At 38.8% G+C, this 144179-nt stretch overlaps 3 protein-coding genes, 1 long non-coding RNA gene, 1 other non-coding gene and 1 pseudogene across 6 annotated transcripts; 3 read left to right on the forward strand and 3 right to left on the reverse strand.

Moving 5' to 3' along the window:
• Window positions 1-35078: 35078 nt before the first annotated feature.
• Window positions 35079-37985, reverse strand: LOC122022728 (50S ribosomal protein L27, chloroplastic-like). The gene is made up of 3 exons (XM_042580808.1): window positions 37628-37985; window positions 35433-35534; window positions 35079-35346 (listed from the first exon to the last, which is right to left on the reverse strand). The coding sequence occupies exons 1-3, from the start codon at window positions 37901-37903 to the stop codon at window positions 35167-35169; spliced, it is 558 nt and encodes a 185-aa protein (XP_042436742.1). The 5' UTR covers window positions 37904-37985; the 3' UTR covers window positions 35079-35166.
• A 43-nt stretch (window positions 37986-38028) lies between these two features.
• Window positions 38029-39458, reverse strand: LOC121997287. Its single transcript, XM_042551634.1, has 2 exons — window positions 39058-39458; window positions 38029-38227 (listed from the first exon to the last, which is right to left on the reverse strand). The coding sequence occupies exons 1-2, from the start codon at window positions 39456-39458 to the stop codon at window positions 38029-38031; spliced, it is 600 nt and encodes a 199-aa protein (XP_042407568.1).
• A 1538-nt stretch (window positions 39459-40996) lies between these two features.
• LOC122001954 lies at window positions 40997-43031 on the forward strand. The gene is made up of 2 exons (XR_006117535.1): window positions 40997-41181; window positions 42800-43031. It is a non-coding gene; the product is annotated as an uncharacterized LOC122001954 (long non-coding RNA).
• A 2482-nt stretch (window positions 43032-45513) lies between these two features.
• On the forward strand, window positions 45514-51135 carry LOC122022733 (PHD finger protein ALFIN-LIKE 8-like). 2 transcript variants are annotated; one of them, XM_042580822.1, is made up of 5 exons: window positions 45514-45786; window positions 45907-45939; window positions 48913-49141; window positions 50274-50400; window positions 50469-51135. In XM_042580822.1, exons 1-5 carry the CDS (start codon window positions 45684-45686, stop codon window positions 50739-50741), a joined length of 765 nt encoding a protein of 254 aa, XP_042436756.1. In that variant the 5' UTR covers window positions 45514-45683; the 3' UTR covers window positions 50742-51135. The 2 variants fall into 2 exon arrangements, with proteins under 2 accessions (XP_042436756.1, XP_042436763.1); XM_042580829.1 differs by having other exon boundaries at window positions 45523-45786; window positions 50472-51135.
• A 3575-nt stretch (window positions 51136-54710) lies between these two features.
• On the reverse strand, window positions 54711-96290 carry LOC122022746 (annotated as a pseudogene).
• An 8444-nt stretch (window positions 96291-104734) lies between these two features.
• Window positions 104735-104844, forward strand: LOC122039346. The gene has a single exon (XR_006128181.1). It is a non-coding gene; the product is annotated as a small nucleolar RNA R71 (small nucleolar RNA).
• The last annotated feature ends 39335 nt before the right edge of the window (window positions 104845-144179 follow it).

Genomic DNA, 144179 nt, shown 5'->3' on the forward strand with positions numbered 1-144179 from the left:
TCTCGAGGCTTCCCAAGCTGCCTTCAAAGAATACCAGGAGGCTGAGCCCGACCGAGTCGCAGCCCTGAGGCAGAAGCACATCCGCTCGACCGAATTTTCCAAAAAAGTGTGCGAGCGGATGTATACTGCTTTTGAGCTTGCCATCACCGCCACGACAGGCTATCTGAAGTCCAAGGGTCAGCTCCCTGACTCCGCCAGCATCCCAGCCCAAGATTATGCGGTGCTCCTTAGTACCATCCCTAAGGATCTTTATGATTTTCTGGAATAGAAGTCTGTATGTAATTCGGCCGTTCGACCAAAAAAACTTCTCTTTTTGTAATTCGGTCGCTCGACCTTGATTCCTCTAACTTCAAATGAAAATTTTATCTTTATGCAACTTCGTTTTTACTTTGCATGCTTGTGGGTGATTGGTCGGGGCCTATGACACATAACTCGGCCAACTAGGTCTCCCGAGCGGGCGTGGGTGGCATACGACTTGCCACTACTTTCCATTGCCACTTATCTTAAAGCGTCTTTCGTTCCGGCCGGAGGGTTTATAGTCGCCGGTCCGACTCTCGATATTTAACGTCGGAGCTCGACGGTCTTCCGGCCGGAGGGTTTATAGTCGTCGGTACGACTCTCGATATTTAACGTCGGAGCTCGACGGTCTTCCGGCCGGAGGGTTTATAGTCGCCGGTTCGACTCTCGATATTTAACGTCGGAGCTCGACGGTCTTCCGACCGGAGGGTTTATAGTCGCCGGTTCGACTCTCGATATTTAACGTCGGAGCTCGACGGTCTTCCGGCCAGAGGGTTTATAGTCGCCAGTACGACTCTCGATATTTAACGTCGGAGCTCGACGGTCTTCCGGCCGGAGAGTTTATAGTCGCCGGTTCGACTCTCGATATTTAACGTCGGAGCTCGACGGTCTTCCGGCCGGAGGGTTTATAGCCGTCGGTTCGACTCTCGATATTTAACGTCGGAGCTCGACGGTCTTCCGGCCGGAGGGTTTATAGTCGCCGGTTCGGAACTCGATCTTTAACGCCGTCGAACTCGGCGGTTTCCGATCGAGAGGTTTATAGTCGCCGGTTTGACTCTCGATATTTAACGTCGGAGCTCGACGATCTTCCGACCGGAGGGTTTATAGTCGCCGGTTCAACTCTTGATATTTAACGTCGGAGCTCGACAGTCTTCCGACCGGAGGGTTTATAGTTGCCGGTTCGACTCTCGATATTTAACGTCGGAGCTCGACGGTCTTCCGGCCGGAGGGTTTATAGTCGCTGGTTCGACTCTCGATATTTAACGTCGGAGCTCGACGGTCTTCTGGCCGGAGGGTTTATAGTCGCCGGTTCGACTCTCGATATTTAACGTCGGAACTCGACGGTCTTCCGACCGGAGGGTTTATAGTCGCCGATTCGACTCTCAATATTTAACGTCGGAGCTCGACGTTCTTCCGACCGGAGGGTTTATAGTCGCCGGTTCGACTCTCGATATTTAACGTCGGAGCTCGACGGTCTTCCGGCCGGAGGGTTTATAGTCGCCGGTTCGACTCTCGATATTTAACGTCGGAGCTCGACAGTCTTCCGACCGGAGGGTTTATAGTCACCGGTTCGACTCTCGATATTTAACATCGGAGCTCAACGGTCTTCAGACCGGAGAGTTTATAGTCGCCGGTTCAACTTTCGATATTTAACGTCTGAGCTCGACGACCTTCAAAGCTAATTTCAAGGCGGACAATATACGCCCTGCCGAGCGGCGTTCGACGAATAATGCCAAATGTGCTTTATCACTTACTTCCTGCATTAAAAGGACACAGGCTACCAAGACATACATAAAATGAATTACATCGGCGCACCTCTCACCCAGCTCGGTACGGCTGGAGATGATTTGCGCTCCACGCGCGGTCGATCTAGCTGCCGTCCGTCTTCATCCTCCAAATAATAGGCACCCGAGCGGAGCTTTTCGATGACTTTAAAGGGGCCCGCCCAAGGAGCCTCCAGCTTACCAACGTCCTCGACCGGCTTTACTTTCTTCCATACTAGGTCGCCGACATGGAATGCTCTAGGGATCACGCGTCGATTGTAGTTCTGTTTCATTCTCTGCCGGTACGCCATCAACCGAACGGATGCCTTAGCTCGCTCTTCGTCGATCAAGTCCAACTCCATATTCCTCCGCTCGGCATTGTCCTCATCATAGCTCTGGATCCGGATGGACTCCACGCCAACTTCAATTGGGATAACTGCTTCGCCGCCGTACACTAAATGGAATGGCGTGCCGCCCATTCCCTCCTTTGGGGTCGTGCGGATAGCCCATAGGACGCCCGGCAGCTCGTCCACCCAGCTTCCTCCCATATGGTCGAGCCGAGCCCGGAGAATGCGAAGAATCTCCCGGTTGGCTACTTCGGCTTGACCATTGCTTTGGGGATAGGCCACGGAAGTAAATTGTTGTTTGATGCCATAACTTTTGCACCATTCTTCGAGCTGCTTCCCGATGAACTTGTTGGTGCGGTTAGCACTAACGATTTAACCCAGGTTTTGATGAATGACAAATCAGGTTAAGTTAGTTTGTTGTTGTCTGACACTTTGATCAAGTGTGTAGGAGAAGTCCAGACAGGTCGACGGGCTGACCGGATGTCTGGCATGAAGCCCAGCTAGGTCGACGGGCTGACTGGATAGCTGGCGAGAAGTCCAAGCGGGTCGACGGGCTGACCGGACGCTTGGCGAGAAGTCCAGCTAGGTCGACGGGCCGACCGGATAGCTGGCAAGAAGTCCAGATGGGTCGAAGGGCTGACCGAACGTCTGGCAGGTAAGTGAGGTAAGTCACTAGAGGGGAGTGACTGCGAGGACGCGTTCCCAGGAAGGGAACATTAGGCGTCGATCCGACTTAGATCCATCTTGGATATCTAAGTCGAGATCGTGACTAGATTCCGGTCTCGGAAAGACGGAATCTAAGTCATACTCTTTTTATTTATCTGTTGAACTTTAACTGTGCTGACAATCTGTTTTACAGGATGTATATTTGCCTCGGACTAACTCTATTTTGCAGGAGAAGGAATTCCTGGAGAAGGGATCCGGGCGCCCGGAGGCAAGTTCTATCCCAACTCGCGCGTCGCCACGTGGAGCTTGATGGTTGGACCTGCCACGTTCCACCAGGGCGCCCGGAAGGGATCCGGGGCGCCCCGAGCTTCATATAAAAGAAGGGTCAGAGGGGAGCTTCAAATAACAACAGAAAGAAAGTCTTCTACTGCTTGACTGCTACTCTGCGCTCTAGCGACGCTAACAAAGCTCCGACAAAGTGCTCCTTCTTCTTTGGTTAATTTTCTTTTCGGTATCACTTTATTTCCATTAGCATTTCTGTACCTTAATTTGTAATAGTATTTCGAATTGCTAGTGAATTGCCCAACGAAAGTACTCAAGGAGTACGGACCTTCGAGTAGGAGTCGTCACAGGCTCCGAACGAAGTAAAAAACACCTTGTTCAGTTTGCCTAAGTTTTTTATTATTCCGCTGCGCTTAACTCTTATTAACGCGATTTTTTCGAATCGATATTCACCCCCCCCCTCTATCGACGTTTCACGATCTAACAGAACTGTCGCCCATTATCAGATATGAGCCGGCGAGGAATGCCGAACCGACAGATTATATGCTGCCAGATAAACTTTTTGACCATCCGCTCAGTGATATTTGCCAGTGGCTCGGCTTCCACCCATTTGGAAAAGTAGTCGACCGCCACTAGAAGAAACTTCCGCTGACCGGTCGCCATAGGGAACGGACCTACGATATCCATTCCCCACTGATCGAACGGACAGGACACTGTAGATGCTTTCATCTCCTCCGCCGGTCGGTGGGATACGTTGTGGTACTTCTGGCAGGAGAGGCACGTCGCGACGGTCCGAGCGGTGTCTGCTTGCAGTGTTGGCCAAAAGTACCCTACCAGCAGGATCTTCCTGGCCAACGATCGTCCGCCCGGATGTCCTCCGCACGATCCTTGGTGCACTTCCTGAAGGATGTACTCCGCGTCCTCCGAGCTCACACACTTCAATAGTGGGCGGGAGAAAGCCTTCTTGTAGAGTTGGTCTCCCACGAGTGTGAACCGACCGGCTCTCCTCCTCAATAGATGGGCTTCTTCCTGATTGGGCGGTGTCGCACCCTTGCGCAGAAACTCTATGATGGTTATCCTCCAATCGCTCGGGAATGCGAGGTCCTCCATCCGATCGATATGCGCCACCAAAGATACTTGCTCAATTGGCTGCTGGATGATGACCGGTGATATTGAACTTGCGAGCTTAGCTAACTCATTTGCCGTCTGGTTCTCTGCTCGGGGTATCTTCTGAATAATGACTTCTCTAAAGTGGGCCTTGAGCTTTTCGAAGACCTCAGCGTAGAGCTTGAGCCGAGCGTTGTTAATCTCAAAAGTGCCCGAGAGCTGCTGGGCGGCCAGCTGAGAGTCTGAATGGATTGTTACCTGACCGGCTCCTACATGTAGGGCTGCCTGCAAGCCGGCTATGAGGGCCTCATACTCTGCTTCATTATTAGTGGCTTTGTAGTCCAGCCGAACGGATAGGTGCATCCGTTCTTCTTGGGGAGAAAGTAATAGCACACCAATCCCGCTCCCGAGCCGAGTAGAAGATCCATCCACAAATATTTTCCACATAACTTCGGGCTCGGGATTTTGCACTTCGGTAACAAAATCTGCTAAGGACTGCGCCTTTATCGCCGATCGGGGTTGATACTGAATGTCAAATTTACTTAACTCCGTTGTCCATTTGATGAGCCGTCCGGACGCTTCTGGGTTCAGCAGCACTCTTTCCAATGGGCTATTTGTCCGGACGATGATTGTATGTGCTAGGAAATAAGGACGAAGTCTCCGAGCGGCGAGAACCAAAGCAAAAGCCAACTTCTCGAGCCCGGTGTAGCGAGATTCAGCATCTTTTAGAATATGGCTCAAGAAGTACACGGGTTGTTCTTCACCGCTCGTCCTCACTAATGTCGAGCCTACTGCCTGCTTGGTTGAAGATAAATAAATACAGAGCGGCTCACCTACAGCTGGCTTGGCTAGCACAGGCAAGGAGTTCAGGTACGTCTTCAGCTCCTCAAACGCCCGATCGCATTCCTCGTCCCAATGAAACTTAGTAGCTTTGCGTAGGATCTTGAAAAAAGGGAGACTCCGGTCGGTAGTCTTAGAGATGAATCTTGACAATGCAGTTATCTGACCGGTCAGGCGTTGTACTTCCCTCAGATTTCTTGGGGGCGGCATATTTTGCAACGCTTTTACCTTGCTGGGATTTGCCTCTATGCCCCGCTCGGTCACTATATAGCCCAAAAAACGCCCGCCTTTTGCTCCGAACAAACATTTCTGAGGGTTTAGCTTGACTCCAAACTTTCTCAGCGTTCGGAAGGTCTCCTCCATGTCCGTAAAAAGATCAGACGCTCGGACGGACTTGATGAGAATATCATCCACGTACACTTCTAAATTGCGTCCGATCTGCTCCTTGAATACTTTGTTCATCAAGCGCTGGTAGGTTGCTCCCGCGTTCTTCAGTCCGAATGGCATTACATTGTAACAGTAAGTGTCATCGGCTGTGACGAAGCTGACATTCTCTTGATCTTCTCGGGTGAGCGGCACCTGATAGTAGTCCTGATAGGCGTCTAGCATGCATATCAGCTCGCACCCGGCTGTGGAGTCCACCAGTTGATCAATCCGGGGTAGAGGATAGAAATCCTTTGGGCATGCTTTGTTGAGATTCCGGAAATCGATGCAAACCCTCCACTTGTTGCCCGGCTTGGAGACTAGCACTACATTTGCGAGCCAGTTCGGGAACTGGACCTCCCTTATATGGTCGGCCTCCAAGAGCTTCTCGACCTCCGCTCGGATGATGGCGTTTTGTTCAGCGCTGAAGTCCCTCTTCCTTTGCTTCACCGGCCGAGCGTCCGGTCGGACGTGAAGCTCATGTTGTGCTATACTTGGCGAAATTCCCGGCAGCTCATGCGTCGACCAAACGAAGACGTCGCAATTTCTCTGGAGACATTTGATCACCTCCTTTTTCTGGCTTGCCTCCAGATCGGCCGCAATGAATGTGGTAGCCTCCAATCGGGTCGAGTGGATCTGCACCTCTTCTTTTTCTTCATAAACCAAAGAGGGTGGTTTTTCGGTTATGGCGTTCACCTCGATCCGTGGCGTCTTCCGCGCGGAATTAGCTTCCGCTCGGACCATTTCGACGTAGCATTGCCGAGCAGCCAGTTGGTCTCCTCGCACTTCTCCAACTTTATCTTCAACCAGGAACTTAATTTTCTGATAGAAGGTGGAGACGACCGCTTGGAACTCACTGAGTGCTGGTCGCCCCAGGATAACATTGTATGTTGAGGGAGAGTCGACCACGACGAAGTTGGCAGTCCGCGTCCTTCTGAGCGGATCTTCTCCCAATGAAATAGTCAGTCGGACCTGTCCGACCGGTAGAACTTCATTGCCCGTAAACCCGTAGAGAGGGGTTGTCATGGGTAGCAACTCAGCTCGATCAATTTGCAGTTGGTCGAAAGCCTTTTTGAATATGATGTTGACCGAGCTGCCTGTATCAATGAAAATGCGGTGAATAGTATAATTAGCTATTACCGCTTTGATAATGAGGGTGTCGTCATGTGGCATTTCGACTCCCTCCAGGTCCCTGGGCCCGAAGTTGATTTCGGGCCAGCTCGCTCGTTCTTGGCTGCAGCCGACCGCATGGATCTGGAGCTGCCTGACACTTGCCTTCCTTGCTCTGTTGGAGTCACCTCCGGTCGGTCCACCAGCGATGATGTTGATTTCGCCGCGGGACGTGTTGCTTCTATTTTCTTCCTCCCGTGCAGACGGCCTAGGCTGCTCCTTAGATACCCGGGGATTGTCCTCGTGCCCCTGAGGATGATACCGCTCGGGAGACTTTCTGGATATCCGCCGACCGGCTTCATGGTGTCGCTGTTGCCTGTTGGATGACGGCGATTGACGGCGGCCACTCCGGGGAACGGGGTGGGCAATCAGGGGAAGGCTTCGGCAATCTCCTGTATTATGCGTGTTGGTCCGGTGGAACGAGCAAAATATGGGGGGTCCATACCTTCTTTTTTTGGTCTGGGCCGCTCGGCGGATACCTCTTGGATGGCATGAGACCTTGCATGTTGATGAGGGCGAGTTGCTTCAGCTCGCAGTCCTCTGGGCGGCTGGTGGCCAGTGAGGGCTTCCGCTCGACAGGGGCTAGCCGCTCAGCTGGAGCTTCTTTTCTTCGGGCTGCCTGTGCTTCCTCCACATTAATGTACTCAGTGCCCCGGTGTAACATATGATCATAGTCTCGGGGCAGCTTTCGAATAAGTGAACGGAAGAAGTCACCGTCCATGAGGCCTTGCGTGAACGCATTCATCATTGTTTCTGAGGTGGTCGTTGGAATATCCATGGTCATCTGATTGAATCGTTGGATGTAAGCTTGGAGCGACTCCCTGGGCTCTTGCTTGATGGCAAATAAACTGACACTTGTCTTCTAGTAACGCCGACTGCTTACAAAATGATGGAGAAAAGCCGTGCGAAACTCCTTGAAGCTAGTAATGGATCCGTCCGACAGCCTCCGAAACCACCGTTACGCCGATCCCGAGAGGGTGGTAAGGAACACCCGACACTTTACTCCATCTGTATATTGATGTAGGGTAGCTGTGTTGTCGAACTTACCCAGATGGTCGTCCGGGTCGGTGGTTCCGTTGTATTCCCCGATCGCCGGTGGCACATAATGCTTTGGCAGAGGGTCCCGCAAGATGGCCTCTGAAAATTGCCGGTTGATCCGCTCGGGGGAGACGTCCGTTTGGAGAGCCTTGCTTTTTCTGTAGTCTCGCCTGGGCGCCTCGTCGGATGAAGATCCTCGATCAAGGTTAGCGGATGAGACTTCAGGAGGCGTACGGAATAGGGTCCGATGAAATGGAACCGTGGCAGGCGGTGCTTCCGCTCGGCCTCCTGACGCTGACGTCGCTTGTTGCTCCAGCCGCTCGGCTTGCGCCTTCTGTTTCTGTTGCTCTACGAGCTTAGCTGCTCTTGCCTCGATTAGAGCATCGAGCTCCTCCTGGGAGAGTATCACGGTGTGCGGTCGTCCAGCTTCTTCCATCTCTTCCGCTCGGATGCAGGTGTGTTCCCACAGACGGCGCTAATTTGATCCTGTCCGAACGCTGAGTCGACAGACGCTGGGGACGTGGCGCTCTCCTCTGTCTACGACCAGCTGCACCAATCTACGACGAACCTGCAAGGAAGTCGGGCCGGGAAGGGGTTCCCGGCGACGACCCTCCGATGCTCAAGTCAGGCAAGAGAAAAACGATGAAATGGCTCCGAAAATGAGAGATCGCGTACCTCCGATGAAGTTTGTGAGCTCTTATATAGAGCTCTAGGGAGGCTTGTGCACACATGTCGAGGCGTACACGTGTCCTTTACCATACCTCAGTATGAGCTTACCAGAGGAGCATGCCTGACACCATACTGCTGCAGTCCGAGCACCTCTCTGATGGGACGGCAAAACCTTCTGTCGTAAGATTCTGCGTATGACTTGGTCGTTGAACATGCTTGTTGTCAGAAGATGTTCCCCAATGTCCCCTTGTCCTTTTGTCTCTTCTCTCCTCGAGCCGAGCGTCCAGCCGCTCGGAAGGCACCTCTCCGTCCGACCGGGAAGATTCCCGGTCGCGTGCTCGGCTGAAACGGTTCCTCCATACCATTGCTGCTTTACGCCTCGGCCGAGCGGGTTGCCCGCACGGCCCGACGACCCTGTTCACCATGAGCGTCGGAAACCCGACTCCCCGTCGGGCTGTCTTTGATTCCGCTCGGACCCGTTCGGCCGGTCGACCCACCGGGACAACTCCGATCCGCCGAGCCTCATGCTGATCCTTTTGACTTTTGACCTCCACGTGGCATTGACTCCCCTCCAGAGGGGGTCCCCCTACCTTACTGCCGGATCAAAAACAAATCAACGAGTTTTTATTAAATGCACTATCGGCGGATTATTTTTTCATTATTTCACACAATGACATCCTTCTATCCGTTCTCGGTTCTCCATGGAGATTAAAGCATCCAAAACAACAACAAAAAACTGGGTTTTATGTTTTATCAATTGATTGATCCGATTTTTTTTCCTCCATAAATTTTAGATTTTGTTTCCCTTATAAACATAATATTATAGTTTCCATTTAACCTATTTTAAAATATTAAAATTAATTTATTTTTGCATCTCACTCCTTCTAGTCTCCTAGGTTTAAAATCGGCTTTTATTTTTATGGATCGATGGTCCAATTTCACCCATAAATACCGATTTTTTTTTCTTTTAAAAGAATATTATAGTTAGCTTTCTTTAAGGTCTTTACCTATTTTAAAATAATAATTTTCTATTAATTTTTTAAAAAAATCAACGAGTTTTTATTAAATGCAATATCGACGGATTATTTTTCTATTATTTCACACAATGATATTCTTCTACCCATTCTCAGTTCTCCACATATATTGAAGTATCCGAAATGACAAGAAATTGAGTTTTATGTTTTATAGATCGGTTGATCCAATTTTTTTTCCTCCACAAATATCAGATTTTGTTTCCCTTGTATACATAATATTATAGTTTCCATTTTACCTATTTTAAAATATTAAAATTAATTTAATTTTGCATCGGACTCCTTCTCGATTCTTTAAGCGTCTAAAACCGACTTTTATTTTTATGGATTGGTGGTCCGATTTTTTCATATAAATACCAATTTTTTTCCCTTTAAAAATAATATTATAGTTAACTTTTTTTTAAGGACTTTACCTATTTTAAATAATAAATTTCCATTAAATTAAAAAAAAATCAATGAGTTAACTAATAAATGCACTATCGGCGGACTATTTTTCCATTATTTCACAATGACATCCTTCTACTCGTTCTCGGTTCTCACGGAGATTGAAACATCCAAAACGATAAAAAATTAGATTTTATGTTTTATAAGTCGGTTGATGCATTTTTTTTTCATCCATAAATATCAGATTTTGTTTCCCTTATAAATATAATATTATAGTTTCCATTTTACCTATTTTAAAATATTAAATTTAATTTAATTTTGTATCCGAATCCTCAGTTCTCCGAGCGTCTAAAATCGGTTTTATTTTTATGGATCTGGTGGTCTTATTTTCCCCCATAAATACCTATTTTTTTCCTTTAAAAAAAGTATTATAGTTAGCTTATTTTTAAATCTTTACCTATTTTAAAATAATAAATTTCTATTAAATATTAAAAAAATCAACGAGTTTTTATTAAATGCACAATCGATGGATTATTTTTCCATTATTTCATACTATGACATCCTTCTACTAGTTCTCGGTTCTCCACGGAAATTGAAGCATCCAAAACGACAAGAAATTAGGTTTTATGTTTTATTGATTGGTTGATCCGATTTTTTTTCCTCCATAAATATCAAATTTTGTTTCCCTTGTAAACATAATATTATAGTTTTCATTTAACTTATTTTAAAATATTAAAATTAATTTATTTATGCATCTCACTCCTTCTCAGTTCTCCTAGGTCTAAAACCAGCATTTATTTTTATGAATCGATGGTCCAATTTTCACTCATAAATATCAATTTTTTTTTCTTTTAATAGAATATTATAGTTAGCTTTTTTTAAGGTCTTTACCTATTTTAAAATAATAATTTTATATTAATTTTTTTTAAAAAAAATCAACGAGTTTTTATTAAATGCACTATTGACGGATTATTTTTCTATTATTTCACACAATGACATCCTTCTATCCGTTCTCGTTTTCCACCGATTTTTTTTCCTCCATGAATATTAGATTTTGTTTCCCTTATATATATAATATTATAGTTTCCATTTTACCTATTTTAAAATATTAAAATTAATTTAATTTTGCATCTGACTCCTTGGTTCTTCGAGCGTCTAAAATCAACTTTTATTTTTATGGATTGATGGTCCTATTTTTCCATATAAATATCAATTTTTTCCCCTTTAAAAAAATATTATAGTTAGCTTTTTTAGGACTTTACCTATTTTAAATAATAAATTTCCATTAAATTAAAAAAAAATCAATGAGTTACTAATAAATCACTATCGAACTATTTTTCCATTATTTCACATAATGACATCCTTCTACTCGTTCTCGGTTCTCCACGGAGATTGAAGTATCCGAAATGACAGGAAATTGAATTTTATGTTTTATAGGTCGGTTGATCCATTTTTTTTTCATCCATAAATATCAGATTTTGTTTCCCTTATAAATATAATATTATAGTTTCCATTTTACCTATTTTAAAATATTAAATTTAATTTAATTACTCTTCAATTCTCCGAGCGTCTGAAACCGACCTTTATTTTTATGGATCGGTGGTCTTATTTTCCCCCATAAATACCCATTTTTTTCCTTTAAAGAAAGTATTATAGTTAGCTTTCTTAAGATCTTTACCTATTTTAAAATAATAAATTTCTATTAAATATTAAAAATATCAACGAGTTTTTATTAAATGCACTATCGGTGGATTATTTTTCTATTATTTCACACAATTATTAGGACCAAAAGTAGCTAGAGGGGGGGAATGAATAGCTCGTCGCGTTCGCTCGGTGCTCGGCGTTGCTTATTCCTTCAAAGATGTGCAGCGGAAATACAAAGAAACAAATCACACAACGCTAACAAGGTTGGTTTACTTGGTATCCACCTCACAAGAGGTGACTAGTCCAAGGATCCACACCTACGCACGCACCCTCCACTAATAAAACTCTCCTTTATGGTAACTACCAAGGGCGGAGAAGCCCTACAAGACTCAGTACAAGAAGAGAGGGAAAGGATACAAGAAATACAAGCTTACAAGCTTACAATGAGTACAAACCCTAACCCTAGCTTCTCTTCTTGACTTTGATCCGCCTCTTGACTTGGAAACCTTCCAAGATCCTTCAAGAACTGGCGATCTGAGCTTTGCAAGTGCTGTGGAGAAGCTGGCGAAGATCTGAGATGAAACGGTGAAGTAATGCCGCAGCCAACGCACGCCTGCAGCTCAAATACGACGCAACGGTCGGATCCCGATCGATTCGAATATTCCCAATCGATCGGGGAGGCTTTGGATCGATCCACGGATCGATCCAGAGCGCCTCTGTGCTCTGGAAAAACGCTTGGATCGATCCACGGATCGATCCAGCGCTTATCGCGCAAAGCAGCCGGGTCCCAATCGATCCACTGATCGATTTGGACATCTGGATCGATCCACGAATCGATCCAGAGGCTCTTTACAGTAGAAGGCTGGATCGATCCATCGATCGATCCAAAGACGGTTTTGCCCAAACCAAGTCTCAAGCCTCTCGAACCAACATCCGGTCAACCTTGACTGTTGATACATCATGCCTAGCATCCGTCACTCCTTTGACTGCTAAGACTTCCCACCAAGTGTCGGTCAATCCCTTTGACCCACTTGGACTTTACTCGTCGTGCCAAGTATCCGGTCACTCTCTTGTCCTACTTGGACTTCCACGAGATGTCCGATCATCCTTGATCCATCCGGATTTTCCTGGCTTCACTCACGGGACTTTCACCTGCCTAGCTTGATTTCCTGCCTAGCTTCACTCACTAGGACTTTCACGACTCACCAGGATTTCAATCCGCCTAGCTTCACTCACTAGGACTTTCACTGGCTCCACTCACGATTTCTAATCCGCCTAGCTTCACTCACTAGGGCTTTCCTTCTGCCCGGCTTCACTCACGGAACTTTCACCTGGCTTCACTCATACCTAGGACTCCTAGTCGGTGTCAGGTCCTCTTGACCTACTTGACTCTCCTTCAATCACACCGATCAATCCTCGATCGAATCTCCCCATGAACAACTGCACCTGCATTGTCCATGTGTCTACATGTATTGTCAAACATCGAAACTATGACCAAGACCCAAGCTTGGTCAACTCAGTCAACCTTGACCTAAAGGATATTGCACCAACAATCTCCCTCTTTTTAATGTTTGACAATACCTTTAAGTTAGGACCATTCTGAGTTAAGCTAATCCCATAGCCTTAACTCCATTCATGCCAAAAGTATGAATGTTGGTTCCCTTCATTCTCCCCTATGAGATCCCCCATAGGTAATGAAAGCCTAGCTTAAACCACACATTCTCCCCCTATTGGCACACATCAACCCATCTTTGAGCACACATCAACCCATCTTTGAGCACACATCAACCCATGCCTCAATTTTAGGCACACTTCAACAAATGCCCCATTGTTGAAAACTCTCCCCCTGAAGAGTTGCTCATTGTTGTTCACAACTTCACTCGTTGTGGTCAACATGATAATGAAGGTCTCATACCCTTCATTATCCTTAACCTTACATTCTCCCCAATGTAGGCAAATGCCCATCCTTGAGCATTATCCACTTAGAACCCACTTGAACAATGAGGATATCCAATCCCCATTAAAGTTCAAATGCTTAACCTTGAGCATGTTCTTAACAGAAGGTTAACCACCTTCCAAGGTTCATGAAAAATAATTTTTCATGTCTTTAAAGAGTCCCTCCCCCTAAAGACATGGTGGTAACTTCTATCATTGCACCAACAATGACTTGGAATTCCTAAACCTTTAGGAAACCCAAATTTTAGAAGTTTTGAGGTTTAAATGTTCAATATTTGAAACAACCTCAACCTAAACTTCTACTTAGTCTTCGTTAACCAATCCATCCTTGTTTTCAACATGAAAACACCCTTTTTATGTATACAAATGTATTTTGAGGGGTTAGGAATGGTTACATTGACTAAAATAGGTTTAGAGTGCTGAAATCAGACCTTCCCAGTCAAAATCAACGTCCTGAATCGATTAGAGTTGGGTTCCAATCGATTCAACCTATTTGAATCGATCCACTGATCGATTCAGGATGTGTTGATCGATCGGCTGATCGATCCAGTGAGCTTCTGCTCGCGAGAATTGCCTTCTGAATCGATCCACGGATCGATTCAGGCACTCCAATCGATCCATGGATCGATCGGAGCTCTGATAATTGCTGAAATTCCATTTCAGTCAACTTCAGAAACCCCTAGAAAATTCTACAAAAATCCAAAAATCATGAGATTTCGTGTAGACATTATTTAGGGCATATACTATCAAAGAAAAATAGTTTTCTATGAAAATACTTCATATTTTCAAAGATTGACACAAACTTGAAAACTTGTAAAAACCTTAGAGTTTTCTTCAAGTTTGTGTCTAACTATTCAATGGTGATTACTATCAAAAGATAGCCTTCACCAAGGTTTTTCAAAAACATTTTAAAAACCTTTTAAAAACCAATATCCCATCATGTTCCTTGGGCTTAATGCACATGACTTGTACATTAGCTTTCCCAATGATGGGAAAACACATAACTATGTGTTTTGATGAACCTAAAAACTCAAAAGAATGCACTAAATCAACATCTTGAGCTTTGTTCATCATGCTAACATCTCACTTGTATCTAATGTGCACTAATCACATACAAGTCACCTTATAGTCTTTGTGAGATGTAGATTTTGGTTTTTGCCCTAATCTAGGGATCATGCATATCTATCTAGGCATTTTAGAAATATTAGACATCCACCTAGGATGTCACTTGTCAATAAGTGTTGTTAAATGCCATTTGTCCTTAATTACAAGGAATTAAATTTAACGCATGATTATGTTATGGCATACATCAAAATAAAATAATTTTCAAAAGAAAAATATTCTATAACTTCATGATGTATGGATGTCATGACATGGTATTTTTGGATTTTTCATAATAAAACATGAATGCAAAACTAGACATGATGTCATGCCATATGATGGGCAAACAATCATGGCAAGATTTAGCATAAATAAAATATACCTAGATTAACTATCTAAGTATCCTTAAAGTCTTAGCTAAACTTACAACTTAAACCTAGACTGTCCTAAAGTGCTTCAAGAGAATGCCAAAGCCTAAATTTGCATTTCTAATTTCCTTGATTTAATGTATGCCAATTGAAAATAAACATGTCCTCAAATGTTGGCTTATTCCATTTTTCCTCAAGAGTGATTACATAAATCAAGGCCCGGATTGCCTTAAATTTCCAAGAGAATACCAAAATCCCAACTTGGTATTTCTCAAGGTTTTCCCAATTTGTGCCATTTTAAGATAAAATCAATTTTTCACCATTAGACACATTTTACTCTTTCAAGGAGTAATCAATAGGTCCATTTCATTTTCAAAGGTTAACTAAAACCTTGAAAATGCTCCTTGAGTGTCAATTTCCTCAAAGTTGGGTTAACTACCCTTCTAATCGGAGTTGACACTCTCTAACCCAACTATGGGGCAGAGAAGATGCTCCTAGGAACCCAACACCTATTGGTGCTCCTTGGATGCTCTAGGTACTCACTAGGGATAACTTCCCTAGATACCTTCCTAGTGACCTTGTTGGGCTTCTTAGAAGCCTTGGTCACATTTTCTAGGTCAACTCTAGGGATAGCCTCCCTTGTGACCTTGTTAGTGACTTTCTTAGACTTCTTAGAAGTCTTAGTCACTTTGGTTGCAAAGATACTTCTAGGGATATCTTCCCTTGTATCTTTGACTTGACCTCTAGACTTAGGGTTTGTTCCATAGCTATATGGAACCCTATGATAACTAGGCACATCCTTTTTAGCTTTGGGTTTGTATCCCAAACCTCTATAGCCATTGGATGACCTTTGTGCTCCTAGCCCTAGGTATTGCTCATTTTGCCCTTTAAGGATATTCTCCATCCTTTTTAGGGTCTTTTCTAGTTTGTCAAGTCTTGACCTCAAGACTTGATTTTCTATCATTAAATCCTTAGGTTTTGGTCCATGAGCATTTTTGATCTTGGGCATGTGTCTATTTTCCTTAGTGTTCCCGCCCAAGTGTCTATCTACCTTCCTAACCTTAGGTTGGGTAGTTTTGGCATGTAGGGCCACATGTTTTTCCTTAAAGCCCTCATGCTTTCTATTCTTATGGTAAATTGCATTGAAATGATAAAAGTTAGAACTATCATGCTTTTCACCATAATGTAAGGGGGTAGGCTCAATAAAAGATACCTTCTTCTTTACCTTGGAGGCTCCCCCTTGACTAGTGCCTCCTTGAGCCTTGACCACCTTCTTCCCCTTGGGGCATTGACTTCGGTAATGCCCCTTTTGATTGCAAGAGAAGCATATAATATGCTCCTTGCTCTTCTTTGTGTTGAGGATGATCTCCTTGGGCTTCGCCTTGCCCTTTTGTGCCACTTGGCCCTTCTTCTTGGCCAATTTAGGGCACTTGCTCTTGTAGTGCCCATGTTCCCTACACTCAAAGCATATAATATGATTTTTATTTTTAATTGAAATATTTATACCTTTGCTTGTAGGGGTGGCATCTTTTCCTTTGGATCCGGAGGTGGAAGCTTCCTCTTGATCGAACCTTGATTCCCCTCCATTTGATTTTTCTTGACTTGTGGAGGTAGAAGCTTCTTCATCCTCTTCTTCTCTTGACCCGGATGTAGAGGATTCTCCTTCATCTTGATCCGGCGTCACCAAGGATTGCTCCCCCTCAATCCTAGAGGTGGAGGCTTCATCATCTTGAATATGAAACAAGGAGTATGCTCCCTCCTTGTTCCCTTCGTTGCATTCCCTTGAGGATGAAGCTTCTTGGATTTCCTCTTCTTCGGAGGTTGAGCATCTCTCAACCTCGGAGCCCTCCTCTTGGTCTTGCTCCAAAGAGTCACCCTCTCTGGATACTTCTTGCTCTTGTACAGTGGAGGGGATCTCTTCATGAAGCTTGGCCAATTTGCTCCATAATTCCTTTGCATCTTCAAATTCTCCAATTTTGCAAAGGATGGTGCTTGGCAATAAATTTACCAAGAGCTTGGTCACTTTATCATTGGCCTCGCACCTTTGGACTTGCTCTTGGCTCCACTTGCTCCTCTTGAGAACTTTGCCCTTTGAATTTCTTGGAGCCTCGAAGCCTTCCATTAGAGCAAACCATTGCTCTATCTCCATCATAAGAAAATTTTCAATTCTTGATTTCCAAGAATCAAAACTCGTGGAAGTGTATGGTGGAGCCACCCTTGTGTCAAATCCAAGTCCATCTTGGAATTGCATCTTGAAGTTGAGCTTTTTGATATCTTTGACTTTGACAATTTTTGCTTCAACTTCTTCACCCTCTAGCTTTTCTTGATATGCTTGACCCTTCCGGCGATGATTCCGGTGAAGAGCGGCCTTGCTCTGATACCACTTGTTAGGACCAAAAGTAGCTAGAGGGGGGGAATGAATAGCTCGTCGCGTTCGCTCGGTGCTCGGCGTTGCTTGTTCCTTCAAAGATGTGCAGCGGAAATACAAAGAAACAAATCACACAACGCTAACAAGGTTGGTTTACTTGGTATCCACCTCACAAGAGGTGACTAGTCCAAGGATCCACACCTACGCACGCACCCTCCACTAATAAAACTCTCCTTTATGGTAACTACCAAGGGCGGAGAAGCCCTACAAGACTCAGTACAAGAAGAGAGGGAAAGGATACAAGAAATACAAGCTTACAAGCTTACAATGAGTACAAACCCTAACCCTAGCTTCTCTTCTTGACTTTGATCCGCCTCTTGACTTGGAAACCTTCCAAGATCCTTCAAGAACTGGCGATCTGAGCTTTGCAAGTGCTGTGGAGAAGCTGGCGAAGATCTGAGATGAAACGGTGAAGTAATGCCGCAGCCAACGCACGCCTGCAGCTCAAATACGACGCAACGGTCGGATCCCGATCGATTCGAATATTCCCAATCGATCGGGGAGGCTTTGGATCGATCCACGGATCGATCCAGAGCGCCTCTGTGCTCTGGAAAAACGCCTGGATCGATCCACGGATCGATCCAGCGCTTATCGCGCAAAGCAGTCGCGTCCCAATCGATCCACTGATCGATTTGGACATCTGGATCGATCCACGAATCGATCCAGAGGCTCTCTGTTCGCTAGGAAAGGCCTGGATCGATCCACTGATCGATCCAGCACTTGGTTTTTGCCCAAAACCAAGTCCCAAGCCTCTCAAACCAACATCCGGTCAACCTTGACCTGTTGATACATCATGCCTAGCATCTGGTCACTCCTTTGACCTGCTAGGACTTCCCACCAAGTGTCTGGTCAATCCCTTTGACCCACTTGGACTTTACTCGTCGTGCCAAGTATCCGGTCACTCTCTTGTCCTACTTGGACTTCCACCAGATGTCTGATCATCCTTGATCCATCTGGATTTTCCCTTGCCTGGCTTCACTCACCAGGACTTTCACCTGGCTTCACTCACCAGGATTTCCTTCTGCCTAGCTTCACTCACTAGGACTTTCACCTGGCTTCACTCACCAGGATTTCCAATCTGCCTAGCTTCACTCACTAGGACTTTCACCTGGCTTCACTCACCAGGATTTCCAATCTGCCTAGCTTCACTCACTAGGGCTTTCCTTCTGCCTGGCTTCACTCACCAGGACTTTCACTTCTGCTGCCTAACATACCAGTTAGGACTTCCTAGTCAGGTATTCGGTCACTCTTGACCTACTTGACTCTCCTTCAATCACACTGATCAATCCCTGATCAGAATCTCCAATCTCCCCACATGAACAACTGCACCTGCATTGTCCATGTGTCTACATGTATTGTCAAACATCGAAACTATGACCAAGACCCAAGCTTGGTCAACTCAGTCAACCTTGACCTAAAGGATATTGCACCAACAACAATGACATCCTTTTACCCGTTCTCGGTTCTCCACCTAGATTGAAGCATCCAAAACGACAAGAAACTGGGTTTTATATTTTATTGATGGGTTGATCCGATTTTTTTTCATCGACTCCTTCTCAGTTCTATGAGCGTTTGAAACTGACTTTTATTTTTATGGATAGGTGGTCCGATTTTCCCCCATAAATACTAATTTTTTCCCCCTTAAAAAGAATATTATAGTTAGCTTTTTTTAGGACTTTACCTATTTTAAATAATAAATTTCTATTAGTTTTTTTAAAAAAAATCAATGAGTTTTTATTAAATGCACTATCGGCGGATTATTTTCCCATTATTTCATACAATGACATCCGTCTATTCGTTCTCAGTTCTCCACGGAAATTGAAACATCCGAAATGACAGGAAATTGAGTTTTATGTTTTATAGATCGGTTGATCTAATTTTTTTTTCCTTCATAAATATCAGATTTTGTTTCCCTTGTAAACATAATATTATAATTCCCATTTTATCTATTTTAAAGTATTAAAATTAATTTAATTTTGCGTTTGACTCATTCTCGATTCTCCGAGCGTCTGAAATCGACTTTTATTGTTATGGATCGGCGGTCCTATTTTTCCCCATAAATACCAACTTTTTTTTCATTTTTAAAAGAATATTATAGTTAGCTCTTTTTTAGGTCTTTACCTATTTTAAATAATAAATTCCCATTAAATTAAAAAAATCAACGAGTTAATTAATAAATGCATTGTCGGCGGACTATTTTCCCATTATTTCACACAATTACATCCTTCTACTCGTTCTCGGTTCTCCACGGAGATTGAAGCATACAAAATGACAAGAAATTGGATTTTATGTTTTTTAGATTGGTTGATCCGATTTTTGTCTTCCATAAATATTAGATTTTGTTTCCTTTATAAACGTAATATTATAGTTTCCATTTTACCTATTTTAAAATATTAAAATTGATTTAATTTTGCTTCTCACTCCTTCTCGGTTCTCAGTGTTGAAACCGACTTTTATTTTTATAGATCAGTGGTCCGATTTTCCCCCATAAATACCAATTTTTTCCTTTAAAAAAATATTATAGTTAGCTTTTTTTTTAAGGTGTTTACCTATTTTAAAATAATAAATTTCTATTAATTTTTTTTAAAAAAATCAACGAGTTTTTATTAAATGCACTATTGGCGGATTATTTTTCCATTATTTCACACAATGACATCGTCTTTACCTATTTAAATAATAAATTTCCATTAAATTAAAAAAAAAATCAACGAGTTTCTATTAAATGCACTATCGGCGGATTATTTTTCCATTATTTCACACAATGACATCCGTCTATTCATTCTCGGTTCAACACGGAGATTGAAGCATTCGAAATGATAAGAAATTGAGTTCTATGTTTTATAGATCGGTTGATCCGATTTTTTTCCTTCATAAATATCATATTGTGTTTCCCTTATAAACATAATATTATAATTTCTATTTTACCTATTTTAAAATATTAAAATTAATTTAATTTTGCGTTCGACTCATTCTCGGTTCTCCGAGCGTTTGAAATCGACTTTTATTTTTATGGATCGGCGGTCCGATTTTCCCCCATTAACTTTTTTTTTCATTTTTAAAAGAATATTATAGTTAGCTTTTTTTTTTTAGGTCTTTACCTATTTTAAATAATAAATTTCCATTAAATTAAAAAAATCAACGAGTTAACTAATAAATGCATTGTCGGCGGACTATTTTCCCATTATTTCAGACAATGACATCTTTCTATTTGTTCTCAGTTCTCCACGGAGATTGAAGCATCCGAAACAACTTAAACTGGATTTTATGTTTTATAGAACTATTGATCCGATTTATTTCCTTCATAAATATCAGATTTTGTTTCCTTTATAAACATAATATTATTATTTTCATTTTACCTAGTTTAAAATATTAAAATTAATTTAATTTTGCATCTCACTCCTCAATTTTGAGCATATGAAATCGACTTTTATTTTTATAGTCCGATTTTCCCCCATAAATATCAATTTTTTTCCTTTAAAAAGGATATTATAGTTAGCTTTTTTTAGGTGTTTACCTATTTTAAAATAATAAATTTCTATTAATTTTTTTAAAAAATCAACGAGTTTTATTAAAATGCACTATTGGCGAATTATTTTTCCATTATTTCACACAATGACATCCTTTTACCCGTTCTCAATTTTCCACGGAGATTGAAACATCCAAAACGACAAGAACCTGAGTTTTATGTTTTATAGATAGGTTGATCCGATTTTTTTTTTCTCCATAAATATCAGATTTTGTTTCCCTTGTTTCATAGTATTATAGTTTCCGTTTTACCTATTTTAAAATATTAAAATTAATTTAATTTTACATCTTACTCCTTCTCGGTTCTTCGAGCGTCTAAAATCGACTTTTATTTTTATGGATCGGTGGTCCGATTTTCCCCCATAAATACCATTTTTTTTCCTTTAAAAAGAATATTATAGTTAGTTTTTTAGGTCTTTACCTATTTTAAATAATAAAATTCCATTAGCTTAAAGAAAATCAACGAGTTAACTAATAAATGCACTGTCGTCGGACTCTTTTATCATTATTTCATTTCCCTATGAAATCGAACCGTCCGAACCGACCGAACAATAAGATATCGGTTAATTCGGTTTTCGACCGAATTAATCGAATTAACCGAATTTTAAAACCCTATTCGATTTTACCTTTAAAAAAAAGATTTGATGTAATTAATTATATTTTAAAATAAAAATTAATTAAAATAATATTCTTATTCGGTTTAACCGAATTACAAAATTCAAAATCGAAACCGAACCGAATTAATCGAAAACTGAACTGAATTTTCAAAAAAAAAACGAAAACTGAATTAACTGAATCGAATTTCTAAATTCGGTTGGTTCGATTCGATTAATTGCTTACCCTAGTTTTATGTTTTATAGATGATTGGTCCGATTTTTTTTCCTACATAAATATCATATTTGTTTCTCTTATAAACATAATATTATAGTTTCCATTTTACCTATTTTATAATATTAAAATTAATTTAATTTTGCATCGATCGGTGGTCCTATTTTCTCCCATAAATACCATTTTTTTCTTTTAAAAAGAATATTATAGTTAGCTTTTTTTTTTTAGGTCTTTACCTATTTTAACATAATAAATTTCCATTAAATTAAAAAAAATCAACGAATTTTTATGAAATGCACTATCGGCGGATTATTTTTTCACTATTTCACACAATGACATCCTTCTACCTTTCATGGTTCTCCATGGAGATTGAAGCATCCGAAACGATAAAAAACTAGGTTTTATGTTTTATAGATAAGTTGATCCGATTTTTTTACCTCCATAAATATTAAATTTTGTTTCCCTTATAAACATAATATTATAATTTCTATTTTACCTATTTTAAAATATTAAAATTAATTTAATTTTGCATCTCACTCTTTGGTTCTCCGCAACCGAAAGCTTTTATTTTTATGCTGCAAAAGGTTGGAACCGCCAACCTAGCGGCCCCCTCAACCCGGCCCCACAAGTATGAGAGGGAGTAAATCACGGTGAATACGGGTCCAGCTATGACATGGCGGTCTTAGGTGTTTAGCACGGACAGATATTGATGTTATCGCAATTGCTGCCGCAGACCCTCGACCTCTCGACTCATGCTGCAAGAATCCATGTCATAACCAGTTGATCCCGCCCGTGGGGGCTGAAAGCTTTTATTTTTATGGATCGGTGGTAGGTGGTATGATTTTCTCTATAAATATCAATTGTTTTCCTTTAAAAAGAATATTATAGTTAACTTTTTTTTTAAGTCTTTACCTTTTTAAAATAATAAATTTTCATTAAATTAAAAAAAATCAACGAGTTAACTAATTAATGCAGTGTCGGAATATTTTTCCATTATTTCACATGATGATAAAGTAATTTAATATTATATTTTATGTGAGATAATTTTTCATTGAAGACAAGTAATAAAGTTTTATAACGGATACGGACATCACATTAGATGTATTAATGGATTATTATAATAGTTCATAGCGTTAAAATTAATATGAAAGGGTGTTATAACATTTCTTCTTAGCACGGGTGGCTTGGGCTAACACACCTAATGTGCGTGTATTAAAAAATGAATATATTAATATAATAAATATCTGACATGTAAACTTAACGTTTTTTTTTTATCAGATGATGAATGTTATAACTTAGAGCTAATATGGATATTTAAGGAAATAAATTTGAACATAAGATAAACATTAAAAAATCAATGATTTTTTTTTAAAAAAATTATTAAATATTAAGCGAGAGATTATTATCCCATAAATTTAGCACAAAACTTTTTGATGTTTTCTCAAATCTATTAGATCCTTTTATTTATTTATTTATTTTTTCTTTTCCATCTATATCCGATTGTAAACGTAGGGGAGGGCAGTTATTCTTTTTAAGTCTTTGACCAGAAGGTCTTCCTACATCGGATGTGAGACAATTCTGGTTCGGGGCAGCAGCAACAAAGTTAAACCACGGATAATAGTGTTGGGCTGTTGTACGAATTCTAACCGTCAACAAAAGCTTTCTTCATCTAGCTTGATCACTGATGCAGATGCAGAGGTCTTTTTTCAGTACCTATGTGTGATACGGAGGTCTCTTTATAACATCTGTGTGCCCATTGGGTTAATATCTATCGGTCAAAGTTGTCAGATTTAGTTCAAACAAGGTCTCAGTTGCTCTATGTAGATTAAGTCCGACCAAGGAATAGGTGTCAGATAATATCTCGTCTCAAATGCTAGCCAAGGCTCATCTTAATCTCATATGTCATTTCGGTCTCAAATGCTATCTCGGTGTCAGATGCTACGATAATTCTTGTTGGATCACTTCAGGAGCTAGAAGTGGGGGAAGAGATGAATAGTTCATCTTGCTCGTTAGCTCGCTTTGTCGATATTGAATTTGCAATAGAAAAACTCAAAGCAAACTCTCATATTAATAAGTAAGATTTACTTGGTATTCACCTCAAAATGAGGTAATTAATCCAATGATCCATGCTGAGCACACTCTCCATTATGAAAACAACTTCTTCTCGGAACAACCGGAGGTGGAGAAACCTCTACAACTCAAATTCAAGAAAATACAACTCGAAACAAGTAAACAAATGTAAATACAAATCGAAAACGACTTCACACTTTGAACCTTGAATCCTTGAGCTTCTCTTGCTTTGAATGCCTCTTGAAGATAGGAAATGCAGCAGCACTTTTCTTCCCAAGAGCTCCAAGAACTGGCGTGAAGAGATGTGGAGAAGAGATGTAGCGTTTAAACTCACCGTCGCCTTTATATCTGCGCTTTTAGGGCTCTCAATCGATTGGAACTGCTCCCAATCGATAGTCACGTCAGATCCCAGCGATCCCAACTGTCCAAAGCCTGCATCCCGAGCAATGGTCATATCACAATCGATTAATTGATTGATTGGGGAGGCTTGAATCGATCGACCGATCGATTCAGAGTGTCTCTGTACTCTTGCTAGAAAAAGTTTGAATTGATTGACCGATCGATTCAGCTTTCTCGCTTCCGCGCGATAATTCCAGCTCCAATCAATTGGCTGATCAATTGGGCCAGCCTCGACTCACAGCACGCATCCAATCGATCAACTGATTGATTGGACTCCGGTTCAATCAATCGGTTGATCGATTGACCTCCCTTTAACTTGCCTAACTCAAGTCCAAGGTTCCTAAACCCAACATCCGGTCAACCATGATCTATTGGGACTCCTCATACCTAGCATCCGGTCAACCTTGACTTGCTGGGACTTCTTCACCAAGTGCCCGGTCAAACCTTTGACCCACTTGGATTTTTCACCTTGTGCCAAGTATCCAATCAATCCTTTTACCTTCTTGGACTTCCCAACACCAGGTGTCCGATCAACCTTGATCCACCTAGATTTCCACGTGACTGGCTTCACTCACGAGGTCTTTCCATCTTCCTAGCTTTACTCACTAGGACTGTCACCTAGCTTCACTCATCAGGATTTTCCTCTGCTCGGCTTCACTCATCGGGGTTTTCACCTAGCTTCACTCACCAGGATTTTCCCAGCTACCTGACTTCACTCACCAAGACTTTCACCTAGCTCCACTCACTAGGATTTTCAACTGCTCAACTACACTCATTGGGACTTTCACCTAGCTTCACTCATTAGGGGTTTCAACTACCCGGCTTCACTCACTATGACTTCTAATTGCCTGACTTTACTCACCAGGACTTTCACACCAAGTGTCCGTTCAACACTGACCCACTTGGATCTTTCATTTTTGTCAACCATCTTGTTGGACTTACCCTTGTCTAACCTTTAGTTAGGACTTTCCTGATTAAGTATCCAGTCAACGTTGACCTACTTGACTCTTCTCTCTGAATGGATGATTGCTCCTGCGATCTCTAATCATGTCAAATCATCTCCATGTATTGCCAAACATCGAAACCCAAACATCACGACTCAGGCTTGAGTCAACTCAAGTTTGGTCAACCTTGACCAGAGGAATATTGTACCAACAATGTCCCCTTTTGATGTTTGACAATACATTTAAGTTAAGCTAATCCTATAGCCTAAACTTCTTCTTCATACCAAAGCATGAATGATAGTTTCCTTTATTCTCTCCCTTTCCTAGAGGGCAAACTCCCCCTTTGGGTAATGAAGGCATAACTTAAACCCTATATTCTCCCCCTTTGACACACATCAAAAACTTTTCCCTTGAAGAGTTACTCGTTCGTTGTTCATAACATCACGTGTTGTTCACAACACTATAATGAATGTCTCATACCTTTCATTGTATCCAATGCTCATCCTTGAGCATTAAACCACTTCACAATACTCATCCAAGAGCATTTACACAAACGAAGGTTTTACCATCTTCCATGGTTTTGAACATGGTTTCATGTCTTTAAGGAGTAGTTCCCCCTCAAAACATAATTCAAACTTTTGTCATTGCACCAACAATGACTTGGAATTCCTAAGACTTTCGAAAACCTAAAATTTAAAGTTTTGAGGTTCAAGAATCAATATTGAATGCAAGTCTCATCCTAAACTCCAATTTAGTCTTCCTATAACCAATCCTTTCTTGTTTCAACAAGGCAATCACCCTTATATGTATATAAATATATTCCAAAATGTTAGGAATGGTTAGTGAGACTAAAAATGACTTGAAGTGCTGAAATTAGACTTATGCAGCTAAAATCAGCCTTTTTAATCGATTGAAGTTGGAACTCAATCAATTGACACCATTCAATCGATCCACTGCGAGCTTCTATTCGCGAAGAATGCTCTTGAATCGATCGACTGATCGATCCAGGCAGGGTTGAATCGATCAACTGATCGATTCAGTGAGCTTTTGCTCGTAAAAAATACAGTTCAATCGATCGGTTGATCGATCGAGCGTTTCCAATCAATCGGCTGATCGATTGTATTTCTGATTTCCTGAAATCCAATTTCAACCGAAATTTAGAAACTCCTAAATAATTATACAAAATTCTAAAAATCATAAAAATTCTTGTAGACATTATTTAAGACATATACTATCATGGAAAAATAATTTTCTAAGAAAATACTTCCTATTTTCAAAGATTGACACAAACTTGAAATCTCTTGAAAACTTCAATGTTTTCTTCTAGTTTGTGTCTAACTTTACAATGATGATTACTATCAAAAGATAGTCTTCACTAAGGTTTTCCAAAGTATATTTAAAATGATTTTTAAAACTAATTTCTAATCATGTTCTTTGGGCTCAATGCATATGATTTGTACATTAGCTTTCCCAATGATTGGATAACACATAACTATGTATTTTGATGAATTCAAAAACTCAAGAAGATGCACTAAATCAACACCTTGAGTTTTGTTCACCATCCTAACATCTCACTTGTATCTAATGTGCATTAAAACACATACAAGTCAACTTATAGTCTTGTGAAATGTAGAATTTGGTTTTACCCTAAATTAGGGATCATGCTTATCTATCTAGACATTTCTATTTTGAACATCCACCAAGGATGTCATTTGTTGATAAAATTTTTTATCATCCTTGTTGATAAATGCTATTGTCCTTAATTTGCAAGAAATTTAAATTAATGTATGATGTTTTATGGCATACATCAAAATAAGTAATTTTCAAAAGAAAACTTATTATAACTACATAATGCATGTATAACATGACATGATATTTTTGTTTTTTTTTCATAATAAACATGAATGTAAATTATGATGTCATGGCATATGATGCGCAATCAATCATGACAATTTAGTAAAAAAAATATACTTAGATTATCTATCTAAGTGCCCCTAAATAAATGCTAAACTTAAAATTGATCCTAGATTGCCCTCATCTTTCTAAGAGAATGTCCAACCCCAACTTGATATTTCCTTTGCTCTTTCCTAATTATGTCAATCAAAATTAATTCCAAAACCTTAAAGTGTGGCACATTTACATTTTCAAAGAATAACCAATTTATCTTTTCCATTTTTAAAGGTTGACAAAAACCTTGAAAATACCTCCAAGTGTCAACTTCACCAAAGTTGGGTTAACCACCCTACCTATTTAGAGTTGACACTCTCTAAACTCATCTAGGGTGTAGAGAATATGCTCCTAGGAACCTAAAATCTATTGGCACTCTTTGGATGTTCTAGGTATTCACTAGGGATGACTTCCCTAGATATCTTCCTAACGACCTTTCTAAGCTTCTTAAAAGCCTTGGTCACTTCCTCTAGATCGACTCTAGGGATAGCTTCCCTTGTAATCTTCTTAGTGACTTTGCTATATTAGGGTCGAAATATGCTAAGGGGGGGTGAATAGCTCGTCGCATTTGTTGATGTGCTTCTTCGTTGATGTGCAGCGGAATAAACAACAAGAAACACACTCACAACGCTAACACTAAGGATTTACTTGGTATCCATCTGAAGAAGAGATGACTAATGCAATGATCCGACCCTCACACACTCATCCACTATGAAAACACTGATTTTCGATAACTACCGAAGGTGGAGAAACTTTGTACAAACTCACCCACAAAGATACACAAGAAGAATAAAATACAAGCTAATACAATATTAAATCTTATAAGATTTACACAGCAGAAACCTTAGCTTGCCTTTCTTATTGCTTGAATACACCTCTTGACTTGCTTAGAAGTGCAACAACACTCCTCTCTAAGCATTCAAGATCTGGTGTGTGTTGGTGAGCTCTGTGGAGAAAGTGGCGTGGAGGAATTGAGAGCGCAAGAGAAGAACTACTGAGAAAATCGCTCGCCAAAAACTTTAACCTACGCCAACGGTCATATCCCAATAGATTGCCCTATCGATTGGGGAGGCTGAATCAATTGACTGATCGATTCTGCCTTCTTCTATGCTCTCGCGTCTATGTGAGAATACTGACCTCAATCGATTGACCAATCGATTGAGGAGCCTAATTGATCGGCTGATCGATTGGAAAACATTCTGTGCTCGCGACATTTCTTCCCAATCGATCGCTCGATCGATTAGGCCAACCTTCTTCGCAGCACACATCCAATCGATCGATTGACCCACCTTTGACTTGCCTAAACTCAAGTCTAAGGTCCCCAATTCCAACATCCAGTCAACCGTGACTTGTTGGAACCTCATGCCTAGCATCCGGTCAACCTTGACTTACTAGCACTTCTTCACCAAGTGTCCGGTCAATTCCTTTGACCCACTTGGACTTTTCTCCTCGTGCCAAGTGTCCGGTTAACTTTGACCCATTTGGACTCACTGTCTCGTGCCAAGTGTCTGATCTTCCATAATCCACTTGGACTTCCACCAGATGTCCGTTCACCCTTGACCCATCTGGATTTCCACGTGCTTGGCTTCACTCACCAGGACTTTCCATCTGCTTAGCTTCACTCACCAGGACTTTCCCATGGCTCGACTTCACTCACCGGGACTTTCGCTTGTCTGGCTTCACTTACCGGGACTTTCACCTTCTTGGCTTCACTCACCAAGATTTTCGCCTAGCTTCACTCACTAGGATTTTCTAACTTCCTAGCTTCACTTACTAGGTTTTTTACCTGACTTCACTCACCAAGACTTTCAACTGCCTAAACTCCAATTAGGACTTTCTCAATCAAGTATCTGGTCAACCCTTTGACCTACTTGACTCTTCTTCACATCTAGGTCTTTCACCTGACTTCACTCACTAGGACTTTCAATTGTCTAAACTCCAGTTAGGGCTTTCTCAGTCAAGTATCCGGTCAATCCTTTGACCTACTTGACTCTTCTTCACATCTAACTGGTTAACCTTGACCAGAGGAGAATTGTACCAATAATCTTTCCAAACGGACAATTGCACCTTCAATCTCCATGTATTGTCAAACATCGAAACTCAAACATTAAGACTCAAGCTTGAGCCAACTCAAGCTCGGTCAACCAAGTCAACCTTGACCTAGGGATGTTGCACCAACAATCTCCCCCTTTTTGATGTTTGACAATACCTTTAAGTTAGGCTAATCCCATAGCCCCAACTTCTTCTTCATGCCAATGAGGGCCTAACTTAAATTTACATTTTCTCCCCCTATTAACACACATCAAAATCTCTCCTCCTGAAGAGTTACTCACAGTTGTTCACAACTTCATTCATTGTTCACAACATCACAATGAAGGTCCCATAACCTTCATTATCTTCAATGCTCATCCTTGAGCATTAACCTCATCAAAAACACAATGAAGTTCTCATACCCTTCATTGTATCCAATTCTCACCCTTGAGCATATTACTTTCCAACAACGAAGATATCCAATCTTCCATTGTTTTTAAATGCTCAACCTTGAGCATTTGCACTAAGAAGGTTAACCACCTTCCAAGGTGTATGAAAAATTTATTTTCATGTCCTTAAAGAGTAACTTCCCCTAAAGACATGCTAGTAACTTCTGTCATTGCACCAACAATGACTTCGAATCCCTAATCCCTTTAGGAACCCCCAAATTTGAAGTTTTGAGGTTCAAAATTTAATATTGAAACCAAACCTCAACTTAAACTTCAACTTAGTCTTTCTTAACCAATTCATCCTTGTTTTCATCATAAAAACTCCCCCAAAATATGTATAAATGCATTTCAAGGGGTTAGGGATGGTTACCTAAACTAAAAAAGATTTAAAATACTGAAATCAGGCTTTCCCAGCCAAAATCAATATTCCCAATCGATTAAAGCTGGGTCTCAATCGATTGAAACCATTTCAATCGATCTACTGATCAATTCCACGAGCTTCTGTTCATGAAAATTACCCTTGAATCGATCAGCTGATCGATCCAGCCTGGGTTAATCGATCGATTGATCGATTCTGCGATGTTTTGGTCACGAAAAATGCATTCTCAATCGATCGGCTGATTGATTAAGACCTTCCAATCGATCGATTGATCAATTGGATTTCTGATTTCCTGAAATCCAATTTCAGCAAAATTCAGAAATGCCCTAGAAATTCTACAAAATTCTAAAAAATATGAAAATTCATGTAGACTTTACTTAGGGTATATACTATCATGGAAAAATAATTTTCTATGAAAATACTTCCTATTTTCAAATATTGACACATTTTCATAATTTTCTATGAAAATACTTCCTATTTTCAAATATTGACACAAACTTGAAAATTTGTAAAAACTTCAATGTTTTCTTCTAGTTTGTATCTAACTTTTCAATGATGATTACTATAAAAAGATAGTCTTCACCAAGGTTTTCCAAAATATTTTTAAAATCATTTTTAAATCAATATCCAACCATGTTCTTTGGGCTCAATGCACATGACTTGTACATTAGCTTTCCCAATTCTCGGATAGATTGTTACTGCTTAGTTGTCATTATGGCTTAGTATTTGTATATATCATGTCTGCCCATGGGACCATCCGTGGTAGAGTGTTCTCCCGTAGACAGTGATTGTTTACATACTCTGTCTACCCATAGGATCATCCATGGTAGAGTGTTCTCTAATAGGCAGTGGCCACTTATAATCCTGTTTGCCCACAGGACCATCCGTGGTAGAGTGTTCTCCCACAGACAGTGGCTGTTTACATAACCTGACTGCCCACGGGATTTTCCGTGGTAGAGTGTTCTCCCGCAGTCAATGGATGAGGTGCCAGATAGCTACCTCATCATATCTGCCTACTAGACCATCCGTGGTAGAGCGTTCTCCCGCGGACAATGACTTGTTATATAGCCTGACTATCTTCGAGATCCATTCATGGTAGTATATTATTGCGCTAGCCAGGACTTGTTATTTGCTGGTTATGCATTTGTTTAAGTAGGTTAGTGGAGGTTAAATTATGAGGTATGTTTTGCTTAGCAGATGATTATATGAGTACTCCTACTTTTATGGTAAGTATTTCTTCTGAGATTGTATTCTTTTGATCTCCTCATATTATTATAGAATGCACTATCTTCTGGTACCCACTGAGTATTTGTACTCACTACCCTTACTTTCCCTTTTGTTCCAGATTAACAGGTAGAGGATGTGTCGTGTCACTCGGAGGTCCTGACTGTTAGTCCCACATCACACTCGAGATCGTGTTTTCCATGTCATTTCTATTGCTATTTTCGTTCAGGTTTTCAGACTTGGTTGTGCAGTAATTTACTTAATTATGGTTTCCGCTTTGTGATGTGTTTTTATTTGATTATGTACCTATTGTGTCAAGTCGGGCCGAGTCGTAGTCAGTTGTGTTGATTTTATATTTGTCTATATAACTGTATGGTTATGTTCTTTTATTCCAACTGTGTGGGCTGCGTATATAACTGCATGGTTGTGTCTATATCCAACCGTATGAGCTGTTGATTTTTACTTGTGCGACCTAGTAGCCTTGTATACATGATTCAATTGTTATTACTACAGGGGAGGTGCTGTCCGATTTTCATTAAACAACCTTACCCTCGGGGCGTGACATGGGTACTTTGTATCCTTGTCGGATGGATAGCCATTACTCAATGTCAGTTTTTAGATAGATCTCCATCCTCTGCTTCCAGTAGGGGAAGTTGTCTCCTTTGAATAGCGGTAGATGCACAATGTTATATCCCTCATGTTGTGTCATTTACTTGTTGAGATAGAAGTTTTAAGACCGTTCTAAGACTTGATCTTGGGGTAAGTAGTGTAGGAGAAAGAGAGAGAAATAGGGTTCGAGTGGTGTTACACCAATCTCAGGCAATTAGAAAAAACTAAGTCGAGGAATCTTATCTGAAAAGGTAATTGTACTAGTTCAAATAGAATAAGAGAAAAAAAGGCTTAAACTCGAAAAAATGAAGCGAAATAAAAATGACCTCATCTCGATTGGTGGTTGTACTAATTTAGAGTGAATTCACTCTGATACCACTTGTAAGACTGTAAGACGCTAGAGTGGGGGTGTGAATAACATTCTTAAAAAGTTCTAAAATCACAACTAAAGTTAACGCAATGGAAAAGAAGAGAGAAGGAAAACACATGCTAACACAAGTATTTTTTACTTGGTTCGGAGTTTTTCGCCAACTCCTACTCCAAGGCCCGCACGTGAGAGTGCTTTCGTTGAGAAATCACTATCAGATCTGATAACTTTACACAATTTTAAGTATAAGAACAATTAAATTAAAATATACCTACTCGTAGTAGATAGAAATCAAAGCTCAGAGTCGGTGTCGGTTTGCCGGCAACGATTGGATGTCACGGAGTAGTAGCGTGGCAGTAATAGGATGTGTTCACAGTAGCAGAAAAGTCATTGCATCTTGTAGAGAGATGTGTGCCTAGTGTGCTGCTCGAGCAGGACATATATAGGTTGTGGAAGGTGCCTTCAGCCTCCTTTGAGGTGCATCCACAAGCAATATTTATCCCCTTATCTTCAGTGATGATAAACTCCGTTGTTGGTGCAATCGACCTCTAGGGTTTTGATGTTTGACAATATGACCAAGGGTTGACTCAAACAAGACTTGATGTTTGGGAGAGAGAAGTCTAGCTAGGACTAGATGACTAGCAAAGGTAAGTCCTAACCAAAGGTTAGGCAAAGTGGAAGTCCTGGTGAGTAAAGTCAGATCCTAGTGAGTGAAGCTAGGTATTGGAAGTTCTGGTGAGTGAAGTCAGGCCCTAGTGAGTGAAGCTAGGTGGTGGAAGTCCCAGTGAGTGAAGCCGGACCCTAGTGAGTGAAGCTAGGTGGTGGAAGTCCCGGTGAGTGAAGCCGGGCCCTAGTGAGTGAAGCTAAGTGGTGGAAGTCCCAGTGAGTGAAGTCGGGCCTAGTAAGTGAAGCTAGGTGGAGGAAGCCCTGGCGAGTAAAGTTAGACAATAAAAGTCCTAGTGAGTGAAGATAGGTGGAGGAAGCCCTGGTGAGTGAAGTCAGGCAATGGAAGTCCTAGTGAGTGAAGCTAGGCAGTCGACCAGACCAGCGAATCTTAAAATCTGTTAACACTGTTTTACCTTACCATTTTATCTATTGTGCTAATTTAGTATTGCAAGGAAGTTCAGTTAAGTCGACGGGCTAACCGGATAGCTAGCCTGAAGTTCAGACAAGTCGACGGGCTGACCGGATGTCTGGTAGATAAGTTAAGGTAATTCACTGGAGGGGAGTGGCTTGGTGAGAACGCGTTCCCAGTTAGGGAACTTAGGCGTCGATCCAACTTAGAACCATTTCGGGAATCTAAGTTGAGATCGTGACTAGATTCCAGTCTCGGTAAGACGGAATCTAATTACTACTCTTTTACTTTAATTGTGCTAATACTTTATTTTGCAGGGTAGTATAATTTGCATTTACTTTATACTAACATTTTCTTGCAGGAAATTGAGTTGCTGAAAAATGAGGGTCCGGGCGCCCGGAGTTCAAAACTCTATCCCAACGCAAACGTGGAGCGCGCTAGTTGGCCGAACCTATATCACAGTCCAGGCGTCCGGAAGGGATCTGAGCTCCCAGAGCGTCCTATATAAGGAGGCCTCCACCTGGAGCAAAGTACAACAACTTCTTCCTACAACTGCTCTATTGCGCACTGCTCCTGCGACGCTGCGAAGCCTCTCCGATAACCTGTAGTTCAAGTTCTCTTTATTGTTGTCGGTATTTTCTTTATAATAGTTCTTGTACTTACTATTTTAATCAATTTTCGAACTGTTAGTGATTGTCTAACGAAAGCCCCCGACGAGTGCGGACCTTGGAGTAGGAGTCGACAAAGGCTCCTAACCAAGTAAAACTGGTTCGTGTTAGCATTGTGTTTTGTTTTCGTTTTCCGCTGCGTACTCGATTTCGCTACGATATTTTTATTCGATTGCTATTCACCCCCCTCTAGCGATTTTTACGATCCAACATCCGCAACCTTCGATTTTTATCCTCTGGAAGACACCTTCAAAGTTCTCCAAGGCGCCTCCGGTGCCTCCAAAAGCATGCGAGGTGCCTCCGCGCCCTCCCACGCTGAGTCTCCGACCAAGCATACGAGGAGCCTCCACTCGCATGAAAACCTCGATGCATAAAACATTCTTTACACTTAAACATGGTATTTGTTAGTATAGTGGGCCGATAAAAGGGGTGAATTGCTTATAAAATAAAATTAACCTTTTCTCGAACTTTGGACTTGATTAATAGCACAATTGAAATAGCAATAATAAAATTGAACTAAACAACTTAAAAGAAAGATCAAGGGACCAGGGTTTTACATTAATTAAGTTTGATAATTTAATTTAGGATAGTTAAGTTGGATTTATTGATGCTTAAGTTTAAGTTGTTAATTAAATTAAGAAATTAAATAACTTTTGAATTAATTAGGATTTAAATTAAATATTTTAATTTATTTTAATTATGCATTGGGTTTTACGTGAACTGATTTTGGATGCTACATAGAGATAGAGATGTACCTGCCGAGGATGTTAATTAGTTTTGCAAACTGTTCCACAAGATGAAAAACCTAGGAACCAAATTTCCTCTGGTAAATTTAAGAACATGTCATGAAGCTTGCTTCTATCACATCTATTGAGTTAGGCAAATTGAGGAAGTTGTGGAGAAAACTGATTGTCTTGTGATCGTTGATTTGAGAACTCATGATCTGATTTATTGCTCACGGGAATGTGAAACTTGACTTATTTTTCCTTATGGGCTACTAAAGAATGACACAGGGCCAATATGAGCCACGCTTTTTTATTAGTTGATGTACAAGAATTTTAGTTTGTTTACTCTGGTCATTCAGCAAAATTTTAATCTTTATCACAGGCTTTTACGATGTAACGTATTATTGTTCTGAAAAGGCATTCATACGACCCATGCAGATGTAAACGTTGGATCATAACAAGGACATTCTAGTACTAATGTTAAGGAGAGAAGGTCAATATATTGAACGAAGCACAAGGCTCAAACAAGCATTACACAAATTGTGAGAAGTCCCTTGTTCAGATTCTAATATCATGCATATCGCATATCGCATATCGCATATCTTAAAGCACAAGGAAACAGAAATTATTATTAGAACAAGAAAAGGAGACCCATAGTACCATTTGATATAAAGTCACAAGAAAGAATTCTTCAACAAATATGAATGATTTCGGAAGACTCGTCTGTTGAAGAGGCCAATACTAGCTCAGGAGATGGAACACCTTCTTTTCTCGCTTTCTTTCGCTCCCGCTGGAGTCGGAAATATTCCCTTTTCCTGGCTCTGTAGCTATTTGGGTTCTCTGGCTGCTCAATACGTGGGTAGACACTAACCTGTTGGGAATCAGATGACCAATTACTAATGGAGTGTCAAAATGGAAGAACATAAATGAACAATACGTTTCATGTTCGAAACCAACCTTTTTCTTATCTGGTCCATATTTCTCAAATTTAACAAGGCCATCAATCAGAGAAAAGATAGTGTGATCCTTGCCTAGTCCAACATTATTCCCAGGATGGAACTGAAATATTGAACTAATCTCAAAGGTATAACAGAAATCATTGAAAGACAAAAATCATAATGCATTTCCACACAACTATTTAATGATCCCACCCACCATTGAAAGAACTTGTTTCTAATGTAAAAAATTGAGGATGTCTTATATAACCACAGCCAAATAAGACAAATGCCAGATAAATTTTTAGAAAATAGTAAAAAAAAAATAACCATAATAAACAAATGGTAAGCTTCACCATATATATATATATAGTCAAACTAGTTCTTCAGCCTCTAGAACGTTCCTACTAAAGCAATCAATTAAGCTTATTACACTTGCAGAGTATCAAATTAATTCTTGAATATTGTAAGAAGAATAAGAAGAGGGCATGAAAGAATGTGAGAGCAATAATAAATCTTATTGTTCATTAATAGTTGTCCTAATGGCAGTACAATATATAATGCTTAAGAAGTACTACGTCAATTGACCAATTAATAAATAACAGAATTATTCTAAGAATTATTCTGAGAATTATTCTAATAATTATAACAGAATTATTTTAATAATCCTAATACTAATTTTATTTGATTTGATGATTTGATCCGATCAATCCTGATGATTCTCTTTTAAATATAAGCCTCATATCTTTTTTTTTATTAAAACAAATAAATAAATTGAGTAACAGACAAGAGAAGGATTGCAATTATTTCTGTTTAAATCACAGCTTTACCTAAACTCTAGGGTTTTAACTTTGCTTTGATTTTAACTCCATACCTCCTTAGCAAAGATTAAGCTAGTATGGAGGAACAAATCAACTTTTTTAATTGTACGAGCATGGGTCAAATATGCAAACAGCAATCAGAATTCACCTAAGAGGTTTTCTAATTGCAAAAGAAGATGGTACAAATTTGTATGAGCTGACCCATGCTGAAACTGGTTCATATGGCTGTTCCAACCCTTCAAATTCATTTCTTTTGTTACTTCAAGGCCTAATTGTACAAAGCTGGACAAAGAATACAGTGGTTAAGTTAAAGAATTAAGGTAATTGAATTAAATCGTCTTGTGCATGAAATAGAGCATAACTGCGCAGTGGACCAGAAGGACTGAAACCAGGATTGGCAAAAACGTTTTAGCAAAGCAGATGAAGTTGAATCCAACACATACCAAGTACGCTTGAGCTATACATAATCTAAGATGATAACACAGCCCTACTTAAGTCAAGTTGAAGCCTTACACGGAATAAACCAACAATCACTGTAGCTAGTAACAGCAAACAAAGGAGGGCAGAATACATTGGGAAGCAAAAAGCAGTCAGATAAGATCAACTCTAGATAAGTCTAGATAGTTGGTGTATCTTGCATATAGTGATTGCTTAAATTGGTTTGGTTTGGTTTGCCATAAGTAAGTCCAAACAACTATGTGAATGAACTTGGTCATTGTGATTCTCAACAAAGTGTAAGTTATTTCCATCCAACTTTAACCCATTCCGACCATTCATCATGTCCAACAAATTGCAAATTCCAAATATTTTCAATTTTGTTTGATTGAGAAACTATTTTCATTCCCTAAGAAAACAAGAATCTCAATGCTATTAATTAAATTGGTCTTGCTCCTGCATTTTCCCCATGGATTATCATGTCCATAAATCAGTTACCTACTGAAAATATTTATCTAGCTTTACCTCCTTTACGTGTAAATCCTAGTCCGCAGAAAACTGCCCATTCAGGAAAGGCAAACAATTCATGATGCTCAAAGTTAATCAATGCATCATAATCTTCTATCCTCCTACCTAGAATCTGTCATGATATCTCTAAAAACATTTAGTAGAATTACAGGATTACCTCATGATTTCGGTAGCATATTTTGAAAAATATAGACCTTAGTGAGTTTAAGAGTGAAGAAAGAGAAGAATTTACCTTGATCACCATCCTAAATTAACAAAGCCCTTTGCTTTGGGTTCAATTTTACATGTCACATTCTAAAAGATATACAGTGACAACATAATCATATAAGCTTCACTTAGAATGTAGGACTAAGAGGGTAGAGTTTTATCTTCCCCTTCAGTACTCGAGAATCCTTGTTCAGCGTACGAGGGCAAGAAGCAAGCTTTGTCATACCTTGGTGCCCCGCTGCCGCACAATGATGGCGCCTGGCTGGGCTACCTGATCTCCGTAGATCTTTACCCCGAGCCGTTTCCCCCTGGAATCCCGTCCGTTCTTTGTGCTCCCGGCTCCCTTCTTATGCGCGGACTCGATCGTTAGCGGAAAGCTGACGGAGGCGGTGCGGCGGGGATAGGGCAACCTGACTTCGCCCCTAAGGTAAGAGGACCCGGAGCTAGAGCTCAGAGAGAGGCCCTTGAAGGCCGAGGCAATGTTGAAGCCCACGGTCGCCATGGAATCGGAAGATGAGCTCGCGGATGAGGTCCGTATACTTATCTCGTTTAAATCGTCGGAGACGTCAGTTTCTTTCTGTGGCCTGACCGCATACACGATAACGAGGAACCCTTGACTTACAGTCCTTAACGGATCTTAATGGGATTATTGCGGATCCTTTGAGGCCATGGCGTGCTCCGAATAGCAAGCAAGGTCCGTTGATCAGGCCGGTACCGATCCAAACCCGGTGCAACAGAAGCCAGGTGGCATTGACTGTGTCCAGTAGGCAGGGATCTTAGAACATCCACAGTGGTTAAACCACTGTGAGCTCCTTCGTTGCCATGTCTGTACCACATCAAAAGTTAAAAACCTCACACCTCTTTTAACTATCAAAAAATCTCTCAACAATTCCTTCATGGTCCCATATTTTTCATTATATATAATTCTCATTTATCCTTCATATTTTACATTATACACCATTAAATTTTTATAAAATTTAAATTTACCACTTGCTAACATGAAATAACATTAATAATTAAAAAAAACATAAATATTACATTGCATCAAATGAAAAGACATACATTATAATAATATATAAAAATAAACGTAAACTCATCTACACCATGTCATGTCTCTGTTTAATTTTTTCCACCATTTTCTCATGTAAATAAAGTTGTCCTGGTATCATCTCACTGGTATCCTTCATAAGAATTTCATAATCCTTATGAAAGATCTCGGCTTCCCGCAGAGCCATTTTTTGCATTTGATATTCTTTAATATCTTGTCATTCTTTGTCGATGTTATGTTCCATTGTGTCGCCCTCTCTGGCTTTAGATTTGCCCTTCCTCTTCGCTGCCTTTTGCCCTATCGGACGAATGCGGACTTCAGAGTCATCTAAATTAACACTTGTATCTGAATTTGATGTTGAAATGTTTCCTCCTGACTCGGATGTCCTTGCCTTCTTGTTAGAGTAATGAGCAACTGATTGTGGAGTATATTTCTCGTAGTCTTTGAGAACCCTCCACACATGCATATACTTAAAATCCTTGTTATTGTTGTTGACTTTCCACATATTCAGTGCATTCTCCAACACATTTTCGTCACTCCAACCGCTTTGCCGATGAGTATAAAAATTATTATAAGTTGCAGAAAATTCATTTACCATCGGTGCAAACCTGTAATAATGTGATTTCAGACACTGATAACTTCTCGTCATAGATCCAGTGGGGCGATGTTTGTTGTAGTAATCACCAATACGTTTCCAAAAAGCTTGATCCTTCTGGTCATTACCAATGATTGCATCGGTGCTTATAGTTGCCCATGACTTCGCTAGGACCACATCTTCATCGGGAGACCAGAATCTTCTTTTCGATTCATTTTCCTCCAGCTCAACTTCACGCTCTTCTTGTGATGAGTGTGGTGGCACCTGAGTTGTTGGAACAGATGATGGCGTTAGAGATTCTTTGTCGCTGATAGATGGATCAATAGTCGCCCTTCTAGATTCATTCGAAAGTATGACAGGTGGTTGATTAGGAGAAACCCCGTAAGGATAAGACATCCCAAGTTGGCTACCCATTGTTGACCAGTCTTGGGATGGATACATACCAAATGGAGCTGAGGCGGTGTTACTTTGATTCCACGGTTGAAAAAATTTTTGAGAACTTTGGGAATTTGGAAAATTTGGAGAATATTGTGGAACATATGAAATATTTTGAAAATTTGGAGGATATTGTGGTTGAGAGAAAAATTGAGGATATTGGATATTTGAAGGAATGCGAGTATTTTGAGAAGATGTATTTCCTTCCGTATTTGAAGAATTCAAAAGATTTGTAAAGGAAGTATTGAGATTTTCATCCATCTCGAATACAAATAGGGAATGAAAGGAAGAATTGAATTGAGAGCAAAGATAGCAATGGAATGAATGGAATGAATGAAATAGATCTCATATTTATAGATTTTTTATATATTAAAAAATTAAATTATAACCGTTGAACAACGGCTACAAATTAGCCGTTGCTCAACGGCGCTGTGCTCACTGAAATGAGTGCTCATATTTATAGATTTTCATCCAGATTTTTTTTAATTATTAAAAAAATAAAAAAAAAAATTAAAAGAACGAAGAAGCGGCTCTGCAGTGGCAGAGCCGCTTCTTCATTTTAATCAAAAAACCTCCCTCCCACTATGGGAGGGAGGTTTTTCACTCATTCCATGTCACAGTGGGAGCTCGGAAAGAGCTCCCACTATGGTTGCTCTTATGGTCCAGATCCTAGACCAGTCCTAGAACCTGCTTATATATTGGTGGGATGGACTGTACCTTATTTATTAATAGTTCACTCTATCAATGAATTTAGAGTCTTCCTTAAAAACATAAGTGAATCAAATCGAGCCGAATATATAGAAAAAATTAAGGTTCGAAATAGATATATTCGAGTTCGAGCTCGATTCGAGGTTCGAAAAATTAAATACTTTTAGTTTGAGGTCGGTTCGAATTAGGGTTCAGATTCGAATTTGGCTCGAAAAATTCGAACATATTTACGAACTATTCTAATTATTGCTCGAAAATAGATACGTGAAGGACTCAAAATTTATTTATTTAATATATATATTTAACTTATATTAATAAAATATTAAGGTTCGCGAGCGCCTCGCGAACTATCGAACAATATAATTTGGACTTGAGTTCGGCTTGAAAAAAGTTCGAACATGTTTGTATTTGGCTCGAATTCAATAAATCCGAATATGAATCGAATTTTTTTCGAGCCGGCTCGAAATCTAAAAGCTCGCAAGCTAGCTCGATTTGTTTGCAGTCCTAGTCTCCCCTGCCCAGAAAATCCTGAACCAGAGGATCTGGCCTCGTGTCCAACATGTATACCGACTCCCACTTTTCGATTTGTTAGGTATTTCTCAATTACCTCATCTTCGCAGTCGACATGATCTATGACGTTCTTTGGGGGCAGATCCTCTAGTCCATACAAAAATAAATTAGGAGATAGACCACTTACAATTTACGATCAGATCGTGGCTTAGATCCGACCATAATTGATTATGATCCTTTTTTGGATTCACCGTCTCTCATGTTATAATTTGGATTGAGATGGATGGCCGAAAACATCCGACGGTGGACAAGTGATCATTCAACCAGCACCGAGCAAGGGGCGGCCTCCAAATGGCCTCCGGCGACCTGGCCCAATCTAAATTATAACCTAGGAGTGGCAACCAGACGGATCTGGGCTCACGATCTTTGCCCCCATCTTCCGGTCCTTCCTCAGCCAGAAGGGTGGAACCTCCTCCGATAAGAGGTACTGCTTCTTATCTCCGCCTTGCTTCTTTACCTTGCGTCTGGTTGTTTCGGAGTTTGTTTTCGTCATTTGATTAGCTTGGTCTGGTAATTTACTTGAGCGATGGAACATACAACGAAAGTATTGGCTTACTGTGGAAAGTGTAGATCTCTTGCTGCTTCGGCAATCAATTGTTTTGTTACTGGTGTAATTAGCCCTGTTAATATTGTTTTACTTGTAAGGGCATAACAGTGCTGTCCTTTTGTTTAATTCATGCGATCATGTAATATGCATATTGAAAGGTTCGTATTAATCTGACGGCTGGTCATCAAATTGAAGTTCTCATCTTTATGAATTGTTTGGGCAGTAAGAAAGTAGGAATAGGATAAGGGAGGAGAAAAGAGTGTTTTTTTCATGTTAGGTTAGATATAGGTAAAAAAAAATTCATTACCCTTTCATTTTTGGATGGAAAATAATGTGATTCCTTCTCTCTAGCAGAGATCAAATTGTTTATAACAATAAAGTTGATGTAATGTTGTTCTAATTACAGAGATCAAGTTGATAAATCATGCCATTAGTCTTTGTGAAAGAGTTATCTAAAGGAAAATTAAGAGATTTGGCTTTATATTTAGACGATTAATCAAAGGTACTATTTTTTATAAGCCAATTAACGGAAAATTATAGAGAAAGAGAAGCATTTGCATATGGTTTTTTTTATCAAGTTAGCTTATGATAGAGTCCCTAAACAACTATTGTACTTAATTTTGGAGAAGAGAGAAATCATGCACACGCACTCGATCAATCTTTAAGAAGAACTAATGAAAGGAGAATTAAGAGATTTGACAACCATTTCAATTTGGTTTCATGTTTGATAGTAATAGACCAGGATCATTTTACCAGACCGTAGAGTAGAATTAAGAAACAAATGACTGATCTCTTACTCTTCTTCCTTTACACCATGAACAAGAGATTCTGTGCCAACCAGTTATGAGCTGGCCGCTGAGCTAGCTATAGCCTTCTTGGATTCCATGCCAATTAGGCTATTGAAGGCAGAAAAGGGCCATATGCTACTCACTCTAACCTGATGACTCACAGGAAAGACTTATATTATGCTTCATGGATGTAGCACCTTAAGATGTTGTTCAGGGTTCCTACCCTTCAGTGAAAACCTGTTGTCAGCTGTAAAAGTTCTCTAATCTTTATATGCTTCTGTTCTTTAGAAGGGGAAGAGGGAACATGGGAGAGATTATTAACTACAGTATGAACACGATGCTAAGGCAAACCCATGGAGATATGCCTTTATCAAAGAGAAAAGAAAAGTAGACACTATGTCATTTAATTTTATTGCATTGGAATTAGAAAAGACTACACTATATACCTAACTTTTCAATAGATTTTGTATGAGAAAAAGTTATTCTGTTCCATTGAAAACAAGGGAACAATTCTGTTCATAAGAACAAAGAGAAGCGGTTCTATTCTTTACCTGATAAGTACCAATACATAATGAGAGGATTACTCCTACTTTTGGGAAACAAATACACAGATACTTATTTATCATTCTGGCGATTGATACATCCTTGCATTTTTTTTGGGTTCCTCACTTCACATCATATGACACTGTTTCCTTTGCTTTAAATAGGAAAACTGAAGAGATGAAACCAAAGGAGCACAAACCAAGTCGAGTGAGAACAAGCCCGTGATGACAGAATGATCACTGATGATCTAAAAGTCCAACTGCATAGCATATGACTAATTCACATGTAATGCTTAACTGAATAACGTTATCATGTATTGGTTTCCTGCTACTACATTTTTAACTTTTCCTCAAGGGACTCATTTTCTTTTGATAATTTTGAATAGCTTTGTTTCTATGATGATTGCCCACTATTCAAGTTGGTTGGATCAAAGTAATTTTTTTTAAACTGCTTATTAGTATTTGCAGTGCTCAAAAGTAGGCTTCAAGGTGTCCATGGAATCCCAGTAGTGGGGTGGTTTAGTGTATCATGTTTTTAGAATTGGAACACACATGCTTTAGGGGCAGAATTAACTTCATATTTTGCCGTATGGAATGAAGCTTAATGCTGGATTTGGGGTATTTCATATTTATCAACATGAAATCTCAGACTCGGTAAGGGGATTTCTGTAAAGATGGGTTTTCAAAAACTTGTAGCTTGTTGAACATGAATTTGCATGGAGGAATCTGCTGCTTGCTGATTTTTCAGACACGCCTCTGATTTGCAGATTGTATCAGATTTTCCAGAGCTTTGGATTTTGCTTTGGCAGATGGAACCCCACCCGCACAGAGTTTTGGCACGTATTGGCACGGAACTGCTGGTCAATTGTACAGACCTTATGTCGGAGATATGCAGGGTATTTTTTTTTTTTAAAAAAAAAAATCTAATTTTGATTTCGGAAATTAGTACATAGACTATAAATAAATTCAATATTGTTTATACTTAATTTAATAAAAATTTATTTATATTAGTAGGTTAATCAAATAAATGAACTTTGAATAATTTATTAAATAAAATAAATAATTTTGAACATAAGTGTTTAATTTGTCGATATTAAATTGTGAATGGTTGTCTGTAAATAATATTTTATTATATTTATGATAAATAAATAAATAAATAAGTTCAATGACTAATTAAATAATTTTAAAATTATAAAAAAAAATTCGGAATGAGTTTAAATTAAATTTGAATAACTGTTTAATTCATTTGAAATTCCACTTGGTTTGATATAATTAATTATTTTATTATCTTATCAAACTTACTTACCATATAAATTTGACTTGCTTCATCGGCATAGAATCAGATATCTTCTACTAGGAGTAAGCAAAAGTTTAACTAAAATAAAATAATTTATCAGATTTAAAATTTTGGTTCAGTTTGAATAATTTGGTTCGATTTTGATTTTAAAATTCTTAATTCAATTAAATCAAATAAATTAAAATTTAGCACATGTCTTTATATATATGCATGAGCACCTCGAGGATGTATATATTAATCGGATATTCAAATCAAGTATGAGTAGAATTCTTGATATCTTATTCGTGACTTTTTTAAATTGGTTCGAAAAATATTTAATTCGTATTTAAAATTATTGAATTTAAGTTGAACTCGAACATGTATTAACTGGGTATTCGAATCATGTATGAGTAGAATTCTCGATATCTTATTCACGAATTTTTTGAACTGGCTCGAAAAAATTTGATTCGTATTCAAAATTATTGAATTTGAGCCGAATTCAAACATGCACAATAATTTTTTTAGCCGAATTCGAACTCATAATATTTATTCAATTGTTCATGAGTCACTTGTGAGTCGAACTCGAATCAAATTTTATTTTATTTTTACACAATTTTAACTTAAATATATTCAAATTAAGATTTGAATAATTTAAATCAAATTTAAATTTAAGTCATTTGGAATTTTAGTTCAAATATGTTCGTATTTCAGTTAAAATAATTCAAACTCGAACTTGAATTTTATTTTGAATTAAACTCAAGTCAAAATTATCTATATGTTTAAATTTTGAATATCATATATATTTTTTAAGCTTGAATTTAAATATTAATATTTTCATATTATTCGATTTGTTAACATCTTAGTGCTTATCTTACAGTATCATGTGTATTTTTTTTAAAATTTTTTAATAAACTTTTTAGTTTTAATATTATAAATAAAAACATAAACCCTAAAAATTAAATCATAAATTTTAAACCTTACACTTTTAAAAAAATATATAAATGGTGCTTATTAAGCACAATAAGTAGGTGATATATATATATATAATTTTATTAAATTTATCTCCATATCAGATTTTTTTTATTATTTGATCATGTTTAAAAATATCATCCATATCCTTCTTTATTTTACTTTGGATCATAAAATCATTTTATCTTGATATTTTTTTATCATCGGACAGATTAAATTATATCTTAAGGATACCTTACACATTATAAAAATATTTTACACATTTAAAGATATCATGATCATCCGATCAGTAAAAAAAAATATAGGGACAAATTAATTTTTAGATCCAAACTCAAGAATTAAAATTCGTCCATATCTCCTTTAGTCGGGGAAATTATCGTCCCTAATGAGATTTGCAACCATATTTTATTTTGCAGTAAATTTATATCTATGCGAAATTTTAAATGAAATTACGTTACCTTTTCTTTTCCTTAAAAAAAACAAAAAGAGAGAGAGAAAAAGCGACCGGCCCTCATCGGATTCGGTTGGACCGTATTGTGGTCGTGGTTGGATCTGAGCTGAGTTCCAACAGGTTAAACCCGATTTGGATTCGCCGCCGCCCGTCGGATTGGATTCATGTCCGGAGCACGCCCTCAATCCCTTCCATTTCGTTTACTTCTACCAAAAATAGAGAATCGAAGCTCAGCTCGGCCCTCAAATCTCGGTCGCGTCCTCCACTTTTTCGCGATCGAGCGCCGCTTTTGAATCCCTTCCTCGTTTCTAGCGAGAAATCCCTCTCTAACTCCGCGGTACCTGTCTCCGAGGATGGATGCCGGCGGCGGAGGAGCGTACAGCTCTCGCACTGCCGAGGAGGTCTTCCGCGACTTCAGGGGACGGAGAGCCGGGATGATCAAGGCGCTTACTACTGGTAGTTGTTGCTCCAGTGCCTTCGTTTTGTGTTTTGACCGGTTCATTTGACTCCTTGTCTTGCGTTTCTCTTTCCCTTCGCCCGAATTGACTGTTCTTTTACTGCTTTTTCGTGATGCAGATGTAGAGAAGTTTTATCAGCAGTGCGATCCGGGTACCAATTTTCCTCCTTTTATTTTCCTTTCTCTCATAGCAGTTCGATATGGCTAGGGTTACCGTACAATCAGTTCCAAGCGCGCTATCCCTTGATTTTTCGTGTCCTTTCCATCTCGAGTTATTTGTTCAATGGTTGATGCGGATTTTATCGTTTCCTCTGTTGGTTTTCTGATATGGAATCAGTGACAGTTTTTTGAGCTTGTGTTAGCTAGTTTATGCTTTAAGGTGCTCCTTTGTTTTCCATTCATAGTCAGTGCAATTTCAACTTCTTTTACTGCGCAAGTCTGTTTGATTGTGTTTATGATAACTTTGTTCTGTGATTGCAAGTGAATTATGAGATTAATACTGCTTCATAAGCATGTTTATAAGATGATTTTCCATTATTGATTGGCGTTTGGGCTTGTCTTGCAGTCCACCAGATTCATATTCTTTAGTTTTTTTTTTAAAAAAAAATATTGAAGAAAAAACTGAAAAAAAAAAAAAATCAAAGTAGATGAGAATGGAAGCAAACTAGAAATTATTAGTGCATGACTACATGATAAGATGCATATTCTGTGAAGACGGTTACAAGGTACAGCTGAGATATTTAGTCATAATAAAAATGCCTTATTTCCTGAATATCATGTCATTAATACAGTACAATATAATTCTCAAAAACCATAAATATGGATAACTTGTCGTCAGGTACGTGCTACTCTAAAGTAGTATACTATAACATTGTTATATTATATGTATACATAGTATACATTGTTAGGAGGGAATGACAGAAGGGAATTCCTAGTACCTTCATATGGTCTTTACCACTCTGGCTGGGATGTTCAAATCCATTTTCATGGTAAATGAGCCCAATATGTTAGCAACTTGATCATTTTCATGCTTGGCTTCAAAAAATTAAATTATGTAAATATATTTGGCAAAATTCAATTTCTTTTTCCATAGTAGATGAGCCAAATATGTTAGCAACTTGATCATTTTCACGTTTGACTTCCAAAAATGAAATAATGTAAATCAATTTGACCATATTCAGTTTCATTTTCATAAAAGATGAGCCAAATATGTAGCAACTGGATCATTCTGATTTTATTTTCATTATACTTCCTCTTCCCATGATGGCTTTGCTCCTTACAACAAAACAAACACAACGGAGTTTGCTTAACTCAATTCCATTAATACAAATTTCAAGTAATGGCAGGTTCTTATAGTCAAACCAGCCAATTCAGACCTTTGTGGTTTCATTCGGTTGGCGGATGTCTGAAAAAATACTAGGTTAAATTATTAGTCTTGAGGTGCACATAATTATAAGAAGATAGAAAAGATATAGAACTACAAGAGCCAACCATAAACAATTCAAAGTAAGTTGAGTTTACATATTTCAGCCAAGACTAGAGTGCATCTATGAACGGAGGATGAGGAAATCGCCTAATAAGAGACACGAAGATGTAACAGATGGCATATAATCTAATTTCGTGCACAGAAGACAAACTCCAACACTCCCACACCTTGCATCACAATACAAGAGTGGTCAGTTCATTCATAGTATCTCTCTTTTTCTCTTATGTATCTCACTCCTTTAGAGTTACAAGACCTTCAGGGTCTGGCTGTATGTTCAAGAGGACATAAACAACAAGAAATAGAGAAAGTCAACTAGCCAATTTAGCCTTGAGTTAACAGGTTTTATTTTGACCCAAATCCGAGCCCAACTCCAAGAAATTTCATCAGTGTTGTTGGGTTACAAATTTTTATGGCTTGATGTTTTACATTGGTCTGGTAGCTTGATTGCATTCCAGATCCAATGATATTGAACAAAATTTAGCTGTAATAACACCCTGTTCTGTCTAGATATATAAACCTAAAAGCTTCCAGATTGAGCATGTGCGCTAAATATTCACAAAGTTGTGATTACAAAAACCTGTGAAAAACCAAACTATGATTCAGCTAGCATCGACTGAGATTTCTATATCTATACTTTAGTTTCATCATCTAGTGATTCTAGGTTGTGTGATAGGCCCTAGGTTTTGTCTTAGCACATAGCAGTAGTAAAAGGCTAAGGTCCAAATTGTTTTGGTTGGGATATTGTACATTCTAGTGCCTCTAACATCACTTGATGAGGCTGGAAACCACTTTAGCATAGCTTGCTATAAGTCATTGTTTCAAACAATGAATATGTAGATCCAACTCTTGTACTTTCAGAATGCAGAATCACCTCCACCATAAGACCAATGGTGGAATCTTCATATCTTTTAGTGGAAAACCATAAACATACAAGAAGACCAAAAACAAATTTAATGTGGATAAGCAAGTCTACTCTACAAAGATAATCCAAATTTATATAATATATTTGAGAAAAATATAATTAAAATCAGACAAACAGTATGCACATATTGTACAAAGGCCTTTATAGCTATCATATGCTTCTCTTTGAACACTGATAGAGAAACAAAGGAAAAAACCCCCTTAAGAAATTGAGAATCTTCTCCTTTAATATAAAATCCTCCACTCTATGAGCAAATATGGTAATCCATGGCCCCTAATTGCATCCCAATGTGTTTCCTAGGCTTTGGAATGCTTCACCAGTGACAAAATCCAGAGCTGCCTCGAAATTCAGCAAAGTACCCATTTCCGGCTTCTACAACCATAAAAAGTTGTTGCAAAACTCTAAATGTAGTTATTACTACAGCTAAGTCTTTTAACTGGGCCATTGGACCAGCCTGTAAATGGACCCAACAATCTTGACTTAGAAATGTCACCTTTATTTCATTTGATTGGTTTATTACCTACTATGTCTTGTTTTCTACAAGGCTACAATGAGGAGCCATGTTGTATGGTATATGTTGAATTTTGATCTTCTCTACTGTATATGCAGAAGCATGGAATCTGGTTCTTGCAGGGTATTTCTGCAACTCAATTGTATTCTGAACTTTTATTATTCATTGAGCCAAATATGACCATGCTAATCTGACTGTCTTTGCAGAAAAGGAGAACTTGTGTCTTTATGGACTTCCGAATGAGACTTGGGAAGTAACCTTGCCTGCTGAAGAAGTACCTCCAGAACTTCCTGAGCCAGCTTTGGGAATTAACTTTGCAAGAGATGGTATGGAAGAGAAAGATTGGCTTGCGCTAGTTGCAGTCCACAGTGATGCATGGTTACTTGCTGTTGCATTCTATTTTGGGGCCCGCTTTGGATTTGATAAGGAATCCAGGTAAGTTAATCTGACTTGAATTATGTTAACACCTTGAGTTGGAACATCATTTGTCCATTCAAATTTTCTTATAAACGCATTAAATCTGCGGAGTTTTTTCATTAGGTTGTCCTGCACCTGGATTAACAATGGGCTGTTGATAGTTCTTGGCATTTTCAACTTCGAAAATGCTTCTAGATTGGTGCACTGTGTTTGGCCTTTATAGCTTGCAGCATCATTTTTTTCAGGAATTCATTGCACTATTTTTTCCAATTACCATGGATTAATTTCCTTAATTCTGTTTAGTGTCAGCATTTTAATGTAGATTCCTTCGTGCATTTTTTAATTTTCCATGTTGTTTACATTAACATAGTTATTCTTCATCTGTATGTGATCGTAGAAAGCTTTTGTGTTTTCTATGTGGCTGTTGCATACTTTACAGCTGGAGCTACTTCTGTTTTTTCTATGTGGCTGTTGTGCACTTTGTAACTGGTTGCATTTATTGTATTAAACATCATAGATATTCTTTGCAGAAATTAGGGTGGAATGGTTTTTGGGTCTGAATAACTACAGTGTTGATGTTCATGATTTTTAGAATTACACTGGACAGGGATTGGATGATTGAAATGTGATCTTATGATTATGCAATTTTTCCCAATCCTAACTCTCTTTATTATGAATCCTGATTAATTATAGCTCATTTTGTTTCTTAATGTGATGCAATTAGACCATACCATAATAAAATATCTTGCTAAATCCTATAACCTTTGCTGTCTATGATCCTGGGTATATAGTGGCTGTTCTTGGCTTACTGTGTTTCTCCTCATTATCTGACCATTTAAGTAATAGGTTTTCTTGGAATTTTATTATCCAGGGAGAGTTTGTCAGTATGTGTAATTGTTTGCCCGACAAGGCTTCTGTATTTTGGTTATCATTTTCATGGTTTATCACTTCCTTTGAAGCCCACCACTTCTGTTCCTCACTAAAATTTCTTTAACACTAATAACCTGTTTTTCTTCTCTCAAAGGGTTTTATCCGGGGCTAGTCCTTAGGAAAGAAGTTGTTGAACACTTAGTGGTTAATTCCTTCCACTTTAACCTCCTTGGGTTTTAGCATTCTGATATTGTTTGCTCTGATATTATAACTACTGCAGGAGGCGACTTTTTAATATGATAAACAATCTCCCTACCATATATGAAGTTGTAACCGGGGCTCCCAAGAAACCCTCAAAGGAAAAAACCTCAAATAGCAGCAGCAAAAGAAAAACAAGCTCTAGGATGGTAAGTTCTTTGTCACTCTTCGTGTTGCCTCTAACTTATATGCAGATTCCCAACAATAATAGTCTCAGCAGGGTGAGTCCCAGACTAAGGTAGCGAAGATACTCACTCCAAAGGAAGACGAAGACAGTGGCGCAGATGAAGAGGAAGACGAAGAGGAGCATGAGAACACTTTATGTGGTGCATGTGGCGATAATTATGCCAATGATGAGTTCTGGATATGTTGCGATGTGTGTGAAAAGTGGTTCCATGGGAAGTGCGTGAAGATCACGCCTGCCAGGGCTGAGCACATAAAACAGTACAAGTGTCCTAGTTGCAGCGCCAACAAGAGGGCTAGAGCTTGAAGCAGCATATGTATCAACTACCAAGTGTTTAAATGGATCATCAGTAGTGTCAAGCAATCAATTGCATGCTGCAAGCAGCGGGCAACTTTAGGAATCCCATTGTTTCTTTGTGCCTCTTTAAGTAGATTGTTAATTAGAGTTGTGATTAAGATTTAGAGCTCGTGTTAGGTAATCGTCAGTTCTCTTGGTTATATTAGGGTTTCAGATTAGCAAAATGCTGTATTTTCTACTAACATCAATTCAGCGTGTGTTTGGAGTGCGGCCCTCCTTGTGTTTTGAGTTAATTATAGGCCAAACTCTAAAGTATATGTTCACATATTTATAAGTTTGTTTTGAATCTTGCAAATGCTATAAAAATTCGAATTAAAATATAAAATTTTAAATATTTGTTAAAGAAAGTGTCAGTTTGTATGTAGTAGATTTTGATGTCGTCTCGCGTATTTATTTCTGATTATAGAAATTTGTTATTTAAAATGAACAAATAATTTGATATCTATTATCTCTGAACTATTATTTTTTTTATATATTTTTTTTTTTCATTTTGAGTTTCCTTTAGTTTTTGTAGTTATTGTCATATTTTGTCTCAGTTATTTGAGTTGGACTTAAATATGTTGCTGTCGCCTTAGAGGAAAAAAAACAATAGGTAACATCGATTCCTATTTAATCTTATTAAAATATTTTTTTTGTTATTATTTTATTTGATCTGTTAATACTTTATACTTTAACCGTGCATATTCTATTTTCTCAGGTTGTATCATATTTGACGTGTTATGCCTGGTCTCTTCTTTTCGAGTTGAAGGTCTGCCTAGATCGGTAGAGGTTCGGGTAGGACTGTAGTTTTGTCCCCTCTGAGATTGATGAGGGTGTGATTCAACCACCATCTTTTCTTCCTCCTTTCGTCCTGGTGGATCGGCATATATGTCGCCGATCAAGAGATATGGGATCGGCGGCAGTATGCCCGTGGAACCGGCCTGCTAGCTATTGGTGTCAGGTCGTAGCAGTTTCGTGTATTGTACGTTGCCGACTGATGGAAGGAACAGAACATTGGCGTCCACTCTTTGTCTTTTGCAGCCTTTGGACGATCGGTTGTCACATGCTGCACGACATGCGTCCTAAGTTTGTTGTGTGGCTGCGCTCCCTCCGATCGATGCCCCTTGGGAGACTGACGGTTGTTCGACGATCGCCGCTCAGGCGCTACTGCAGATTCGGCCGACACCTCCCTTCTTCTGGCCACTTGAGCTTTTTCCACGTTTATGTACTCTGTGGCCTTCCTTTGCAAGTGGTCGAAGTCCCTCGGTAGCTTCCGAATGAGCGATTGGAAGAACTCCCCTTCGGTGAGCCCCCGAGTGAAGGCGTTCACTAATACATCTAAGGAGACCACTGGGATGTCCATTGCTACCTGATTGAAGCGCTGGATGTAGACCCTCAATGCTTCCCTGGGCCTTGCTTCAGTGAGAATAAGGTTACGCTTGTCTTCTGGTCGCGACGGCTGCTAGCGAAATCGTATAGAAATGCCGCTCGAAAGTCCTTGAAATTGTGGATGGAACCGATTGACAATTTCTTGAACCAACGTTGCGCTGATCCAGAGAGGGTGGTGAGGAAGACCCGACACTTCACCCCATCGGTGTATTGGTGAAGTATGGCCGTGTTGTCAAATTTGGTCAAATGGTCATCCAAGTCGGTAGCTCTATTGTATTTTCCAATCGCCAGCGGAGTGTAGTGTCGGGGTAAGGGATTGTTCAGAATCCCTTGCAAAAATTGTTGATTAATCTGCTCGGACGAATCATCATCCCTTGGTGCCTTCCCTTTCCTTGCATCCCGAACGGGTGCATCGTCCGATGAAGATCCCCGATCCTTGTCCGCTCGGCTTCGTTCCTCCGATGGGGTCCTGAACAACGCTCGGTGAAAGGAGATTGGCGCATTGGGCGCTTCCCCATACATGATGGTCGGCTTCTTGTTATTCCCTCGAGCGGATATTTGGTCCGCTCAGTCACCGTGTTTAGCCTGTCGACCAACAGCTGATGCTGCGGGCTCCTGCGCTTGACGCTCGGTCAGCACCTGTTGTTGTTGCTGCTCCACTATGTTTGTCGCTCGGGCTTGTGTCAGTATGTCGAGCTCCTCTTGCATCAGCATCACCGTGGTGAATCGTCCAACGTCCTCCCTCTTCTCATTCAGATGCAGGCTACATTCCCACAGACAACGCCAAAATGATCCTGTCCGAAAGAGGGAAGGTGGAAAGTTGCGAATGAGGCGGCTTCGCTAACAGGCTATAGACTTCACTCCGCTCTGCAAAACAAGTCACGTTAGTGCCGAGCCAGGTAAGGAGTCCCCGACGTTGGTTCTCCGACGCTCAAGTAAGTCACCGGAAGTGTAGAAGGAAAACGGAGCAACAGTAACGTAGGCGCAAACAGTGAATAACTCGTACCTCCGCCGGTAATAAACCCCCCCTTTATATAAAGCCCCGGCGGGCGACGAGCATGCTTTTCGAGGCATGAGCACGTTCTCCAATATGTCCTATGAAAGGACATGCCAGGAAGGTACCTCTGACACCATATCTTAATAGGGCATACATATCCCTGACAAGACGATAGAAACTACCGTCGTATGATCTACCTATCGACCATGTCTCGTGTCAGCGGCACTATCTCCCAAAAAGATGTCGAGAGATACTACGGTGGTCCCGTTGTTTGGCCGAGTGGAGTAGCCATTCAGCTGGGACTTCTTCGCTCCACCATGGCGAAGTCCCGCTGCTTGGCCAAACAGGTTAGCCGCTCGATCGGGACTCCTCCGCACTATCAGCTTTAGTTGTTCTTCCCTGTGGTGACTATGTAGTAACATGTCCTCTCCCGTTCAAACAAGATATCCGATATCCTTTAGCGTCCTGCTGCTCTGGACGAGAGGTCTGCTTGGGCATGTCTTTCGCTGGTCGGGCCCTGACTGACCCGATTGGCCGTTATAATCGCCCTCCGTTCGAACTTTTGACATCCGGATATTGATCACCTTAACTTTGACCTCCACCTTAGTAATTGACCCCGTACAAGATGGGTCTCCCTCTATCGCAGCATCGACTCAGTTATTCAATTTTTCTCCTTTTTTTTTACTTTCATTTTTGTAATTTCTAATGTTTTCGTAAGTCTATTTTTTTTTACTAATTAAATTTTTATACAAATTAATTTTAACAGTATAATTTCACACGCTATGATCATATTATTCTTTATTGATCGTTAGATGGACGGACAACGCATGGATGACTCCTAGTGAATTCAGACGTCCAAATCATTTTTGGGTGCCCTATATAGGTTTTCATGATTCCTTGTACTGGACAAATATCTTTCGTAATCTATTTCTTTTAGGGTGTGTAGGATCATAAGGAGTCACTAAGGTAATTAGTTGATTATTTAAAAAAAGATTAAAAATGTAAATAAGATAAAAAAAATCTAATAATTTCAACGGTGGGTCATGTCTAATGGAGCGTGAAATTGGGTTGATATTAAAATAGTTTTAAAATATATATTTTTTTAAAATTAAGGAAATCACTTTGTGTAACGATTATCAGAATTTTAAATTTGAAAGAAAAATTTTATTTCCTTAAATAATTGAATACCTAAGACATTAATATATAAAATCAAATTCTTCCAAAAATAATTCTCTTTACGAAACAGAGTACGAGTGCAAACACATTACGAGGCATGCAATAAACCCAATAACCACATAGATAAATAAATAAATCTAAACACTGGTGTAAAAAATAATATGATTGTAGCATTATTTCAAAATAAAAGTGCTCATGTTTTCAGCTAGCGAATATCTTTATGGTATGACAATTTTAAAATTGAAACTCCCCCTGAGTGCAGGAAGACTTCATAGTATGCTTTAGCATCAAATATTTTATTACAGGAGAAAAGCAAAAGTGCAATAAACTTCAACGACCAAAGCATATCACACGAAGTATTACAGGAGCCATTGATATAAACAAGCATAGTGTTTGCCACGAAATCGTCAAATAATGGATATCAATCTAATACAGAAATTCTTTCGAGGAAATGTTTCAAGTTTGAAAACTGATACACGTCAAATTTGGACAACTTGATGAATGCCATCAAATAAATCAGTGGAGTTATAAATAAAAACAGCCCACTGAAAAATATAATAAGACATTATGAGCATACAACAAACACGATAAAAACTCTCAAAGTGCCCAGCCAACGCACAACCACGACCCTTGGACGTAACCCCTTTTTCTTGGTAGGAATCAATCTGCAAGGGCCGTTAACCAGAACTGGAAGATTGTAAGCGCACACAACAATAGATGTTTTCTCATCTTATCTCAGATGTGCACAATGTCGTATAAGCATTCTTCCTACCAAGAAACACTCTTCTGACCCAAACGCAACACAGAAATACAAAAACCAGTGAGGAGCATTTTCCTTGGGTGTTATTTATACTCCAAATCTTGACAATCTCTGCACCTCTGGCGGTTCTAACGTGGACATGCCTTGTTCCCATGTTTCTTTTCCGAGCATCTATTAGAAGGATTCTCATTTGGAGAGTTAATTTGACAATAAAATGAAAACAGATGGCATGCAAAAGAATGATCTTATACCTGTTTGTACCCATGCAAAACTTGGCTAATCTCATTGTGAAAATCTTGACTTCGTATCTCCTGAGAGATGAAAATAAAGGTCAAAGAATGAACTAAGTTATGATTTTGATATCATTAATTTTGGTATAAGGTCTTACATGCCAACTTGCAACAGCTTTACACAAGTAACCAAGTGAGCTCACAGTGCCGGAAGGGTTGGCTCTAGCCTACAGATGTAACAGACAATTTGTATGTAAGCACAACTCAGTAACATTATGAAAAGATCGGATAAACAAAAAAGGTACCATACAATTGCACATAGCCCTCGAAATGCATCCTCCTTTTCATAATCATCCCGTATCCTGTAAACGAAAAACCATCACTCACCAAGATGCCAGATAATGAATATGGATTAACCATAGGCTATCATCTTTATAAAGAATTATTATAGTAAAAGTTTGAAGTAGCCAATTTGTCATTTCTAAAGGTCAAACATTTGGTGAAATCTACTGCAAGCAAGATGTGACACAAGTATTTAGGTGCAAAACATATCAACACTCAAAAATCCAATACATACTGAAGACTCTAAAAGCAAGAGCATAACAAAGTAAAAAAAAAAAAAATCTTATTATGAATGTGTTTCATTATGGAACAATGGCAAGATGATTATTCAGAAGCCCAAAAAGTTGTGACCACTGAATTAGAAGTTATTCATATCATTGAGATTTTGGTTCTTTCTACTGCTGAAAACATGTATCATTGAAATTTTTGTTTTTTCTTTGTCTATTTCAATTTATCTTCATCCTTATTTTTTCTCAACGACCCTAACCAGATTTTTATGGAAATAATTCAATTGAAGTTGTTGCAAGCTTGCAACTACATTGATTGATCCACTCATCTCATATAGTGGCTGTCTCTTGGGATCTCAATGTAGTAAGCAGTAAGTTGGTTATTAGTTTTATAAATATAGTTATCAAGTTTAGGTACAAGCCAGTCTAGTTTTTAAATCCCAAATATTTAACTCAAAGAAAATTAGCAAGCTACACACAGAAGCATGACACTTCTTGTCAGAAACACCCTATTTACACCTCTAGGATTATCATTAGACAGGAACCCAGGTATAGTTGCTTCGACATTTTGAAAACCATACCAATATATCTATCATTATAAATCCAGTCACTGATAGAAAACGTAACATGATTCTTTTTATAGATTTCTAATCAACTTTTGATCCACAACAAGAGCAACAAGATACAATATACCTCTGCCAGTGATTCAAACACTATTCCCATAAATGACCAAAATACAAACTACTTGATTTGAAGTAGCACACTTTTTTTAAATGGTGATTCTAGCTATATGGAGCCTAGCATACCTGTACAACAGCATTCTAGTATGCGTTGGTACAACAATGTACCAGTATGTGTCACTACAATAATGTACAGGCATTGGATCCACTGACCTATTTTTTTCCTTCTAAGAATGTTTTATTAATTTAATAACGGTAGGGGACAGTTCTAGTTTACAATATGTTGGAGATCGGTCTTTAATCAAAATGTTCAATTTTGATTCCATCTATATGAACTGTGTCATATTAATCTTTCAGCAGTTGAATCCTATGTAAGGATATACTACCATTAAAATGGCAATAAATTAATTTATCATCATATACCTCTGACCCTCTAAATCTTATTAATCTATGAATCTAAAGATTGACTATGAACATATACATACTACCTTCATTTATTTTCTCTAGTCTTACAATCTATCAGAGAAACACCTGATTTCTTGCATAAATTACATTTTAAACCCTGCAACGGAGGTGTGGATATTAATCGACACAATGAAATCCGGTGCTCTGCAATATCTCCGGAGTCAAGATCCTTAGTTAACTTGTCAAGGGTGCAACTGGTGGCACCCTTCTGTTGAAGAGCAGCAGCCAGCAGGGCAGTGACCTCCATCCAAGGCAGAGAGGAAAATTATGCAATGTCTGCAGTATGTTGATGACTTTCCCAAGCAACTGAATTAATCAGATGTTCTTGCAATAAATATTGTACAAACATATTGTCTCTAGACCAAGATACCCTAACCTGATGATTTTGGACCTAATGTTCTTGGTTCAAGTATTCCTGGCCCAAAGTCCCCTGGGGCATGGCGCCATGGTCAGGTGCACAGTGGCACAAACTGAAGGATCATAGTTCGAATCTCCACCAAAAAAGAAACTATGCCTACAGTGGGTTTCGGGCAGCGAATGTTCAACGTTGTGTGCCTGACACGTGTGCTTCCTAGATTTATCCTAGTGGCTAGTGGGAAATTTCCATAAGACTGGGCCGGTCACCTCCAGGATTTGTCGGTTCGAAGAGTTGGATACGATTACCAAAAAAAGTATACCCAGCCCAAAACTTCTGAAGATCTTATAACAACACAGTGTTATAAGCTACAGGTTACAAGGGATCAGTTAAGTATGTATGCCCTAGACTCCTTGCAGCATATAAGAGGGATTAATCATCTTAATGCTGTGTAGCAGAGATGTGTCAAAAGTCTAGTGTATGAATATTGAGGACTTTTAGGGTATGTTTGACAATGGCATAGTAGAAATTTACATATGGTCATGGACATGGATAAGGTTGTCGAACTATTGTAAAATGTGTTCTGTCCAAACTTCTTATTTTTGTTTCTTTCTTCTTCTTCTTTTCATTTGTTCCTTGCTTTCATAACTTGTAAGTGGTTGCATGTTTCTAGCAACTGATGATAGATAAGTATCATATCACTAGCAATTTGGTATTCCAATAGTACCATGATAATAACCTACAAATTTGTATCAGCGTTCACAACTGTGAGGTCACACTAAGACCAATAACTTCACATCCTAATTGAAAGGTGCATGTGAAAATCATAGGATATACCTATAGATTCAGTCCTCAATTCTCATTATTTTTGAATGATGAACCAAGTTACAAAAACCTAGTCAATATTCTTATCAATGCAATTTAACCTTTCATAATTTTTTGTGGAAGTTACATTTCATGTATTCAATCTTCTTTCCACTTCACTTCAACTTGATTTCCAAAAGCATGTAAATAACTCAAGTTTTCATTTTGCTTTAACTCAACTCTCATCAGTTAGCATAATCATCATCCAACAATGTTTCTCTCAAATATGTGGTATCAACTACATGAATTAGCATAATCATCATCAAACAATGTTTCTCTCAAATACTTGACATCAACTACATGAATTTATCCTCCATTAAATTCTATGAAATGCTCTTCTAACTATATAGTATCTATTTGCATAAGCTCATATAATTTCAATCTATTTCTTCACATTTTATCATTCACTAGAGCTACAGACAATCAGTAAATCACTCTCAACTATTAGTACTTTTTTTATTTTAACATTTTAAGTAACTTTACACATCCCTACAAGCATTCTATCTCTGCTACAATAGCATATAAATGTGTTGTTTCTTAATCTTCCGACACAACAATTCATAAAGTATGACAAACCGTACTACAATATTAAAGAATTTTCCTTTTAGCATATGGAGACATCACAATCACACAAGACTCCAAAAGCATTCTCTCCGTTTTAACCACCCATCACTTATACTACCAATGATATTTTCATTGATTAACACAATAATCTTTGTATGATGAAAATTTCTCTTGAATATGACTAATAAGTTTATCAAATAATTATGTTGAAAATAAAACCTTAGAATTGAATCTTGATCCTTGATGTAAACCCCAATGTTAATTTTGTACTTTTTTATTAAGATCAATATAGTTACTAGATACTCCTTTTACTTACAAAATTGACAGCAATAATTATTCATGAACTTGATCAAGTTATTGTGAACCATGTTTGTTTCAGTTATGTTCTTTTATCTAGAGACAACAAAGTTTGATTTAAAGACTGAACTTTGGTATGTAAAATAACTTTACTTTTAGTTATGGAATTAATCACTTATCTGAGAGATTCCTAGACTTTTAGACTAGTTCCTTTAATAACTCCAAGACTGCTCATAATCAGGAGCATGTATATCTTGAGCAAATTATAAGGAAACGGTGCAGTTTCACCAAAAAGGAACTTCTATATTAACAAAGGTTTCTTCCCCACATTGCATCACAAGGGGAAAAAAACTTCTAATAGTAAGATGATCTTCTGTATGATGGTAATTTGGGGAAAAAAATGCAAGCCAATTTTCTCTCTATGAAGATGGCATAAGGTGCATGAGAAGAACATAAAATATGCAAGAACCAACTCTTTATGTAGCTTGCACAGCATACATGAGAAAAACATATCACCTGCGTAGCTATAGTATCCAAAAGAGGAATATCTCAGACAAATGATCAGTTAAGTATAAGATGATTTTTCAGTGGAACTAAAGCATAGACAGTGAAAACTGGTTGATCCAAGTAATTTGGGAGAAATACCATATAAACAATTAATTAAGATAGGTATTGAGATGAGAAAAAAAATGGAAAACGATGAGATGGTTATTTGGCACAAAGCATAGAAGGCATTTATTAGAAATGTAAGAGGATTTTACATGCATAAAGTGATACACCATGACTGTATAAAATGCTCAACGTGGGGGGCCACCAGTTCTGGACAAACCCATGCAAGCCTCCCAATTGTGATGGCACTATTTTCGAGCAATGATTTGTTCAACCCCTATATATATAAACAAAAGATTTAGAAGGAAGACGAGGAAAAAATTGAGAGACAACAACTCACCTCTCCATTTTGAAGAATATGAGCCAAAGATGATATTACTGTTAACACAATTGGAGCTACTTCTTGATGAACCTGAAATTTAGGAAGAGAAGTAAATGGAATAGAGCTAATGATGTTGCATGAAAGATATGGCCATGATTCTTTTATATGCAAACAACACTTAACAGTTAAGGACATATAAACTGCAGAAAGTAATCAGTCACTTGTTCCTGTGGCAAATAATAGTGAAACTAAGAAGCAAACAGCTATGACCAAACATTAACTAAGGGGTTGTTTTCTTGTTTAGATTTTTCAAGTTTGAATCATGATTGTGTATTCCAATTGCAAACAAGGTTTGAAGGTTAGATACCATTTCAAGCAGGGGCAGTCCCCATCTGGAAAGATAATGTTGTGTCATGCCAATGTGATGACATTTGGTGCACACTGATTAGAAAGAAGATGAAAACAAACCCTAGTTGGCTTGTCTACAAGAGGAAAACCTATTTAATGACCATGGAGGATTTGTCTCTGCTTGCTAACGAAGCAATGATCTGGACGGAAGCCTACACTGTTAGATCATAAGGGCGGGATAGATGGAGACTAGGGTTAAGTTTAAAGGGCTTATAGATTCATAGGTTAACAAATAGTGGATTTAGAGTACTGACGTTTTTAGATTATAGTGCAGTGGGGCTTCATCTAGTTTTCATCACTTGATGTTTTGTAGCAGTAACAATGTAGTTTTCTTAGCAACTTATATAAATTGGAAAGTGAATCGGAGACAATCAGTAGCAAGAATCAACGAGCCGCAAGTGACAGCCTGTTAAGGTTGGTCTCATGCATGTCGATCTTGTTTTGTTTTGATTCATGTGGCAAAACAATATGTTTTCATCATGCCAACTGAAATGGAGCAACATTCTAATCCATGGTTGCAAATATCATATTTGATTTCCTACCAGTAAATAGTTAAGTCCTAAATCAAACTTAATGATGATCCATGTATGGCTCAATTTTGATTTGATCAAACATAATTAGACTTAAATTAAATTGGAGCCCCAATTTTAATCTAATTGGGTGTATTGATTGATCTAAAAGGCGGTGTAGGTGGATTTACCAAGGGTCCACTTTGACTAGGTACTCTTACTAGCCAAATCTTTTACATAATAGATAGCCTAGGTGGTCTAGGCGGCCTAGATGGACTACCTAGGCAACACAGATGAACTTCCTAACTGGCCCAAGCGCACCACCTAGAGGCTTAGATCTATAGAAAAAAATTTCTTTATAAGTTGCTAGTTCATTAGAAATTAGTTATCTTATCTATATTGTAGCATGCCACTAATTATATTTAATTGTGTTTTCTTAAAATTTAAATTTATGACATGTTTTGTTGTGAATTTCATTTTATTGGTAGTAATGTGAAATATAAAATATTTTGTTACTATTACGTGTTTAGTACTTATCAATTATTGTGATTTCTAACCGAACCAGGTTTGATTTAGGATGAACTCTACTGAACGAACAATGAGTCCAATTAACGAGGACCTTAGATTGACTAGTGGAGACAAACTAGAAGATATCATTTGGACACATTTCCATGGTGGTCAAATTAAGAGCAACAACAAAGGGCATTTGCACAACCAATGAGCCAAAGTATGAAAAAATGAAGAAAATTTTGTGCAAGCGACAAATCGACACAAGTGGGAGTTAGCTACTAATGCCATAGATGGCAATTGTACCCAAGTGGCGTTGACTACAAAGGGTTCCAACAATAGAAGACGAACTTTCTTCTCCTTATATTCTCAAGGTTGTTGCAACTTCAAAACTCATGTCTCAGCAACACGATTCAACTGCAACAATGTGATTTGCAATAAATCAATAGAGCTATAACTCTAAAAGTGTCCTCCAGTCAAGCAATTTAAATGAGAACTTCTTCAGCAGACCAAGGTGGAAGCCCTTGTTTCTTCTAGATTGGAGCTTCTTGTCTATGTTTCATTTTCTAGTCACACGTACATTGTCAATTGAAATGTTCAGCGTTTGATCATAAGTGGTTGTTAGATTTTCAATGTATTTAGAGGTAATGGTTATAGGTTTCATATCTAGACTGATTTGTGTTCTTGTAGCCAACGGTGGCCAAGCATATGATTGGCCAGAGTTAGATGGGCCAAGTTAAAATTAACAGTCTACCTGAAATAGTCAACCAATGGTCAGTTGACTGAAACAGGTGACTAGGAACTTAATTTAAATTGTTGTTTGATTTGATCGACCAATGGTCAATGTTTGGTTGACCATGTGTTTAGTCGACCATATGTTGACTATTGGCTGACCAGTGCAAGTGGAAGGAGTCACAACAAAATCATTCATACTTCAAAGTTAGTCGACTAGATTGGGAGATTTTGTGGACCAACAATTTAGTTGACGAACAGGGTAGTTGACCAAAGTCACATATCAAATTAGAGGAACCGGTCAAGATTAGTCGACTAGATGGAGGATGTTTGTCAGCCAAATACAAGAATCGATCGTATGGATCAGAGCCGTAGGATTCGGCCAGAGCTGGTTGACCAAGTGGTGCAACTTGGTCGACCAAATGGACGCATGTAGAAACAGTAGCAGCTCACACAAAGATAAAACTTAGCTAGAGTTGGTCGACCAACTCCGACAACTTGGTTAACCAAAAACAGAAAATCAGCACTAAGTCTTCACAAGAAGTGGTCCTTGCTAAAGTTTCAAGTGTGTTTGGTTGACCAAATGTGCATTTTTAGTGAACCAAAGTGTGTCATGTCAGCATTTCGATGCTAGCAAAGCACTTCATGGAGGAGGTTATCTAATGATATCAGAGGCTTGAACCGAAGACATCTCTCTGGCATTCAATTCATCTAAAAAGAACCATATTATTCTTTACATTGAGCCTAATTGTTGCTATCCTTTGCAAACCTTCTATACTGCTAACAACTACTTCTGTATTCTCCGCCTCCAACACATTACCGAAGGAGAGAAAAATAGAGGATTACGGAGGTGTGATCTGCGTACAAGATCATATGTCGTGGACTAGGAGCTTGGGGGCTAACAAACCACATTAGATCATTGTATTGTTTTGGTTTCCCCAACTAATGAATTTTGTGCCCTTGTTGGAATCACAGCAAGAGAAATCATTTTTATTTTCAGACAGTATTCACTCTCTCCCCCTCTAGCGATCCAACTCACGTGAGACCCAACACAATCACTTTAGCAACTAAGTATTTGCAACATACTACAATTTCTCTTCTGTCTCTCAAAATTTAAAATTGAACCTAATGCCCACCATGACAAATAGCAATCCGAAAATCGGTACATGACAATTGACTAGTACGGTCAACATATCAATTGGCATATTAAGAAATATTTTTGGCATGCTCTCCTACTACTGAAAGGGAATCATATATTTGTATTACAATCCAAATTGAAGCTGAAATTACTAACAACCATTACACATGGCTAGCCCAATTTTGCTACATCAGAGTCAGCTGGGACAATCATCATATCAATTGACATGTTAAGGAATAAATCCAACCCTCATACTATTGGCATGCTTTCCTGGCACAAAAGCAATCATCTAGTCGCTCTAGTGACCAAAACTATGAATGTTATTGTTATAGATATACCGCAAGCATGATAAACACCCAGTTAGTCTAATTTTGGAGGATAAACATCCAAAAGCTTTCAATGTTGACTTGCCACATCATGATATAGCTTAATAATTTCAAAGGATAAGCAAAATTATGCTTGACAGAACATATTAAATAAAAAATCATCTAAAGTGCATTTTTCCATTTCAACCAACCTGAACAGCTAATTCTCCAATGGCCCAACAAGCATTATTTGCCACTGACACAGCTTCCTTAACTGCAGTGATACTCTGCCATAATTATAATTAGTCAGAAGTCGTTATGATGCTTATTTCTCATTTTAATGAAAGAATTTCTTTGTACCAATTGCTCAGCAGCAACCCTTAGGAAATCTGTTATACGAGGATACAAGTGCTTTGGGCAAACCTGACTTGCACAAGCATTAAATAAAGAAGGCAGAGATAAGTGTAAGTATTTTTAATGACAACAAAACTACCATTAAGAACTCACTCTTGCAAGGTCACCCAAAAGTGCAAGGGCACTTTGCCGAATATCAGCTGCTTGATCCGTACAACATTGCAAAAGCAGGTCTCTTAAGTTGGATGTAGCAACCTATAAACACCCATGAATGGAACATGTTATCTTGTCAAAGAACTCAAGCATGACTAGAATCATTTTGCTCCTTTACTTGATTAGAGGATTTGATAATAATGTAATACTAATTATAGTCACAAACATGGATGAATGTTGAAGGAAAAATTTCATGCAATCACCTCTAATAGTTGGTTCTCACATCGTGTTATTGTTGTAATTGTAGCATTTTTTATTCAGTATAACATGTAGCATTGTTTATTTGCTAATAATGGAACAAAATTTCAATTTGTATCAACTTCAGAAAAATACTAAGCACGTGTCTTTTCCCCCAAAACAATAATTAGCATGATAAAAAGTTCAGTCAGAGTAAGGCACATAAGCAACAAGAACAAGACAAATTTGTATCAACTTCAGAAAAATACTAAGCACGTGTCTTTTCCCCCAAAACAATAATTAGAATGATAAAAAGTTCAGTCAGAGTAAGGCACATAAGCAACAAGAACAAGACAAATATTGTGTTTATTTACTGTTTAAGGATCAGCAAATGTAGGTTATTTAAGGAGAGAACAATTGTACCCTGATGTACAAAAAACATATTGAAATCAATATTGTGAGTTTGGCATTGGTAGGTATTACAACAATCTTCAAGAACCACAAAACAAAAGATTAACTAGAAACATGAGTCTTGAGCAAAGGATATGAATTGCAAACAACATAAGGTGCTAGACCATGCATTCCCTGATGATAACTTTGCTATTCACTATCAGTTGTCAATGATCATTCCTAGCCATGCATAGCTGTTGTCAGCCTGTTCCCGGGTAGTACTCCATAAACTGGCGAAGTGGTACTTCAAAGGACTAGAACCAGTTCAGTACAAAAGTAATAGAGGATAAAACTGGTACAGTTCAAATCTAGACTTGCACAACTTAGATTGTTTTCCTATCTTCTCTTAAAGATTCAAAAATTTACTTTTGTGATCCCTTAACTTCTATTTTGATCCCTTAACCTAAGATGAAGCTCAACATGAGAAGAAAAAGGGGAGAAGAAGCACAGGAGGTTGAGGCACTTAGAGCTTCTGCAGATTTGAATGGTATTATGGTAACAACATAGATTGAAGAATATGCAATTTCATAGAACACAAACTGAAACCAATATAGTTGTCAAACAATTATCTGTGAAAATACTTTAGAAGTTGATATACTTATTGCTAATGAAATATGCTACTCAACATGCACCTTGATGTCCCAAATTTAGATTACAGATCCAAATTCATAAGAAGCCACAGTTTAGTTAATTCTCAAAAACATGCTAGGAGTATATAGCAAATCAATGCTTATTTTGAAACCAAGAACATTTCATGTAACCGATAGCAAAGGGAAGTTAATAATTAGTGGACTATATAGCATAGATTAATATACTGGTTTTTGCAGCACATCTCATGCTGCAGATGAAATTAATAATTGACCCTTCCTTGGTGAGCTCGTGGGGTTAGCAATAGGCCTATCGACCTAGAGATAGGTGGATTGTCACTACTGTTAGCTGGCTGAGGCTAACCAACTTGATCTAGGATGATAGAAACAACTTCCACGCCCACTACTATCACTCTCTCAATCAGGACAGGTTTTCAGTCATCCAGACGACCACATCAATAAATCCTAGTTGGTGTATGACAACTTTCCTACCAAATTGATGTAGACTGATATCTTCAGCTGCCTTCAGGAAAGATGCTTCTCCAGATTGGCTTAGGAATCACTTTGACTATGTATATACCACCTCCTACATTGTTCTGAGGTGAAAATAAACCAGATAACTATAAAAAAGACTAATGTAATCTTGAAATCTAATAGGATGACACCAAAGATATTCATTCATACTGATAGTTGAGAGAAAACCTTGTGTTATGAATTTAGCATACTACCCTGCTACTAAATATACATGTGAGCAAAACCTATACTATTCAATTTAGTTATTAATTACAATAATTCTAAAATTACCATATCTGTATACATATGTATACAGATATATCATATATGTATACATATGTATGTATACATACATATGGATACATATGTATGTATGTATGTATGTATGTATACATATGGATACATATATCTATATACATATGTATATATATACATATGGATACATATATCTGTATATATATATATATATATATATATATATATATATATATAATCAATTGATGGCACTAGCCAAAGATAACGAAGAAGCAATACTGATGTAAATTTTGATAAACCAACACTCTAAAATTTAGTATCTTTATCATATTCTTTGATTGAGTTGATGTGATAGTCTAAGACTTGATATAGTGCGCATAACTTCGAGATCAAGTAAAGGGTTGAAATAAAAAAGAATGATTATGATTCTAGTACATGCTCTTGTGACGAGGAGCTAATATAAGGGAAGAGATCAGGTAGAATCAGATGTACTCTTTGAGACAAGGAGAAAAGGTCAAAGAGGAATCTGAGAAATATATTCATAGAGGCAAGAGAAGCCAAAAGGAGACTGCATTGCTGATCATTCCATATGAAAAAGTAGAGATACCTAACCCTACTTTAATCCATCAAAGCAACATATGAAAGGAGAACCATAGATAAAAATTTGTGCCAAAGTCAAAAAGAGAGAGAGGGAGAGATACAATAAACTTGAGTAACGAGGAGAGAGAGAAAATGAGATGGTTTCAAATTTGTCTTTTTTACATTGCCCCTTTCTAGATCTAGTTCCTCCTTTTCTTATATTCTTCACATGAATTGCCTATTTTTGAACTTTTTCTCTTTTTTGATAGATTCAAAAAAAAAAAAAAAGAATAAATCTAAAGTTTTCCAGAAACTCGGTCATGTCAATAAGATGTCCTTGTTATTGAATGTCACGTCACAGCTGGTTCTGCAGGATTTTAGCACCTATTTGAGGAATTGGCAAAGCAGCCAAATTTGTCATGGAATGAGAAGATGAGGTTGAGGTGTGCAACGGTCCAAATTAGCAATGAACACACTACAGGTTGTTGGCTAGTTTGTATGTGGTGAAGCTGATATGGTAGGTGAAGCAAAATGAGGTGGTGGTGACTAATTCCTTTGTTGGACAAAGAATGGCCTCCATCTCGGCAATCAAATTTCAAAGGACCACCAAGTTAACTCTGAAGCTCCTGCATTATCATATTTATGTCAAATTCAACTCTGACAAAATTCATATAGATCCTGAATATTATGGATCCTGAATGATATTGGCTGATGCAAAGATCTGAAGGCCAAATTTGCAATGACAATTTTGGGTGTTAGCTTTTGTGTTATCTTTTTTGGAGTGGTCGTGTTTGGGGTGACGACATTGAGTGGGTTTCCATAGGGAGGAGGGAACATTGATCATCAACTTATAAGAAGAAAAGCAGGAATACCGCAGGTGGATATGGGAGAGTGTTCTGTCATCATAGCAAACTCGCAGCCTTCCCCTTAAGGGGATTGAAAAACCATTGGATTAGATACAAAATTGAGAGGGATGTAATTGTATTTATGAAATAGTATTACATTTATAGAACCATTAACGATAAAATAATAGCCAATGACTAAACACCCCTGTGTGATTATACTCTTATAACTTAATTCTAATATGCTCTAACAGAGACGTTTATATCAGGGTTATGTGACAGACAGAGTGGGAAGGAGAGAATAATTTACATGATCAACTATTTTTCCAACCCAAGTTAGCTGTGTCATCAAGAAAATTAAAGATATCATGAAGGTGTTTTCTGACCCAACTTAGCTGTGTTAACCAGAAAATGGATGAGTAGCAATTTCCCTTTGGTTAAGGAGATGCAATTCTATATTTCTTCACACCATCATGTTTATGCTCAGCTGATGATAAGTTGTTGACACAGATGAAAAATTTATCTCCATGGTGATTACCTTGGACATCCAATGCTTACAAGAGGGAATTGGGTTGGAAGTTCCTATATTTCAATAACAAAATCCCTCCAGTGAGGGAAAAACCAAACCCAAAGAGCAAAGTCCTACACTCCAATAAGAAAAGCCCTCTGGTGAGGCCATAGCCAAACCAAAAGAGCAAAGTGTGGTTTCTACTTTCTATTGTTCTCTCACACAACAAGCAAACAATTGGATATGTTGGGATATTGAAAGGTTATGTTATGAGGAAGCAATCTTTGTGGATGATCCAGGCAAGAAATTTGACCATGGGAATGCTATAGTTGAAACCAGGTGTTTACTCAGGACATCAGTTTAAATGCCACACAAATGCCAACATGTAAGAAAACTAGGTTTTCCTTGCACAGATTTAATACCACACATCAAAACTATCACCATTCATTAACAATACAAATTTCAGATGCAGAAAGAAATTTTTTACCCTGGTAAATTTTCAATTGAAGCGAGTAATATGAAAAGCTTAATATACGATAGAGCTGTCAAAATAGCTCATATGAATTTGTAGAAACAAAGAAAAACCTCATACAGGCACACTTCACCAAGAAGATTTGCCAGCCCAAGAGATCAATGAAGCATTAAATGTACACCAAAACTATATTTGTGAAATTGTGGTAAAGCATGGACTAATTAAGTTCAAAAAAGAGAAAGTGATTATGATTGAGAAATAAAATACCAGACTTTCTACACTGCTGCCTAGTCCTTCTGCTAGCCCTGATAACAGATCCAGAGAACAGACAATAAACTCTTTATCATATTGGACACCAGCTGTGGCATAGTCAACCTGTGTTTGTAATATCAGATATCAGCATCATTAAAACCAAACTGAATTATTAAAAAAATGATTGTTATCATGGAGAATGATCAGTGAATAATACTGTTATGTTGAACACAACAACAACAGAATTGACTATGGTTCAGAGGTTAATCTTACAACACAAAGATAACATAACTAAGAAGTTAAATATATAAAGTAAACAATAAAGAGTATTTCAAATATTCCTTTTATGGTAATGGAAGTTCTGTAAGTGTTAAAGTTTATTTGCAAAATATCTCTCAGAATTTGCCTTTTGTTTGTATGATGTGGCCAAAATTTATTTTTAGCAAAATTCCCTAAAGTTTAACTTTATTTGCAAAACATCCACATGCTTCACAAAATCTAGTAAAAAGAGATAGAGCTGGCTTTTTTTGGATGTGGTAATGGAAGGAATGAATTGAGTCCACAGGAAAAGCTGACTAGCATCTGTAAACTAAACTCAGGTTGTATTTCCTACAAGAAAGGAAACAGCTACGGAAAGAATAAGGATCAGGAAAAAAACTTATAGGAAAAGGATTGAAAAATATTTTCCTAGTGTGGGTTTGATTAAAGAGAAGGAAAAGAGTTTTTTTTTCCAAATGTTTCATTGGAGAGAAGGAAGAAAGGAAACTTTATTTGTTAAAGACAAAAAATAACATAAACCAAAAATAGATTTCAAAAAAAAAAAAAAAACTCATTTAAGCTTCATTCCATGCAAACAATACCTTTTCCTGTCCAAATCAAATGGAAGTTTAATTGAACAACAAACTAGCAAAGATTTTTGCAATCCTTTCCTTCCATCCCTCTATTTCAACCAAAGGGAAAGAAGGGAAAGTGTTGCCAAGAAAATATTTCTGTCACCTAGTTTCCGTCTATATCTCCTTAGAAGGAAACGTGCAATAAGGCAATTCTTCAAACTGAATATCTGCGGGTGGGAGACACTTTGCAAAAAATAAAAAGGTCGACTTAGATGTCATTTACATGATGATGTCAAGAAATTCATAACAATATAGCAAAGACTAGATGATTCCAAACCAATTTGTGGAAGCAATCCAAAAGTACCTTTGCTAATTGTTGGATCTGGATAATACCAATACATCTCTGAAATACAGGTTCAGCGAATTGAGAAAACCCTGGTCCTAAAGCCTGAGAAAAAATAATAGGTATGTCTGATAATGGAAAGTTTTGTAAAGATTTTCAATAAAGATAAGCAATTGAGGTTGTAAAATCATAAGCACTAATTCCAACAGATCTTGCCAAAAAAGTATTTCATTTGCCACCACTAGGTGAATGTAAGAAAAGCAACCTCAGTTCTGATGCCACTAAGGTGCAAAAATACAAGTTATATCAACTGATTCAGAGAAAATACAGTGAAAAAAGCAAAGATGTTCGATGGCACCCTAACCTTTTACTAATGTAAAATGCTTCTGGATTCACAAGACACATTAGCAAAGGTTGAATCATCTGGTATAAACAGTTCTTGTACCATTCAATCAGCCACGTGTTTTTTATGAAGAATTCCATTTCTTCCATATTTATTTGAACAATACTACTTGTGATGCATTCAAGAAACTTTGCTCCACCCAATCTCATAAGTCATGCGTTTGATATGCACATCCAAAGTGAGCTTCAGAGGGGGGTTTCTCATGTTATCTTATAACTATTGTCTGAAGTTTCACTAACTTCTCTGGCTCCATATAATATATTTTACCTATCTTATGCAGGTAGAGAACTGACAAATATGTTAGATCAACATATGTGATATATGAGAATTTTTAGTTAAATTAGTTAGCATGAGTTCAGATAAACACATTGCTAGAATCCTAGGTTGGAATATTTTTCCATTTGCAAATAAATTTTAAACTAGACTTCCATGTAGTTATTTTTATTTTTAGTTTTCTAAGGCATACATTCTCTGAAACCAACAACATAATTAGTAACACCAAAAATAAAGTTTGAGATAATTATATGTATTCAAGGATGGCAACGAATTAGTTAATCAATAAATACATTTGAACTAAAATTTATTGCTTATTCAAATAGTTAGTTCTAGAGCTAAGTTTGAAGGTTACATCTAATATATCATAAATTACAGGGTGGTTTCAAAATGCCCACTTTTTTATTTCATATCAATTTTATGCGCAAAGGTTTAAGCATGCTCCAAAGAAAATTTACTGTCAAGTAGATAAAGCATCACTTTCATTGTACTTTACGAGATAAACAATATATCCATTATTCAATACAAAAATATTGGACTATTTGCATGGAATTGTTACGTATTAGTGTAAGTGAATGGACTGATTATCACTAACTAACTTTGCCCCTAAAAAGTTGCTGGTGAAGGGATGTTATAATTTAAATTTGTTCAAATTTGTGTGTCAAAACCTAAAGGTATGTAACACAAGGATTATTTGTTAGGATCCACTTGGGTTATTGAAGAAAATTCTCTTTGGGTACAAATGATTCCCAGGGATTTCTGCAACAACTGACAGTCAGCTGATCAATGGTTCCCAAACCCCAACCTAATTCTCAAATAATATTACTATTAGCACGAGATCAAATCAACTCGTCGACAATGTGAAATCTCAAGTCATGACTACCTAATGTTTGCAGAAAAATTATATGAAAAGCAAAAGAGTAAACATACCTGTGCAATGGACGTGAAGCACTCCAGCAAAGGAAATAGATCTTTGTCAGCATTAGCGAGTTGTTGCCATTTTGCAATCAATGGAGGCATCAATATTTCTAGATATTTTGGCTGTAGGTAGGTCATTGACATGTTGAGTTAGCATGTGGAGAAGGATCCATGAAGCCACCAACAGAATTAATAGAGTTCTAAATTCAATCCAAATTTTAGGCAAATAAGACAGGCGAAGAGAAATTAGCTCGCAAAAAATATAAAACCTGATTGAGCTCTGAACCCACTGCATCTGCTAGAGTACCGATGGCGTCATACAGAATACGCATGTTTCGTCTCTGGATAAAGAACATAGACAAAGTTATGGATAATGAATTGAAAACAAAGTTGACTAAGCCGTCTTTTAAATGAGTAGTGAGAATGATATGGATAACCTTAATTCAAAATATTAAGGATATAAAATCGTGATCATAAGCTATAAAAGGAACCTGATATTTCCCATAAGCACATAACAGATGCTGCAAAATTATTTCTAGGCGAGGGGTCAGTTCCTCTGCTGCCTCCTGTCAGTAGAAACACTCAGTTGGTACCAAGAAAATATGATGTGAGCAAATATAACCTACAAACTGAAGCATAACCTCTTCTAGTGTTGCAAAAGCAGAGAGTCCAACAAGTGATACTGCGTATAAGTGGAAATTTATCATCGAGAAGAGGAATGAGGAATTTGACAATCTGTAAACAAAATAATAGCATCAGTCAGTTAGCCAAAACACAGAAATAAGAGTCAATGCGGAATTACAATTTGGGATACAAAAAAAAAAAGCTGACAAGCCAGCATTTAATGTTACAATTGTTACCCAATCAGGCCCTGTTTATTCATACAACAGAAACCAATTCAGCAGAGGCACAGTTTTCGAGGCAGTACGTGTTCCTTCCCCTCCAGTTACTTGGACAGAAATCATGGGGGAAAGCACTCAATCAAACTTCTACAGAATGGAATTTGTCAGGAAATGTTTCTTCCTAGTTTTGAGAGGAAACAGAGGAATGAAGTGTGAAATGAAGATACCAAAAGAAACTCATTTGTACATTTACTCCCTATGTGCTCCTCTGACAATGGCTTTGTGAGCTCAATATGCGGCATTGACACAAGCCTCATGTCTGATGGGTTTAAAGTCAGATAAAAAGTAGCAGGCCAAGCAACTGAGCTTGGGCCAGCCACAAGAAGGTTGGTTCGAGATGCGGTGCTGGCACAAACTCCTGGTGCGTTTGAGTCTTTAGTTTCCTTTTCATATCACAAGACCACCTCCTCCCTCACCCCCACTTTTTTTCTTTCCTTTCCTCTTTCTACCTCCCTTCTTCAAAGGTTAAAGCATGTGAATTTCAAAACCCTAACAATATGTTATTCTTTTGTCCTTTATCCTAAAATTGCACTTCATGACCATCTAATTCTAGAACCTTTAGCCTTCTTTTGTCACTTTTATGCTTCTCATGGCAATAATCACCAATGAAACAAATTCAATCTTCCCAACAAAATCAATATGAATCTTAGTAATTCCAACCGTCTAGTTTGGAACAAGGTAAGCCATTGCTTATCATAAGAAGCTAGCTAGTAAATGAGGTTGAATTCTCAGAACAATAACCCATAACAGGTACCAAAGTGTTGGAAGACTCATTCTAGGTTTTACAAACTAAAATTTAGGTAATGGAATTTCAAGGCGCAGTTATAAAGAATTGTTAACACTAAACTAAAGCATACGTGCTGAGCAATGCAAGTATAAAAAAACAATAGTACTAAACAGTTTGGTGGTTAGAATATAACTAAATACCTACTCATGTTACTAGTGTGAAAGATATACCTCAGGAAGAAGGGGATAGAGTCCATTAATGCATCCCTCTGCTATGGCACCAATAGCCAAAACAGCAGCCTCTCTCTCCTTCCAACTAGTGTCATTTGTAGTTGCTAGCTTTTGCTGCAAATTTTAAAAAACTAAACATAAATTAAAAAAAAAAAATGCAGGCAAAATGATGAGAAATGGACAAGCTCTAATCAACTAACATTGATCATCATATAATTTGAGACAGATTACTACACAATGTCTGCTTGACAATATATTTAAAGGATATGTAAGCATATCTAGTGTACTATAATAGAGGACAATGCAATTCTGATTTCTGCAGACGTATCCCATTTAGGTTTTCAAGAACCAAGGTCTAAAATAGCAGTTCTTATACTTCTTGTATCAGTTTAAGTTCCTGATCTGAATGTTACTATATCAACACCAATCCATGTTAGCACATGACATGGATAGACTTAGATAAACCATGCGGAAATGGAAGAACAGGAAACAGAAGGAGAAGTTATAACTTCTGGATCTTACTTTTGATCAAGAGGTGGGAAGGATAATGGGTTAGTTATCTAGTTAATGGATTTGTGTTAAATAAAGATTTGCTATAGCTTTTGAAGATTGATAGCATCAAGCCCTTTGAGCTGAAGCTCACAAAATGAGAAGCATTGTTAGTTAGGATCTAATCTTCCTCTGCCAATTATCTCTTCATTGGTCTCAACCGGTATGAATTGAAACTTACCCATGCATTGCCTAGTATATTCATCCTTAACCATCTTGATTTGGCTTTAGACCACAAGCGGGATGGAAAATTTCAGACATGACCAAGAAAAGAAATGGTAAATCAAAGAAAGGACAACAGGACTTTTCCTTTTGATCTTTTTAATTATAGATACTAGTTAGATTCATGGAACATTGTGGTATCTAATTTCTGTTATTCCTCTTTGTTGAGAGAAACCATCTATTTTGAACACCAACACCTTTTTTTTTCTTGATTGCATTTTTTAATTAATTTTTCTTTTCTTTCCCAATAACATTCTACTGCAAATTTCCAACTTAGCAGTTATTTTAGTGGCCTTCCTCTGCCAAGTATCTCCTCATTGGCCTTAATAAGTATAAGGCAAAACATATAAGCATATTACCTAACAAGGGTGATACAACCTTGATCTCAAGGGCATGGGCGAGGGCATGGGCAAGACATCCATATGTTTCAGTTTTATTCCACAAGTGATATGGAAACTTTTCCTCTGCCTAAGAAGTAAAAGGAATTGTAATCAGTACCAAGGAAAACAGGAGTTCATTCTGGTCTCTTTTTAATAGCACTTTAATTCAAGTTAGATTCAAGGAAGATTCTGGTATCTCATAGAGAGAACCCCTCTATTTCAAGCCAGCGCCTTTTTCTTCGTCGGTTGCATTTATCTATAAATTACTTTTCTTTTCCTTTCTCAGTTGCATTTTCCATGAATGACTTTTCTTGTCTTCATCAGTCACATTCTTCTTCATATTTCTAACTGTGTGATCATATTAGCCGCCTATAAAGAATTTATCAAAAAAAGACAGGAAAATGATTTAAGAGCCAAATATTCTGCGGTTTTCAATAAAGGATAAAGTTAGGGAGGTCTTGAAAAAGAAGGATTGAATAAAATAGTTATTTTACTCGAGTAATTTATTCTGAGATACTGAACTTGATTTTAAATTTTCTAGTGTCACTCAAGACTTATAAACTCATCCCCAGCAGTATTTCACCCCCTCCAATTCCATATTGAATTTGCAAAGTGCGCACATGGTTTCACCATAGCATAGAAAAGAGCTCGCTTCTGTGACTAAAACATCAAAGTTGGAGTGCGAAACAATGGTGTTGCACCATCAGCAATGACTTGTTCTTTTTCTTCAAAGCTATGATAAAATAATTAAAAGGAGCATGAAGAACTAGGCTTCACACTTCCATATTTGTGAAATTTAATTGGAAGAATAAAATAATATATATTCTACAAAATGAATCCTCAAATTTGTTGCTCCCTTCACAGAGCCCTATCTATGGTAGAGCCGTAGAGGTGACGCATCCAATAGTCTACCCATGAATTAATCCAATATGAGTTATACTTCTTTTGCTAGTTTGTCTTTTCTTACTTCTGCTGATTTTGTATTTCTCTGTACAAATTCCACTTAATTTTTTGTGGTTGCTTTGGCCAGTAGTTAATAGAATTTGGAAAAAGAAACTGCTTCAACTGTTAGTATTCAAAATATAGGTGTTACCTGTATCAATGGCATCAAGGTCTGAAGAATCTCATCTCCAAAAACATTGGAAACAATATCTAGTCCAGCTGCACTAGATTTTCTTAAATTCCAAACATTGACAGTGTCTTCATCCTGTAAACAACAGCAAGAAAGCTCAGAAATGAGTGTTCGGATACCAAAAACGAAAGCAATGACATCAGTGGCTCTTCGTTATACTCTTGCAATAGCTGGGTGGCATAATCATAAAAAAACATAAAAATAATAAGATTGAGAACGCACATCCTCTGTAATATCAGATCCGTGTAAACGAGATGAATGAAAACGAGGCTTCAGATCCTGTTCATTGGTACAAAATTCCAAGTCATTCCAAACAGAACAGTAGGAAGTAATAAGCACACAATACTCAAAAAGGGACAAACAACTAGCAAGTAGCAAAGTAGTCTTAAATCAAGACCAATACCTGATCCCTATCTGGAAAAGACTCATCTTCCTGCAAGCAAAAGAATCCAGTTGAAAAAAATAAAAAGTCATGAGAACAAGCAAAACACATTTTGAACTAAAGCAAACCTCTGCATCAAAAAGTGCCTCATCATCCTCAGCATATGCCATATTGGACAATAAAACCTACATAATTTTTGTATTTAATTGCAACCATTGTTAAAGCAAAATAGAAGAGGAAGTTAGCTTTATCTGCTGATCTGATCTAAGGCTTACTGGAATCAAGTGTGGTAAATAGTCTCTTAAACCATCTGGTGGCAAGGTACCATCACAGTATGCTGACCTGAAAAATTAGACAATGATCTGCATTAGCATAAGTGAGAGCTGGCCAAATTTCTTCTTCTTCTTCCTTATATGATGCAGAACATATAACTTCATTGGCTGACAAGGCAAAACCAAAAATTTTGAGAAATAAACTCATGCTCAATATCTAAGTAAAGAACAAGTGCATTATCTTCAAATTCTTGTGTTAATGACAATCAATCTAAGTCAAGTTTTTACATCAACTAGGCAACCAAAAACTAAAAGATTAAGTGTGCACTATAATTTGCAGCATATATCATTCATTTGATAATGATATTTGAATCTTAAGTAATGCAAAGATAATAAAGAAGGATCAATATTTTAGAACCAAACAAAAAATCATAGGAAATATCAACAAAAAAAGGATAACTCATTTGCGAGTAATTCATGGTGTTCTAGAATTGCAGTGGTAGTACCTGAATATTTATATAAGAATAGCCATATGTTCAAAACCTCTCACACTAGTAATTGACATATCAAATCAATCACATAGGCTACTATTTCATGTTTAATGTATCTTGTGACCCAAAAATTTATATATTTTTTCTTAAGCTTATGGGAAGTGTTTAACCTATCAAATAATTCACAACTCACAAGCTTGAATCCTAGAAGCCTTCCAACATTCTACTGCTATTATTTGTCTTTTTAAATAACAATAGTTAATAATTTTAAGCAAAGCATTCATTGTTTAATAATATTTTATAATTCAGTCAAACAGTTAGATAAAGGGAAACATTAGGGCAACAGTAAAGTTATTATCGTATGACCTAGCAAGCACGATTTCAAGTACGGAAATAATTTTTTGTAAGACTGCATACAATAGACATTTCCTAGGGACCGATAGGAACTTCTTGCGCCAGACTGCCCTTTAGTCATTCAATCACACAGAATCAGAATTGACTAAGATAGGGTATCAAATAAATTTAGAAAGTTAGTTATTTCCTAACTAATAATAGCATAAGTGATTATCCACTCAAAAATTCAACAATTATATTAATGATTGTTAAATTATCGGGGATCGAATGGTCAAGAAATCTAAATCTTAGTCATATTGGATGAGTAAAATTGATGAAATCAGAATCATTAATTGTTAACAAACAAATCAAAAAAGAGAAAAAGGAAATACTTCATATAAGGGATAACAAATGGTATTCAATGACAATAAGGATGCATATTATGTTTCATTAAGTATCAAAGTATCAGATTATTAGTAACTGATATTATAGAATCAATAGTCAAGTTGTAGAATATCTGATCTTATCTTCCTATTTTATCTCTAGCTTATCTTCCTATTTTATCTCTAACTTATCTTTATCTCTTGTAAACATATAACTATAAATTAATAAATATATGTTCCTCTAATTCATTAGATAATAAGATATATAATTTAGTTCTGAGTTTCTTCCTGTTTTTAGTGCTTTTATGGTATCAGAGCAATAAAAACATTTTTGAGGAAGATTGTTTTTTTTAGGACTGAGCAGGATGAATGATTCTAACGTGTCTTCGGACGTTGGTCGATCAAACTCCATAATTGCTCTCACTGCTTCTCATAATTCTTTACCCTTCCAAATCACTAGCTTTAAGCTCTCTGGCCGGAATTATCTTCAATGGTCCAGATCATTCAACTTATCATTTGAGGGAAGGGTTGTTTTGGCTATCTCAATGGTTTTATTCCCAAGTCATCTCCAACCGACCCTTCCTTTGCTAATTGGGACATCTAGAACTCCATGGTAATAACATGGCTCCTACACTCGATGGATGACATCATTGTTAAGATTTATCTCCTCTATTTGACGGCGAAAGTAATATGGGGCGTAGTCAACTTGGCCTATTCAGATTTGGAGAACTTTTCACAAATGTTTGATCTGCGACATCGTTCTAGAAATCTACATCAAGATTACAATACAATCACTCAATATTTCAGTTCTCTAACCAAACGGAAGGAACTTGATCTCTTTACTCAACCGGCTTGGACTGACACCACCAAGAACGAAATCTATCACAAATTACTTGCAAAAGAACGAACGTACGATTTTTTGACCGGACTTAATCCTATTCTCGATGATGTTCGTGGTTGCATCATAAGCATTAAACCGCTCCCGAGTCTAGATACTATTTTTTTTTTAAGGTCCGTCATGAAGAACAACACTGTCACATTAGGTTTGGTGGCTCCTCCATGTCCTCTGCTTTGTCCATTAATTCCGTAGTTCGGATCCTCTGTCCCGAACCCTTTTGGGACATGGGGACAGAGAGGGTTCGGGACAGAGGATCCGAACTATTAATTCCGATGCATATGTCATGACTACTTGATACCCCAACTCTCGCGAGACTCGCAAACTTCTTTGGTGTAATCATTGTAACCGTCCCCATCATACCAAAGCAACCTGCTAGAAGCTTTACGATAAACCAACAGATTGGGTCCCACGCAACCAACGCAAGAGCAACGGATCCAAGCCTCCGATTGCAGCCAAATCCGATGCAGCATCCTCATCATCTTTGACCTTCACCCATGCCCAACTCAATCAGATTAGTCAAATGTTCTCATCCTCTACACCCTTAATGGCTCATGGTATTTCCTCCTCTATTATGAATGAGTCAGCCACATTGGGCGAGTCTTCGATTATTGATTCTGATGTTTCTGAGCATATATTGGGCACTCACACTCTTTTTCTTCATACAGTCGATATTCTGGTACTCGTACTGTTACTTTGGCGATGGATTTGTTTCACCGGTAGTGGGAATTGGAACTGACTCTTAGTCACAATCTTTTGCTACATAAAGTTTTATTTGTTCCTAAGTTGTCATATAACCTACTTTCAATTAGCAAATTGACTCGGGATTCAGATTGTGTGGCTAATTTTTTCCCAAAACTTATATGTTTTTCAAGATCGGAACTCGGGAAGGACGATTGGGCGTGCTGCTGAGATGGTTGGATTGTACTACTTTCTATATGCTAACTCTCAAGCTTGTTGTTGTCAAGTTGTTCGTAGTTCAATCTCTTCTCACCGCCACCATCAAATAAAGTTACTCCATCATTGCCTTGGCCATCCTAGCTTCTCTTATATGCGTCACGTTGTTTCTTCCTTCAGATCCATTTGTGTGAAATCTATCAATTAGCTAAACAATACTAGGGTTCCTTTTTCAATTCATTCATATCATGCTTCAAAACCTTTTTCCCTTGTTCATAGTGACCTATGGGGTCCTTCATGAATTTCTTCAATTTCAAATAAAAGGTGATTTATTTCCTATATTGATGGCCATTCTCTGGTTTGCTGGATATTTCTTTTACGTAAAAAATCTGAAGTTGCATATATACTTGAATAATTTTATAACATGATTCTCACGCAATTTAACTCTCGTATCCAAATTCTTTGAACTGATAATAGAATTGAATATTTTAATTCCTCACTAAATGATTTTTCTTCAAAAAGAGGTATTATTCATCAAAGCTCATATCGATACACCACAACAAAATGGTGTATCCGAAATGAAAAATCGTCATCTTCTAGAAGTTGCTCGCACACTACTTTTTACTAGTAATCTACATAAACATTTTTGGAGATGCTATTTTAATTGCTTGCTATTTGATAAATCGGTTACCATCTCGGGTATTAAAATCTAAAACCCCAATTTCCACTCTTTAAGACTATTTTTCAAACTCTTATATCTTTTCTCGTCTTCCTTTACACATATTTGCATGCTCGGTTTTCTTTCATATTCATAATCATCTTAGGTCTAAGTTAGATCCTAGAAGTCACAAGTGTGTTTTTGTTGGGTACTCTTCCACCGAAAAAAGGTTATAGATGTTATTCTCCTTCAAATATAAAATATTTTATCTCTAGAGACGTCACCTTTTTTTGAACATCAATCCTTTTATTCAAAGCCTTCTACCAAAAGGGAGCCTCTGATTAAAAATTTAACCCTATCGCATATTTCTCTAACTAATTGGGAATACTTTTGGGAAACAAATTCACCTCCTAATCAAGCTCTAGGGGAGATCTTAACTCCACAAAATCAGGAACCTATCTTACTCCCACAAGACCCAAAAATTCAAAATTAGGAACCTATCTTACTTCCACAAGACCCAAAAATTCAAAATTCAGAAATTCAAGATTACCCTCCTTCTACAAATCTAGAAATTCCAAGTCAGAAAAATCCATAATCACGTCAAATATCTCCTCATATCACTCAGGTACCCAAAATTTCGAGACCCGTTGAATTTTTTCTAATGACTTACAGCAGAAGAAAGCACTTAGAAACCAAGTTTGATCTTATATCTCCAACGCCTAACTCATCTGGCTCAAATTCGGGTCCTGATGATATTAAGCTACCACAATTGGATATGCCAATCACAATTCGTAAAGGTACTCGTCTGTATACTCAACATCCTATCTCAGATTTTTTAGACTACTCTCATCTATCTAGACACAAACATTGGCATACAACGGTTTATGAAGAGGTCAAGGCCTTGGAAAACAACGATACATGGGAGATAGTCAATCGACCAGCAAGAAAGAACCCGGTTGGCTGTAGGTGGGTCTTCACGATTAAGTGCAAAAGCAATGGTTTGGTTGAAAGATACAAAGCCCGTCTCATGGCCAACGGGTACACTCAAACTTACGGAATTGACGACCAATAGACTTTTGCTCCTGTGACAAAGATCAACACTATTCAGATATTGCTATCTCTTGCAGCAAACTTAGATTGGCCACTTCACCAACTAAATGTCAAGAATGCCTTTCTCAACGGTGATCTAACAAAGAGGTTTGCATGGATCTGCCACTTGGGTTCAACAAGAATAAAGAAGCCTCAGTTTGCCGTGTAAAGAAGACTCTCTATGGTCTAAAGCAATCTCCTAAGGCTTGGTTTGATAGCTTTGCTAAGTCGGTTCAACAACTTGGTTATAAGCAAGCTCACACCAACCATACTCTAATAAGATTGCCATACTGATTGTTTTTATAGACAACATTATAATCACTATTAATAACCTTGAAGAGATGGAAAGGATCAAGAAACATCTTACAACAACATTTGAAATGAAGGATCTTGGGAAACTTCGATTTTTCCTTGGAATGGAAGTTGCCCAAAGCAAGGAAGGAATATTTGTCTCACAACGAAAATATATTCTCGACTTGCTAAGAGACACTGGGTTAATGGGATGTAAACTTGTTGATACTCCCATGGATCCAAATGTAAAACTTGGGACTCACCCAAAAGATTCATCGGTAGACCGAGGCATGTTTCAGCGACTTGTTGGTAGATTGATTTATCTTGTGCACACCGGACTTGACATCGCATTTCCAATGAGTTGTATTAGCCAATTTATGCACTCACCATATCAATGTCACTTGAATGCTGCAAATAGAATTTTGAAATATGTAAAGGGAACTCCTAGCAGAGGGTTGATGTTCAGAAAGAATGTCACAAGAAAATGTTGAAGTATTTATTGATGTTGATTGGGCAGGGTGTCCGAATGATCGGAGATCCACTTCGGGTTATTGTTCTTTTGTGTTCGGAAATCTAGTTAGGGTTGGAAAAAATCCCGATCCTTCCCAAATCCCATCCCATTTCCGACCTGAAAATATCCTGACCCGATATTTTCCCGACCCGAAGGTTTGGGATTTTTCTCGTCCCGATCACTATTGGGAAAGGGATCGGGAAATTTTTTTTCTCCTGACGGGAATCCCGTCCTGACCCGATTATATTATAATATTATTTTTTATATTAAAAATATTATTTTTTATATTTTTTTATATTTTAAGCATCTAACCATTATGTTTATTTTTTTTATCTCCCTATTTTTCTCATACTTCATCATAATTTTGTTTCTAAATAATTTATTGGCAATGTGTGAAGAAGATAGTCAATTAGTTTATTTTAGCATATGAAAACTGATAAAATGATATAAAGAATGATTTTTGTGATATTTTTTTTTATAGGTTGAATCCAAGCATTTCTAAGGACTAAAAGGTCACCATATCATCAATTCATTATTGATACAATGACTGACATGATAATTTTTATTTTTAGATTTTCTTGTATTAGATATAAAGTATAAACTAAGTAGTAGTTTTAATATATTTATGATGTCCTAGGAAGATATTTTAGTTTTTAATGGTTATATACCACGGAATCATTTTAATTTATTTGTATTGTACTAAAAAATTATTTGAGTCTCCATAGATTTTTTTTAAAAAAAATATTTTTCGGGATATTCTTACTGGTCCCTACCCGATCCCGAATATTCGGGATCCCGAACATTCAGGTCCCGGCACTTTTCGAGTACGAGATCGGGAGAAAAAAAATCCCAATTCTTATCAGGACAGGTATTGGGTAAGGGGGTTACGGGACGGGTCCCGACCCGATCCCACCCCTAAATCTGGTCACTTGGCGAAGTAAGAAGCAATCTGTTGTAGCAAGAAGTAGTGTCGAGGCCAAGCTTCGTTCCACTGCTCTTGGTATATGTGAAGTCTTTGGCTAAAAAATTCCTTGAAGAACTACACATACCGAAGCAAAGTTCCATGAGTATTTGGTGTGACAACAAAGCTGCTATCTCAATTTCACACAACCCCGTCCATTATGATAGGACGAAGCATGTTGAGATTGACCGACATTTCATTAAGGAGAAGATTAATGAAAGCATTATCGAAGTCTCCTACGTACCTACCACATAGCAAGCTACAAACATTTTTAAAGGTTCTCTTTAAGCCTATGTTTGACCGGTTAATAGACCAACTTGGGATGTATAACATATACCATCTAGCTTGAGGGGGAGTGTAGAATATCTTATCTTATCTTCATATTTTATCTCTAACTTATCTTCCTATTTTATCTCTAGCTTATATTTATCTCTTGTAAACATATAACTATAAATATATGTTTCTATAATTCATTAGATAATAAGATATATAGTTTAGTTATAAGTTTTATCCTCTTTTTAGTGTTTTTATAAATTAATTAAATAGATTATCAACACAATATATTATCAACATGCCAATAATAACGCCCCCACTGATTGGCGCAGTTAATATCGGCATGAGTGTTTGCTCCAATAGGTCTTAGAGTCAATTTCCGAGTGCAAAATGCCTCATTGGGTGCTTAACCTCCCCATGCAAAGGGTCGCTATGCTAGAACAAAATACCCCTATGATTTACCACCTATAACTAGTCGTGGAGCCAGTATTGACCGCTTAGGGTGAGCGATATCACCTTTTGCTTCAATCATGCAATAAAACATATTGTTATTATGATGATAAGCTGACAATTTTTTTTTATCAATTTTCAATTTTTTTGCAAATATTAAATATATTTGAATATTGTACTTGCTACTTGAATAAATAAAATTTTATAATTAAAAAATCATATATTTTTGTATAAAGTTGTGAAATAATTTTAACTATTAAATTATTATTTAAGAAATTAGGTTATCATTTTGGCCATGTTTCCTACAAAGGAAGAAAACAAGGTAGGGAAAGAAAGATGATAGGAAAATTTTGCATAGGAAAAAGATTGTGAAATATTTTTTCATCGGGTTGCTCGTTGGAGAAAAGGAAAGAGGGAGGGGACTTAAAAACTTCTGAAAAATAAAAAATATTTGCTAAACACATTATTAAAAATTTAAAAATAATTTCCAAAAATAATATAATTTTGCATCATTTTAGGTCAGATTTGAGCTTCATTACATGCAAAAGTGAGCCTTCCACCCAAATTGGGTGAAAGTAATATAAAGGAAAGCTGGGAAAGATTTCCTCATTCTCTCCTTCCCTCCTATTTTCATGTTAAAGGAAAAAAAGGGAAAGCGTCGCTGGGGAAATTTTTTTTTTACCTTAATATTCATGGTTTTCTTCCCTCATTGAAACACACGTTTAATCTTTCATATTATAGAGTCCAGTTAGAAACTCAATCCCGTCCAAATCACATTTATAGAAAGGGGGCTTTGCTGTCATTATTGATAAGTGAAATGTTTATTCCTCTTTTAATCGACAAAAAACCTCACACAAAAAAAGCAAGGTAGATGAGTGAATTGGCCTAGTTGATCATGGATCACAAGCATAAGCAAAGTTGAACGACCTACAATCTTGCAAACAAAGGTTTAGCATTGTCAAGCCTGAGAAATTTAAGTTAATTCCAGAGGCCAACTACGATTCTCGCCTCCTTTGCACATTTGCTAGGATTGGCAAAAAGTTAATTGGTCAGCAAATTTTCTAAATTCAGCCTAGTATGACTATTCAATGAATCCCACCCATTTTCACTTACTTGACTAAATGTTAATTAATATTTACTTTCTAGTAGAATCTTAATTCATTTGTAATTAATGTCTTAGCATCTCGAGTTTTTTAAACTTCTCTTTTAATTTGTGAATGATTTCTCAAGAACAATTGGGTCACTCTCCGCCGTTAATTTTGACAAACCATGATTTTATTGTCACCTAGTTCCATTATTTAGTACTATATTTAAAGGCACTTATATGTGATGCACAACTAATCAAGCATATGAGAGATTAACAAATATGCTTCACCTTTCATGTCTTTCTGATAGTAGTATTGAGTACAAATAATTTTAAATTGCATGTCGTAGCAAGCAACATGGGTGGAATTTATCGTTTTACCCACAAACTATCACGACATTGACACTAGTACGCCTCCACAAGGCCCTTGAACAGTGTTCTACATGGCGGTTGAGGTGACCGCCTAGGTGTCGCCAAAGCGGGAGGTGGACCTCAACCACACCGCCTTGTGTTTAAGCGGTGGTAAAGCGTTTCCGATTCGGACTCAGGCGACACATTCGGGCACGTCACCAGACTCGAGCAACGTGTTTAGGCACGCGCGACGGATCCGGACTAGTCGTTGGGCCCAAGCGACACATCGCCGGGCTTAGGCGACATGTCCAGACATGTCGTGTCCGACAACGCGTTCGACGTCGAAACACCGAACCCAACGCCAAATAGAATAGAATTTTTTTTGAACTAGGGATTTAATCAAAACTTTAGATTAATAATTTTAATCATGATTGAGATAATTTAAAAAGGTTTAATTAAAACCCAATAAAATTATCCTATTAATTTTATTTATATATATATATATATATATAAATTAATATTATTTATTTTTAAAAAAAATATTTAGACTAACGTTTTTATTTTTAGTTGATATATTTTATAGTATTTAAAAAAAAATGATCCTTTATTTAATTTTGTATCCTTTAGTTAGTATATTATTTAATTATGTATAAAATCGTAAAAAAAAATTCAACTGCCTAGGCACCTCCTAGGCAGCCGAGGTGGTAGGCGGTCAATGATCGCACTGCCACGGTAAAATACAATAATTAAATAATAAGTATTATTGGAGAAATGGCCTTGTGGAATTTTCAGGTAATTTTTAGGAATGTTTTTGGATTTTAAAGGAGTTTTTTTTATGATTTATGGGGATAAATGGGATAAAAGGAAGGCTTGTTTAAGTTACCCTATTCAAATGAGGAAATGTTTACTTTTTCTTAAATCTATTTCTTTTCTTTTCCTTTGCCTATTATCGTGCCCTAGCCTCTCACGCCGCCCCTCTCCTTCGTCCTCTCACTCGATTGCCGCGACGTCCCACAACCGACTACTCGCGAGCCACAACAAGTCTGGCTCAACCTCGTGTGACTATCGACCGTCGACCACCACACGCAACCACCAACATCGTCTAGTTGTCGACACCTTCACGCACATGCACTTGCTGTCATTGCGCACATCGGCTGCCCATGGGTTCCGTTGTCACCACCCCGTCGTTGCTACTTTACGTGAGGCCAACGTGGCGATGCCAGCACCGCTGACCGTCGTGAGAGTGTTGGTCTCTCTATGCACTGTTGTTTCCTCAATCTGTGCCAAGCCACCCGTCCACCACTATCTCTCATTTGCTCTGGCCACAAGCAAGACACCGATGACTTTCTTTTTCCCCTACCATTGTCTTCTTCCTTGATTACGACCGAGCGGCCATTATTGCTGCCTCAGTGGGGTCACCATTGTTGGAAGAACCCTCGCGTATTTCTCTCTTCATCCGTGACCGACTGTTGGACATTGCGAGCCACCATCGTTGGCCATGAGTGGCCACCAACCACGATCGGACTAGGACTCTAATTTGAGACCAGCATCTTGACATGAGATTTATTGTGACTCGAGCTACTTTTGAGGCGAGTACTTTTTACCTTGTTTCTTTAGATCCTTAATCTTAGTGCATGATTGTTATTGTCATATCTTGATTAGGTCGAAATTACTTGTTCATCTTAAATCCATTCTATATTGTTCTTGAGATTGACCTCTTATCGCTTAAGCTTATATATTTTGATCTATTTTGACATCTATGCAATCTTCTTGGTTTCCATGCATGTATTGCTTGAGTATTACCGTAGTATAGGTACAGATTTATGCTCAGACATTTACATCATATAGTGATACACTTGAGCTTGTAACCATATGTCAGTGATACTATAGTATAGTTGTATACTTATATGAGTGCATATATGTTAGCAGGAATATACCTACTTATACGCGATAGATACCTTACACTAGCAGAGTGATACGAGTCTTCCACTAGGTTATTTTTCTTCGAACTAACGTCTAGGACTACTTGACTTGGATCCCGTTATACTATTATGTGTATGATGGTACCATGGAATTAGTTGAGATATTATGACTAAATGACTAGTATTCTCTTGATGAGATTGGTTGACCAGTATTTTGTGGGCGTGATTGTTTATGTTAGGCTCATGCCTATACATTAATAAAATCATACCGTAGTTTAGGATATTGACTATCCTACTAGACTTTGATTTATTAATTAGGCTCATGCCTATACACTAGAGAGGTTAGACTGAGGTCTAGCTATAAAGCAGTATACTGGATGTGAATATTCACTTTATGCTTATTATTACGTTGTTATGTCCCGACGACCATTGTCTCCCATTCGTAGTTGAGAGAGTCGTCAGTGACCGTTAGTATACCCTGTCGATCATCGTTTCTCATTTGTGATTGAGAAAGTCATCAGTAATCATAGTGCATATGACTATCAACGTAACCATCTGTGGTAGTGTGTTTGTCATAGTTCATATCTGGTAGAGTGTTCTCCTGTCTGCCCACGAGATCATCCGTGATAGAGCGTTCTTCGACGGCCAGTGATTGTTTACATACTCTAATTGCCTACAGGACCATCCGTGGTAGAGTGTTCTCCCGCAGTCAATAACTGAGGTGTTAAATACCAACCTCATCCTGTCCGCCCACGGGACCATCCATGGTAGAGTGTTCTCCCACGAACAGTTACTAGTTATATACCCTAACTATCCCCGAAATCCATTCATGGTAGCATATTATTGTGCTAGTCAGGACTTATTATTTGTTGGTAATGCATTTGTTTGTGTATGGTTTAGACGTACTATAGCTACTCTCAATTTATCAGTTATATCTGGTTGAACAGGTTAGTGGGTGTTATGTTATGAGCTATGTTTTCACTTAGCAGATGATTATATTAACTCTCTTACTTTTATAGTAAGTATTTCTCCTGAGATTGCCCATGTGATCTCCTTGTATTATTATCATGCACTATCTTCTTGTACCTGCGAAGTATGTGATACTCACTATCCCTTGCTTTTCCTTTTGTTTCTAGGTTAGTAGGTAGATGACATGTCATGTCGCTCATAGAGAGTTTTTGTTTCTGTTGTTACTTTTATTCGTATTTTGGCTTTCCGAACTAGTTCATGCATTGTATAACTTGTGTGTGGATTTCTAGACTTGCGGTGTCCTTTTGTCTGTGATGTATTTGTTGAGGTAAGTCGTACCGGTACGCAGTCTAACTTATTATTTTACGTGGTTGAGTTTATTTTCAATCTTGTGGGATGTAAATATTATCTTGTATTGCCTTGCGGTCATGTTATCGAGGTTTCATATGTTGTCATAAGAGGGAAGATGTTGTCCTTTATTGGGCAGGGACTCCCTCAAGGCGTGACAACCACCGCCTATTGTCATTTACAACATTGGCCCAAGCGAAACCCTATGGCAACACGGAGGCCTCGCATGAGACCCCATAACCGCACGAAGCGACTGAGGTTCTTTTTCTTTATTTTATTAACTATTAATTTCTTTTCTTTTTATTTTTTAATGGTTATTTTCCCCTCTTAATTCTTTCTCCTTCCTCTACATATTTTATTTTTTTTCATATTCCTTTCCTTCTTAAATACATGGGGGAATGATTAAAATAAATTTAATTTAATTTAATTTAAACCTATTTGATCTTAATTATTAGGGTAACTGCAACCCTGAACCTAGAAACTCAATTTCATTATGGGACCTACTGTGACACATCATTACCATATCAAAAGTAAAAAACTCACAACTTTTATAAACTTCTCCCCGCAATCATAAACCTAAAAAGCAACTTTATATTGGGTCCCACCACATCATTATCTATATTTTCTATTTACTATCTTTATTTATAATATCCATTTATATACTATCATAAATATATATTTATAATATACATATTAATTAATTTATTTTTCACACCCTTATTTATAGTAATCAAATATTATAATAATATTTTTAATTAATATATTTTATATTTAAATAAGTACCAAAACTGTATCGGCATACGATACAAAAACCAAATTGTTCTAGTCATAAACCGAAACTCCGATACGGCTTGAAATTTTAAACCATGACTCAAATTATATATATATATATATATATATATATATATATATATTATTTGTCATAGAATAAGCCAAATGTATTGTATGTTGACAAGCATGAAGGACAAACTTAATTCACTTACCAAAACTCACATGCCTCAAGAGCAACTTCATCATCAGGGTCCTTGTTGGCTTGCAAGATAAACTCGATTACATTTCTCAAATGGGACTGCAATATTCAAGGCAAGTGTTAATTAGGAATGTGATGGTCTACAAAATGGAAACAACAACAATGTCTAAAGTGGGTTCAACAAATCTGACATTCCAAAGGAGGGATTAAAATTCCACTATACTAAAAACTGAGAAGTGGTGAGAGAACAGTTTACTAAGCATAAAATCAGCGAACAACACTAAATGACAATAAACCAAAATAGAAGAACAAATTCATGGCTCTATGTATCACATCTTGGATGATCATGGTTCATATTTCATTATGCGCTACCATACTTGTGCCAGCATAAATGCTGACAGTGAATTTTAGCATTCCATGTCATATCCCTATTTTGATGCCAGTCAAAGATAATGCAAAAACACACAGCCAGTATGGACATTTGCTAGAAAAAGAAACAAGAACAAATTCATCTGAAAACCAAATTAAAAATTTACATACCTCTAGGAAGGACGGCCGAACTTCTATAAGTTGTACGAAGGCAGAACAGACCTGTGTTCAGGAGAAAACAAACACAGATTGGAGAAAGATCATAATGCTCAAGGTAACCAAACAATTCCCTCTTCATAAAGTAGTGCTTTTATTTTCAACTTTTCCAAGAGATGACTGCATAACCTAACCTAAACAAATATCAGTGGGAATTTAAGTTGTAAAAGCAGGCGCTGATGAGCAAGGTGTTGTTACAAGAATGTTGTCACTGTGATGCATCTTAAGCCTAATAGTTCTCTTATTCTCACTCATTATCTATGACTGGGTTTCATAGATCTTCATAAGTAATAAGCCAAAGCATTGCAAAAGTTGATTAATAGCATACCAACTTCCGGACATCAGCTGAAGGATCCCGAGCAAGATGAAATAAACCCTGAAGGTACTGGTCCATGGACATAAACAGTGCCTGAAAAATGATTCAAACTAGGTCAAGGAGACTCCAACTACGTCCAGCATTGCAGAAGAACAAATTTGCCATTATATTTTACTTACTGAAGGCATTACTACGATAAACTGATTGATGGAACCCAATGATAGCTTCCTCAATACAGCATGTGGAGACTGGAAAAACTGTACCAGAGACAAGAATTGAATAACGTTCCAATTGTCGCCTTAGTTATTGTTACTAAAAGACACCTACAAACCATTTCAGAGAAAGCAGCTAAAATTACCTGCAGCAATCTAGGCATAAAAATATTAATGGGGCGTTCAGATAACCCAGGAACATCTACGTCAAGTTCTTCCGGAATGTCCTCACATATCTGCCATGATAATGCAATCATCATTTTCCTTTATCAAGTCTACAGTCCATTGCATGATAAAAATTGAAATCAGTTAAGCCAACAAAGCCATTACAGTTTTATGCTATATCCTCAAACTTTTAAAGCTATCGATATCTCAATTCTAGGGTGTTTTTATTTGGCATAGATAAAGTTGCATAAGAAACTTTACAAAGGTCATTCAATTTATCAAAATAAGCAACAAAAATAGGAGCTAGAGAATGATTGTTAGCTAAGAATTATTATCGTAACCCAGATGAAGTTTTAAGCAATTTTTCTATCGATGCAATGCCATCAAAGCATACATGCTAAAGGTTGTCTGGTCACTCACTAGTGCTCTCACGTCTCAATAAAGCATGTTGAAGGATACATGTTGCAAAAATAATAAGGATGAGTATAGTCGAAACTCAGAAAAATCATTTACAAGATCAAGGTTTTTTCAGTCTGAATCCAATATGAATAAGCAACTAATAGCAAAAAAAATGTAGTTGTCTTCATTCATTGCATTTTCAAGATAACCAACTGCAGAAATGACTTTACAAGGTAAAGATCTGTTAAGTACAATTTAAAACGTAAACTATCATAACTCCAAAAAGGCTGGTCTATCACTCACAAGTGCTCTCAATAAAGCATGTTGAAGAATACATGTTGCACCAAAAATAATAAGAATGAGAATAATCTAAACTCACAAGAAGCATTTACAAGATCAAGGTTCAGCTTGAATCCAATAACAACAAACAATTAATGGCAAGAAAACTGTGTGCTCAACATTACATTTTCAAGATAACTGCAGAAATAACTTTAAGAAATACAGATATGTTTAAGTACGATCTAAGATGTAAACTATCATAACTCCAAAAGGATAAATAGCCATTTCCGCCATGACAAATGGAATCTTGAATTAGGTACCTAGCATACATTTCCTCTATCAGTAATTCAACCATGATTCTATTGGAACTATATATCTAAAGTTTTGGTGCATAAGATGCAGTTGGCTTTATCGGCCTGGAACTTAGCAAAACTCTTGCTTGCTAGCAATGACAAAGACAGGTTCAGTCAATGATTATGTCTATGAGAACTTGAGCAACACTTGGCTACTGGGGGAAAGATATAGCCAAGACATCTATTACCCTTTTGCGATTGTACTATCTCTGATCATTCTTTGTAAATTTTAAAATTTTGCTAGGAAGGTAACATTGCACTTCTATGGAATATTTGCCAGCCAACTAACTGTCCTGTTCCATTGAGCTATTTTAGGGCAACAACACTAGTCCAACTAAGAGATATGAAATCTCCGTGTTTCTCAAGTGAGTCCTATGCAATTGAACATTCATACTAATTTAGACACTGTATTTCAGAATTGCAACTTCAGCTTCAACTTGATTTGGGAGATGAATTTAGTAAGAGTGTCTATTCCACTAAATATCTTCATTTTGAAAATGCAAAATCATGCACTCTGTTTGATCTTCATGACCTAATGATGATCAGAGAAATATAAACTAAGTTACTTCAGAAAATTTTGATAACAGAATAATAGCAAACAACTGAATTAAAGGATTGAAGCAAAGAATCCTACTTTGTATATAGCATCCATAGCACCCTCCATATGAATAAAGTCATTACTAGCCAAACATTGAGCAAGAGCTTGTAACAATTCAGGCCAGCCAGCAACCCTCTCTAACTGAACAAGAACACTAATAACAGTACCAACTGTAGATCGAATTGTCCTATCTGATGCCCCTAAACAAGGCAACAATTCTGACTTTATATATTGCCGGTAGGAAGAAGACAAGGAACTGAAAGTTGCCCTGAGATTGTTTTTCAACAGCAAACCAGCAGCTTGTCGTACTTCCAATGATTTTCCCTGCTTCAATTCAAATACAGAACAACCACCATTATTAAATGCATACTCCAACATTGCCAGAATGCTGACAATGTCAAAGATAAATTACAAAATACAATTTCAAAACAGTATATAAAGACAGACATTATGAAGGTAAATTCAAGTTAGAGTTAAAGCTTTGTAGCATATCGCCAGCAAAAGAAGTGAGAATGTAATTCAGAGGAAAAAAAAATGTAAAGTTAGACAACTTGAAATCAAAAGCCAGTCACACAAAAGACTGAACTGTTACAAGACAGATAAGTTTCATGAACTTACATAATTCTGAAGCAATAATAATTGCCAAACTGTGCTACACCAAATAACCAAATCATTTAGATTATCTTTAGACAATAATTCCTCATTTTGATAAAAAAAAAAAAAACAAACAAACAAACTACTTTCAATGAATGCTTTAATCCTAGCTGTCTTATCAAGATTTTTAAAAACATTGGTAAGCAGTATGTGATTGAATTAATGCATATATAGGATGCAATCACATATCCAGTCCATATTTTTTAGGAACTAATATTAGTTATATTAATGCATTTTATCCAACTAGCACATTCCATATAAAAGAAAATTTACAAGTTAAACTAAATAATACATAGCATACGGTTCTTGTTTGTCTATTTACAAAAACAGTTTAATCAAATCAACATCAATTTTGATGTGATTCCCAATTAACAACTTGCCTAATCCTTACATAATCACAAGTAGACACTATCAATTCCTTACTGCATAGCCAAATGCATCCACATAAGGGCTTGTGCAGAGGCTTTCTAATATAACGGCTCTTATGCATTTCGTTAGCAAAAAATAAAGATATGATACAATATTCCCCTTGGACAGAAATGATTTTTTCTCTTTATCAGAAACTCCTACTTGCATAACATTTTCCCAAAAAAAACAAAAGGGTGCTACACTGTAAGATCACGTTCCCTCTCAGTTTTGGAAACTAGAAATAGGAGCTCAATGCTCTCTTAGAAAGAATGAGCAATCCTCTCCTGTGTTGGTGCCATAACATATCTAAATGAGAAACCTAAACCGTTAACTTGTTAGGTCCAACCTCCTCCCTTTCCATCTCAAGTTATCTTTAATCCTCCCTTTGACTAGAAGTACCCATTTTTCCCATTTTCGTGTGACATCAGCAGGAGTGAAGAGCAAATCCCTCAGCCTAGAGTGGTTTTACTGTTCACTGGCATTGCAGCAGTAAGATCCCTCCTTTTTGTGTCGAATCAACAAGTTTTACACTAGGGAACGTCATGTGGTAGTGGTAATCCTGAGATCATTTTTCTCCTCTATTTCTACATCAAGGTTGCTCTAATCCCTTGATTCTTTGATTAGGACAGCAGACAACAGGGATCATTTCAGTGTTCTGGTAGTGATTCAAATGTGTTTATAACTTAAGGTAGTATCTCTTTACTATATGGGTCTTCTTCCATTCCATTGAACAGAACTGTTTCCATGGTGGTGCAGGAATCATTTGATTTAGGGATCTGTACTCCATGCATTTCCTAATCATTGTGACATCAAATTGTTAGATCTTGTATTATTTAAAGCTTTAAAAGGAGAAGTAGAAAGGGATGGTCTTTATATGCTTGAATGACAATTTTTTTTAACCAAACACATTAAGTGACTTAAAAGAGACTCTTAGCTGTTGTACTAAAAGAGGCAGCAAGACTTTGGTAAACTGGTTGGTTATATTCCCATAAAGTATGGCAAAAAGGCGATTCGCTTGCCCCAGTGCCCCTGCTAAACCGTCCCTAAGCCCACGGAGGAGGTAAATCACGGGAAGCTACTAGCCATTAGTACAGTGGCCAAGGCATAGGGGAAGGCATGCTTGGACGGACCAAGTTTCGACCCCATGACCTAATGTGGCAACAACCCCATACCTTAACCACCACATTATGGTTATGTTCCCATAAAGAACATAGTTTAAGTTGCTAGAATTGGTGTCAAGTGGGGCTCAATTTAGAGAGTGAATAGAGAAGACATATGCTTGTAAATAGAGTGGGTAAACATGAATTTTGGGGACCATCTCCTAATGATTTTTTACCAAAACAGCTGTTGTCCTAAAATGGACAGCAGCGTTTAGGATTTGATTTCATGGTTCTAGTCGCTATAGTGACGTTAAATATGGTCTGTAACCTCCTATCACCGAGCTACCATGCATGTTGGCTCTTATGATACTTACTTCATAGATGTATAGCATATTTAGTGCTTATATAAACTGCATGTCACATGTCATGAATATTTTTCTATCCTTATTAATTACTTAATATTCACAACATGTGAGTGTTATTGTTCTCTTTGGTATTGATATCATGCTTTAACACATAAAATCTTCAATATGCTAAGTCAAAAAAATTAAAAGAATGCTTAATTAGGGCATATGCTGTTCAATGGCTTACAACCGAGCATAACATTTCCAGGAATCACTCAATAAATTATTGGTGAGTGTGTGACAATCACACCCACCTTGAGTATGCAATATGTGCCTCTTTATGGCTGTGGATGTTCAAGGAGATAACCCACAAATGTACAACAATCAATCTTGCTTAAAACATAAAGCTAACTAAAATGATATAATATGGTTCATCATAAGAACATTTCGTTCACAATGTTATTTATTATATATAGTCAGTCCTTAATCTATGTAATTATGGACTGGCCCATCTTAGTGATACCCTCTCATTTTACTACCCAAAAAACTGACCTAATTCACTTCACAAGGGAGGGACTAAGATAAATCTATGTGATTGCTTAATCAATGAGCAGCTTCTGAGCATAAATTTGCCCAACCATTATTCTAACATTGGAGAAGCCAGAATTCAATCCCACTTGGGATCCTTCAAAATAAAGACCTGATTCACTTCACTGGAAAGGAACTAAGATCACTATGTGCTCGCTTATCAAAGAAGAAGCTTCTGACTAATTTACCGAAGTAGCCATTATTCTACTATTGGATAAGCCAAAATTGAATCACACTTGGGATCATTCTCAAAAAGCGGCATAATTCACTCTGAAGAGGGACTAAGATAATTCTAACTTCTTGCTTAGTCAGGGAGCAGCTTCTGACTGTAAATATAACAAGCAAACCATTATTCTAGCATTGGATAAGCCAGAAACTCAATCCCACTTGGGATCCGCCAGAGGATGGTACAAAAAATGGAGGACAATCTAATGGTTTTTGAAACCCCAGGCACATCACGTTAGAATGATATTTAAATAAATTATTCCTTATTACTATTCGTCAACACAAGGCTTCGCCAGAGGACGTGATAAAACCTTAAAAGAAAGCACTAAACCACTACGAAGACAAAACTGCTGACAGAAACTCGAGAAGGAAACAACAAAAATCCACACAAGACGAGAGAAGGAGAGGAGACCTCGGCGTGGGCAAGGATGAAAACGAGATAGTTATTGAAATCAGGAAGCTGGTTGTAGTGCTGAAGCTGCTGCAAAATCCGGGATTGATCGGAGTTGGGGGAGATGTGCTCCTCCAAGAGGGCGCAGATCTCGCGCAGCCCCTCCTCTTGCGGCTGCCACACCGCCGCCGCCGCCGCCGCCATCGATCTGCTGCGTAAGGCCGATCGGGAAAACAAATAACAACCCAACGATACCTGGTCGAGTTAGAAAGGATCCAATTCTAATTGGAGGAGTGAAGAATTTTTGTCGCAGAGAATAAATAAATAGAAATAAATGAAGCAAAAAGAGGGATATTGAAACGGATCAAAAGCCCCAGCCGTCGTGACTCATGACTAGAGAAAAGAGCAGCCCTGGATTTGAGGGGTATATGATGAGCTTTTGGATACTTGAAGGGCTAAAATCGTAAAAGCCCTCCAACAGCTACCCCTCCTAATAATAATGATGATCATAATAATAATAACATCTCTCCGTCATTTTATTTTTCTTAAATGTTTTTTCCCCGATATTATGAGTGATTCGCCTACACATAATAATAAGTTAACTAATTGATTTAATTATTTAATTCTCGTAAATAGATGATCGATTTGGTCTGAAATTTTTTATCAGATCATCAAATAAATCGAAAAATATTTACCATGATCGATCGATCAAGTATTCATTAATTTATCAAAATTGATACTCAATGAGTAAATGTCTAAAAAATTAAGAAAACTCTCTACCATCGAAAAAAAATTAAAAAAAAAAGACTCTTTTTATCAGTTTGTATATGTATCATTGAAAAATAAAATTGATAATCCTAATTAGTCTTATTGATTATCTTTGAAGTGATCGATTTGATCTTACGGAAATTTTCCACCAGTCATCAGGATAAATCGGGAAGCGCACGCGGCGACCAACCTAGAAACCTAGCATCTTTTGGTACACCCCCATTTGGAGAAAAAATTTCTATAAATACGTCGTAGTTGGGGTTCGAACCACAGGTCAGGTACCTAGATGATAACTTGAATATCCTATCATGACATCATGATCCCCGAGATTGTATATGCCTAATTGACTCCCTCTAATAAGAGGGTAAGATTATCAAATAAAGAGTCCCAAAATATACGCATATATTTTACTTTTTAGCACTGAAATCAGTTTGTTCAAACATAAAACTTCAGATAATATCGATGTACATTTGCACCTTTTAGGGTGTTGTAAACAACAACAAAACATAAAGAACTTTAGTCTACGGCCTCGTGACATGGTCTGATAAAAGATAAAGCTTGCTACCTCGCTGACTCATCGCTTCTCAAAAGAACGAGGAGCTTTTATACTAGCTAGCACGCAGTAAAAAGTAAGTAGCTAGATAGATGAGTTTAGACTCTTGGTTTCTTTCTCAGGGATTCAGGAAAGGCAACATCAGATGCACGGGCAACTAAAGAGCTACTGGCCACACTTACTGGCCTGCCTGCCTTGTACTTCGATTGGATACTCGTGGCTTCATCAGTTAGTCATGCAATTCTATTTTATTATATTTTATTTATTTATCTTTGGTCTTTGTACACAACATTACTGATCTACGAGTGCAGTTTGAGGTTATCATTGGGAACGACCGTTCCTAGTTCATCCATTTTTATAAAGGTGATTCAGGTACCCTTTATGTATAGTTTCATTCATATTTACGTTAAGTTCATCCATTTTGTCCTTTCAATGAAGGGATTATTTTCTCAGTCATATTATTACATAGGATCTATTTTTTTTTTCATTTACTTTTTCAGCAATTAGTAGATTAAGGTTATTTTTTCTTTAATAAAAAAGGGCTAGATTTTGATTATTTATTTAATGAATTTCATTCACTCCAAATGTCCTTCATTATCGGTCCATCGCGAGATGAAAAAAGATAAATCATATATTAAGTAGCCTCCTAAGTGGGAGGTACCCTTATCTAATAAAATTGTAAATATCCTGAGTTGATTTTAATGTGATCAACCAAATTATGTTAGACACTGTATTTTTGATACCTTGTGTCTAAGTGTGCAAGGACTTAGAAATACAAGAAATCAAGCGGAAGACGCAATTAACGAAAACGATGACACGATGTTACGCTCCGCAAGTGTACGGAAATGTCGCAAGTAATATAAAAGATTATCGTATCCACAGGGACTGGAATAAGCACTAGAAATGTCTCAATGCGAATTAGCTAAACAACTATCCAATTGTTTCAAATGCAAAGTAAAGGTAAACAAATCTAATATTAAAGATCAACAAACAAGAGTTTAGTATTTTGGGTTATGATAAAGGGAGATTCTAGGAGTTTCGGTTTCTTTGTAAGATTTCTTGAATGTAAATGGTTCACCAATTCTTATCCCTCAATTGCCAAACACTTGTAGAAAGTTGCCGGTTCTCTCTTGCAATAGATAACCCGGCTAAGGACTGAGAAATGTATCTAAATATGATCAATTAGACGTGAACCTACGTTGTCCTTACACAGAAGCGCACCTATTACTATGCCTTCCTCGGATATCAACATAGAAGCCCACAACTTATTAATCTATCAAGATACAAGAAACTAATCATAAGATCCATCCTACTCTCTTGAATATTCCTATTTCCTCTTCAAGATTATCTCCCAAACGTGCTTGCACCTGTCACATGGATCCCTCGGATGATCGAGTGAGAGTTTATCTTTACAAAGTCCACAAGAAATCTAAACAATCAATCAAGAATGAGAATTAAGCACAAAACACCATTAATCATTCAAGATCTAATTGATACAAGCAAGACAATGTCATTGAAACAAGAAAATGGCAAATCCATAAGAGATTACATCAATCCATCATACAAATACTTCCTTAATCTTAGAATACAAGATCTACTCCATAATTCGAGGAAGAATACCCGAAGAAATAAATATTACAAGCATTTCTTAAATCCCCAATCCAAGAAACCAAGAAAAGGGGGAAAGAGAAAACTTATCTACGAAGAAGCCTCGTCTTCGGATCCAATCCTCGCTCCGGAGTCGAAATCATCAAGAACTCCCCTCGAATCGCCCAGAAATCCTCCCAAGAATGGGAGGAAACCACCAAATCTTGCCTTCTCCCCAAGGGAAGAGATCCCTTTCAATTCATGAAGGAGGGTTTAAATAGAGGAGAAATCGGGCGCCACGGCCCGCCTGTGACACGGCCAGTGTGAGATTCACTGCCATGTCGGTTCCTTCTCTCGCCAAAGGACTGCAGTAGTGTGACTCACGGCCTAGCTCTCTTCTCTTAAAGCAACCAAGCACGCCTGTAGATCCACGGCGGGACCCTCTCGTTCTCGGAAATGCTACAGGTCGTGTGGTGCACGACCACCACTTGGCCTCGGAAACCTCACACCGTGCAGTGTGATCTACACGGCCATGTAAGGCATCTGCTCTAATTTCTTCAAATCAAGACACGGCCGTGTGAGATTCACACCGCCATGTCCTCTTCCCTTCCTGTTAAAACTACACGGCGTGTGGTATGGATGCTGCCTTCCTCAATTCCTTTGCTTGGGCACGACATAATCTTCACCAATTTCGACTCCGTGTACGAAAATGCACAAAAAACAGATCTCCAAACCAAAAGAGTAAATATGCTAAAAGGAAAGCCGGAAGTATAAAAATGCATAGATCAAGCATGCTCAAAGTATGTAAATGTGCGTAAAAACATGCATAAAAGAGTATATAATCTACGCACATCACACCCCCAGACTTAAACTTTTGCTTGTCCTCAAGCAAAATGCTGCAGTCTAAATTCATATGTTCTACAACACACTCATAAAACCTAGTGCACTTTCCTAACTCTATCAAAAAGTTTCATTAACAAGCGTGATCATGGAAACAAGTAAAGTATGGTTCAAGCATAAGAATCTTGTGCACAGTGTAAAAGTAACTCAACACCCTTCAAGTTTCAATCCATGTCCTAGTCAAGTCGTCATCAAATTTGAATTCCTAGTGTTTCCAGTGAAAAACAAGTAACCAGTGATAGGCACTTACTCACCATTCACTTGGTTCATATTTCTCAACTAACCCAAGGTCTCAAAGGTGTGCTCAATCTCAAGGGAAGCTAAGCAGTCATTTCCCCAGTAACCTAACTCGGTCTCAAAGGGGTGACTTGCTAGATTCCACTCATGACAACTGTTTTTTATATCCCTTATTATTTTTTTTATAAGTGTTTGCATTGTGCAAAACTTATTCACAAATGTACTTTTAGTACACATGTTGGGATATTTTGATTTTTCCAAATGAGCTTTAATGATTTGAGCCTCATCCAGTAACCAAAATGAAAGTTGAGAAATCACCATGGAAACCAAGTACTAAGCAAACAAGATGAATCATGACTATTTCAATGACATCAACTATTCAAGCATCAAGCACAAGTGTAGTGAAGATAAAATCCTTAAGGTTGAACCAAAACTAAAACTCATCACCATAAGATTCTTAGCTTATTAATGCTTCCCAAGATAGAAAAAAGAACTATACAAAGTTTACTACTAGCATCATTCGAACATCATGAATTAAGACAATAATCGTGCTAACATTTCACTTGAATCCAAGAAAGCATATAAGTGAAGATTTGATGTTCTCAAAATTGCCATGATTATTTCAAAAACAAGCAAAATAAAGCAACAAGCAATGAAAATAAGAACCAACATGAAAAACTAACAAAAACTAAAAACTGAAAACCAAACTAAACAGTACATGACACCCCCCCAGACTTAAACTTTTCATCGTCCCGATGAAATCAATATGGTGGAGGAGGTGGAGGTGGACGAGGGAAAGGAGGTCTACGACGTGGTTGGCCATTAGGAAAACTAGGAAAACCTGGAATCTCACCCAAGGATCTATGATACTTATATAAAACATCTACTTGTTGGCTAGTAAGCATCATGCTCTGCATAAAATCTCTCATCCTAGCCTGATCAGTATTATAATCCTGCACAAACTCAGCCACTTGACCTTGAAAATTCCTCGTAAACTGAAAATGATTTTGTACCTCCCTAAACTGATCATCAGATAAAGAGAAGCGCCCCTCCAACATTTTTCGTCGGGCATCTTGCTTCTCATGAAGTGATTCTAGAGACGTACGAAAATCTGAAAAATCAAACCTAGAAGATCCCGTGCCATATGCAAAAGAATGCCTAGCAGGCTCCATAAAACTAGAAGGCTGCGGGTGTCCAGATGACGAGGGCTCATGATGTGCCTCAGTGTCTCCAGGTATAGAAGGGTTATCCTCAAAATCTAACTCAGAAATTACCCAATTAGCCGGGTTACGAATAGTAGTTCGTTCAGGAAAAGGAAGGGGTAAAGGAGAACCACTCCTCCTAGGAAACGCGAAACCATTCTCATCCCGAACGATCATTTTCATAGCAAGACATGCATCAATGTCAATCATGTCATTACCATGAATTATTTCCAACCCATCAACATCAAGATTTAAATTATAAGCTATTCGGGTAATCAAACCACCAAAAACAATTGATCCCGATGATGCCCTAGCAGATCTTAATAAGGTTTGAACAAAATGAAAACCAGAATCAAATTCAACCTTATAAAGCATAGCCCATAAAGCATAAAGCTCTATCTTTTTAACCACCCCATCACTCTCTCCCCTACCAAAAATAGTTTTACTCATGACTCTATGTAGATACTTAAAGATGGGGTTTTGCATATGGGAGGTCTTAGCTCTTGAAGGCTCATAAGGTTGATCTAACCCAGTTATTGCATTCCAAAAATGATTCCAATTAAACCTTGGATTAAACCTACAAGGGCTACCGGTGGTTAATCCAAAACAAGAATTAAAGTCACTAAATGCCCATAGAAATTCTTGATTCATTAGTCTAAATGAGATTTTTCCAAAATAATCATCTTCATTAGTAAAATGGACATCCAATGAACTTAAAAATTCCAAAACAAGACGAGGATATGTAGGCAAATGTGTGTACATAATATCACTCCAATCCAAAAACCCAATCATCAAATCTACATCTTCCCTAATTCCAAGCATATCAAGAACAGTTGGGTCCATATATCTAGTACACACTATCTTTCTATTGACAAGAATTACAAATCTAGTTACTTGATCATCATTTCTAAACACAATATTGAATTCATTGTCATTACCTTCGTTGCGTGAAGTCCTTTTGCCTTTGCCCTTCACTGGTTGTTTTCCTTTGTCCCTTGATGGCTCCTTCTCTTTGTCTCCACTGGATCCACCACCTCCTTTGCGAAGTTTCTTCAAAATGTTGGACATCTTGATGAGTTTAGATAGGGGAAGAATTATCTAGGGTTGGAAAAATGGAACTCAAAGAACAAAACTTCAAAGAGCAAAGATCTTAGGTTAGGAGAACAAAAAGTCCAAGTCTTAGAGAGGAGGAGAATCCGGATCTAAGAGATCTTGAGAGATTAGGGAGGAGTTTTTAAGAGATTGGGAGAGAAAGAGATGTTTTGGAGAGTTGGGGGTGTGCGGAACACGGCCAAGATCTGGCCGTGTAAGGTAGAAAGAAGACTTTAATAACTCTCCTACACGGGCCGTGCAGATCCACACGGCCTCCCCCTCTTCCTTCTCTGGATTCTTCGCACGGCCGTGTCTGGGACACGGCCTCTCCATCTTTCTTCTCGGAATTCTTTGTACGGCCGTGTTTGGGACACGACCTAGACCTTTTTCTCCTCAGGATTCTTTACACGGCCGTGTTTGAGACACGGCCTAGACCTTTTTCTCCTCGGGAGATCCTACACGGCCGTGTCTGGATGACACGGCCCAAGCACTTCCCTTCTTTGCAACCTTTGCCTGGCCGTGTATAGCACACGGCCGGGCTCTGTTTTGCACCTAACCTGAAAACAAAATCAAAAGAATGCATCAAACTAAAAGAAATTAAAATACAAATCAAAACTAACTAAAAGAACCCTTGGGTTGCCTCCCAAGAAGCACTTGTTTAAGGTCTTTAGCTCGACCAAACTTGATCATTCACTTCTTTTCCTCGCCCTTGGAGGACAGATATACTTTTCATTTTTGTTGGGAGATCTTCTCCCAACATCTTCCACCACATTGTCTCCTTCGTTTGGTGGCCTTCCATGAGGATGGAAATTCCATTCCTCAAGTTTATAAATGCTTGTCCTGCTACAAGCATTTAAAAGAGACAAGACATGGTTAGAGATATTAGATAAATCATATTCCAACCTTTCCTTACCAATTACCAAAGAAAGCTTATGATTTTTGACATCAATTATAGCTCCAGCTGTAGCAAGGAAAGGTCTTCCTAATATGATAGGAATCCTGGGGTCCTCTTCCATGTCCAACACGACAAAATCTGTGGGAATAACATTCTCATCCACCTCTACTGGCACATCTTCTATAATACCCAAAGGGTACCTGCAGGAATGATCGGCAAGTTGAAGTGTCATAGTAGTAAGTTTAATGTTTTTGAGACCTAATTTATTACAAATTGAATAGGGAATGAGGCTAACACTTGCCCCCAAATCACAAAAAGCTTTTTCAAAAAATTCTTTTCCTATGTTGCAAGGAATATAAAAGCTCCCTGGGTCCTTTAGTTTTGGGGAAGTGTTCTTCTCCAAAATAGCACTACATTCCTCACTAAGCGCAATGGTCTCAACCTCTCCTCTTCTTCTCTTGTTTGACATGAGATCCTTCAGGAATTTGGCAAATCTAGGCATTTGAAGAATAGCATCAATAAGAGGTACCTCTACACAAATTTCCTTAACTTTTTCTAAAAACTTGCCAAATTCTTCATCTTTCTTGAGCATTGTAAGTCTCTGAGGAAAAGGGACAGCTTTGCTCTGATGGTTCAGTGGAAGAGTCTCTTCAACCTCAATGGTACTCTCCTCATTAGCTTGAATCTGATTTGGTATAAGAGGAGAGAGCTCTTCTTCTTTTTGTATCCCTTTTGGAGCAGTCACTTGGGAGTCTCCCAAGGTCCGTCCGCTCCTAAGCTCAATTCTATTGCAATGCTCCATAGGATTCACATCAGGTTTTTCTGGAAGTTGTCCTGGTGCTCTGGATGATGAGGAAGCTAGTTGGGCAATTTGACTATCTTGGATCTTTTGATGCTTTTCAGAATTATCCATTCTCTGAATGAGCTTTGCTAAATCTTGCTTCATTTCATTCTGACTTGAGATAATTTCTTCAAGCATCTTTTCAATATTTAACTTTGGTAAGCCTTGAGAAGATAGATATTGAAAATTTTGTTGCCCAGCTTAAAAATTTGGTCTTGCCCCCATAGATGGTCCTTGATCTTGATTATTTCTGTAAGAAAAATTGGGATGACTCTTCCATCCAGGGTTATAAGTATTTGAGTATGGGTTGTTCTGCCTTTGATTGTAACTCATGATTGCATCACATTGTTCCAGTTGATTGATTTGTGCAGTGATAGCTCCCAATGGACATGAGTCATTTGAGTGCTCTGAACTCCCACATACTTCACAAGATGTACTAATAGCATTGACCATATTAGCACTAGTCCCCATATTCTCGAATTTCTTTGTAAGAGCGTCCAATTTTGCAGACAAAAGAGTGACTGCATCTACATCAAACTTCCCTGATGCTTTAATTGTTGGGTATACAGAAGAATAACCACCACTTCTTTCATTTGCCCATTGATGATGATTTTGTGCTACACTGTCAATAATTTCTTCAGCTTCATCTAAACTTTTATTCATAAGTGTCCCTCCAGCAGCTGAATCAAGGGACACTTTAGTATGATAGTTGATACCATTATAAAAAGTGTGCAACACTAACCATCTTTCCAACCCATGATGTGGGCATTGTCTGAGCATACTATTATATCTATCTCATGCTTCAAAAAGAGATTCTGAGTCAGTTTGCTTGAAGCTTGCAATTAAATTCCCATATGAGCTGTTTTGCTTGGTGGATAGAATTTATCAAGAAACTGTTGCTCACACTGCTCTCAAGTGGTGATGCTATTGGGGCCAAAGAATTCAGCCATTGCTTTGCCCTATCTCTTAAAGAAAATCCAAATAATAATAATCTAACTGCTTCTGAAGGAACTCCATTCATTTTCATGGTACCACATATTTCATAAAAGACCTCTAAGTGTTGATTGGGGTCTTCATGAGGTCCTCCACCAAATTGGTTCTGCTGCACCATAGATATAATTGCGGGTTTGATCTCAAAGTTATTAGCTTCCACTGAAGGTCTTGAAATACTAGATCGAAAACCTCTTGCATAAGGTGCTTCATAATCCTTGAGTGGTCTATTCGCCATGTTCAAATATTCCTGTTCTTCAATTTGCCTTTGCAGAATTCTTCTTTTATGGAAAGTTCTGTCAATCTCAGGGTCAAAAGGAAAGAATTCCCCTGCAAAGTTAGATCTTCGCATATACAAGAACAAGATAGCAAATGACAATTGCCAAAAGAAAAAGAAAAAAATAAAAGAATCAAAAATACAGAATTGAATTTGTACAAAAAGAATTAACAGAAGTAAGAGTTATACAAGAAAGTAAAAACATGAATCTAATGATTAGTTACAACTATGCAATATGAAAGGAAAACAAATGTTATGTTTAGTCTAACTCAATTGATAATTCCTAATGTTATAGCACAGTCCCCGGCAACGGCGCCAAAAACTTGTTACGCTCCGTAAGTGTACGGAAATGTCGCAAGTAATATAAAAGATTATCGTATCCACAGGGACTGGAATAAGCACTAGAACTGTCTCAATGCGAATTAGCTAAACAACTATCCAATTGTTTCAAATGTAAAGTGAAGGTAAACAAATCTAATATTAAAGATCAACAAACAAGAGTTTAGTGTTTTGGGTTATGATAAAGGGAGATTCTAGGAGTTTCGGTTTCTTTGTAAGATTTCTTGAATGTAAATGGTTCACCAATTCTTATCCCTCAATTGCCAAACACTTGTAGAAAGTTGCCGGTTCTCTCTTGCAATAGATAACCCGGCTAAGGACTGAGAAATGTATCTAAATATGATCAATTAGACGTGAACCTACGTTGTCCTTACACAGAAGCGCACCTATTACTATGCCTTCCTCGGATATCAACATAGAAGCCCACAACTTATTAATCTATCAAGATACAAGAAACTAATCATAAGATCCATCCTACTCTCTTGAATATTCCTATTTCCTCTTCAAGATTATCTCTCAAACGTGCTTACACGGGCTTGCACCTGTCACATGGATCCCTCGGATGATCGAGTGAGAGTTTATCTTTACAAAGTCCACAAGAAATCTAAACAATCAATCAAGAATGAGAATTAAGCACAAAACACCATTAATCATTCAAGATCTAATTGATACAAGCAAGACAATGTCATTGAAACAAGAAAATGGCAAATCCATAAGAGATTACATCAATCCATCATACAAATACTTCCTTAATCTTAGAATACAAGATCTACTCCATAATTCGAGGAAGAATACCCGAAGAAATAAATATTACAAGCATTTCTTAAATCCCCAATCCAAGAAACCAAGAAAAGGGGGAAAGAGAAAACTTATCTACGAAGAAGCCTCGTCTTCGGATCCAATCCTCGCTCCGGAGTCGAAATCATCAAGAACTCCCCTCGAATCGCCCAGAAATCCTCCCAAGAATGGGAGGAAACCACCAAATCTTGCCTTCTCCCCAAAGGGGAAGAGATCCCCTTTCAATTCATGAAGGAGGGTTTAAATAGAGGAGGAAATCGGGCGCCACACGGGCCCATGACACGGCCGTGTGAGATTCACACGGCTATGTCCAGTTCCTTCTCTGCCAAAGCTGCACGGCCGTGTGACTCACACGGCCTAGCTCTCTTCTCTTTAAAGCAACCAAGCACGGCCGTGTAGATCCACACGGCTAGGACCCTTCTGTTCTCTGGAAATGCTACACAGCCGTGTGGTGCACACGACCACCACCTGCTTGGCCTCGGGAAACCTCACACGGCCGTGTAGATCTACACGGCCATGTAAGGCATCTGCTCTAATTTCTTCAAATCAAGACACGGCCGTGTGAGATTCACACGGCCATGTCCTCTTCCCTTCATGTTAAAACTACACGGCCGTGTGTGGTACACGGCCTGATGCTCTATCCCTTCAATTCCTTCCAAGCTTGCCCAAGGACGCATAATCTTCACCAATTTCGACTCCTGTGTACAGAAAATGCACAAAAAGCATATCTCCGAACCAAAAGAGTAAATACGCTAAAAGGAAAGCCGGAAGTATAAAAATGTATAGATCAAGCATGCTCAAAGTATGTAAATGTGCGTAAAAACATGCATAAAAGAGTATATAATCTACGCACATCACACGAGAAGTGAGTTGACGGACTTAGTGAATTCGAGGGATGAGGTACTGCGGAAGAGTACACCGATGAACAAAAAGGACGCGCACGACACTTCCGAGGGATGAGAAGCCGGGAAAGAAGACTGTTCAAAGAGAAGGCTAGAGTTGGGTTCAGATAAACTCAACTCTAGACGGCTAGAAGATCACTCAAGCGACTAGACAAGTCAACTTGAGTTGACTCTGTCTAAGCGCCTGGACCAAGTCCAAGCGTCGAGACCAGGTCTAGGCGCTTGGGATGTCCTGGCCACGTCAACGACCCATTGCGAAGAGGATCAGAGTTGGAGTCCACGACAGCAGACTCCAGACACCCGGACCAAGTCCAGGCATCCAGAATCCTATAAGTCATTGATAAAGAGTCGTTGCGAAGTGAATTGAGGTGACCATATCCAGACACTCAGATCGAGTCCAGGCACCTGGGAGCTGCCACATCAGTGATATGCATAAGTTATATATATTTTTAAGCATTGTTTGACACACATATACTTGTATTTCATTAATATAATCTATGTTTATTGCACCATATTCCATTATTATGTCCTACTTCCATTTTATTCATTCGGAGATCTGCTCTTTGTTTGTTTTTATTGATAGGATGCAAATTGGTGCGAAAATGAAGTGGAAAAGCACATTGAAGCGACTTGTGAAGATATAGCAACCTAGTCGTGCCCCCTTGCACGGTCATGTGTGTAGGGGATCGGTGGTCGGCTAGAAGGGGGATTAGATAGACGACACCCCCAAATAGATAGCTTCCTACACTAGTTAGTTTGCGCAGTGGAAATCTAATACTAACTACAAATATGAAATCTAATCTAAAGACAATAAGAAGGGAAATGCAAACCGCTAACACGTTGTTTAACGTGGTTCGGAAATTAGGGCTCCTACTCCACGGTTGTCCGTAAGATGGACGATCCTTATCCGTCGGTGGATTAGTCCCCGGCCGGCAAACTCTGGCTATCTCAAGTCACTCCTTGTGGGTGGAGAAACCTCACCATAATACTCACAAGCACTTGAGAACTAGTAGACTACTAATTAGGGTTTACCACCACTAATTTCACCAACTATAACCATGCTCCCAAGCTTTGGTTATATAGGCCGCGGGTTGAAAATCCTGCCTACCAGTTGATTGCTAAAACCATCAGTCGACTGCCCTCTGTGGAAATTCGACCGTTACATCCCAACAGCTCGATACCAGTCGACTGGTAAAAAGTACTAGTTGACTACTCCACACTAGCCAAGCGAACAGAAGCATTCGGTTCATTCCCAGTCGACTGATGAAACCACCAGTTGACTGGTACTCGAGTATAATCACTTAGCACTCAGACCCTCACTCTTACAACTCACTTGACGCTTCTTTGCAGTTTTGACCTCTTTGCCTTCAAGCCTACTTCCTTTTGGCTCTCGTCCCTCGGATGCACCTAGGCCCGCGGCTCGTCCCAATGTCATCCTTCGCGTATGCCTCGAAGTCGCTTCCCTCAACCCTTGTCCTTGCTACATTGTTCACGGTCCCTCAGATGCTCCAACCTTCACTGGACCTGAAGCCATCAACTTGAGTCAAATGTGTATCCTGCAAACTTGCACAACTCAAATACACATATCAAATACAAGGGTGAACCTAACTTAAACTCTTTGCCCAAACACCAAAACACATGGTCGCACGGACCATTGGGATTGCTCCAACAATCTCCCCCTTTTTGATGTTTGGCAATACGTTTAAGTTAGGGAAAACAAATAGCAAATAAACACACTAAAAACAATGGACTTACGATGCCAAGGCTACACACTTGGACTTACACCGCTAAATGGACTTACGTTGCTAAGGCTATACACTTGGACTTACACCGCTGAATGGACTTACGTTGCCAAGGTTACACACTTGGACTTACACAACCGAATGGACTTATGTTGCGAAGGCTACACACTTGGACTTACACTGCTGAATGGACTTGGACTTACACTGCTGAATGGACTTACGTTGCCAAGGCTATACACTTGGATTTACACTGCCGAATGAACTTACATTGTCAAGGCTATACACTTGGACTTACACTGTCGAATGGACTTACGTTGCCAAGGTTACACACTTGGACTTATACCGCCGAATGAACTTACGTTGTCAAGGCTACACGCTTGGACTTACACCGCCGAATAGAAAATAATGCAACATGCATTTGAACCTATCCCAAGGCTCCCCCTACACCTATGCTCCCCAATAAGCTAGGATTTTCCCATAGGGATATTTAAGAACCTATCACAAGGCTCCCCCTACGCAAAGACACTAAGGTTTTCCCAACTAAACCTTACTTCTCCCCCTTTGCCTAACATCTAAAAAGTTTTCCAACAATATCCCAATTGTTGAAAACTTATCATCCAACTAATCCTAAACTCGTGTATTTATCCCCCTAGGATCTCATACATCTATACAAGCTGACTCGGTCAAAATCCAGTGCTAAAAATAATTTCAGACTAGTATCAGTCGACTGCCCTTATCGAAATCAACACACAGAACCATTTTGTGTTCAATTTTCACTATTACCAGTCAACTGGTAACTATACCAGTTGACTGGCACACTGTTTTCAGCCTAAACAACATTTCTGACCCAGTTTCAGAAATGCACCAGAAATACCACAGATATCCAAAAATTTCTAAATTTTGTGGAGAGGTCTGTTTTACCCATGTCTACTTGGGAAAAATACATTCAAAAATATATCTATCACCAATCTCAAGATTTACACAAAATCCAAAACTAGCTAAATTGTTCAATTGAACCTTGACCTAAAGTCCTAGTTTTGGTTTCCTTTTGATGTATTTGCTCATACTAACTCACAATGCATCCCTAGCATTGGTTTATATGACATCTATACATCTAAAATCAATTATCATGCTATATGACCCCAATGTCACATTTCTAAGCATGAAACATAAACCATATGTGCCAATTTCCTAAGGTTGAGATTCAAATCCGTCTCCAAACCACTTGGCACATTTCATGACCCAATCTAGACTCCCAAGTAGTACCCACTTGAGATCCATTTGCCATGGGTCCTAACTTGACACTTAGAGCTCCCCGTAGAGCTTTTAACCTTAGCCACCTCCCTAGGTGACTCATCCATAATTGTTAAGCCACGTCGGTGTACCTTCAGTGACACTTGACCTATAAACCTAACCTTCTTAACCTTGGACACCTTGTCCTTGGTTAATTTCTTCTTATCATTAAATGGCTTTCCCTTGCCATTTATTGACTTCTCCTTGCTATAGTCATATGCAACCCTAGCATAAGACTTTCCCTTAGCATTGGAGACACTAGATCGGTATTCTAGACCTGATCTATTATTATTGGATCTTTAACTACCCAACACCATATCTAAACCCTTAGGTCCAACATTGAATCTATTTAGGGTTTTCTCCAAATGATCAAGCTTTTCCTTCAAAGCTTGATTTTCGCTTTCTAGGTTCCTAACCCTAGAATTGACCTATCCACATTGGACATTCCTAGACCTACCCATTCTAGGCATGTGTCTCCCCTTCTTGAGATTAATGTCTTGGGCCTCCTTAGGTCTACCATTTCTAGAGTTATCATAAATGAGTTTCGTAGGGTTATGATCCACATTTACCCTACTCCTATCATGATATTTAAAATCAAAGTTATGCATGGGTAAATAATAACAATTATTTCTAGTATGCATGAGAGTGTAAGAATTTAAATTTGAATTGCACTTCAAATTAGGATATACCTCCCTTACCCTTGAAGCTCCCCCTTGACTTGAGCTTTTCTTCTTCTTCTCTTTCTCCCATTTCTTTAAATGTGCTAGCTTCTTAATCTCTCCCTTCTTGGGACATTTGGTGTGGTAGTGGCTCTTCTCTCCACACATGAAGCATATGATGCGCATTTTTCTCCTTCCTTGGATTTCTTCATTTCTACAACCCTTGTTAATATTTAAATTAACTTGAATGAGTTTAGGAGTTACCTTCTTCTTACCCATTGGACACCTACTCTTGTAGTATCCCTTCTCATTGCACCCGAAGCAAGTGATATGATCCTTTGACTTCACTTCGGTGGAGATGCTTACTAGGTGGACTTCCAAGACTTCTTCTTCTTCACTTGTCTTGGATTCTTCTTCAACCTTTGAGGATGTCTCCTCATCCACACTAGTGGATGACATTTCTTCATCCTTTTCCTCTTTAGATGTTGAGCATGACTCATCTTCCGTTTGCTCCTCCTCAACTTGAGTCACTTCATCCTTTTCTTCAGATTTTTTCTCTTCATGTGTAGACATGAGTTCTTCCCATTGAACCTTCTTTATCTTGCTCCACAAATCATGAGCATTCTCATACTCACCTATACACCTAATCACATTAGAAGGCAAAATATCTACCAAAATTGATATTACCTTATCATTTGCCTTTGACCGTGTGGTTTGCTCTTCCGTCCAATGTCGTGGTCGGAGCTTCTTCCCTTTCATGTCTTTTGGGAGTTCGAACAGTTCCTTGATCACCATCATGGTATCCCAATCCGTGTTAAAGAAGACCTTCATCTTCATCATCCAATAGGTGATGTCCCATAAGCCTCCGCCTTCAAACTTCAGCAGTTCAATCAAGTCGGTCATCTTCTTTATTTGCTCTTCTCGGCGATTAGTCTGGTGAAGTGCGACCTCGGCTCTAATACCGCTTGTAGGAGATCGGTGGCCAGTTAGAAGGGGGGTTGGATAGACGACACCTCCAAATAGATAGCTTCCTACACTAGTTAGTTTGCGCAGCGGAAATCTAATACTAACTACAAATATGAAATCTAATCTAAAGACAATAAGAAGGAAAATGCAAACCGCTAACACGTTATTTAACGTGGTTCAGAGATTAGAGCTCTTACTCCACGGCTGTCCGTAAGGTGGACGATCCCTATCCGTCGATGGATTAGCCCCCGACAAACTTCAACTATCTCAAGTCGCTTCTTGTGAGTGGAGAAATCTCACCACAATACTCACAAGCACTTGAGAACTAGTAGACTACTAATTAGGGTTTACCACTACTAATTTCATCAACTGTAGCCATGCTCTCAAGCTTTGGTTATATAGGTCGCGGGTTGAAACCCCCGCCTACCAGTCGACTGCTAAAACCATCAGTCGACTGCCCTATATGAAAATTCGACTGTTACATTCCAACGACTCGATATCAGTCGACTGGTAAAAAGTACTAGTCGACTGCTCCACACTAGCCGAGCGAACAGAAGCATTCTATTCGCTCTCAGTCGATTACACCAGTCGACTGGTACCCGAGTACAATCACTCAGCACTAAGACCCTCACCCTTACGACTCATTTGATGCTTCTTTGCAGCCTTGACCTCCTTGCCTTCAAGCCTATTTCCTTTTGGCTCTCGTCCCTCGGATGCACCCAAGCCCGCAGCTCATCTCAATGTCATCCTTCGTGTATGCCTCGAAGTCGCTTCCCTCGGCCCTTGTCCTCGCTACCTTATCCACAGTCCCTCGGATGCTCCATCTTTCACCAGACCCGAAGTCATCAACCTGAGTCAAATATGTATCTTGCAAACCTACACAATTCAAATACACATATCAAATACAAGGGTGAACTTAACTTAAATCCTTTGCCCAAACACCAAAACACATGGTCGCACAGACCATTGAAATTGCTCTAACAATGTGCCCTCTCCCGAAGCAATCCCGGGGTAGGTTGTGCCTTGAAGCATAGGTGTGGCTTCCACCAGCAGCCACCTGAGGAGCGGTTGTGTGAAATCACATGACCCGTGCCGTCCTCTAGAGTCGTATCATGGTCTGGCTGTGCCATTTCCATGCCAAATAACACATCTATGCCAAATGGCACGACTATGCCAAATGACACGGTTGTGCCAAATTTCCAAATATAATTCAGAGGTTGGTTGTGCCCTAAGAAGTTGGTGCAATTTGCACTAATAGTCTAACTCAGATTTTGATGAATAACAAGTGAGTTAAGTTAAGTATTATAATGATCTAACCTTATTATCGAGTGTGTGAGGTTGACTAACTTGAAGAGGCAAGAGGACCTGACACTAGGCAGGAAGTTCAGTCGGGATGTGCGATTCTCGAGTGGTAAATTCGGATGTGAGATTTCAGTAGGAGATCGGGATGTGCGATTCTCGAGTGGCGAAGTCCGGATGTGCAATTCTGGTAGGAATACATGGTGGATCAGATTGACATCAAGGAGGTACCTTGACACATGATAAGTACAAGTAAGTCACTAGAGGAGGGTGACTAAGTGAGGACACATCCCAGTTGGTGGGACAGTAGGCGTCGGTCCAATTTAAGTCTATTTCAAAAACCTAAATTGAGACCTTGACTAGATTTTGGTCTAGAGGACAAGGTCTAAGTCATAAATTAATCATATTATTATTGTGTCAATCTGATTTTGCATGCTAGATATTATCGTGTTGAACTAACCTAACTTTCAAGGCAAAAGGAGGAAAAATACATCGGATGAACAGTACCTGAGGCACCTTCAAGCATTAGAAGGCACTTCAGCACTATTTATAGAATGTGCCTCTAGTGATATGGAAGGTGCCTTCTAATTGATAGAATTCAGACCTCGTCAGTGATAAGGAGCAGCAAAATTCAGGATAACCTTTAGCAGATGGAAGGTACCTTCAAAGCTATGGAAGACGTCTTTCACCCTCTAAAAAAGGGTATCTCAACTAAGCATTCACATTCATCTCTCATACAAGCTTCTAAGTTTTCGATTGTCATTCCGACTGCTCCGGCTTCCTGCTACAACTCTGCTACATCTGACTACCACTTAGAAGCCTTCCAAACATCGATCTTGAGCCGATTTTCTATGAAAAGTGTTTGGTAACAAAGAGTTAATTTCTATACTTAATTACTACAAATGGAAAGTGTATCTTGTTACACTCTTCTAATTCTTTTTGTACTCGATCTTCTCTTCCGTCCATTTCAGAAGAGGTTCTTAGTAGATTACCCGTCAATAGGTACATGAGACCTAAGTCTTAGAGTAGGAGTCGCTGAAGGCTCTGAACTAAGTAAAATCGACCATGTCTTTTTCTGTTTTCATGTTTAATTTTCTGTTGCACTTACTTTGATTTCAAAAGAAAAAAAATTGAAAACCACATGATTTACCCCCCCCCCCCCCCCTCATGTGTGTCTCGATCCAACAAATGGTATCAGAGCAAGTTTTACTCTAAATTGGTGTAACCACCAATCAAGCCAGGGAAACCTTTTTTTTTATGGATTCTAATTTTTTTCATATCTTATTTGAATTGATAAAATTTACCTCTTCAGATAATTATTTCACATTCTATTTTTACTCGAAGTTGGTGCAACACCACTCGAGTCGTCAACATATTTTTTTCAAGCACTACTAATCTAAGACTAAGTCTTGGTACCTCCTTTCAGTTTTCTATTTTCAATAATCAATTGCCCAACTTGAGAGATTCATCATCGCTCGTCCTCCTCTTTTCAACGAAAATGATTTTCTGTACTGGAAGAAGAGGATGAAAGTTTACTTGAAGACAAACATCGAGCAATGGTTCACCATCCGACTAAGGTATTGGGCCCTTATAGATGAAATAACAAATGTACTACTCAATCCAGAAAGATAGAGTCCAGAAGATAAGAATTAGCCTAGATCAACTCAAAAGCATTGAACATGATCCAATGTGGACTCATAAAAGAAAAACTCAACCAAGTCGATCCACACGAGAATGCAAAGGAGCTATGGAACAAACACATGAAACTACACGAAGGAACTACCGACTCAAGGGTAACAAAGCATGATCTATTATTAAATTCTTTATTTAATAAAATGCATGATGGAGAACCCGCAAGCTAACTACACGCGAGAATCAAGGATATCCTCAACGACCGACACATGATCGGACATCAACTTGAGAATCGCTATGTTATCAGGTACGCTTTGAACTCGTTCCCTTGAAACTCACTATAGCATCAATTGTAGATGTCTATAAAGTTTCGAGGAACCTCTCAAAATTAAAATTAGATGAATTATTTTGTGAATTGGAACTACATGAACAAACTAATGGTCCAAAGGTCGAGAAAGGAATTGCATTTCTTGTAGGCACTTCGAAAGGAGCTAAACTCGAAGAAGAAACTGAATTCGATTCAAAATCAGATAAAGAAGAATAAATAATGAACATGGTAAGAAAGATATTCACTAGAGGTAAGAAAAACTTCACCAAATGAGAGATGAAGAAGATGCCCAAGTTTACATCCAATAATTCAAAGGCAAACATCACATGCTACAGCTGCAACGAAAAGGGGCACTTCAAACACGAATGCCCTAATGAAGATAAGATCAAGAAAACAAAGCAAAAGAAAGCACTAAAGGCAACTTGAGACAAGTCTTCTTCAGACGGATCAGAAGCTGACGAACCGAAGCAAGCTAGCTACCTCACGCTGATGGTAACCGTAGGTGATTCAAATTCAGAAGAATAGTCCAAATACGAGTCGAGCAACAGATCCGCATCCGGTTCTAACGAACCATAAAATTTTTTAAAATCATTTCCTACTTAAACAAAAAATTAACAAAAACTGAGGAACACGCTAAACTCCTCCTTAAGAAAAATAACATCCTTAAGGAACAATTGAGCCCGATCTCCTTAACTAACAAAGTTCAAGACAGAAATTTAACTCAAGCTATAAATCTTGAAAAAGAAAATTCTATCTTAAAAAATCAAGTTAAAGAGTTAAAGGAATAGTTGGAAAAGTTTACCTTAGGATCTAAGTATCTAAATATGATACTTAGATCCCAAAGAGTTGTGTACAATAAAACCTAACTTGGATACAAGTCCAACTCTACATTTAAATCATTTTTAACCCTAACTCAAAATTCAAAATTAACTAAAGCGTGGGTTTTGAAAGGGTGCCTAATCACTCAAGTATGACTTAATCAATAGTATGCACCAAAAAATAAAATTTACTACATAAATTAAAATAAAACAAATAAATACTCTCAACCTCAAAAATTAAAACTTCAAAAATAAATTCAAACGAAAAGAATAAAATCAAATCGAATAAACCTAAATTAAACAAAATAAAATCAATCTAAACCCAAACTATAACTAAGTCTATTATAACTATAAAGCAAATCAATACAAACCTAAAACCTAAAAGTTCAGTAATGCAGGGGGCTCTAAATTAATTGACACCTCTAAAATAATAAGTTACTAGACTAGGTAATTAGAACTAACATAAATAGGGACAAAAATTTAACTTGATAAATAGTATTGGAGAAGTTTTGGATGATAGTAGGTTAGGGAAGCTCTGCCTATACATGTCTAGGAAGATATGTCTTCAAACTGATACATTTGGCTTAGTAGAACTAACTAAAACTACCTCTTACTAATCCTAACTGGTTAGACCAAAGTTTTATATTAAGTTCAGTGGATAGGACTATTTAGAAAATTTTAAATGTATGGTTACTCTAATGATGTTGCTACGAAGCCGTAAGTGCATGACTATGTCTTTAGTAATAAAAATATTGATCCCACAGGGATTGGGAACACTGAAAGACTCTCACCTTGAATTAACTAAACTAATAAATCCTTGAAGAGGTATACTGCACAAAAGTGAAGTGTAGAAATAAAGTGAAGTAAACTAAATATATAGCATGAGGAAGTCTTGAATAGTGAAATGTTCTAGGGGTTTCGGTTTTAATATGATGAGACTTAATGTGCTTGGCTTCACCCATTCCCTATCATTAATTCTCATTCATGTAGGAAGCATAACCAATGTACTAATGCTAATCCATAGTTATGCATTGGAGTGTTATCCCTATTGTCATCCTAAGCTCCTTAATGGGATGGCAATCTAAGAAGCCCGATTAAGAGGGAATCTCTGTCACTATAACCCCCCCGGTCATACATTCTTAAATCACACAAATTATCTATGAGTACAGAATTAGGGAAAACTCATTAAGCGTAATTAAATCTCCCTTATGGGAGAATTCCCCTCTTAATCTATATTTACCCCTAGATGTCTGGTTAAGAGAGAACCCTTGTCACTAAGATCCTCCGGTCATACAATCTAGAGATCAGTTTATACTAAGTGAACAATCCACACACATCCATCAAACCTAACATGAGAAATAAGCACAAATCCACACATACACATTAGATTTAACAAGAACAAGAATGAAAATATCTTTTGAGCAGGAGATTGGTGTATTCAAGAGTTTTACATTAAATTCACATTACACATACTCCCTAATCCCTAGTACAGGAAATCTACTCCATAACAAGAGGGAATTGAATCCAAAGATAAGAGAAACAAGCTCAACATTCAAATCAAGAAAGAAGAGAAGGAGAGACTTAGCGAGTGTCGATGAGTGATCTTCGAATCAATTCTTGCTAATAGAGCAATGGAGAACTTGAATCTGACCTTGGATCATCGATTTGAGGCCTCTGGGATATCAGATCTGAGCTTAGATCATCTTCCCCAAAGGGGGGAAACTTCCTCCTTCAAATGGGGGGGGGGGGGGGGGCCCCCATTGATAGGCTAGTACGGTCACTGCCACAGGTCTTGCCATGACCGTGCCTCTTTAGCACGACCAGAGCATGTTGACTACTGGAACTGACGCAAGATCGTGTGGAATTTGCACATCCCCAGTGTAGTTAGTCTATAGAAAAATGGCACAACCACAGTCAAGTTGAGCTCTGGTTCCCTCACACGGTCGTACAAATTCACACGACCTGAGTGGGGGTTGGCTGTTGGATGTGCAGCACGGCCGTGCCTAAGGGCACGACCAGGTTCTTGTTGCTCTCAGGTGTAGTGGCACAGCCATGCCTATAGGCACGACCCTGCTCTTTATTCCACAAGCTATCCTTTAGCGCATTTCCACTCTATTTTCACCTTAAAAGCATTCCTATCATAACAAATTACACAAGAGCAGTTCTCCAAGCCAAAGAGCAATAATGTTGAAATAATGATGAAAGTAAGTGCAAATACGTAGAACATACTCGAGATAAAACCATGAATGTGCGATAATGTATGTATAAATGTGTATGTAAACTACGCACATCACATCCCTAGACTTAAACTTTTGATTGTCCTCAAGCAAAAACCCGCAATCAAGATATAAGTGTTCAGATAGTTCATCATAATTCCTAATGAATGGATCCTTCTCTATCAATTAATTTCATTCATAAGCATGATCATAGAATGCTATGAGTCAGCCTATAGTTGAGTTCTCGTGCGCAGTGCAATAAATGACTTATGCTCTTTAAGTCTCAATCCCTAATCCTACTCAAGTCGTCATTAAGTTGAGTTCCTTATACTCCCAGCGATAGGTACTTACCTGCCACACAATTGATTCATCTTTCCTAATCTACCCAAGGTCTCAAAGGTATGCTCAAAATCAAGAGAAACATAACATTTATTTTCCTAGTAACATAACTCGATTTCAAAAGGGTAACTTACTAATTTCCACTTATGAAATTATTTTTATATCCTTTATACATTTTTTCCTTCTCCAAGTCATTATGTTGTACAATACTTAGGATTTATTATTATTATTATTATTATTATTATTATTTTGGGGATATTTTGATTTTTCCAAGCAAGCTTTAATGAATCGAGCAACATCTAGTAACCAATATGTAGTTTAAGAAATCACCATAGGAGACTAAATACTAAACAAATATGATGAATCATGACTATTTTCAAAGTTATCAATTATTCAAGACATAAGATAATGTGAAGTGAAAAACTCAATATCAAATTAATACCCAAAAAATATTCACAACAATTCATTGCTCATTTCATGCTACTAGAGATAGAAACAGGGAATCCATTACAAATACTAGAACTAATCTTACAACACATTCATCAAGATATAAACGTATTATGATTTCAGCTTTGGACAAGTCAACAAGTGAAATGGAGAATGATATAACTCTATTGCCATTAAATGTAAATAAAGAAGCAACAAGACAAGAACTGAAAGTAAAAGTATAACTAAAACAAGCAAATGTACTCCCCCCATACTTGAATCTTTTCATCGTCCCGATGAAATCAAAATGAAAGAGGAGAAAAATAATTTGATGGAGGAGGGTAAGGGTTATAGTGGGTGGAGCTAGGCCTCCTGAACGACGAGGTCGTAGAGAAAATGGATGCAGTCTAGGCATGGTGTCAATATACTCATGATACTGATAGATTGTGGACACCTGCTTCCTAGTAATCTCTATGGAGTGCCTAAATTTCTCCATTCTCCTTTGGTCGTCATTATAATCCCCAATGAAAATTGTCACATGATCCTGAAAATCCCTTGCATGCTGAAAATGATCCCAGACTTCTTGAAATTGGTCATCACTCAGTTTGAAGCGGTCCTCCAAAATCATGGTTGAGAATCATGCTTCTTATGAAATGAGTCCAAAGAGAAACAAAAATTCGAGAAATCAAACCTAGACGGACTCATGCCATAGGTGAAAGAATGTCGACCCGACTTCATATGGAAGGGTGGCTTCGGGTGTCTAGATGACGAAGGCTCAAGATGATCTACAACAGTGGAAGCATCCCCAGGCACTGTATCTAAAATAACCCAATTTACTGTAGAGCAAATTATGGTGTGATTAGTTTAGGAAGAGGGAGTGGAAATCCATCCCTCCTTGGGAAGGCAAAGTTGTTCTCATCCTAAACAATCATTTTCATGGCAAGGCACGTGTCAATATCGATTTCCATATTGCTGAGCAACATCTAAACCATACAATTCACAACCTAAATGTAAAGCAATGTTTGTTATCAAACCGCCAAAAACTATCTATCCCGAAGAAACTTTCCCAGACTTCACAAGTGTTTGTAAAAAATAAAACCCTAAGTCCGAATTGACTTTATTAAACATATCCCAAAACAAATAAAGTTCCACCTTTCGCATCATCCCATCACTTTCTCCTTTACCGAAAATGATTTTACTCATCACCCAATAGAGGTATCGGAAGATGAGGTTTTACATGTTGGAAGTTTTAGATCAAGATGGGTCATAGGGTTCATTTAAGTCTATCAATGTGTTAGAATTTGAGGGAATTTTTTATTAGATCGCAACTAGTGATTATCTCTACATGTGTAATTATGAATATATTAAAATTTTCCTAGTCGTCCAATTGATGCATTCAGACATCATCAATTCTGTAAGACTAGTACGGGTTATACTCCTTGGTTCGGTCAAGCAGCTGTTTTCTCACTGGCTGGAGACATTGGGATGTTGAGAGTTAAACGTAGATGCTGGTTATGATAAGTAGTTCATTGGAGTGACTCGCTGTAAGACTTTATATGATTTTATACATATATATAGATATATCTATGAAGTTCTTATTGCAGCACGAGTATAAGTTTCCTTCAACTTGAGGTATACAAGTCATTTTGGTCATGAAGACTAAGACTTTGACATCTTAAGCAAACATCTCATTGAGGTATAGACCCGGGATAATTGAGTATAAGTTAAAGTGTCCGAAGGTATTTGGATAGCCCACAGAGGATTCACTACTCCTAGCGAGGAGATGTATACCCTATGGCCACTGATTAGGATTATTACTCAAAGTTTTTAGCCAAAATATTACATGTTAAGAGTGTGAGACTCTTGTACACTTGTATAGGTAATTTGAATCCGTAGAACGAGGAAGTATTACTTGGGCTAGGTGTGACATAGTCAGCCTAGTGGGGACAAGCACTATGTGAAAATTGACAATAGACTTTGGATATTATCCGAAGTAATAGGTAGATAATTGCCGAAGTAGACGCACGTGAAGTAAAAGATCAATTTTTTACTTCACCACACTTTTATCGAAGTCTATCACCGGTCCAAAACCGGTTCAAAATCGGACCGTTTTCGAAGTAAAAAAACTCTATTACTTCATCGAGACTAGTAAAATGACTAAAGTAGTTGATGATATATTACTTTATAGGTTTCGTTGTTTGACGAAGTAAAATAGGTATACAACTTCACAATTTTTGAATTCTGGTGCAGTAAAAGTTTAATTTTACTTCTGCATAATTTGTCTTGGTTGAAGTATTTGTTAGGATCGGTTGAGCTAGAGGGTGGGGGGGGGGGTGAATGGCTCACTTCGTTTTCTTGATCTTTGATTATGCACAGCGGAAACTTGAAGCCAATGCTAACTCCGGTATTTACTTGGTATCCACCTCCTCAAGGAGGTGACTAGTCCAAGGATCCACGCCACTCACCACACTTCCACTATCCACAAACCCTCCTTCTCGGAATCACACCGAAGGTGGAGAAACCTTACAACACTTACAATACTTCCTCTCCAAAAGGAAATAACTCAAACTCACTACAATGAGGAAGAGAAGAGATTTACAAACTTGAAATAGCTTCTTCCTTGTGGCGTGAGATTTAAAAGCTTGGAAAGATTGAGAGCTTTTACTTCCAACGCTTGAGAGATCTTGAGCACTTCAAGGATTCTTCTCACAAGAGCAATAGAACAGTATATTCCATTTTTTGATACTTGTTCCTCTTTATTCCAGCATTTTAAACATCAAGAAAACTAGTCGTTTCTCACGCTGCCGTCGCCGTGGATCGATTGAGATTATGTCCCAATCGATTCACAAGTATCCGTTGGAAACCATCGCGTCAAGATCAACGGTGCAGATTCTTTTATTTGACTTGGATCGATTGGGGCAAAGTTTGAATCGATTCAGCCGCTTGCTCATGAAATCGCAGCTTTGTGAATCAATCTCCCCCTTCTTACTACTACTACTCTCTAAGGATGACCGTTACTTAACTACTAACTCTACTTAACCGGTATGATTAAAAATCACATAGAAACCCTACCGAAAAATTTCGGCAGAATCTCCCCTGTACCGGTGACCATATTCAACAATACATGCAATATATACTCAGCCACAAGCGGCTGGAACACATATCAATCAACCACGCAGTATAATAAATCCAAAATAAAGAAAACCATACCACAACTCATCACACCATATCACAATTCATCTACTATGTCCTAATCACATCACAATATCATGTACTATCTCAAATACTTCTAACATAACAAAAGACAATAGAAACTAGAATAAAACTCTTTCCTAGTCCCAAGGCTTCCATAGTCCTGGCATCACACATCCTTCGAACACCTCCTTGTCGCCTTCCTTTCTATATCTTTTCCTTTCCTGTATCTGCAGTAAGAGGAAGTGTAGTCTATAAGCAAAATTTGCTTAGTAAGCGCTATCTAACTCACAAAATCACGAATGTGCATGTATACAAAAAGAACTAGAAAATATATGCTCTAAAAAGAAATAAAGCATAAACATAACTGCTCATGTCAAACTAATAGCAAAGAAAAGCTAAGGAATCTACTCATGTAATTCTAATAGTTAATCATGCTGCTCATCTAATAGGTAAACATGAAAACTACTCATCTACTAGATAAACATGGTAGAATAAAGAACTAAACTTACTAATTTTTAGAACTATATGAATCTTATTTCATTTGTTCTAAATTTAATCTTCAATACTTTATGTTTATGTAAAACTCGTTTTACTTGTTTAAAAACTTATACTTATAATACTTCAAAATAATAATCAACTTCTTCTTGGGCCCAGGCGTAGTACCATCTTATGCGCGTTCCCTAATAGGTTGGGGTAGCGAGCCACCAATCCTAAAAGAGCAGACCTCGGTCTACCAGGGCCAAGACCTCGGAATTGGACACCTGGATTTGTTTAACGACAACCTCGGAAGTCGGGTACTAGCCTCTTCTTAAAAGTAAAATACTTATAATCTTAATTACTTCTTCTTTAAATGCCTTGGCATTTTAATAGGCACCTTGTGTGCCATAAATCCCTAAAGTCTTGACTTTGAGATCTACTTAAGGCCTTGGCCTTTTTCTTTCTTTTCTTTAATCTTTCTTATACTTTTCTTCATCTTTCTTATACTTTTCTTAAACCCAAAATACTGTTAGGGTATCTTTCGTATGCATCTATGAATGAAACTAACTATGTAACACATAATCATGCATATAATACAAAAGAAATTTGCACATACAATACTTATCAAAAATCTGCACTAATGCTTAACAGAAATCTGCATACTAGCTTAATAAAAATCTGCATGATAGCTTAACAGAAATCTGCATACTAACTTAATAAAAATCTGCATAATAGCTACGGCTGTTCATGCTTATCAATGCATGGAAACTAAATTTGCCATGCTAAAAAAACAAGGCTGATCATGCTTCTTAAAATCGTAATAAAACATCTAAACAGAAACTCCAAAGTGGGGTTGTTTGTGCCCATTTCATAGCTAGAACTAATACTTATACTTTAACAAAGGGTTGTCCTTGCCCATTAAATAACACTAAAAAGGTCTAAACTTGTTAGAACTTGAAACTCTAGCACTTCCGAAATTCTTTATGGCTAAATCCGAAGGTAAAGTTTCCATCCTTAATTTACGTCATCAACATTTGATCATCATCTTTTCAAAATATAACAATCCCTTAAATCTATGCATTTTCTTCCCATAAATCAATCAATATGATATCTATCTCAATTCATGGTTTCAAGGTTATTACAGAAATCACTATATGCTTAAAAACTTGTTATACTTACAACTTTTTTCTTTTTCAGTTCTAAATCTCTGTTATTTAAACAATGCAAGGAACACAAAGCAGCATATCCTTAAACTGCATCAAATCTGCATGCAAGCTCTAAAACTAGTATAGGATTAATGGGCTGTTCTTGTTCATCACATAGCACAAGAGGAATGGGTTGTTCTAACTAATCAAGGAAGCATAAGAAACTAAATCTGAAACTGAAATCTCATACTTATATAGAGCAATAGAATCCTCAAGCATGTTTCAGCAGTAATGTAAAGAAGAGGGTAAAATCTTGAAACTACTCTTATCTCTAACAACTAATTCGAAACCTATATAGAACTTGTTCAAATCCAATGCATCTCAAAACAAAACAGTAACTTGCTATCTGTCCAAAAGGAAATAATCAACATCTAAAGCCAACACTTAAAACAGAACCAATTTGAATTCATGTTATACCCTTTTAGATTTGCCCACCAGATCATAAGTAACTCAAAACCAAGGGCACCTTCGATTCTACCTCAAATCACCCAGCTATTCCTCTTTCGTGTTCCTTTCCTCCATGAAAACCAGAAACCATCAAGTAATATACAGCCACTATTAATATCTATATATGTTAGCAATTTAATTAGCAGAAAAGCTTTCATGTTCTCTTTTAAAATCCATGGCAGCAAGCACACATAAGAAAAGAAAACCACTGCTGCCCATCTTATGCTAAACAAACAAACAACAAACAAACAAACAAACCCTAACTAAAACAAAGTGTTTTCTTCTTCCTTTCCCTCATGAAGACCACGACAGAAAGCATCCAAGGCCCCAAATTCTATCATCTTCAGGGCATGATTCAGAACAAGCAGTAATAAAAAGGAAACAAGGTCCAAAGCAATTAAGCGCAAGCTAAACAACAAAACTCTATTCCCTTTCTTTGAAGCACACGGCAACAAGCACAAAATAGATTATGCAAAGGAAAACTGTACAGTATGATCCGAAAACTGAGAACGCAAGGGAATTCATGCAAAGCTTCGGGAACAAGGAGAGGATCAAGAATTAAACCTCGGAGCTATCCTACTGCAGGTGAGTAGCAACTTACCTTCGTTTCCTTGACTCACAGCCGAAGGAGGAACCTTCTAGGGTTCGGTTAACTTGAGTTTTCAGCTTCTTCTTGCGCCCACAGATCCCCCTCGACAATGGTGGTCGCACACGGTTGAGGACCCATCGGAAAAACCCTTTGCCGGCGCCGGAGAGAAGAACCCTAGCCTTGGCTGCGGTTTCTCCCGAGAGAAGCCGCCCGAGCTGCCTTTGTCGCGCGAGAGAGTCGCCGTCGCCGAGAGAGGAAAGGGATCGGGAATTATGAGAGAAATTTCTAGGTTTTTGTGTAAAATACCGGAAAATAGACGAATATTAATAAGGGATTTTTCCAGAATTTTTGGAAATTTTTCGGGAATTTTTCGGAGCTCGTATGGATGAGTTAACGGGGACAAAAACGGGGCCCGAAAAAGCCTGTTTAGGCTACCCCATTTAAGTGAGGAAAAGTTGAATTTATTTATTCATTTTCCTATTTTCTTTTTCTTTCTCCCTACACGCTGTTTCCCTTTTTCCCCCACAAACCTGCGCGTGCCCAGCTTCTTCTCTTTCCCTCACGCGAGCCCTAACCGGCGCCGCAAACCGCCGGTTCCTCCCTCTCCTCTGCCGACGCCGACGACGCCAGGGACCAGAGAGCCGCCTCTCCTCTTCGCTGGCCGACGCAGACCCGGACTCCTATCTTCTGCCTTATCATCGTCTGACATTCTCCCATCTCTACCGACGACGCCACTTCCGCTGAGCATCGCCGGTTGCCGCTGTCTGTGAGCCCTAGCCTGTGTCCAGGCACGACCATCCCGCGGCCACTACAGCCTGTCCTCGTGCGCTGCCCTGTTGATCACCGCCGACACCTTGTTCTTGAGCCGTGCCCTAGACCCGAGCCAACAAGGTGAGATTGTGCCGAAGGATTTGGATTGGTGGAGCACCCGATTGTTTGATCTCAGGCTGTGGTGTTGTTTCTTGTTTCCAGCAGGACCTCTAGCTTGTTCCGGCAGCCAACAACTTTGACTTTGGATCAACAGTGATACATTCACATTGAGGTGAGGTTTGTTTTGTTTTCGGGTTGATGCAGAGTGATAATATGGTAGTAATGGATTTTTAATTTGTTGAAGAGAAGGAGGTTGGATGTTTGTTTGGGTAAGGAACTGAATCCGATTAGACATCTAGTTAATAATCTTTAATTGATTTTTGAATTCATTAATCTGTTGAGATTGGAGATTTGATTTCATTTCCAGTTGTGGATTTAACTAGAGTTTAGTTACAGATTTAGATTCATTAGTAATCATTTATTTAAGGAATTGTTAAGGTGGATTATGTTAATAGAAAATGATTATCAGGTGTTGGACGAGTTTTGGAAGAAAAGGGTGAGGTCATAAGATTGGATTTATTGAGGTTTCGGCTTGCATTATCCTATCTACGATAAACCTAAGTGTTGATTGTATATTTATTTCAGGGTTTTGATTTGAGACAAGAGCTCTGATTAGAGGACATACAACACGATCTACATTGGAGGCGGGTACCTCTTGACTTATCTTTTATGATATTGTCATTGGATATGCATAGTATTTTATAACTACAAGCAATGAATATGTTTGCCTTTGGTATGTCACTGTTTGATATCCATAGCATGTTAGATTTGTCACCTGTGAAGTATCCGTACTTATATATCGTGATTTGTTGCCATGAGTACCTTATTGCCATGAGTATCTTAGTTTCTAGAGTGACATACCATGCTTTACTGAGGTTAGGGTTAGACTCTGGATTTTTGTTTCTGACATGTATATCCAAATTATCTGATACTTAGGTTTTTATGCCATGCTTGGATTGTGTATTTCTATTGGTATATCATATATGATTCGTGTACCTAGATCTTGTGGTTTTGATCTGTGCATATTGTAGGTACATATGCTATGGAAGGGGGATATGTTTAGGATCTAGGTTGTTATACCATAGAGGACCAGTATACCCTAGATCCGTGGATTTGACATACTGATACTGAGGTACCCATATTATGTATATATGGATTTTTCTTTATTATGTTCAGGACATAGGTTTTTGATATTCTATCTGACCTGTGTATTCTAGATCTTGGTATGTGACTATTGATTTTACCGTACTCATTTTATACATATGGATATGGTTATGTTGATCAGTTTATGACCATGCTTAGTGTCATGCATCATGATTGCATGCTGCGCGATTGTCGGCTCTACTATGGTTGAGCACATCGCCAGTTACATGTACTGCACACACCACCACTCATGGATTAGTGGTATATCAGACAGGTGTGTGGCGGTTCTGCTGTTTGGCTCCGTTGGTCTGAGGACTCAGCGTGGTAGCCGGCCGTCAGTTCCGCTCTGTTTGGCTCCACTGGCATTTAGTGTAGCAGCGTAGTAGCCGGCAGACGGTGGACTCTGTTGGCTCCGTTGGTCGTGACTCGGCGTGGTAGCAGAGATACCTCCCGTCATCGTGTCTGGAGATGAGAGCATTGAGCTCCCCATTTATGATTTGGGGTCACAGGATGTACTCCGACAGCATCCGTCCACTCGGTCACTCATTAGGAGTAGTGACGGCAGAGTGTACGGTTACCCACTCGGTCTCACCATTTGTGTGTGAGATGACTGACTAGCGTCGGGTGACCAGACGCATCATTAGCATCATATGCATTGATGCATTTATATTTTTATGATTGTGTTTGCTGCATTTGGTTGCTGCATTTTGGTTGGATACATACTTTTGACCTGCATACAGGATTATTGACACTTTCGGTTTGACGACCCTTTTGTCTGGATAGGAGTTCCTGGTGATTTCAGTTACCTTTCAATTTTGCGTATTCCCTATATATGATTAGGAAGCTGTATTCCATGTTTGTTGCTGTTAGATATATCTTACTACTCATGTCCATTGGTATTCGCTGAGTTGTTGAACTCACCCCCGTTGATACTATCTTTTTCAGGTACCAGGTTGGTTTTGGTGTCGCTTGGAATATCCTGTCTGCTGGTCTCCACGTCACGTCAGAAGACTTGTAAGTTTCACGTATGTTTTGTTTGTTTATGTATCAGTTTGTTTAGCTCTGTACTCCGGTTTTATTTTTGGAGTGTTGATGTTGATATGTGGTATTTTGTATTTGTTATTGGTTGTGTAAGCCTAGCCGGCTAGCAGTCTTTGTGTTTTAGTTTTGTTCCAGCCGAGTGGTTGTGTGTATATATTCCAGCCGCCTGTGGCTGATGTATATTGTGTATGTAGAAAGTTTCAGATGGTCCGCCGTACAGGGGAGGTGCTGCCGAAATTTCTTCGGACAGAGACTCCTCCGGGGCGTGACAATTTAGTGGTATCAGAGCAGGTATACGATACTTGCTATGTGTTCTGGATTTTCGAGATTTATCTGATATCAATTTATTTGGTATCAGGGATCGACTTACGTGTCTTATTTTTTCCGGTGTTTCGGATTTTGTGTTTTGGTCTTCTCGATGTGACTTTTCGGATTTTGGGACCTGACAGCAGCAGGACATTTCCAAGCTATAGGAGGTATATTGGTATACTGTTATCCTACTATTTAGTTAGAGTATGTATTGTTGACTGTGATAGTTATGACACTTTGTATATGGTATCTGTCTGATGTTGTAGCCATATTACATATGAGGGGTTAGCCACTGATGATGATCGACCTTAATAGAGATTGAGGGATTACAGTTTCTGGCGATTTTCCATATCATACACCAGTAGTTTTAGTTTCTGTTATTATTAGTTGGATAACGGATTGAGGTACATACCAGTCTCTGCTATTATTAGTTGGGTAATGGATAGTATCTATATCTTTATGTTGACCTAGCCAGTGGTGTACCATTTTATTTTAGTAAATTTCATCAGTAAATATTTATTTACTCATGTTAGATCGGTCAGTAGAAGACTGATTTACGTTTGTCGATTTGAGTTGTCATGGATCGATATACCTTTATGATTGTGGAGGATCATTTGTGGGTTACTTGTGCTTAGTTATGTATCTATAGCACATTTAAGTACATGACTTGTACTGACGTGGAAAGGACTGAAATAATAGTATATCGTTGTCGGCTCGACCAGGTATAGAGGATCGATGTATCCTATTCCATGGGTACTTTAATTTTAGACTGCATGTACCTAATTGGATAACTTAGAAGATGGCATAGGGTTTGTGTGGTAGATTGGATTAAATATGTTGATTATGCATAACTATGAAGTGTACATATGATTGTTATGAGTTGAAGGAGTTCTATGATGGATAGTTCATTTGCTGATAGTGTGAGTATTCACATTTAGATATGGTTATTGTAGGTTTCTTGTGGATTATAGCTATGTAGTTAGCTGTACGTGTCTGATTTACATACTGGATGTATCTTATCGATTTAAATCTGTGACGTGATATGTGCACTTGTGTTTGGTGTAGTATTTGAGGTATTTTGTTGATTATATATGATTAGTGAGTGCACTCGGGTCTATCTTGATCTGTTGGAAGTATTATGTTGATCATACTCAAGGTGTATGTATATATGGGGTGAGTATTATTGGAGGTATATTGTCGATTATACCTACGTTGATTTAAGCACACGTGTACGGTATGTATTGTTGGAGATATCACGATGGTTTATACCTTTGTTATGAGTATGTTTGGTGTATACAAAATGGAGGATTATGTCGATCATACATATGTTGTGTGTGCACGTGTGCCGGGTGTATGGTTGGTAGCATCATGATGATTCTACCTATGTTAAATGTAGAATATTAAATGTCTACATTATGATATTAGTTGTTTTACCCTGTCAACTAATTCTCTCATTAGTGGGTGACCGACCCACTAGGAGGATGATAGAGTTGACTATGGATTTGATTTGCTTACTGGGGGGTTATACCCTAGGCTACCCACATTGATCTGTGGTAGAGAGATCTCGTGCAGTCTCTAGTGTGATAGTTAGGTGCCTTGGACATTTATGTATTGTTTGTGGTGGAGCGTAGCTCCCACATATTTTTTTGTTTGTTTGTGGTAGAGCGTAGCTCCCACATATTTTAGATGGTTGTGGTGGAGCGTAGCTCCCACATATTCCGGATTATTTGTGGTAGAGCGTTGCTCCCACATATGTAGTATTTCGTGTGATGGAGCATTGCTCTCACACTGGAGGAGCTATTCTTTGGTGATTATATATCGTTGGTGATTAGATCTGTTTATTGTTGTGGATCTTATGGTTAGGAATGTCTGTGATACGGACATTATGTGTCTTGGTTTTACCATTCGTGCTTGCGGTGCCCTAGATGTTATCATGGACTCGATGATATGGGTATTCCTAGGATGTTTAGATTGGTTTCCATTGTCTTTGTTGACGATGTGGTGATCTATTTCGGATCCGAGGTGAGTCACGTGCACCACCTTTGCATAGATCTAGAGATGATTCGACGAGAATATCTATATGTTATTATCAGTAGTACTGATTTGGATTGTCTTATGTGATGATGTTTGGGACACACGGTCACCAGTAGGAGTGTACCGTGGTTCCACAGGAGATAGAGGTTGTTACCGTTGGGAGCAGCCGAAATCAGTGCAGGAGATCCGCAGTCCTTGGGACTGGCAGGATATTACAGACCTTTCGTCGAGGGTTTCTTTCGCATAGTTATGCTACTTACACGCCTGACCAGGAAAGGCGTGAAGTTCACTTGGACTGAGGATTGCAAGACCAGCTTCTAGGAGCTGAAGCGGAGACCAGTGTCGGCTCCGATTTTGGTTTTTCCTTTTGGAGAGGACGGATTCGTGCTTTATACCGACGCATCTCTACAGGATTTGGCGCTGTTCTGATGCAGCACGACACGATAGTCTTCTATGTTTCTTGGTGGTTGAAGGAGCATGAGAAGAACTACCCTGTATATGATCTGGAGCTAGTCGCCATTATTTTTGCCATGAAGATTTGGCGACAATGTTTATATGACGTTACATTTGAGATTCTCACTGACCATAAGAGTCTCAAATATTGGTTTACTTAGAAGGAATCTAATCTCCGACAGGGAAGATGGATAGTGTTCCTAAAAGATTTTGATTGTACCATTAGCTATCACCCAGGAAAAGCTAATGTGGTTGTCGACGCACTTAGCCGGAAGTCTAGAGTGACTTTGGCTTGCCACCGAGTTGTGGCTACAGACAGAGCAGGGTATTCTTGTTACCATGGCTGCTTAGTTGTCGATCAGGACGAGGATCCGAGAGCCCTATGCTGCTGATCAGTATTTGCAGTTTATTTGCAGCTAGATAGCTTCCAGCAGTAGACTGAGTTCACACGAGACGAGGAGGGTGTTATACACTTTTGAGACAGATTTTGCATATTTCAGTCTCATCCGGTCTTATAGAAGTTACTTCCGGAGGCTCATCGCTCATGATTTGCTGTCCACCCTGGTGGTACCCGTATGTACCCAGAATTTGAGGTGTTTCTATTGGTGGAACGACATGAAGAAAGACATCGCGAATTTCGTAGCTGGATGTCTTGTTTGTCAACAGGTGAAGGCTGAGCACCAGAGACCTGCAGGATTAATTCAGTGGATTCCTATTCCTGAGTGGAAGTGGGATTACATTACCATGGACTTTGTGGTAGGGTTGCCGAGGACACGACGAGGACATGACGCGATTTGGGTAATTGTTGATCGATTAACCAAATCCGCGCACTTCTTAGCAATCCGGAGGACTGATCCTCTGGATCGATTGGCAGAGTCTGCAGCAGACCTTGGGTACACAGCTCTGTTTTAGTACAGCCTTCCATCCACAGACAGATGGACAGCCAGAGCGGACCATTCAGACTTTAGAGGACCTGCTGAGGTCATGTGTTATGGATTTCGGAGGCAGTTGGGAGGACCATTTGCCATTGGTAGAGTTTGTCTACAACAACGGTTTGCATTCGGTTATCCAAATGCCACCGTTGAAGCGTTGTAAGGTAGGCCTTGTCGGACACCCATCCTCTGGGATGAGGTTGGGGAGGCCCAGTTATTAGGACCTCATAGAGCTTAGCTTGAGACAGAGTTGGTCCATACTATCGGACGGTGGATGTTAGAGGCATAAGACTGCCAGAAGAGTTATGCTGACCGGAGTCAGAGACTTTTAAAGTTCTCCATTTGCGACCAGGTATTTCTGTGAATTTCACCCACGAAAGGGGTGAAGAAATTGGCCTCAGAGGTAAGTTAGCCTGCGATACATTGGACCTTTCCAGATCTTGGAAAGGGTTGGAGCGGTAGCTTATCGTTTAGTGCTACCACCAGCGTTGGCGGGCGATCACGACGTATTCCAGGTGTCTATGCTGATGAGGTATATATCCGACTCGACACACGTGCTGACAGATATCTCAGTTCCTTTTCAGCCTGGTGTTACCTACGAGGAGGTTCCGGTATAGATTTTAAACCGGAAAGAGTGTCAGTTGCGAAACAAGACTATCTGGCTGGTTAAAGTCGGATAACAGCATTATACGGATGAGGAGGCTGCTTGGGAGCTCGAGGTTACTATTCGAGCTCGATACCCCCATATGTTCATATGAGGTATGTGGTTAAATTTACCGTTCAGTATCTATACTCTTTGTCTGTTGTTAGTATTTGCTGATGGTAGAGAACAAAATTTGGGGACCAAAGTTTTATTAGAGGGGGAGAATGTAAAATACCGGAAAATAGGCGAATATTAATAAGGAAATTTTCCGGAATTTTTGGAAATTTTTCGGGAATTTTTCGGAGCTCGTATGGACGAGTTAACGGGGACAAAAACGGGGCCCGGAAAAGCCTGTTTAGGCTACCCCATTTAAGTGAGGAAAAGTTGAATTTATTTATTCATTTTCCTATTTTCTTTTTCTTTCTCCCTACACGCCGTTTCCCTTTTCCCCCAAAAACCTGCGCGTGCCCAGCTTCTTCTCTTTCCCTCACGCGAGCCCTAACCGGCGCCGCAAACCGCCAGTTCCTCCCTCTCCTCTGCCGACGCCGAGGACGCCAGGGACCAGAGAGCCGCCTCTCCTCTTCGCTGGCCGATGCAGACCCGGACTCCTATCTTCTGCCTTAGCATCGTCTGGCATTCTCCCATCTCTGCCGACGACGCCACTTCCGCTGAGCACCGCCGGTTGCCGCTGTCTGTGAGCCCTAGCCTGTGTCCAGGCACGACCATCCCGCGGCCACTACAGCCTGTCCTCGTGCGTTGCCCTGTTGATCACCGCCGACACCTTGTTCTTGAGCTGTGCCCTAGACCCGAGCCAACAAGGTGAGATTGTGCCGAAGGATTTGGATTGGTGGAGCACCCGATTGTTTGGTCTCAGGCTGTGGTGTTGTTTCTTGTTTCCAGCAGGACCTCTAGCTTGTTCCGGCAGCCAACAACTTTGACTTTGGATCAACAGTGATACATTCACATTGAGGTGAGGTTTGTTTTGTTTTCGGGTTGATGCAGAGTGATAATATGGTAGTAATGGATTGTTTTAATTTGTTGAGGAGAAGTGTTGGGATCTTAGATGACTAGAGGGGGGGGTGAATAGCCTCTTTAAAAACTTAAGCAGAGAGTTCTACACAGAAACTAGTTAGCGCAGCGGAATAAGCAAACTAAAACAAAACGAAAACCAGCACACAAACACTGATACACAGATTTACGAGGTTCGGGGATAACTTGCCCCTACTCCTCGGCGTGTCCGTAAGGTGGACGACTCCTTGATCTTCGGTAGATCGCACCCCGGAAGAATTCCGACTAAAGATCCTCCTTGTAGGTGGAGTAACCTTCCCACAAAGTCTCAAGAAATATCTAAGTTAAAGCACAAGACTTACAGAAGCTCGGTGGCAGAGAAGAATGAAAAATGCTTACAACCACGCGAGGATCAGTGAAGGAAACAGAGATCGCAGTTCACCCGAGAGCTCAAGAAGTTTTTTTCACACCCAACAGACTTTTCTTTCAGCTTTCTTGTTGTTATGTTCTTCTTTCCTCTCGCTGTTTTTACTGCTTCTGAAGCCCTGTTCCCGATCATGGTCAGACTGCACGAATCAGTGCTGCAGCCAATCCCTCTTTCTCCTTACCTGGTTCTCTGAACTCACACCAATGAAATCACAGTCATCACTGGCGTCTCTGGATACGAACCAATAAGTAGAGGTCAAACTGAGCGCAGCCCAATCGCAATCAGATTCGCCAGTGAACGTTGATGCCTCAAATGCATCTGTTGCAGCAAATCACAGTGAAAAGAGCACTTGTCTTCTTCTCTTAATGAAGCTTAATTTGAATTCAACCATGAGAGTGTGACCTGCGACCTGCAAGCTAAAAAGACTCACAGCAGATGGTTAAAAACAGACGGGTGAAAACAAATACGGCAAGAAGAAAAAGTGCATGCAGAACAATCAATACCGTGGATCGGTCGATCCACGCTTCGAATCATCGCTGATCGGTCGGCGACCGATCAACTATCGATCGGTCTCCCGATCGGATGTCGTGCGCCTCGATCGGTCTGCGGACCGATCAGCACTATCTGATCGGTCCCGAGACCGATCAGATGTCGCTCTTCAGTAAGCCCTCCCGATCGGTCTCCACGATCGAAAATCCTGATGAGGCTATCGATCGATTCCGATCGGTCGTCGACCGATCGGTGTCCCGGATCGGTGCCGACCGATCCAGCTTCTTGACTCGATGCCCGGTCGAGCCCTCTCGACCTAGTCAGAAACGAGCTCCCTAGCCCTCTCGACTTCATCCGGTCCTAGAGAGCGAGCTACCGAGCCCTCTCGACTTCGCATGCCAAGTTTCCTTCTTGGACTTTTCAACACGGATGTCCGATCACCCTTGATCCATCTGGATTTTCCTGCACGGCTTCACTCACGGGACTTGCACCTAGCTTCACTCACTAGGGTTTTCACCGCTTCACTCACCAGGACAATCCCTGCTTCACTCACCGGGACTTTCCAACGCCTAACATCCAGTTAGGACTTTCTCAATCAGTCAACCTAGTCAACCTAGATTAGTAATTAATCTGAGTTAAATATCTGATACAAACTTAAATCGGTGTCAACACAAAACAACATCCAGACTGTATCAACAATCTCCCCCTTTTTGTTGTTTGACAACACGATTTAAGTTTAGATCAGAAATGCTCATATACCCATAATTTTAGGGAAATCAGGATCCTCCCCCTAAGATGGATATACCTTAGTTATCTTCTCCCCCCTTTTTCATATTGACTTGATGAAGTCAATTCATCACTTAACTTAGTCGAATAGGTGCGAATTGGGTAAGAGGATTCAAAAAGACTCAAAGTCATCCTCTCCCCTTAAATCAACCTTTCATTCATTACTAAACTTAGTTATCTTCTCCCCCTTTGTCAAACACCGAAAAGGAGTGAACAAGGTGAGATAACTTAAAGAGCTCCCCCTTAATCCATACTGTCCTCTGCTTAATCCCCCTAGAGTTCCTTCTAAGTGTATTTTAGGACAGTAAATGAATAAAGAAATAAAAGACATATGAAGAGTATAGTAACAACCAAGAAAAAAACAGCAAATATATAAAGAAGAATGAGTAGCATAACAGGAAGTAGCATACAACCAGGTCAGACATAAGTATCTAGCAACCATCATCCAAAACATACAATCAATACGATATCATAGAACAGTGTGTCTCAGTCAGCCTCCTCATCATGAGGAGCATCAGCAATATCAGCGGGAGGAAAGGATCCCTGAGGTGGCAAGCCGCTGCTCGAAGATGGATAGCCCGGGAAATCCTGCGGAGGTGGATATCTGGCCATCCAGTTCATAATCGTCTGATGGGTCGCCAGCTGCTGACTGCGCAAATCATCGTAGCGCTGGTCAATCCGGACGCGTAGCCCATCGAACTCAGCAGCCATCATCTCCTCGTGGCGATCAAATCGGCTCTCCAACTCAGCGATCTGCCAGCGCAGATCTGGATCCGCCTCGCCATATGCAGCAGCAGCAGCAACTTGTCGTCGAGGTAACTCACCTAGTGCCCTCCCATCCTTCCACCTAACCGCCCCAGCCTGTCCTAAGATTCCAGATTTGGAAAACGCACGTTTCCCAAGTCGACAATCCTGCCTAACCATCTTTACTATCCTCCCCTTAGAGACGTCAATACCCAGGGTCTCAAGCCAGTCAGTAATTACATGCCCATAAGGCATATAGATGGTGTAACCGCTTGGCTCGCTATGGGATATGATAGAAGTATAGACACTCGACATGATATCAAAGTCAAGACGCCTACGCAACCCATAAAGCATCAGACAATGATACGGTCGAATCTCTGCCAATGGTTTAGAGGTAATAGGTAGAAGACAGTTTGTGACAATTTTGAAAAGAATGTAATCAGGAGCAGAAAGGCCAAGGGCTGCAAATGTAGGAAAATCGACATCTAACTCATCTAGTCCATCCGGTCTTGGATGCCCAAAGAAATACTCATAAATCGAGTCAGATGAGACATCAAGAGGATGAGGCACGGGTTCAGGCAAAGCAGGATAGAATGAGAACACCGTCCCCGAACACATACGACAGCCTAAATAATCAAAGAAGGCAATTAAGCTGAAATCAACGTTTTGCTTAGCCACTCTTGATCTATAACTACCATCAATAGTCTGATGAAGGTTGTTATAGAATTAAGAAACTAGATCAAAGTTGATATCCCTCTCTAAATATACCAAGGAATCAAGTTTATAGTAGGCTATGGTCTCCGTAATCGCTGGACAAAACTCATTCATGTAGTTTTTATCGACTGATCTACATGGGAGCAACTTGAAGGTCCTTTCCTTAAAGGATTTTTCAAACTGTTGGTTGAGGAATCTCCCCGAATTGGACGGTTGAGGTCGGGAGGTTTCTTTGGACTTGGATTTATCTTTGGACTTGGAAGTACCCTCAGCTACTGGTTTCTTCCTAAGGGGTTAGCAATGTGGTAAAATGGGGCAATGAGTGAGCACCGGAGCCACCAACAATCAAGAACCGAGACAACAGAACAACAGAAGATTCAGTGAGAAATGAAAACACAATGCCAAGTTCTAGAGAGGTAAGAAGTTACCTTGGTGCCATTTGAACTTTAGGCTAGGGCTTCCGAGGGCTAGAGCTTCGGCTAGGGTTTGGCGTGCAAAGAGAAGAGAAAGGGTGAGCTGGTGGGAAGAGTCGGCTAGGGTTTCGCGTGAACGAGGAAAAGAAGGGATCGGGAGGTTTTAAGGGTTTAGATGGGTGTACAGTGAAGAAATGATCGGACGGTTGTCCGATCAGAAGGTATCAGAAGCCTCCTGATCGGTCCCTGGACCGATCCAGGAACATCCTGATCGGTCCACGGACCGATCTGGAGACGATCAGTACTCACTGATCGGTCCCTTGACCGATCAGCGAGATTTCTGATCGGTCGGTAGACCGATCAGAGATTGATCAGTGGCTTTTTTGTCGAATTGATCTGATCGGTCTCCGGACCGATCAGGGAACTCTCTGATCGGTCGGTAGACCGATCAGAAAGGGATCAGTAGCGGGCTCGAGCGTTCCAGGCTGACCTGATCGGTCCGTAGACCGATCAGTGTCTGATACTAGTATCTCCCGTAATTTCAGTAACTGAAAATAGTAATTTCAGTAACTCGTGTTCGATAATTCGTGGAAGTTTCTCTAGGAAAACTTCCAAGTTCAGAGCCTAGAACCTGGAGGATCTACAAGCATAACTCTTACCTAAAAGTTATGGTCTGAACTTGTTTATAGCCTTAAGGTTGCAGACATTTAGAAAACAAACAACTTAAGGCCTGAAAATTGAAAATTTTCACCTTTGTTATGTACAGTTTCAAGTTTGTCAAAATATATTCAAAATGCTAGAATTACTTCAATAGCCTGTCTTATTTTTCATTCAAAATCATGAACAGCCATATCAAACAACCCATTAATCAAAATCAGATCAAATCTAGGCAAAGGCCCAACCAAGTTTCCTTGGTTGGAATATATGAGTAAGATCTAGGAACCAATTACACATGAATTATGTAATGGTGTTCCCCATACTCAATTAATGTCTCTTCAACCTAATTATTCAAGAGATGAATGATACATTTTGAATAATTTGGTTGTTCCTAGCATCTCACCCCATTTCTAGCAAACAAAAATATTTTGTTAAACCTTATAGATTGTGTGAGATGTTCCCAAGTTGCCCAAATTATTGTCCCAATTACTCTTGTCATTTTAATAGTCCTTATTGATCATGGTGAAGTTCTAATGACCTAAGGAGCCAAGCACATTCCCAACTCCCTCCTTAAATGACTAAATTCATTCTCCGGAAGGGGTTTGGTGAAAATATCAGCTAGGTTTGACTTTGACTCAACATATGTGAGTGCAATGTCTCCCCTAGCTACGTGATCTCTTATGAAGTGATGACGCACTTCAATGTGTTTGGTCCTCGAATGATGGACTGGATTTTTAGTTAGGTTGATCGTGCTAACGTTGTCACATAGCACTTGTACACCCTTATAAGAAAGTCCATAATCCTCTAGGGTGTGTATCATCCACAACAACTATGATACACTCTCTCCCATGGCAATATATTCGGCCTCGGTCGTGGAGAGAGCAACACAATGTTGCTTCCGACTTGACCAACTAACTAAAGATGAACCTAAAAATTGGCAGCCCCCACTAGTACTTTTCCGATCCAATTTGCACCCAGCATAATCGGAATCGGTATAGCCTATCAAGTCAAAAGACTCTGTACGAGGGTACCATAGACCTACTCGAATTGTGCCCTTAAGGTATCTCAATAGTCTCTTAACTGCAATTAAATGAGATTCCTTGGCACAGACTTGATATCTAGCGCACATGCCCACAGCAAAAAGTATGTCTGGTCGACTAGCTGTGAGATATAGAAGACTACCAATCATGCTTCTATATTGCGTTAGATCAATTGGTTTTCCACTCTCATCATTGTCAAGGCGAGTGTTTGTCGCCATTGGAGTGGACACTTCCTTAGAGTCACTCATATTGAATTTTCTAAGCATCTCTTGAGTGTATTTTGTCTGATGGACATAAATTCCATCTCGAGTTTGTTTGATTTCAAGTCCGAGGAAGAATGTCAACTCTCCTACTAGACTCATCTCAAACTCACTTTCCATGTGAGAAATGAATTCATTCAAATAGCCCTTGTTATTTGAGCCACAAATTATGTCATCGACATATACTTGGGCTACAAAAATATTTTCTCCATCTCTACGTAGAAATAGTGTTGGGTCTATTTGACCTCTTACAAATCCCTTCTCTAGTAAATAAGTTGACAGCCTTTCGTACCAAGCTCGAGGTGCTTGTTTAAGCCCATAAAGAGCTTTCTTGAGCTTGTACACGTGGTTTGGAACTTCGGTATTCACAAACCCCGGTGGTTGTTCAACATAGACCTCTTCTTTGATGAATCCGTTTAAGAAGGCTGATTTAACGTCCATTTGATATAGCTTGAAACCTCTATGTGCAGCAAAAGCTAGCATCAAACGAATGGACTCTAATCGAGCCACGGGAGCATAAGTCTCATCATAATCGAGACCTTCAACTTGACTATAGCCCTTGGCTACAAGTCTTGCCTTGTTTCTTACAACTTCTCCCTTTTCATTTAACTTATTTTTGAAGACCCATTTGGTTCCAATAATGGTGGTCTTCCTAGGTCTAGGAACTAAATCCCATACTTGGCTCCTTTCAAATTGACCTAATTCGTCTTGCATAGCTATGATCCAATCAGGATCGTGCAATGCTTCATCAACTAGTCTTGGTTCAATTTCTGAGATTAAGGCAACCTCATTGGACTCATTTCTAAAGAATGATCTAGTCCTAACCCCTTGTTGGATGTCTCCCACAATTTGGTCTTGGGGATGACTAGTGGCTAACCTAGACTGCCTTCGTGTTGGCGGTGCCTCATGAGTGGTCTCACTCGGCACAGGCAAGGACTCAATATCAGGCAAAGGATCAGATTGAGTTCTTTGTTGCCTTTGCTCATCAACATCAGAGTCAACTTCGACTCGTTCTTCATTTTGATCATTCAAACTTAGATTTCTATGTTCAAATTGAATTTCTCCTGCATCCCTTGGTTGATCATTTAAGTTAGGGATTTCTTCAAAAGCTACATCAGAGGACTCTTCAATCAATTTAGTCCTATTGTTGTAGACTCGATAGGCTTTGCTGGTAAGAGAGTACCCGACCAATATCCCTTGATCAGCCTTAGCCGTGAACTTCCCAAGATGATCCTTGGTGTTCAAGATAAACACCTTACAACCAAACACCCTAAGATGTTTAATTGTAGGCGGTTTCCCAAACCAAAGTTCATGGGGAGTCTTTCCTAAAAACCTATGTATTAAAACTCGATTTTGCACATAGCAAGCTGTATTCACAGCTTCAGCCCATAAGTAGCTCGGTAGTGAGTACTCATTGAGCATGCTTCGTGCAGCCTCTTGTAGGACTCGGTTCTTTCTCTCCACAACCCCATTTTGCTGTGGGGTCCTTGGAGTAGAGAACTCATGCCTATATCCCTTTTCTTGACAAAACTCTAAAAACCTATGATTTTGAAATTCCCCACCATGATCACTTCTAATGGTTTTAATTGTTGTCGATTTTTCATTTTCAGTTCTTCTACAAAAGGAAATAAAAATATCTATAGTTTGGTCCTTATGTTTCAAAAAGAAAGTCCATGTGTATCTAGTAAAATCATCAACGATTACCAAGCAATATCTACTTCCATTCAATGATATTACACTACTGCAATCAAATAGGTCCATGTGCAATAAATCTAAAGCAGTAGATGTACTTACAGTGCTTTTACCTTTATGAACAACTTTTGTTTGCTTACCCTTTTGACATGCATCACATAGTTTGGTCTTGTGGTACTTGATGCTGGGTAAGTCTCGCACTAATCCTTGGTTGGCCAACTTCCGGATGTTCTTCATGTTTACATGTGCCAACCTTCTATGCCATAGCCAAGACTCTTCTTCTTTCGACATGAAACACTTAATCAAAGCATTAGTAGCACTTTTAAACGATACTTGATAAATATTATCAACCCTTGTGCCTACTAGTACCGTGTCAAGTGTGTCAATGTGTTTAACCAAACATTGACTTGAATGAAATTCAATTGTGTAACCTGTATCACACAATTGACTGACACTTAGGAGATTAAAAGTTATCCCCTTGACTAGAAGGACATTCTTGATATGGAGGCATTCGGATATATGAATGTCTCCAACTCCTACAACCTTAAGGCTTCCATTATTACCAAAAGACACATTACCTCTACTTTTGTTTTGAATGGTTATAAATAGTGATCTGTCCCCGGTCATGTGCTTGGAGCATCCACTATCAACATACCAAGTTGATAGATGCTCCCCCTCGACCAATGCCTACAAGACACGGAAGATAGAGGTTTTAGGTACCCAAATCTTGGGACCTAATGCTTCTACAACGAAAGACCTAGGGACCCATGCCTTGGTCATACCTTTCCTAGTTCCATGAGCCCTAGAAACATGTGATCTACTATTTTGAGTTCTAGACATTAGGGAAATGAAACTCGACTCCTTGGGTTGATACCCTAGCCCGACCTTGTTGTAGACTGCCCTTTGGGCGTTTAGAATCATGTCTAGAGTCTTAGAGCTAGTTGAGAACTTCTCAAGTATTTTCTTGAGTTTCTCAACCTCACCCTTTAAAGCCTTGTTCTCATCCTCAAGGACTTCTAGATGTAGGTCATCGACCTCATCTTCCCTAAGGGTCCTTAAGGTTTTTACTTCTTCTTTTAACAGTTTATTTTCTGTTTTTGACTTTTTAAGCAATGTAGATAAGTGAGTGATAGTCTTATAACACTTTTCTATATGAGAAGAGGTTACCTCTTCATCATCCGACGATGATGAAGCCGCGGTTGAAGCGTCGCTCGAATCTCCCTCACTTTCGGAGTCCGAAACCTCCCTTGCCATGAGTGATAATTGTCGTGTGCTCTTTTCCATATTCTCTTCTTCCTCCGATGAGCTTGATGAGGACTCATCCCAAGTGGCCTTGAGAGCCTTCTTCTTCTTGGCTCTTTCCTCCTTCTTTTTGGCTCGTTCCTCCTTCCTCTTTAATTTCGGACACTCGCTCCAAATGTGTCCTTTCTTGCTACACTCATAACATATAACATTAGATTTATCAAAATTTTGATCATTAGTTTTACCTTTTCCTTTGTATCTTCGGCTTCTTCTCATAATCCTTCTTACGAAGTTCGCCATCTCACTTGATGATGATCCACTTTCATCATCGGATTCGGAGGAAGAGGTGGATGAGGAAATCTCCTTTTCCTTCTTCTTTTCCTTCTTCCTTCTTCCCTCCTTGCTCTTTGGTCCTGCAAATAAAGCAATACCCTTCTCTTTTTGACCTTTGTTAGCAAGCTCATGAAGTTCCATCTCACAGAAAAATTCATCTAGTTTAACAATGGAAAGATCCTTGGATACCTTGTAGGCATCTACCATAGATGACCACAAGGCATTCCTAGGAAAAGATTTAAGAGCGTACTTTACTAGATCGCGATTCTCCACTCGTTCGTCCACAGAGTGTAGACCGTTGATGATCTCCTTGAATCTCCCATGAAGCTTACTTACCGTTTCATTGTCCTTCATGGTTAGATTTTGGAGTTGATTCAAGAATAGGTCCCTCTTGGCAATCCGAGAATCTCGAGTTCCCTCTTGGAGCTCGATGAGTTTGTTCCATAGGTCTCTTTCACTTGAGAACGGACCTACCTTGACGAGTTGGTCCTTGGCGATTCCACATTGCAAGGTGACCATAGCCTTGGCATCGGCTTGTGCTTAGCGGAGTTGTTCGGTAGACCACCTTGACGAATCGAGTTCCTTACCTTCTTCATCCTTTGGTGGTGTGAAACCTTCCTTGACTGAGAACCACATGGCAATGTCGGTCTTGAGGTAATACTCCATGCGGCCCTTCCAATATTGAAAATCTGCTCCTTCAAAGTAGGGTGGTCGATTTGTGCTAAAGTCTTCCTTCATAGCCATCCTTGTTTGCTCTTTTGGGTGTTAATCCGAATCAAAGAGCCCCTTGCTCTGATACCACTTGTTGGGATCTTAGATGGCTAGAGGGGGGGGTGAATAGCCTCTTTAAAAACTTAAGCAGAGAGTTCTACACAGAAACTAGTTAGCGCAGCGGAATAAGCAAACTAAAACAAAATGAAAACCAGCACACAAACACTGATACACAGATTTACGAGGTTCGGGGATAACTTGCCCCTACTCCTCGGCGTGTCCGTAAGGTGGACGACTCCTTGATCTTCGGTAGATCGCACCCCGGAAGAATTCCGGCTAAAGATCCTCCTTGTAATGGAGTAACCTTCCCACAAAGTCTCAAGAAATATCTAAGTTAAAGCACAAGACTTACAGAAGCTCGGTGGCAGAGAAGAATGAAAAATGCTTACAACCACTCGAGGATCAGTGAAGGAAATAGAGATCGCAGTTCACCCGAGAGCTCAAGAAGTTTTTTTCACACCCAACAGACTTTTCTTTCAGCTTTCTTGTTGTTATGTTCTTCTTTCCTCTCGCTATTTTTACTGCTTCTGAAGCCCTGTTCCCGATCATGGTCAGACTGCACGAATCAGTGCTGCAGCCAATCCCTCTTTCTCCTTACCTGGTTCTCTGAACTCACACCAATGAAATCACAGTCATCACTGGCGTCTCTGGATACGAACCAATAAGTAGAGGTCAAACTGAGCGCAGCCCAATCGCAATCAGATTCGCCAGTGAACGTTGATGCCTCAAATGCATCTGTTGCAGCAAATCACAGTGAAAAGAGCACTTGTCTTCTTCTCTTAATGAAGCTTAATTTGAATTCAACCATGAGAGTGTGACCTGCGACCTGCAAGCTAAAAAGACTCACAGCAGATGGTTAAAAACAGACGGGTGAAAACAAATACGGCAAGAAGAAAAAGTGCATGCAGAACAATCAATACCGTGGATCGGTCAGCAGACCGATCCACGCTTTCTGGATCATCGCTGATCGGTCTGGCGACCGATCAGGAACTAATCTGATCGGTCTCCAGACCGATCAGATGTCGCTGCGCACAGCTTCTGATCGGTCTGCGGACCGATCAGGCACTAATCTGATCGGTCCCGAGACCGATCAGATGTCGCTCTTCCCAGCGCTGTAAGCCCTCCTGATCGGTCTCCAGACCGATCAGTAAAATCACAGTAGGCTACTGATCGATTCCTGATCGGTCGTCAGACCGATCAGGTGTCCAAGGTTTCACTGGATCGATCTGCCGACCGATCCAGCTTCTTGACTCAGTCT

Source organism: Zingiber officinale, chromosome 1A, assembly GCF_018446385.1.
Source record: "Zingiber officinale cultivar Zhangliang chromosome 1A, Zo_v1.1, whole genome shotgun sequence".
NCBI classification, from domain to species: Eukaryota; Viridiplantae; Streptophyta; class Magnoliopsida; order Zingiberales; family Zingiberaceae; genus Zingiber; species Zingiber officinale.

What these genes read in the sequence shown, in the direction of transcription:
- LOC122022728 (XM_042580808.1), bottom strand. Translation starts at nt 37,903, where the DNA reads ATGGCGACCGTGGGCTTCAACATTGCCTCGGCCTTCAAGGGCCTCTCT. An exon ending in TGCGGCAGCGGGGCACCAAG is followed by an intron (nt 35,535 to 37,627) that starts GTATGACAAAGC and finishes TCAATATTTCAG; the next exon opens with TTCCATCCTGGGAATAATGT. An exon ending in ATGGACCAGATAAGAAAAAG is followed by an intron (nt 35,347 to 35,432) that starts GTTGGTTTCGAA and finishes GATTCCCAACAG; the next exon opens with GTTAGTGTCTACCCACGTAT.
- LOC121997287 (XM_042551634.1), bottom strand. Translation starts at nt 39,458, where the DNA reads ATGGGTAGCCAACTTGGGATGTCTTATCCTTACGGGGTTTCTCCTAAT. An exon ending in CTGAAATCACATTATTACAG is followed by an intron (nt 38,228 to 39,057) that starts GTTTGCACCGAT and finishes GATGTGGTACAG; the next exon opens with ACATGGCAACGAAGGAGCTC.
- LOC122022733 (XM_042580822.1), top strand. Translation starts at nt 45,684, where the DNA reads ATGGATGCCGGCGGCGGAGGAGCGTACAGCTCTCGCACTGCCGAGGAG. An exon ending in TTATCAGCAGTGCGATCCGG is followed by an intron (nt 45,940 to 48,912) that starts GTACCAATTTTC and finishes CTGTCTTTGCAG; the next exon opens with AAAAGGAGAACTTGTGTCTT. An exon ending in GAAAAACAAGCTCTAGGATG is followed by an intron (nt 50,401 to 50,468) that starts GTAAGTTCTTTG and finishes TAATAGTCTCAG; the next exon opens with CAGGGTGAGTCCCAGACTAA.